At 39.8% G+C, this 102,554-nt stretch overlaps 4 protein-coding genes, 10 non-coding genes and 1 pseudogene across 22 annotated transcripts; 12 read left to right on the top strand and 3 right to left on the bottom strand.

Annotated features, from left to right (window-relative positions):
• Positions 1–6,384: 6,384 nt before the first annotated feature.
• SERPINC1 (serpin family C member 1) lies at positions 6,385–17,452 on the top strand. Its single transcript, NM_001009393.1, is given in 7 exon segments — positions 6,385–6,475; positions 8,371–8,740; positions 9,400–9,615; positions 10,524–10,661; positions 12,748–13,138; positions 14,275–14,339; positions 16,973–17,452. Coding segments are annotated over 7 exon segments (1,398 nt in total). The 5' UTR covers positions 6,385–6,434; the 3' UTR covers positions 17,150–17,452.
• A 65-nt stretch (positions 17,453–17,517) lies between these two features.
• ZBTB37 (zinc finger and BTB domain containing 37) lies at positions 17,518–46,312 on the bottom strand. 6 transcript variants are annotated; one of them, XM_042229115.2, is made up of 5 exons: positions 46,269–46,312; positions 45,540–45,737; positions 43,571–44,530; positions 40,922–41,021; positions 17,518–34,702 (listed from the first exon to the last, which is right to left on the bottom strand). In XM_042229115.2, the coding sequence occupies exons 3-5, from the start codon at positions 44,491–44,493 to the stop codon at positions 34,214–34,216; spliced, it is 1,512 nt and encodes a 503-aa protein (XP_042085049.1). In that variant the 5' UTR covers positions 44,494–44,530; positions 45,540–45,737; positions 46,269–46,312; the 3' UTR covers positions 17,518–34,213. The 6 variants fall into 6 exon arrangements, with proteins under 6 accessions (XP_042085049.1, XP_004013860.1, XP_042085050.1 ...); XM_004013811.5 differs by having other exon boundaries at positions 43,571–44,527; XM_042229116.2 differs by lacking the exon at positions 45,540–45,737.
• A 627-nt stretch (positions 46,313–46,939) lies between these two features.
• LOC114117363 (small nucleolar RNA SNORD74) lies at positions 46,940–47,019 on the top strand. The gene has a single exon (XR_003591066.1). It is a non-coding gene; the product is annotated as a small nucleolar RNA SNORD74 (small nucleolar RNA).
• A 354-nt stretch (positions 47,020–47,373) lies between these two features.
• LOC114117378 (small nucleolar RNA SNORD75) lies at positions 47,374–47,436 on the top strand. Its single transcript, XR_003591081.1, has one exon. It is a non-coding gene; the product is annotated as a small nucleolar RNA SNORD75 (small nucleolar RNA).
• Positions 47,437–47,596: 160 nt separating this feature from the next.
• Positions 47,597–47,678, top strand: LOC114117420 (small nucleolar RNA SNORD24). The gene has a single exon (XR_003591117.1). It is a non-coding gene; the product is annotated as a small nucleolar RNA SNORD24 (small nucleolar RNA).
• Positions 47,679–47,966: 288 nt separating this feature from the next.
• Positions 47,967–48,035, top strand: LOC114117374 (small nucleolar RNA SNORD77). The gene has a single exon (XR_003591077.1). It is a non-coding gene; the product is annotated as a small nucleolar RNA SNORD77 (small nucleolar RNA).
• Positions 48,036–48,312: 277 nt separating this feature from the next.
• On the top strand, positions 48,313–48,374 carry LOC114117364 (small nucleolar RNA SNORD44). Its single transcript, XR_003591067.1, has one exon. It is a non-coding gene; the product is annotated as a small nucleolar RNA SNORD44 (small nucleolar RNA).
• A 241-nt stretch (positions 48,375–48,615) lies between these two features.
• LOC114117376 (small nucleolar RNA SNORD78) lies at positions 48,616–48,680 on the top strand. The gene has a single exon (XR_003591079.1). It is a non-coding gene; the product is annotated as a small nucleolar RNA SNORD78 (small nucleolar RNA).
• A 243-nt stretch (positions 48,681–48,923) lies between these two features.
• Positions 48,924–49,004, top strand: LOC114117359 (small nucleolar RNA SNORD79). Its single transcript, XR_003591062.1, has one exon. It is a non-coding gene; the product is annotated as a small nucleolar RNA SNORD79 (small nucleolar RNA).
• A 165-nt stretch (positions 49,005–49,169) lies between these two features.
• On the top strand, positions 49,170–49,250 carry LOC114117365 (small nucleolar RNA snR60/Z15/Z230/Z193/J17). The gene has a single exon (XR_003591068.1). It is a non-coding gene; the product is annotated as a small nucleolar RNA snR60/Z15/Z230/Z193/J17 (small nucleolar RNA).
• Positions 49,251–49,934: 684 nt separating this feature from the next.
• On the top strand, positions 49,935–50,011 carry LOC114117362 (small nucleolar RNA SNORD47). Its single transcript, XR_003591065.1, has one exon. It is a non-coding gene; the product is annotated as a small nucleolar RNA SNORD47 (small nucleolar RNA).
• Positions 50,012–50,142: 131 nt separating this feature from the next.
• Positions 50,143–50,219, top strand: LOC114117421 (small nucleolar RNA SNORD81). Its single transcript, XR_003591118.1, has one exon. It is a non-coding gene; the product is annotated as a small nucleolar RNA SNORD81 (small nucleolar RNA).
• A 2,700-nt stretch (positions 50,220–52,919) lies between these two features.
• Positions 52,920–80,833, bottom strand: DARS2 (aspartyl-tRNA synthetase 2, mitochondrial). Of its 3 annotated transcripts, XM_004013809.5 has the most exons (17): positions 80,140–80,833; positions 79,405–79,504; positions 78,092–78,158; positions 76,315–76,416; positions 75,830–75,925; positions 74,258–74,381; positions 73,458–73,504; positions 72,033–72,139; positions 71,183–71,252; positions 70,236–70,415; positions 68,846–68,953; positions 65,870–65,932; positions 62,311–62,463; positions 57,294–57,512; positions 56,990–57,100; positions 54,956–55,031; positions 52,920–54,047 (listed from the first exon to the last, which is right to left on the bottom strand). In XM_004013809.5, the coding sequence occupies exons 1-17, from the start codon at positions 80,258–80,260 to the stop codon at positions 53,833–53,835; spliced, it is 1,959 nt and encodes a 652-aa protein (XP_004013858.1). In that variant the 5' UTR covers positions 80,261–80,833; the 3' UTR covers positions 52,920–53,832. The 3 variants fall into 3 exon arrangements, with proteins under 3 accessions (XP_004013858.1, XP_012042947.1, XP_027831690.1); XM_012187557.4 differs by lacking the exon at positions 54,956–55,031; XM_027975889.2 differs by lacking the exons at positions 52,920–54,047; positions 54,956–55,031; positions 56,990–57,100 and adding an exon at positions 59,078–59,166 and having other exon boundaries at positions 57,400–57,512.
• A 287-nt stretch (positions 80,834–81,120) lies between these two features.
• On the top strand, positions 81,121–100,986 carry CENPL (centromere protein L). 2 transcript variants are annotated; one of them, XM_060396623.1, is made up of 6 exons: positions 81,121–81,603; positions 90,112–90,288; positions 90,587–90,676; positions 94,820–95,071; positions 98,454–98,996; positions 100,327–100,986. In XM_060396623.1, the coding sequence occupies exons 2-6, from the start codon at positions 90,115–90,117 to the stop codon at positions 100,396–100,398; spliced, it is 1,131 nt and encodes a 376-aa protein (XP_060252606.1). In that variant the 5' UTR covers positions 81,121–81,603; positions 90,112–90,114; the 3' UTR covers positions 100,399–100,986. The 2 variants fall into 2 exon arrangements, with proteins under 2 accessions (XP_060252606.1, XP_012042954.1); XM_012187564.5 differs by lacking the exon at positions 90,587–90,676.
• On the bottom strand, positions 92,181–92,696 carry LOC101113947 (small ribosomal subunit protein uS10-like; annotated as a pseudogene).
• Positions 100,987–102,554: the final 1,568 nt, after the last annotated feature.

The following is a 102,554-nucleotide window of genomic DNA, read 5'->3' as shown; positions in this document are numbered from 1 at the left end:
TGCAGCAATGAAGACCCAGCACAGCCAAAAATAAGTAAATACAGTTATTTAAAAAACACTTTACAAAATACTAATGACTCTGTGTGTGTGTGTGTGTGTGTGTGTGTGTGTGTGTGTGTGTGTAGACAGAGATAGAGACACAAATTAGTTCACCCAACATACCAGCTGCTTTTTCCTTTGCTCATCAAACCAATCTAAGATATACCAAGAGGAAAGGGACTTGGGGTCATCAAAATCTTCACAATGAAAGCCAAGCGGAGTTGTGTACAAGAGAATTAAGACTGGGCTGGTATTAAAGACCCCAAAGGACTGCCTGGAAAAATCACATTTGGAATGTGCCTCGAAGACAAATGCTCTGTCATAAAATTTGGGTAGACAAAGGAAATAGTGGCAGCCCCTGAGTTTGCTTCTGGGCCCTGGATTTTGAGGGACTCCTGGACAAACTTGATAGAGACTACTCAGAGGAGGGGCTTCCTTTGTGGTTCAGACAGTAAAGAATCTGCCTGCAATACAGGTTCCATCCCTGTATTGTATTGTTCATCCCAAGGGTCAGGAAGATCCCCTGAAAAAGGGAATGGCATCCCACTCCAGTATTCTTGCCTGGGAAATTCCACGGACAGAGGAGCCTGAAGGTCTGCAGTCCATAGGGTCGCAGAGTCAAGACGCGACTGAGCAACTAGTGACTTAAACCCTGCCTCAAGGAAAACAATTGGACACTGTAAGTTTTAACCTGGGAAAACAGACTTTTTCTTTTTGTGTGTGTGTGAATTTTTATTTGATTCTAGGTAACTTTGGTTTGTTCAGAGTTTGTTTGTCTTTTTGACACGGACCTTTTAAAATTTTTTTTAATTTAGATATTTATTGGCTTTGCTGGGTCTTCATTGCTGCTGAGGCTTTTCTCTAGTTGTGGAGAGCGGGAGCTACTTTCTAGTTGTGGTGCAGAAGCTTCTCATTGCTGGGGCTTCTTCTGTTGTGAAGCATGGGCTGTAGGCAGTGGGGCTTCAGTAGTTGTGTTTCTCAGGCTCTAGGGCACAGGCTCAGTAGTTGTGGCACACAGACTCACTTGCTCCAAGGCATGTGGGATCCTGCAGGATCAGGGATAGAACCTGTGTTTCCTACATTGGCAGGTGGATTCCTATCCACTGTGCCACCAGGGAAGTCCCTGGACATTTTCTTGATAGCTGTCCTGTAGGAGCCCAAGACCTGTGAGACAGGCAGATAAGGGTTTGAATCTGCTTTGCCAGCTTTGTAATTTGGGGCAAGTCTTTAAGCCTTGTAAGTAGTTGCTTTGTCTGTAAACTGGGCGTAATATATTCCTGGTAGAGCTGACAAGATAATTGTAGAAGCAAATGCCTATAAAGCACTCAGCATAGATCCTGGTGTGTAGTAAATGGCACATAGTATTATTATCTCATTCAAAGATTTAAAGATTTTGACTTAAGCGACTGTGAAGCCATGGTTAAAATTCTAGACAATGAAATATGATACAGTCATTAGAAATCTTCCCAGGCAGAGCACACCTAAACACCACAGTTCCACCTGCAGACACTGACCTTGGCTACTCTCATTCTTCTTTTCTCTGTCACCAGCCAGGGGCTCAAGCTGCTTCTAGTTTCTCTTTGGTGCTGCCACCACATTCACGTCATGCCCTTATACCCCTGTCTCCCCAAGTCTCTGTGGAATACAACACTGACGCCCTGTTGCTCACAAAGTCCATACTGTCTTGACTAAATGATGCATTGACATGTTCAAAATTAGAAAATTAATTAAGATTCATATTGACAAATCTCACTACCACCCTTGTCTGTTGACACCTACCCCTATCAACCCCAATTTGTGATATGAAATGTAGCATACTCTAAGCACTGCTCTGCAGTACTTGCTTTTTTCTACTTAGTGGTCCTAGAAACCCTTGCATATCAGCACATAGAAAAGAGCCTCATTCTTTTTGACAGTGGCATAGTTTTCCATTGTGGAGATGTATGTTGGTTTAACTAGTTTGCTATAGGTGGAAATTGTTTCTAATCTTTTGCTATTGCAAATCAAGTTATAACTGGTAACCTTACTTATACCCATGCAGATATATCTGTAGGATACACGTCCTGAGGTAGAATTTCCAGCTCAAAGGGTAAACTCATTTGTAATGTTAGTATTGCCAAATTTTCCTTCAAAGGGTTATAGCGGTCTTCATTCCCACCAGCAATGAATGAAAGGGCATTTTCCTCACACCCTAGCAAGAGAGTGTGTTGTCTGACTTTAGTTGATGCCTGAATTCTAATGGTTTCAATGATAATTCTTTTTAGGGAATCAGATGGGAATTAGGAAAAGTGCTTTAAAAGTTTTACAGAAGAACTACTGAGGAATGCTAAAATTAGCACATGACAGTTTGATGAAAAATAATGTCTCATGTTCTCAAGGTATCTTCTTACAGGATACTTACTTAATCAAAAGGGAAATGTTATAATTTTATAGTCCTGGTCTTATTTAAGTGATCAAAACTGACATCAATTATCCCAATTAATGGGATAAATTGATACCTCGTGCCTCCTGAAATGATGCACTGAGAATGACACAATCTTATTTCTTTAGTATTCCTACCAAAAAAAACAAGTGTGACTTGAATCAAATCCTGAAGAAACCTCAGTTCAGTTCAGTCGCTCAGTCATGTCTGACTCTGCAACCCCATGAATTGCAGCACGCCAGGCCTCCCTGTCCGTCACCAACTCCCGGAGTTCACTCAGACTCACGTCCATCGAGTTGGTGATGCCATCCAGCCATCTCATCGTCTGTCGTCCCCTTTTCCTCAGATATACTCAAATTGAAAGACATTCTTCAAAAATAACTGGCCTGTACTCTAAAAATTTCCATAGTCATGAAAGAAAGAAAAGAGAGCAACTGTTTCAAACTAGAGGAGCCCAAAGAAGCATGACAGTTAAATGTAGTGTGTGACCCTGGACCTGGACGTGGTGGTGGTGGGGCAAAGACTTTCAGCGCCTGAAAAATAACGTTTCCCAAAGTATGATCCTAGGAGTTTCCCCATGCAAACCTTTCAGTGTATGCATGAAGTTAAAATTATTTTATGTATGTATTATTTAAATAATTATGTTTAAATGTGATTTAGCAAGACTAAAAAGAGATCCTAAGACCCCAAAATTTGAGAACCACTTGCTATAAAGAATATAGAATATTAGTGGGACATTTGGCAAATTTAGAATAAGATTTATGGATTTGAAAATGATACTATATTACTGTCAATCTTGTGTCTTTTATACTGTGACCATAAAAGAGATGTTCTTGTTTTTAGGAACCTCACTCTATAAAAGGGTAAAAGGGCATTTATATCTGCAAATTATTCTAAAACAATATAGAAAATATAATATAGAGATGGGGAGTCAGAGAGAGTGAGGAAGAGAGGGGTATGAAACAACAGAAAGCAAATGTAAGATGAGAACAGTGTGAATATTTGGGGAATCTGGGTAAAGAATGTACAAGAATATTTTGTATTACTTTTGCAACTTTTTTGTTACTTTAGAATTATTTTAAAATAAAAAGACTTTGTATGTTAGTCTTGGAAATTTCTTACACTATTATCACCTCCTGATCTTCCCTCTCCTGCCCCAGCTTTAGTCAGATGACCAGTAGCATTGATGGGCATGTTTATCTTCATGTCTGGGGTCTACTGTGAAGCATGGAGCTCCTGGAGAGCAAAGTCATCTTCATATCCCCAGGCCCAGCACCAACCATGCCTGGTACCTATAGCCATTTATTAAACACATGTTAGTTAAATGAGCATATGACTCAATGAATGGATGAACATATTAAACCCAGTTGCTGATGTATAGTTCTTCATTACCTGGTCAAGTGGTATCTGCATCCTCATCTCTTTTCCCATAGATGTTCACCAGACCCCCTTCACTCCTTGTGCTCCATCTCTTCATCTGCCTTCCTCCAAGGCATAAGTCTCACAACTTCTACAAGCTGGAACAATAGGTCTGAATTGCATATTCCACATCAGGATGTTTGTTATCTCCTGTTTCTTCTATGTGGAAAGCTCTTCCTAAAAATACTATGTGGTTCCTCCTCCCCCTACCCCAACTTCATTCTGTTTCCTTAATGTTAGTTCATTAGGGAGGACTTTCCTACCACCCATTCTACAATAAGGTCCCTATCTCCTCTCCTCACTTTCTACTCCCTTGCCCTGTTGTATTTTCCTCTGTAACCCTTATTATGGACTTCCCTGGTGGCTCAGACGGTAAAGCGTCTGCCTACAATGCGGGAGACCTGGGTTCAGTTCCTGGGTCGGGAAGATCTCCTGGAAAAGGAAATGGCAACCCACTCTAGTATTCTTGCCTGGAAAATCCCATGGACAGAGAAGCCTGGTAGGCTACAGTCCATGGGGTTGAAAAGAGTCAGACACCCTGGTAGCTCAGATGGTAAAGAATCTGCCAGCACTGTGGAAGACCTGCCAGCAGTGTGGGAGACCTGGGTTTGATCCCTGGGTTGGGAAGATCCCCTGGAGGAGGGCATGGCAACCCAATCCAGTATTCTTTCCTGGGGAATCCCCATGGACAGAGTAGCCAGGCAGGCTACAGTCAATGGGATTGCAAAGAGTGGGACATGACTGAGCAACTAAGCACACACAATATGTTACAGATTTTATTTTTTTAAGTTTATTTTATTTGGCAGTGTGGGGTCTTTGCTGCAGTGTGCTAAATCTTTAGTTGCGGCATGTGAGATCTATTTCCCTGACCAGGGATTGAACCCAGGCCCCCTGCATTGGGAGCACGGAATCTTAGCCACTGGAAGGAAAGTCCCACGTTTATTTTTTATATACTTGTTCTTTATGTGATTGCTGCATGTCTTCCTGGCTGGAGCTCCCAGCCTCTACAACAGTGCCTGCTGTCTAGGTAGTGCTCCTATGTTTGCTGAGGACAAGTGGTTGAACGGGAGACTTTCCAATTGCCTTTAATCTGGAGTGACAAGAGACTCTGACCGTTCTGGGACTTTGTAGGACTGTTCCTTGTAACCATTCATACCATACACAGAGGCCCTCATAGTGTCCAGAGTCTAAATCAGCCAAGGCTTAGACGTAGGGACTTCCCCAGTGGTCTAGGGAATAGACTCTGCCTTCCAATGCGAGGGGTGCAACTTCAATCCCGAGTCCTGAACTAAGATCCCACATGCCACACGGTGCGGCCAAAAAAGTTTAAAAATAAATTAGACACAACTGCGGTCTAGGTAGAGGTTTCTCCTGTCTAATGAATAAATGCCTATGACAATACCAACTTAATACCTGTCTTCAATCACACAGAAGGTGGCTTATATCCTGTGAATACAGTTGTAGCAATCCTTGTGATACTGTTTTTGGTTTATTTAGGAAGAGGGAAATAAACACAAACCTTGCCCTTTACCTCCACTAATTTGACTTCATCTCCCCAATTACTAAAATAAGTAAAATTAACAGTATACATAAATATAATTCATTCTGTTTGCTTTTTAGAAGTATTTCAGCAGTTGCAAGCTTGTTTTCCACCTGCCCCACACTGTCTCCCAATCCCCCATAGAATGTTTCTAAGTATTCCTCACCCAGCTCCTCTACCTTAAGAAATGTCTGTGGTGGCACCCTGAGGCCCCTGCTATTGTGTCCCTCTCAAAGCACTTTAAGGCTGAATGGGGAATGAGGCCATTTTATGCAAAGGTGTAGCCTGTCTGGGTCACAGGCACAAGGTCTCTCAGAGGCCTGAAGGTAGCGCCTGTTTCAAAATATTTCTCTTCTTTCCCCTCTGATTAGATTACATCAGCTCTCTTATATTGTCTCCTTAAAAAGCTATGAGAAAGAGGGCATTGCATTGAGAGGTAGAAAGCTAGAAGTTTCTGGACATTCAACTTGGCTAGTTATATACTGGGCTTCCCTGGTGGCTCAGATGGTAAAGAATCTGCCTCCAATGCCAGAGACCTAGGTTCATTCTCTGGGTCAGGAATGGCAACCAGTATTCTGGTGGCTCATACAGTAATACTATTTTTTTTATATAGAATATGTACTATTTTCTACTTCCCAGTTTGGTTAACCAGGAAAAAAAAGATTCCTGCAGACAGAATTCTCATCTGCCAGGTATTTCTTCTGATGAAGTTTTGTGAATGTGTCCTTTTCCTTTTCAGTAAAGATGAAAAGAATAAGAAAGGTGGGCCTTTTTCTCTGGACCTGAGTGAACTTTAAAACTTCTCTACTAATTAACCAACACTGGGCTCCACACTTTGCTTAACCCTGGGAGCTGGTCATCAGCCTTTGACCTCGGGCCTCCCCTCCTCACCAGCGCCATCCCCCACCCTAGCCTCTGGAACCCCAGTCAGATGTAGAGGAAAGAACCAGTCCAGAGGGATTGCCTCAGACCACACTATCTCCACTCGCTCAGACCTGTGGAAGATTAGTGACCATGATTTCCAATGGGATAGGAACCGTCACCACTGGGAAAAGGTAAGAGAGGTGGGCTTTCCCTCCGCATTCCCTCACTGGGTTTCCTGACCTCTGAGGGCTCGCTGGGGTGACCTCGACACCTTCAAGAAGACGGGGCCCTCTCTCCCTGGTAGTTATAATGAGACTCGTTTGGAAGACGTCATCCTGAGTACCCTCCCTCCCGCTTGGTTTTTGGGATAAGGCCTTTCTCTAAGCCACTCCTTGGATTCCCAACCCAAGAAACGGGGGATGTGTTCCCTCAGAAGAGACGCTGCTCTGCAGCAGCCCTCACAGCAGCCCAGGAGATACTCCGAGGGGAGGCGCTGGGCCTGCCGTATGTCTGGAAAGAGGGAGAATGTAATGCCTGAGGACCTCCTAACTCACTTTGTGCTCCTCCTTCCACCCAATTCCGCCCTGCCCCCCCCTTTCCCGTCACAACCCCCACTTCCCTCCCAAGGTCCCAGTGACCTTTGACAAAGGATCATATCTCTTAACATCATACACATTCCTTCCTTTTTTTTTTTTTAACAGGAAGCTAAAACTGAAGCTCTGGCTTGATCACCTTGGTTTTTCTTTGTACTTAACAGAGCTCCCAGGGCCCTCTCAGCCTCCGCTTGTATTTCTAAAGGTAGCTGAGGGACAATATGGGAAACAGGCAAGCCAGCTGGGGAGATGATGAATGGCAAGTTTCTCCCTGCTTCCTCACCCTGTCTTCCACAGCTCCCTCAGCACCTCCGCTCCCCACTCAGTGCCTCTGTTCTTAAAAAGACTTCAGGGTTGACTTCAGATCATGCAAGAAACCAAGTACCCCTCAGCTGCCCCCAGATTCCAGCCAGCCCCACACTTGTCCGGAAGACCACTCTGGCGAGTCCTTTCTACACTACCTACATGTCCTGTCTTTTTCTGCTGCGGGAAGATGTCTGGCCCCTCATGTCTTATCTGTAGAAACACTATAATAGAGTTTATCACTTTGTTTACTTAATTGGGTGTCCTGATTTTCCTAGTTTGTCAATTTCATGATATCTTTTTTTTTTTTTTTTGAAAGACTGGTTTTATTTGCTTTAGTGAACACACTTTGGAAGTTACTAAAATTTCCAGGCAACAGAAAATGATGAAGACCTGCTCTAAGGCAGCGAGAGAACAAGAAAACAGAATGCATAGAATCTAGGGTCTGACGATTGAGAAGGGAGAGAGGGAGAAATCCTTGATGGCTCTCAGATCCCTAGATTGGATGACAGGGTACCTGAAGGTCCCATTTGCTGAGCTGGGGGACATAGGAGAAGCAGGTGTATGGGTGAGAGAGAGACAAGTTCAGTTTATTTGTATTTCACTAAGGGATCAAGAGGACATCCAGGTGGAATTGTCCAGCAAACAACTGTGGTCTGGAACTCAGTGGAAAGATTAGGACTGGAGCTAGAGATTTGAGTTTTCAGCACAGACATTGTAGTTTTGCCCCAGGCATTCCTTCTTAGCCCTCTGGTGTTGCTGTAAATCAAAGTCTTCCCAGTCCTTTAACATCCAGGTTAAATCCCTTCCCTAAATAGCTTCTGTTAATGGCTCCTCCAACTGACCTAAGTTTTCACTGGGCACTGAAATTCCCTGCCATTTTTCATGTATGCATGGTCCAGTTCACAGTTCGAAACTTCCCATTCTTTATTTCTTCCAGCATGAGGCCTTGAGCACACAAGACTTCTAATAACATCGTTATTCCAACAGTTGACTCTAATTTCAACAGGACTGTGTCCAGGGTAAGGAGTCCAGGACTGAACTTGTCCTGGGCCCTTGTACTTTTCAAAGGTGTTAGCCCTCCTTCTGGCCACACAGTGTGGGCTAGTGGTCTACTAGGGTAAATCTGTGGTGGACAGTGGGAGGGGATTTCTCCGCCCAGCTTAACTCAGCTTTCTGTCCCCCTGTAGGAGCATATGTCTTTTCCCTTTGCTGCTCATTGGCCTCTGGGGCTGTGTGACCTGTCATCGGAGCCCTGTGGAGGACATCTGCACAGCCAAACCTCGGGACATTCCTGTGAATCCCATGTGTATTTACCGTTCCCCAGAGAAGAAGGCAACTGAGGGAGAGGGCTCAGAGCAGAAGATCCCTGGGGCCACCAACCGGCGTGTCTGGGAACTGTCCAAGGCCAATTCCCACTTTGCCACTGCCTTCTATCAGCATTTGGCAGACTCCAAGAATAACAATGACAACATTTTCCTGTCACCCCTGAGTATCTCCACAGCTTTTGCTATGACCAAGCTGGGTGCCTGTAACAACACACTCAAGCAGTTGATGGAGGTACAACTCAAAGCCCTTCCGCCCACCTCCTTGCTGGAACTCCCAAGAGAACATCCAAGTGCTTAAGCACCCTTTAGAGGCTTTGGGTAGTATCCCTGGCTCTTTGTGTTTCTTTTTCTCTCTCTCCTTCCTAACCACCCCCCCTTTTTTTTTTAATAACAAATCCTTTATTTATTTATCTATTTATTCATTTATGGCTGTGCTGTGTCTTTGTCGCTGCATGGGTTTTTCTCTAGTTGCCCAGAGAGGGTGATACTCTCCCGTGTGGGGCTCGGGCTTCTCATTGTGGCCACTTCTCTTGTTGCAGTGTGTGGGCTCTAGCGCTCACCGGCCTCAGTAGCTGCGGCACACAGGCTCAGTAGTTGTGGCGCATGGGCTTAGCTAACCCATAGCCTGAGGAATCTTCCTAGACCAGGGATCAGACACATGTCCCCTGCATTGGTGGGCAGATTCTTAACCACTAGACCACCAGGGAAGCCCCCCCTTTCTTCTTCTTTTTTTCCATTTATTCCTTTAGAAAGCATGAGTTGAATGTTTATGCTGTGCCAGGCACTGTGCTTGATGACTGCTGGTCAGGGGCTGACTGGCATGATGCTCACTGACCATGTGAGCCAGGCTGTCCCACCAGACCCACCACTATTTTCTTTTGGCTTCTACAGGTTTTTAAGTTTGATACCATCTCTGAGAAAACTTCTGATCAGATCCACTTTTTCTTTGCTAAACTGAATTGCCGACTCTATCGAAAAGCCAATAAATCCTCTGAGTTGGTATCGGCCAACCGTCTTTTTGGAGACAAATCCATTACCTTCAATGAGACCTACCAGGACATCAGTGAGGTGGTATATGGGGCCAAGCTCCAGCCCCTGGACTTCAAGGTGAGTTCCAGATGTCATCCCAGACCTCAGAGTTCTTCCTCTCGTCTCAGAAGTTAGAGACAAGGAAGCAGGATCCTAATGAACACTGCTATGCTAATTGAAGGCAGGAAGAGGTGTTTTAAGTCAGAGCCCCTGGGATATGTATTCTTATTTGAAACCTGAGAAATCAGTGCTATCTATGGATTGCAGAGGCTCCTCTGAAAAAGTTATAAAAATCCTGTAACAGTGTGGCATTCAGAACGTGGTCACTCGTTCACACAACAGAGCAATTGTAGACCAGTTTCTCCTAAAGCATGACAGGGAATGACCTAGGAAACTTTGGGTTTTTGAAGTAAATTTTTAATGTCTCATCTTACTACTATCTTGAAAGTTTGTTAAATGTTGAAAGCGTTATTACTATTTTTAGATCCTTTCAATAAACAGACTTACTTAAAAAAAAAAAAAAAGTCCTCCAACAAAGAAGTCTACTGATTTTATTCAAAAGGTATTTCTCAAACTTTTTGGATCACATGGGCATCTCTCCTATGCCCCCTGCACCTCCTGCATCACTCCTTGGCTTCCCAGAGAACACATCTCATGAATACTCATAAGAGTACAGGTTTCCAAAGTCATGAAGATAATATTTTGTTTTCTTTTTCCAGACGATTTTTCTCTTCTTCTGTTTCTTTATCTCTTCCTCTTTTTCTTTCCTTTCTTTCTCTTTCTTCTGTTAATCTTTATTAACTCTATGGAAGATCCATGACAGTATGCTAGATATGTGTGGTTTCTCCAATCTGGATTAGAGTGATGATTTAACAAAATGGTGGGAAAGAGTGGAGGGATGATGGACTAAACAAAATTCTGCACGGGGAGATAGAGAAGCCAATTGAATAGCACAGTTGGGTAGGTTTGTTTCCTGTTCTCCTCAGGGAAATGCAGAGCAGTCCAGATTGACTATCAACCAATGGATATCCAATAAGACTGAAGGGCGTATCACTGATGTCATTCCCCCACAAGCCATCGATGAGTTCACTGTCCTGGTGCTAGTCAACACCATTTACTTCAAGGTACTCAAAAATGGCGCTGGAGGGAGGCTCAAGAGGGAGGGGACATATATATACTTATGGCTGATGCGTGTTGATGTATGGCAGAAACTAACACAATATTGTAAAGCAATTATTCTCCAATTAAAAATAAATATATTTTTAAAAAATAAATGCAGAAAAAATAAAAGAAAATGACCCTGGAGAGACCTCAGGGATGACATAGTTCCCTCCAGCTCACTCTCCTTCATACCATTGGTCATGTGTAGGCAGATCATTTTGAGAAATAGTACATGCGTGGTCTGGGCATAAATACAAATTTGCTGAGTCTAGAGTCATGTCTAGGGCTGTGGTTGCTGAACTGAGGTTCAAAGAGGGCCTGGTAATGTCTCTGGGCCCAAGGCAGAGTGTACACATTCATAGACCAGCATGCTCAACAGCAAGGTGTGCATGGTAATAAATTCTCATGAGTATGTGATGATTTATTCTGTCCAATTAACTTCATTTTGAAATCTGGAACAAAATGACAGAGTCTATAGATAATCCTCAGTGATGAGGTTTTCTCCATCATCTAGAGCAGCTTCTGTAGCATCTCAAAATTCCTCTTGCCTGAAGCTTCTGAACCTCCTGGTACCAGACTAACCACAAATTTTGCAGAGGCCTTATGACATGATCATGCAGATGGCTTTGTCTTTCTCAGAGAGTCAAGTTCTGAAGATTGTTCCAACTTGATTACATTTAGGGAAAAGGATGAGGGGAGAGGGTGGTGGGAATACACAGAGCACTGACACTCAGGAGGCCCACCAGCTTAACGCAGGTTGAACTGTGCCCTCATGGGTCATGCTCTAGATGTGTCCTTCTCTCTGACTGGGCCGGGGGGTTAGCCCGTCACCACTGTTGCCAATTGCTTTGTTGCTTGGGGGTTCCCTCATGCCAAGAATGCAGTAGGTTGCATTTCTACAATGTTTACTGACTGCCCTTTGCCGTTTATGAAACACTTTGCCTCCTGATTCTCATGACATCACAAATGAGAACTTGAGCTGCTCAGACAGATTACTTAGTTTAAATTCTGACTCTTCCACTTCTGACTGCAAACTTGAGCGAGTTACTTAAGACCTTTCTGTGTCCCAGTTTCTGCATCTATAAAGTGGTAACAATGATACATCTGCCTCGCAGGGTTACTGAGGGGATTAAGTCAATGCATACAAAATGCCTGGAGCGGTGACTGGCACACAATAAGCATCCTACAAATATTAGGGATAACCAGCTCCTAATTTTACAAGCAAAGAACCACCACTGAAAGAGTTAAGTGACTTGTCTCCAAATCAAAGAGCCAGAAGATGACAAGGAATGCTAACTACAACTTGGAAAAGTAAAAGCAGTATCTTGTATCCCTTCCTTCTTTGAACAGGAAGTTGGCCAGGCCTCACTCTTTGCCTGGCAGGACTCCCAGATGACCCCCTGGAGTTACTACTTTTGTCTGGCTTTATTTATCAGGGAGAAAGCCCAGCATTTTGGAGGCTGGTCTTTGGGAAGGAGGCTGGTGGGAGGCAGAAGGCAGAAGGCAAAAGGCAATTAGATTTAAACTCCAGAAGAGATTTGCCAAGAGGCCAGTAGGTTATTTTTGGTTTTATGTTTTTCTTGTTATAAAAGCAAATAGTCATTGCTGAAAATCTAGAAAATACAGAAAATTCATTGAAAAAAAACCCCACTCATGATTCTGTCACTCTGACACAGTCAGTATTAAAAAGCCTTTTTATGCACATCCCTCCAGGTCTTTGTTCTTAAAAATTGCACTTCCATGGTCATCCCTGGTGGCTCAGATGATAAAGTGTCTGCAGTGAGGGAGACCTGGGTTCAATCCTTGAATCAGGAAGATAGCCTGGAGAAGGAAATGGCAACCCACTCCAGTACTTTGGCCTGAAAAATTCCATGGATGGAGGAGTCTGGTAGGCTACAGTCCATGGGGTCACAAAGAGTCATTCACGACTGAGCAACTTCACTTTTATAATGTAATAAAACATTGTGACTGTTTTTCATGTCAGCATTCTCCTACGGATGTTTCTGGTCTTCTTGCTTTGTGATTCTCCCACCTGGTGTCTTCCTCCAGGGCCTGTGGAAGTCAAAGTTCAGTCCCGAGAACACAAAGAAGGAGCTGTTCTACAAGGCTGACGGGGAGTCATGTTCAGTACCCATGATGTACCAGGAAGGCAAGTTCCGCTATCGGAGAGTGGCAGAAGGCACCCAGGTGCTCGAGTTGCCCTTCAAGGGTGATGACATCACCATGGTGCTCATCCTGCCCAAGCTGGAGAAGCCCCTGGCCAAGGTGGAACGGGAGCTCACCCCAGACATGCTGCAGGAGTGGCTGGATGAGCTGACAGAGACACTGCTGGTGGTCCACATGCCCCACTTCCGCATCGAGGACAGCTTCAGCGTGAAGGAGCAGCTGCAAGACATGGGCCTCGAAGACTTGTTCAGTCCTGAGAAGTCCAGGCTCCCGGGTGAGGGCAGAAAGGGCTTTCCTCTTCTCTCTGCCCTCAGAGTTGTCTGACCAAAGGTGGAAGAGATGGGGACGGAGTAGACGAGAGGGAGTCCAGACACCTGGATTCGAATCCAAGTCCTACTGCCAACTCAGGGGAATCTCTTCCCTCTCAAGGGATCAGTCATTTCTCCCCTGTGTACCAGGGGAAGCTGGCTCTTGGATCTCCATGGGCCCAGCTGGCACTGGAACCTTTGGAATCTGTAACACATAGAAGAGGTGGGACCAGGTAGAGAGGAACTTGAAAACCACCAGAGTTCAGAGCAAAGAGACAGCTAGGATTAAGAGCCAAGGACATCCGAGTCCCACCAAAGAGGTGTAGCTGACATTTAACAGCCTTTCCTGATATTCTAAAGGGCTTCTGTGTTTTCTAAGGTGACATGGACAGAGGCAGTCAAGCCTTCCCAGTTGTGATTCTCTGATAATATTGTTAAGTTGGTTTGGTTCTTCCAACACACCATCCTTGAAAAATATGCATTAAAATCTCTCATTTTTAAAAAGAAGTTTACAACATTAGTTAAGTGGATTCATGTGTAATGGGCTGTCTTTAAACTAGGTCTCAGTGAAAGTGAAGTTGCTCAGTCGTGTCTGACTCTTTGCAACCCATGGACTGTAGCCTACCAGGCTCCTCAGTCCATGGAATTTTCCAGGCAAGATTACTGGAGTGGGTTGCCATTTAAATATCTCATTTTTAAAAAGAAGTTTACAACATTAGTTAAGTGGATTCATGTGTAATGGGCTGTCTTTAAACTAGGTCTCAGAACCACACCCTTTCTTCAAGGTGTTGTCACCCTGGAAGGAAAGACAATCCTACTAGATAGAGTGAGCATTTCTTTAAGAACAGAGTCCTCAGCCTCAACCGCCAACCCCCCATAAGCTAAAGCACCAGATTAACTTCACAGGAACCAGGCTGAATAAACCCAAAGTATTTTATTATTTTTAATGTGTATTTATTTTGAGGGTATCATTAGGTGAGGGTCCAGGATTTCTGTTTTTCTAAAAGTCCCAAAGGACCTCTTAATCCAAACTGAATTTCTCTCTGTGGATTGAAGCCAACTTTCTCCCATTTCACAGATGTTTCTCTGGTCTTCCTTCTAGGTATTGTTGCAGAAGGTCGAAACGACCTCTATGTCTCAGATGCATTCCACAAGGCATTTCTTGAGGTAAGTACACCTCTCTCCGCTCTCTCTTCTTATGCTTGCTTTTTTGTTACCATGCTGCTTTATTATTCGATACATCAGTATCTCATATGATGAGTAACTCTGGAGTCATTCCTTCATTGGCTCTTACGTGTAGACAGCAGATGTTTGAACAGCAGGTGACAACTGTGATAAAAGGCATGTTTCCAGGTCCCTCAAACCCCAAGTCTATAGTGCCCTCCTCTACAACATAACTCTAACTTGAAGCCCTCGTGGTCTAACTGTTCCACCCTCCATCTGCTCCCTCTCCTGGGAACACAGACATTAAGGTGAAGGTGATACTGGAAAAGCAGCCAGCAAAGGCATTCAAAGGAGAAACAAGAGAGGATGAGCTCATGGAAACCCAGGAAGGAGTTTTAAGAAAATGGAAAGCATCTAGTAAGAAGACTGAAAAGTGATCGTAGGTAACTTTTCCCTGAGGCATCTGGACAGTGTAGAGGGGGCACATCCTAATTGTAATGATTGAAGAGCAAATGGAAAGTAAGAAAGGAGTCCTACAATGTGTTCCAGAAAACTAGAAGTCTAGGCTACACTGCAGATAATAAAAAGTTAGGTGGTCAAATAAATGTATATCCTCTTCTAGGGAAATTAACAGAAAATCAATGCACATTGGAGTGTTGATGTCTGAGCAGTTCCACAGTGAAGAAAATGGTTCAATATTGTTTAACCCAGTGTTGCCCCAACTAAGATGCCCATGGAAACCTTTAATGGAGTAAGAGCTGTGTAAAGCCTACAGAACTTCTGGCTCTCAAACAAATACTGAACTATGGATCAATAGCATTAGTTATCTAGAGAGCTTGACTCAAGGTCTGAGCATCTGTATATTTACAAAGCTCCTCAAGGAAACCATCCAGGTTTGTGAACCACTTATGTAGACCATTCTTTGGGGGACCCAGGCTATGAGGGAAATGTGATAGGCCAATGTTAGAGGTCATAAAATTTAGGAATCTCAAAGAGGAGATTGTGGTCGAAAAGAAAGATTTCAGAGCATGGTGCTAGTAAATATAGTTGCAAAGTCCAAGCTCAGTGGGAAATATGTCATTAGGAGGAAAGTGGAAGGATCAAGGGACAGGAAAAAGCCAGCGTAATTGTAATGGGAGTGAGGAAATGTGATAGTTTGAAAAAAAACAGAAGGTTATAGACTGAGAGGATAATGTAATTATAATTTCAAAGGTCAAGATGTTCTGAGAGATGGCAAGTTCAAAGTGCAGCCATGCACTGGTTTGCTGAAGTGAAGGCAATGCTCATTGGGTTCAATGAGATGAAAGAAATGGAAGTTTAGAGTATTGAATGGGTCTCCTACCAAGATATTTTAATTGTTTAGGTCACACAATAGCAGGAGTTAGGTTAGAAAGGCAATGGGCTAGGCAATAAAATCCTCAATGCGGGACTATATTCTGTACAGTAATAGAGACCTGTAGGACCAAAGCAAGAGTAGAAAGATATATATCTTAAAAGATACTGAGGTCAGAAAAGGGGATTTTACATGAATACTGGATTAATGATTTTGGAAGTGAAAACAACACTGAAGCCGTATTAATTATGGAAGAAATAACATTTAGACTGCAAGAGATGAGTCCTCAGGATTTTAACTATGACTGAGAATCTTCTTCCACGGACCCCATAATGGAAGTGGTCAACTCAGCCCTCCACGAGGGTCTTGAGTTACAATCAAGAAGTAGCAAAAGTTCAGTTTCATTTTGTCCACCTGAGCCCACTAAACAATGATGCAAGGTTCCTCCATGGCTCTTGGGAACCCTATACACAAGGACCCTAATTGATTGTCTCCTGAGAAGCGACTGAAAACCAGAATCTGATTTGAGTAAAAGGGCCCTGGGCTTACAAAAGCTTGTCTGCTCTTAGTGCTAAAATGATCATGAATTAGATAGCGTGTGTAGAAGGGAGAGGTGGTAAGGAATGAAGAAGGGGAAATCATCAACCAGGTTCTCTCAAAGCTCAGGGGTCTGAAATGCTTTCCTTAGAGGCAGGGACAGAGTTTTAGTAACATTCTAGGTGCCCAAGCAAAATTTCTAAAGGTATCTCCCATCTCCCTCCAGATCTGCGGCAGTTCTACTTACCAGTAAGTTCCAACACCATCCTTTCAATCTATTACTCCAAGAAATATTCATCTCATCCAGCCAGAGGACCATCCTCTTTTCACAGGCCCTAGCTCCTGAGTGGCTGTTTACAGTAGTTCTATCTAGGATCTTGATGATCCAGAGTGGAACTGTCTCAACTATCGTGCTCTAATTTTGAGTCAATAGTCTTTTAGTATAGAGTTCAGTATCATGTACAACATTGCCAGCCAGAAATGTGACAACTTTGTGTACATCCAGATTTCTGGTTCAGAGAGTATCTGAATGGACCCTGGCACGCACTTTTAGCACAAGGCTTGGATGAACACAAGTCTTACATCAGTATTCAGTGGATGAAAGAAAGACTAAAAGTAAGGTTCCAGAGGGGATCCGACCTAACTCGTATCAACTGAAAAATAAATGGCATTTTTTGAGGAATTGCTGCGTCCATGGATGATGTACCTGCTTGTAATGAGCTGCAGAGTAGCTAACGTGGCAGTTTGTTTCCCATTTGACCTGCAGGTAAATGAGGAAGGCAGTGAAGCTGCAGCAAGTACCGTCATTAGCATCGCTGGTCGTTCGCTGAACCTGAACAGGGTGACCTTCCAGGCCAACAGGCCCTTCCTGGTTCTCATCAGGGAAGTTGCTCTGAACACTATTATATTCATGGGCAGAGTAGCTAACCCTTGTGTTAATTAAAATGTTATCCTTTGTATTTCTTCCTATTTTGGTTTGTGAATACAAGTAAAAATAAATACAACTATTCCCATATCTGACCATTATGAATGGACTCTGCCATCTGAAATGAAGGCAAGGAAAGGAGAAATGGATAGAGATGCTGCTGGGCATTTGGTATAACGAGGCTTTCAGCTTTTCTCTACTGGTGAACACATCTGGGTCAAGAAAGTGAAGGAGGGAGTTATGTTACTACTTCATCTTGAAAGATAGTAGGCATCTTGAGAGGGCAGGGTGAGCTTGAAATCTAGATAATCCCTTAATACTAAAAAAAAAAAAAATCCAAAAATTTAAAAAGAATCTCTACACAGAAGAGACAAGAGATGCAAATATGAATATTAAATCATTTAATTCTCAAACCACTCACATGCATAATGTTCTTTTACACAGTGTTAAAATAAAGAGGAAAATGTATTTTTATACAAACAGAATTTCAAGTATACATTAATAGACTTTTCAAATTACTAACCAAGTTGCTAAATTTCATTCACATTGTTCTTAAAGCTGTTCAACGAGAAAGCTTTTGCTAAACTGCTTTAAATATGTTTATATAAACCCATATATCTTCACTCTTTCTCTGAATCTCCCTCCCCCAACCCCAGTCTCTGCCCACCCTCCTGCCCTCCCCCCTCCCCCGACACAACAGGGCTCCTGGGGCTCTAGGAGACATGCAACCCCACCAAGAACTATTGGCTTGTCATCAGGGGAAGGACAGAATCTACAGGAGGAGAGACGTGAGAACACCTGTCAAATTAAGGGAGAGAACGAATCTGATACTTAGAAATGACACAAATCAGGATCGTATTTTATAGCCTGTGTGATTCACTTGGCCTTTTCATTTAAACAAAAAAGTCTCAGCCTCCCACAGAATCACCTTCAAGTTTCTGATCATTTGGTTAGCTGAGAAAGTATTGGGTATATCCCCTAGTGAAACATCTCAAATTAAGGTAGGCATTTTGAACTTTTCCATTTGGTTGTTTCTTTTGTCCTTTGGCTGGGGGCGGGGGCAGCTTAAAAATGGTTGACTTCTGTGTTTACATTAAGGAATTTGGTTAATTTCACAGGGTTTGCCTAGGGTTCTCCCTCTTCAACTCTCCTCCTGAAGTAATCTGGCTTCGGGGCCAGGAACAGCCACTCTCCTTAGGAATTAAAGTGCATTTTTTTCAGTAAAAGTTGGGGTAGGGGGAGGTGTGGTTTACACTTAAGTGATAATGATTACAAGAGGCTGGGGTGAAAATCCTATTCCTATATATAGGTATTTATAGTTAAGGGCATAATAAAAACAGATATTCTCTAAGGAAGTAAGATGTATAAACCCAGTCCAGCACCCTCGGGGCGTGAGAGTGCTAGCCTTGGCTTACTGACTGTTCTGAGACATCTTTATGGAGTAATCATTGCAGATGAAAGACACAAACCTCAAGTGTTAGTTTTTTCAAAGGGGAAAAAAAACAGGTTCTTCTAGTTAAAAACTCTATCTCATTCCCTTTCAGGGATAACAATATTTTAGAAACTGATTGTCGGTTTTAATATGAATCCTTGATTAACAAGTTGTGAAAAAAAATGTTAGATAACTTTGTTGCTTAGAAATATTATGCTATCCTTAGAAACTGAGGATAAGGAGGCATAGTTGGTCCTTGCTATCAATAAATATCATCCAAGGGGAAGCTAAAATGTTCCTATCATCTCTTTGATAGCTACCACCAGAACCTTACTTTTCCTTTAAATGCTTTACTATTTCCTGGGGGGTCAAACCCAAGAATTTTCCAAAGAGAAGTATATGCTACATTATTAGCTGTATGAAGAAGTGATGAGAAGAGGGAAATCGTCCTGGATTCTGGCCTCTGAGTCCAGTGTGATCTGCTTTTCACAGTGACCAGTGGGAAGGCACAGTGCCAGGGACGGGAAGATGGGAGACAGCTGTCACCCATCGTGTAAGCACCATTGAGAACAGCTGGACAGATTCTTTGAGACTATGTCCATCTGAAGGAAACCACATTTTGACTACATCGACTTTTCTATCTTTGAACCCTCTGTCTTTTCTTCTCAGACACAGAGCATAAGTGGATCCCACCTGAAATTACCAGAAGCCAGGAAGTCTAAGTGGCTTGCAGGATCCTATCAGTTTCTCAACCAGGGACTGAACCCCGGCCCTCAGTGGTGAAAGCATGAAGTTCTGACCACGGGTCGGCCAGGGCATTCCCCAAGTGTTCTTTCATCGTGCGTCTCCCTTTACTCGCTTGCGCTGACAAGCCAAAAACGGAGAGTTCTGATGTTAAGGTTTCTTAAAGGAGAAGCCAATGGTTCCTGACATGTGGCAGATCTATTTAAGTTCTGCCATTATATTGCAAAACAATGCAATAGGCTACAACAGTGAACACAGACCATAACGGATGAAAAGTGAACGTGCTGAGACTTTTTTTTTTTGGCCTATAGTTTGGGTATGTTTTCTTTTGTTGTGAGTAAGGGAATGGGGCAGGGTGGTGAAACTGCAGTCAGACCAGTTTCTGTTTAGCTCTTTCAGAAAGGATTTCTTAGAGGTTTAAGAGGAATCAGCAAGCCAATCAATAGGACAGAAGAATTTGGCTGCTTAGTCCTGACAGAATTCCTGATAGGGAATTTGTTTCATTACTTGTGTAAAATATAGTATAAGTTCATATATATACACTTTACCATTAATTACTTCCCCTTCTCCTCCTCTACTCTCCTTCCTCTAAATCTTAAAATCCAGTGCGATGTGATCTGCATAAAGTTCAACAACATTTCACAGTACTCTACAAGGTTTCTCAGTATGAGAACCCTAATGGGCCTTTCTCTGGATGCAGACAAGTCTCAAAGGCTACTACTGCTTTTCTATTCCACCCAACGAAAGGAAGCCTTCTCAGATCTTCTAAGGCATAGGAGGCATTTCTCACATTGCAGCATATACATGCTAAGCAAATAAGTCAGGCCTAAATGTTATTTTAATGAAATGTCAGAGTCTGATGCTAATTCAGTCCTCTGCACTTACAATCTTTCCTTCCACCCACTTGTTTCTTTTCAAACACACCACCTATTTGAAATTTAAATCATCGATTATTTGCAGGCAGTATAGAAATGAAAGTTTCCACAGTGCCAGCAGTCTCTCAGATGAGACCGTCACATTTGACCTTGCTCTTGAACACAATCTCTTTCATGAATCAGAAATCACTTGGTAGTTTATTAGTTTGAATGGTGGCTCTCACTTTTTAAAGGATAATCAAACAGTCCTCCTCTCCTCATTACCACACTGAGGTTGCCATGGGCAGGTATTTTACACCTGGGTGGGTGAATGAATTGACAATATGAAAACTTGTTTGGGACTTACTAGGTTAAGTCTTTGACATCCTGGAACAAAGCTGCTAAAAGGATTCATTTCACATTTCATGTAAAACTCAGAAATATTTACGCCTTAGCTAGTGCATTTAATTCACAAAGGAACATGGAAAAGTGAAAGTCACCGTACATTGAAATCCCACTTAGAAGATAGGCTAAGGGACAAATAATCAACTACATCACCATCACACCAGGAAGAACCCTTCTATTTCTTCATTAACAATGCTACCTGATTATTTTACAAATAAAAATCACCCTAGGTGGCTTGGGCCTGGCTCTTTTAATAAGTTCAAGTGCTCTATTTTAGCTAGCAGAGTTTTAAAAATCTCCACTTAAATCACATATGAAAGGGAAAGAGGATTTTAGGGAGCAGACTCAGAAAATGTCTTTTGCTGACTTGTGCAGGCTTTGGTACAGAGAGAAAACTGGGTGCATGGCAACAGCTCTCTGCCGAACGACTCTGAGGACAAACGGATGGTCTATTTTACCACCTGAGCCGTGGCCCGTGCCAAGTTTTAACCGCCAAGCCATGCCTGTGATACTGATAAAGGTACCTATGACAAAAGACAACTGGGTAGAGGTTATCCTGCCACAGATCATTCAGGACTACCTAGAAAATGATTCTCAACCTTGGCTGCCCATTAAAATCACCTGAGGAGCTTTTAAAGCCCAGGCTGCACAGCCAGCCAATTAAACGTGCATGTCCGGAGGGGGCCCTAGGTGGCAGTCATTTTGTAAAAGCCCCAGGTGATTCTAATGTGCAGCCAAAATTGAGAACTACTTGCTGAAGTCAACTAGCTCTGTAGTATTTTAATAGAAAGCGTTAAAGTCACTGTTCACCCAAGCCAGATAGAAGATAAGACTCTATGCTTCCTCCCAGATTCATAGGTTGATTTCAACATGCCTCCAAGAAATGATCTAGGCATCTCTCACTTTTTTTGTTTGTTTTGTATTTCAATAAATCACTTTGGCTATAAAACAGACTGCATGGCTGACAGTGTATTATTGACTTAGGTAAGATTGCACCTTAAGTATGTGTTTGTAGCAAAACAGCTGGGGACAGGTCTAGGCCAAGACTCTGGGCACAAACAAAAGATAAGCCAGAAGGAAGAATCTTCCTAAGCAGGAGTTAATTCCTGAGTCTAAGCTTTCAGTAGCATGGCTTATAGGCTGACACTTATTCTATAGTTAGAAAAAAAATAGCTGTGGTGAATAGATTCACATGATTTTAGTATCTCATCTCCTGACAGAATTCATACTGTTACACGGATGAAGGTTACTACTGGGCTGGCCAACCCAATACATCAGTCGTCACCAATGAGTACTGCTTATTGAATTTGGAATTTCACACTGTCAGTACTGTCACTTGCCCTACACCGTCAACAGGAAAAGTAAACACTTATCAGTTAGTACCTAAAACATAGATGTGAAACTCTCAAAGTCTGCAAATGGATCACTCTCGTTTTCACTCCTAACTAGTGAGTCCCTGTTTGGACATTACAACCAGCTATTCTAACCAGTGGATTTGAATGAAAAGGTGGAAAGCATTCTGGGATATTTCTGAAAGGCCCAAAGTCCCTTCTCAGCTGTAACAAATGTTCAAAAGGTAGGTAACCTGATTTGGGTCAGTGGACTAGTGTGCCCCCAATAGCAAATCAGCTGAGTGCTCCAACTGCATTTAAAGATTAGGTGGTCTGCCTAGTGGCATTTACTACCGAAACTGATATTTCCTGACACCCACAACAGGCCATCCTAACTATTATAACATTCTTGGCATTATAAAGAGAAGAATTTCAGAGTGTCTAAAAGCAAAATAGGTCATCCAAAAATCCAGGTCATGCAAAACTGCATGTCAAGATACTGGCAGAAGGCTCAACATCAGGAAAATATGGTTGATATTCCAGTCCCCAAAATGGGCTGCAAATGGCAATTAAAAAATAAAAAAAGCTCAGGATTCAAACAAAATTTTCACATCATTAAAAGGAATTGAGTGCATCTGTAAAAACAGCAGAAAGACTCCACTTCCAAGGGCTACTCTTGCCAAACAGAGGCCAGTGGATAAAAGCACTAAACCCAAGTGTTCTGACACTGATTTGGGCAACAAAACCAAACATTAACATGTGAAGATGACAAGGAGACGTGAGATACTGCAACCTCTATATTCAGGTCTGGCTTTCCTTTGCTTGCTACAGAAAGCTATACTTTCTTCAGCCTAGTGCTCAGAGGTAGAGGAGCTAAAGCGAGTACAAAAGAGAATGAGGTGGACAGTGGCTGAGGAATCCAGCCTCCTGCATAAGGGGCTACAGGGCAAACTTGGAATATTCTGTCTTTAATGGGAGGTAGAATTTTCTACACTGACTTATCTGCCTTCATCAGACATTTTTTTCTCACACACATACATACAATCACATGCATATAGCGGGCAATTCATAATGATATTGCAACTTGCAGTGACTGCACACCTATTCCAATAGACATTTTCAACCTAAATTTTATATTAACCCCCAGCTTTTCTCTGGTAGATGCAAGCCAAATTTGTTCTTTTGAGAGCCCTCCTTTTGCCGGGCTTCTAAACATACATTTCACTGTAACGCCTACATCTTTTGTCGCTAAAGAACAGCTGCACTAAGTGGGTGCAAAGTGTTATAACATCTTTATAAATACAAAGTGCAAGAAATAATTTTCTTAGCCAAAATACAAAGCAACTACAAGCTCTCATAGCCTACTATGCCAAGAAATTGATTTTTATAATCAATGATACAGCTAACAAAATGCTTCTAAAGCTACCAAGGTTATAGTGGATGAGTAAATATATTTATAAACATACATTTATGAAAAAAAAAGATATTAATTAAGAAAATAGCCAAACTTCCCACAAAAGTTATTTGCATGAACTATCTTTAGTATACCACTCTGTGTTCGATGCACATGCATATACAATTGAATTATATTAGTGTTATTTTTATTGGCCCACTTTTCCAAAAAGAAAACAGGCTCACTTTTCAAGTTACATGATTTAAAATCATTTTTGTAAAAATAGCAAATACCATATAAACTTTACATATCTTTGCTATCTGACTGATAGCCATTCTCGAAGTGGATTTCAGCCACACTCTTAGTGACCCCTGCTTTAGCATCTTGGCTTCCAGAGGAAACACATTTTAAGCTTTGTTCCCTGTGTTGTAATTTGGTTTTTGTAATAGCTCTTTTAAGAACCACCAGAGTTAGGATTCTGTTAATTTACAGGAAACTCAGTAGATCATCTTCAAATATGTCAAGAACATCTGCTTTAAGATGTGCTAAATGCAGAAATCTAAACCATAGTAATTTCTCAGGTAGTTGTTATTAGCTTTAATGGCTTAGACTTATGAGGCTGAAAAGAAAAAATAAGTATTCTGTCAGTCTACAGGTTCCCTTTCTTCTTTGTCCTCTTTTTCAATTTGAGACCATAGTACAGTTGACCCTTGACCAATATAGGTTTGAACTGCATGAGTCCACTTATACCCATGTTTTTTTCAATAGTAAATGCTACATTACTACACCTCCAGCTGTTGGCTGAATCCCTAGATACAGAGGAACCTCAGAAACGGAGGCCCAACTATTAAGATATAGGTGGATTTTCCACTTGCAGAGGGTTGCACCCTAACTCTCACATTGTTCAAGAGTCAACTGTACTTAAGTTTTTGTGCAACCACCAGATGATTTCAAATTTAAGAGTCAGAGAATCTAGAGGAGGGCCCAAAGGGCTATAAGATCCTGAACGAGAGGCATCTTCATAGATTATCAAAGATTTTTCAAGTAACCAGTATTTTTGCTATGAGCTTCTTTGCTGCAAACATTTTTGCACCATGACTAACTGGCCATAAGACAATTTTGCCACAAAAGATAAAATAACTAGGTGACAGTTTTTGCTTTGATAGTTTGGTTTTGACAGGCATGTCTCCCAGTTAGTGACATTACTGATGGTTTTATTGAGCTGACAGATGATGACGACTGGCCCCATGAGTTGGTGTCTTATTTTGAAACACACTACACTGGAGGATAAACAGGCCAAAAGTCTCAAAGGTGCAGAGCTGAACCCACATTTCCTATACAACTATGGAAAGTATGAACAGACGTATGACAAGATGCCAAGAACAACAGTGCAGAGGCTTTCATGACGCAATACAAAGCATGGTTACGAATACGCATCCTGGTTATTTGGAAACTGACACCTCTCTCAATGAAAGAAAAAAGAAAATGCACAATGCTGATGAGGAGATGATCAAAATACTCAATACTAAGAATGAAAGACCTGGAAGACAAGCACTTAGGTCCAACACACAAAATACGAAAATCAAGTTATTTGTGCAGGACTGCCATGAACCACACACATTTTAGATGTATTCAAATGCTTTGTAATTTGCCTTCAAGTTTTTTAAAAGCACTGTCATTCATTCATCATGTTTCATTTTGTCCCCTTTAATATCCCTCTTTTATTTTTTACTAGTTTATCTTTTACGGGAAAATTGCCTTGCAGTGAATTAGTAATTAAGGTGAAAATGCCTGCAGCAGACATGTCTATGGCGAAGATGCTTAGAGCAAAAGTACCTAGAACCAATTTTGCATTCCCTGGGAATATATTTTCAAAGGTTTTCTCTGTCACAATGGGCAGACTTTGAGGTACAGCCGAGTGGAAAATGTTAAGGCTCACTGATTCTTATTCATCAAAATTTGCCCCAATCATTATATGATAAAATCTAATTAATCCGGATGCCTAAACGACTCAAACATACCATACCTGGTTATTCAACCACAAATGCCAAAGTCCTGTTTTCCCGTCCCAGGATTTCTAGAGTCCTAAATTAAGTTTTCAGCCCTGAGTACCCTTCTTATTTCCTGTATTTGTGATTCCTAAGGCCTGACCAGAGAACAGAGATCCCTTCAACTATATGATCTAATTGGGACTGACCAACAAGAAGCCCTTACAACTAAATCTCTAAGAAACCACTGCAGATGGAATGGACAGATAACATCAAACCTTTCTTCTCTTAGAAAGTTTATCTGGGGATGATCATTTTTCCAACAGAATTTATTCTTTGCCCTTATTTCTTCTGAAAGCAATAAAGTCCTTTTATAAGCCAGCAGGAGTTAAAGCATCCTAAACTTGACAAATCTAACCCCAAATCATAACATTTCAATGATCTATCATTTCAGACAACAAAAGCCAGTAGCAACTGATAATTTTTTAAAGGATTAACAACTATAAAATGGAGCAACAGTGTCCAAAATGGAAGGTAATATAAATGGAATGAACCTCTTCTCCAGCACAAATTTGTGCCAGAGGTGGCAGTAAAGATAGGTAGGGGGCTTCTCCAGCGGCTCAGTGGTAAAGAATCTGCCTCCCAATGCAGGAGACACAGGAGATGAGGGTTCAGTCCCTGGGTCGGGAAGATCCCCGGGAGGAGGAAATGGTAACCCACTCCAGTATTCTTGCCATGGACAGAGGAGCCTAGTGGGCTACAGTCCAAAGACTTGTGAAAAGTTGGACATGACTGAGAGACTGAGCACAGAACAAAGATATGTAGTATATGTAGGCAAAATTTTCAATTATGTCAAAAATATAATCCATCTAGCCACTTAATAGAAACTCCTGTTGAAACAGATTTAACAGCCGTATGAATTTTCCATACCACAGGAGTTTTTGCCTATTTGAAAACAAACTACAGCTGACATCTCTAATAAATCAAGGTCTGTAACAGCAAGGTTTTTACTTCCTCTATAGATTATTTCTGGTTTAGCATGGATAATTACTGTTGCTTCACAGGAAAAAAAAAAAAAAAGAGCAAATGCAATAATTTGGAACTTGTACAAAAGAAAACATGGAAATTTTGCTGTAAGTGAAACTTGGGGGTGGGAAGCTAATGAAATTTGTTCCAGGTATTTGTTTCATTCTCCTTCTAGCTTCTAACCCATGGTAAGTAGAAGAAATGGTTTCTTACGGCACAAACTGACCTAAATGAACACACAAGAGTTAAGACAAATCCAAAACACCTACTGCTGCCTGTAACAGATTAAAGATGGTCTCAGTCCTTGACACATCTTCCATCAAGTGGTAAGGTATCTCTTCTCCCTTCGAATCTGGGCTGACCAGTGACTTCTTTGACCAATAATAGTGTATGGTGATGACTCTTATGAAAGCTCTGGGCCTGGCCTTGAAGAGGCCTTGGAGGCCTGAGCTGCCATCTCCTAAATTTGACTACTCTGACAGATCAGATGGAGGGTCCCCAAGGCTCCAGAGATGGGGAGGAGGCCTGCTGGGCCAAGTTTTCTGGTCATCCAAGGTGTCAGCACCATGAGCTCACCTTGGACACCCTGACCAGTCCAACCACCTGCTGAATACTATCAGATGACCAGAATCATCACCACAGGGAACATGAAACTGCCTAGACAAGCCTTTCCTGAATTTCTGATTTGCAACATCATGAAATACATAAAGTAGTTGCTGTTTTAAGCCACTGAGGTTTAGAGAGTTCGTCACATAGCAACAGGAAACTGGAGTGCGATCTTTCAATTTCCACCTTGGTAGCAGTAACTCAAGCAGTTGTTCACAATTAGAACCTCCAAATGGGTGACGCCTCTAAATTGGTGGGCAATATCCACAGAAAATGTTCACCATGCAATATCTGCTCGAAATCAACTGCATTATCTCTTGGAGAAACCTTCCGATCACTTACTCCTGAATTTAAAGTTCACTAAAAGCAGTGCTGTTACTGGCTATGGTATAGTCTACTTCACTCCAACTCTGTTAAGTAAACAGAGTTAACATGATGTACTGGAGATAGTCTGGGCTGTGGAATCAGATTGGTAAATACTGGCTCTGCAATTTATCGATCGTGTCATCTTGGGCTCAACAGTTTCCTCATCTATAAAATATGGTATATTATACCTGTTAAAGGCAACATAGTCATTAAGAGTGTCGAGTCTAGTGAAAGACTGCCTAGGTCAACCTCTCTGAGTCTGTTTCTTTTTAAAATGAGGACAGTAACAGCATCTACTCTAATGGGTTTGTCCTAAGGAGTAGCAGAGTTAATTAATGTGAGGAACATTAAACTGTGCTTAACACATAGTTAACACATAATTTAAGTCAGAGATTTTTAGCTACTTCTGTTAACTACCTCAGAGAGTTATTTTGAGAATATACTGCAGTTATGTCTCTGAAGCACTTAGTATGGTTAATTCCATCCCCTTCTTTTTGACCCTCATGGCTTTTAAATGCATATACCAGCCTCTAACCAAGTGGGTTTAGGACTCTCAAGTACAGGAAGCCACATCTAAACTATGTATAAAATCAGTTTTGCTATACAAATTCCAAGCACACTGTGTGGTACCAAAAATTACTTAATGGAACAAAAATGTACTTAATAGAACAGATTCTCCTCTTGCTACCTACTATATAAGACAAGTGATTTCACAGGGTAGGAAACATTTCCCCATAAGATACATACTTTGACTTCCGGCATTATGGATTAATTCAGATTCTAAGATTCACAGTATATTAAATTGTGCTGTTGGTCATATGAGATGCTGAACAAATACCTTGAGTGGGTGGTGAATTCTAGTTTCCTTAACAGGACTTACTGAGTTGACATAAAAAAAAGCAAGCATTAGAAAAGTGGTTTTCCCCCCTTAACTGCTCTGCCTTTGTAACTAAGCTTTGTGTTTAAAGCTTCCACTATTTGAGCTAATGGACCTTTCTTAATGAGAGGTATTATTATACAGATAATGGGGAAGGTGTAAGATAAGACATTTATTTATATGTGTACCCTCTGTGAATGTAATGCATATTTCAGGCAATGCTTGGCTTCTAAGCCACTGCTGTTCTTCACAACTGAGGGAAAAGATAGTCTGCCTACACAAAACCAAATAGTTTGTACAGATATCTTGCAGGTTTGGAATGTAATTAAGAAAGGTTTGAAGGTATGAAACTATCCAACTTTGGCTTGTCCTGAGCAAGAAAAGTTACTTAATGCAAAGTAAAAAGACTGGTCCTGGGAAAAGCACCACTTAATAAGAAGAGTGAAAAACAGAAAGACACTAGAAAGCAAAGGAGGCAAAACCACATTAAGACTGATAGTTATCAAAGAAGTCATAATGCTTGGCAAAATCCATTATTTTCAACAGATTCTTATTTAAATGACATCTGTTACCAAGACCTCAAATGGAGGTGTATGCAAATTATTCACTGGACTACCTAAATACAGTTTCTTTCAAAGTCCTATACCCTAAATTAACTGGAATCCCAAATTAACCAGGAAAACAGCACTCTAAAATCTCAATAACTCATTACTAATATAATTGCTCCAAGACAAAGCAGATCTGACCTATGCAAATATACTGGAAGCTTCTAGATGAAGATTATCTATTACTCTGAGGGTGTAACATATAAAACCTAATTTCCAACTTAGAAAAAGGCAACTTTAAAAATAAAATGTATAGTGAAGAGGTGCCATATATGCGGCTAGGCAACTCATCCAAACTTTGCATGTGTTGGTAGAACTCACAACAAAGTAAGAATCAAACTCACTGTATTGTATGAGCATGGTCTAGAACACTCTGCCCAGATAAATTTAACTCAGAAGTCCATGCACTGTTTACAAATGGGGAGCCATTACATTTTCCTCTTGTAAGGAATTATGTTTTCATCCTAACATTTTCCATTTACTTTTCCACATCTAGCATAAATAAACTAATTGAACAGTAAGAATGAACATTCACAAAGCAAATATATAATGTCCCAATATATACTGAGAATTACAAACAATAACAGAAATTGGAAGATAGTTCTAAAAAGAACTTTCAATCTTCAGATGTTTAAGTTTTAAAATATTTTTTTCTTTTTTTAAAAAAGGAATATTTTGGCTTTTTACTACTCCACATGGAACAGAGTGAGTTTACTTGAGTAAATTAAAATGAAGATTTATAGTAAAAAAATGGATAGTTTCTAATCTAGAAAAACAGACTTTGGATAGAAATCAAACCACTTATTCTTAAGAGAAATTAATTTTAATACTAGAGAGAATAAACCCATTCTTGCCATCATCATCTGTTAACTTAGAGAAATGGCAAAATTTACTTATAAAAACATTACTTCTCTTCCCCAGTATTTTCTGTAAACATGATATTCATTTAACCTTACGTTATCATGCATGGGAGTCATTTTTAAATATTACTTTCTTAAATCTGTAATTACCATCCTCAACTAAATCTACCTTAAAGGCAAGGACAAATCATAGGCCTGCTCTAAATGCTTTAAAGCAATGGGATTCAAGAAGGAGCACAAATGAGACAAGCATCTAGAAAAAGATGGCAACTTCTTTCAAGAAACTGATACAAACTTAAAACCTCAACCAATCTGTTAAAAAGGCAAAATGGCAAGAGTGACAAATTGAGTGGGATGGCATAATTCTTTCAAATCTATTAATAATTCTGGACTTGGCAACCTTTTCTGTCAAGAGCCAGACAGCAGGCCATGTGGTCTCTGTCAACTTTGCCATGACTGTACAAAGTAGCCATAATACCTAAATGAATAGGTGTGGCTCTCTTCCACTACCACTTTCTTTATACATAAAGGTGACCTCAGGATTTGGCTTGGGGACTGTGGTTTGCTGAATCTTGATCTAATTCCTAAATCCTAGAGATACACTTTGCCCCCTTAGGGCATCCTCTCAAATGGAGGGATTTATCTGGCTTAATTGCTACTTGTTCTTTTTCTAAATCTCAGCAACCAAAATAATGAATGAATGAATACACAGATAAGGAGAACATCTGAGGAAGAGAAAAAACAAAACAAAAAAAATCCGCATGCCTGTTACAGCTGAAAAAATAAAAACTTCCAAGATTCCAATTCCTCCCTGATTAAATGCCTTTCCACTATGACTAAGACTTTTCATCTTTGTTCAAATTTAATTTCCTTTCTATTCCTCATTGCTTTCATTTCTTTAAATTAGATCTTTTAGTCAAACAAAATGTTGTTTCTACCAGTTAAAATAAAATTAATGTTAAGAAACAGTTAACTTTTGAAAGTTATTTCCTGACCAAAGACTATTCAGCTATTAAGGATGAAGTTTGCTATTTCACTCTTCTATCAAACCACTTCCAACCAAGGTCAGATTTCAACTATGAAGTTAGTAGGAAAATGGTTTATTTCTATTGTCATGCCATCTTTGGAAAACCCTGTTCCAACAATATAGAGGGAATTGGAAACACTGAAAAAAAAAAACAAAACCCAAAACTTCCTTTAACTGCTATCTCCCTTGTTTACCAATCTTTGTCCTTTAGGAACTAATTTATGCTTACATAGGCAAGACTAGCTTTGACCCTCTGGTATAATCAATAACTAGGGGGTAGTTTGCTACTCACAGAAAACGCAACTCTGTTCAGAGGTAAATACGGTTCTGAGTAAAGAGAGAACAAGTCATTAGAAAGAGCCTTCTGCCTAAAGTACAGTATTACTGTTTATGCCAATGCCATATTTTAAACTGGTATCAGAATTCTGAGAGAGAAAATAAAAGGTACCTTTTAGAATGAAAGTAGATTAATGTCCTCTCTCTTCTTTTGCTGAGAATATTAGGTAGCTCCTTTGCTATTAAGGACTACTCAACAAATGAACAGTTCCAGTCTGCTATTTCACGGCATTAGAGTATTTAACAATGATTTAGCTCTCATTGCTAATGCTGTTCCCTTCACAAGGTGACACGTGCAAGTTAAAATTTGGTAATGAGTGTTCAGCATTAGCTAAAAGTCCATGCAGTACATCCTTAAGAGAGGTATCCTCTGTGCACATACCTATAGAGCTATTCATTAATGTAGACAGAACACTAACTCCTATGTCCCTACAAGGATATTGGCTAAGAACTAAGACAATGTCACAGTGAATCTGGATAAGAATCTTGGATAGTTATTTAGAATATCTCTTCTAACTAAAATGAAGAAATTGTTTTCAGAAACTTAAATCTGTTCAGGAGTTAAGCTGGTTTGAGTTTTCATGAATTTCATGGCTCTGCACTAGGCCAATTAAGAGGAGAGAACCAGCAAACATGATTGTGCTGAAGTGGTCCTAGATGACCGAGAAGCACTCTATTCACAGTATAGACACAGCAAAAACCTGTTAGCAGTGAATAAAAAGGGAGGGGGGAACCATCAAACCCTCATAGCATTTCCACATCTATCAAACAGTTCCTAGTTCACTTAAAATGTCTGTTGCTCACCCTGGATGGAGTACTGACAAATGCTGAAGTTCCTCTTCACAGAAATGACTGCACCTTTTACAATTTGGTAATAGTTTTAAAAGCTCTATTTTCTCATATAACATCTAAAAAACTAACAAAGCAATACAGAACTTTCCAGCATACTTCTCAAAAGTAGGATGGACTTATATTTTTTTGGTAGGCTTAAACAGTCCTTCTAAAGCAGCATATTCTGTACCTCTCACCTCCTGGCCTATTTAGTAATGGCAGAATCTGTCCACTGAAAACCTCGATTGCCAGCTAAAATGCTTCTTTAAAGATTTCAGTCTAATTTCAGCTCCACTTTTTCTATGCCACAGAGCACAGTTGCTCCCTAAGATGGCCTGAGGCAGCAGTTTTCACCCTATCATGCTGTTGCGCAACTAAAGACAATGCCACTCTGTTTTCTGAAGACAAAATATGGCTTCAATATGACTTTTAAGGGTAGGCGCTAATCAAATGGTAGTAACATCATTACATTCCTATTAAAAGACGCATTCTGTTTTTCCAGAAGAGAAAAATAACCATTCACTAGTGATATGGTACAGCTGTATGTATATATACAGGTCTCAGATTGCTTAAGTTATCCTCTGCATTCTAACTTCTGATCATCAAAGCAAGGCCATTCTTTCCTATTCACTTTTCCACATAACAAAGCATTCCCAGGATGGGGGAACACCACTAATGTTCTCATGAATGGCTCACCACCATGATCAAACCCTCTCCCAAATCTCTTTTACAATCATCTATGCCCCTGTACCAAAACAATTTCTTAAACCACTATGTATTTAAATACTCTCTAAAAAATCAATGATCAATTATGAGAAGCCAGAGTTTTCTCCTTTCTATTTGCACTGTGACTTGTAAGCATCTACTTGCCTGCATCCCTTAATGATCCTCCTTCATCCTCTGCATGCAAGACAGGGCATCTGAAGCTCTATGTTTGGTAAATTCTTACTGACTCTAGGTGCTGGATTAAGAATCTCAGAAATACCCAGAATTACCAAAAAGGTCCCTTGAAGTTTCAAAAATCTTAGGAATGATTAAGTAACCAAACTTGATCAAAATCGATCCCCTTGATCAATTTATTGCAACATGATTGTGCATGATGTTTCCTGGTAAATGCCCTGTAGTGTATTATTAAAAAGCAAAGCTCTTGGAGTCACCAGCAATTTGCTAATGGTTGGTTTATGAATTACTAGGTTTGCAGACGCAAGACATGGATTAGTGAGGTTCTTCTATAGGACTGAAAATATAAACTATCTCATATGCAGGAGGAAATGGAATTGTGGTTGCAGTAAGAACCATAGTGTTGAATTTCTACAACCACAATATTGCAGAAAAAATGTTTAAAATGTCATATAAAAGTTATCAAATATGGAGACCTGTGAATTTAAAAATAGAATCCAGGCTCATTTCACTGTAAAGTGACATTTTTGATGTATAATATTGCTGTTATGTGAAACTAGGAGCCGAAGAGACTAGATGAAACTTTGGTAGTCAGCCTTACACGTTTATCCATCTGGACTAGAGCCATTTCTTAACACCCGAAGATATGCAAGCATTATGGCTTACAAATACTGATCAGGAAGCTGCAGTACAGCTGGCTCTGTGTTATTCGATATTCGGTAACTACGAAACAAAAACACTTCCTTCCCTTGCTCCCCTCTTCCTTGACACAACACTCAAGCCCCCAAATGCAGGAATACCTATTGTAAACACTTCGCTGCTCATTTCACTTCCAGGTGCCTAAAGTGCTTCAGATGATGCTGCCCATTAGAATACTGCTCCAAGATGGCCACTTATGTGAAACAATCAGGCAAAGTATCCGGTGCCCTGCCTGGGCAAAGATTAAGTCTAACCTTTCAAAACAAAAAGAACTACCAGTATTTTTTTTTTTTTTCCTTGAAATATGAAACTGCAAGTTCTGCCAGGGAAGGAAGAAGAGAAACTCCCCCTTATCATCACCATCATGATGACTTCCATCTCTTTCGTGGCTGGCTGGTTCAGATGACCAAGGCTCCTGCTTTGTGTTTTATACCTGGGCAAAGACAGCCACCAGGGTGATATGGATCAAAGTACAGTGTTCAAACATGACTGGTAGAGAAATGATCATTTATCACTGTTTTGTTAAAAAAACTTTTATAAAGTTAACAAACCAAGGCTGTTGATCCCTGAATTAGAAAGTTGATTTGCTTGATTATTTTCCAAGTGTGAGGTGGGAAGAAAGAGGGGAAGAGCCTCTAGTGCTTTTGTGTATGTTGCTGATGCTCTAGTTTGGCAACATCTTGGGAGCATCTTCTGATCTGGTGATGCGGCATTTCGTGAATCTAAGTACCAGTCCATGGCCCTGACGCTGGTAACTTATGGCCCAAAGGGGAAGAGGGTCTGCCCCCTTCCCCTCACTGTTTCAGTCTGGTCCAGTAGTGGACACAGAGCCCTGGGCAGTTTCCCCAGAAGCAACTGCCTCTTCTTGTGAAGGTGATTCTTCCTCGGCTTGTCCCCGAGATGTGACAGTTGTTTCAGGGGAGATGCTATGAGGCCCCTCCAGGGGTATACAGCCAGGGTGGTTTTTGCGAAAGTGCTGATTCAAGATGGCCTGAAAGGGGAAACTTTTTCCACAAACATGACAGTGAAAAGGCTTGTTGCCTGTGTGTTTGCGAATGTGGTATTCCAGCTGATCTTTCCGGGTATATTTCTTGCCACACATGCGGCAGACGAATGGTGTGATCCCCATGTGCAGGCGCATATGGCGGTCCAGGCTCCCCTTCTGGTTGAAAGATTTGGCACAGTAGATGCAGGTGAGACGGGGGTTGTACCGGAACCACCGCTCAGATACTTCCTGCTCTCGGAGATACTCCACATAGCCACTTACTCCCATCATTGCTGACTCTTCTACCTGTACCAGGTGAGGACAACAGGCAAGTGAAACTATGTAAGTATATACAGTAAAAGACATCAAATCATTTTTCACTTCTGTCTCTATGCTAAATGATTTTTAGCCGAGATCCAAACAGTGAATTAATTACTCCCCAAAAGTAAAGATTTTAAGATAGGAATTTTTAGAACACTGAGGCTACTCTACTCTATTACCATAAAAGAACAGGACAAATGAGTTACTTTCTGGCTGAAAAACCTCACGCTTATTAACCTCCTGCTAAATTTTGAATTTACAGTGATAGGAGAATCTAAGCCCACTCTTACCATCCATTTGGACTCTAATTTGCAATCAGAATCTAGACAATCAGGTAGATACTTTGGCAGTGTTGGTCCAATAGAACTTTCTGTGATGATGGAACTATTTGATAATCTGCACCATCTAATATAGTTGTCATCAAACACATGTGGCTATTATCATGTGTAATATGCTAGCGTGACTGAGGAACTGAATTTTTCATTTTAATTGCTTTCAATTAGTTAAAATTTAAATAGCCATATGACATGGCTAATGGCTATTATATCTGACAGTACAGAATACACTATGGCAAGCACATTATAAATCATATTTCTGGCATTATCATTAATACCAAAATTTAACCCAGCAGTAACTAGCTTTATAAAAATGTATATAACTTGTAGATGACAGTATTCCTTTTTATCCCAAAATATCTTAGTACCACATCAACATATTTCCTTTATTCTAAAGACTGATCAACGTTTAAGTGACCTCAGAGAAAATTAGCAAAAGAACTGGGAAACTAGGTTGAGGTATGAATTTACTAACTTAGTTATTCCTTCCTATAACCTCTTCACAATTTGATATCCAGTAAGTATTTACCAACTGGCTATTGTCTACCAAATACAATGACAGGTATCACAGAGAAAGAAGTACAAGACCTGATTTCTGATTTGCCTTCTGAACAGAAAGACAAAACTGAACAAAAAACAGACAAAACAAAAAAATACAAAAAAAAAAAATTAAAAAGAAAAAAACAGATGAAACAAAGAGAAGGGGAATACATATTCCTAATGATGTTGCTAATGCACTCCAATCTCTCCTAATTTATAAAATGTCTCCCTTCTAAGTTACATTTCTTGCATTGTGAAATAGAATTACTTAAGACATTCAAAAAAAGCAATTACTGTAAAAGCATTAAAACTCTGCTACTGCTACTTAGATAATTATTGAAAAATAAATGCTTTCCTTTTCTGATTTAATTTTTAAATCTCACTTATTTACTTATGGCTGTGCTGGCTCTTCACTGCTGTGTGCAGGCTTTTTCAAGTTGTGGCGAGCAGTGGCTACTCTTCATTGTGGTGTACAGGTTCTAGGCATATAGGCTTTAGTAGTTGTGGCACACAGGCTTAGTCTCTCCAAGGCATGTGGGATCTTCAGGGACCGGGAATTGAACCCATGTTCCCTGCATTGGCAGGCAGACTCTTAACTAATGGACCACTAGGGAAGTCCTTAATTTTTTTTTTTAACTGAAGAGGAAATATATATAGTTTAAAACTTTTTATTAAGTTTTAGATACAATACTATATTGAATCCTCATCATCCAACAATGTCAACGAATGAACAATTTTGTTTTTCCTTTACCTTCACCTATTTGTCTTTTTCACATTATTTTTTGAAGAAAATCTCAGGCATAATTTCATACATAAATATTCTAGTATGCATTTTTAAGAGATAAGGATTCTTTTCTTCTTAATGTAATTAAAATACCACTATCACACCTAAAAACTTCCCAGTAATTCCTTAATATCAATTAAGTAAAATCTTAATTTTGTTTTACCTAATCTGAACATAATCAAAGTATTTAATATATGAAATAAGTCTTCCTCCTATCTGAAAGTTAGAAGGGAGAGGGAATACTATATTCTTTTGAATGAATAATTGAAAAATCTTGCATTTATAAATGCTTTGCATTCAAAATTCTGTATTAAAATATCACCATTCATAAGTTTCTGATTTATTTATCCTGATGACTTCTGAAGTCATTGTGTGTATATATATATATATAAAACACATATATGTTTTATGTATAATGTTTTGAACAAAAATTATATACATATCCACAAATATATATAAGCATTTAAAGTATGTAGGAGGAAAACATACATTTAGCAGAGGCAAAGTACCAATGCAAAGAGGAGAATATGTAAAAGCTGACTCTGGATTAACTGGAGAAAGATGAATCTAGCAATTAATCTTACACCCTTTTCTAAAAATGTATTTTATCTCCTTTCACATTTGTTAGCCAATAGTGCTCTTCAGTATTTCCAAAAGAAGAGAGGTCGCTCTCAGCAGGTTTAGGAAGCAGTATGTAAAGAAAAGCATGGACTGGTAAGGCTTTAGAAGATTCTGATTTATTTCATCTAACATTTCTGCTCTAATTCACTGGATAATCAAAACTGAACTCACATAAAGAATGAGGGATTATCCCAATAAAAGGTCCTGGATGAGCACTGACAAAGCACAAAACAACTTCTCTGAGGCTTAGTTTCCTCATCCATAAAATAAAAAAGTTAGTATATGTTTTGCCAATTCTATTATATTCTTATGAGAATCAAATATGATAACAGTATACCTTGAGATATCCCTGAAAGCCTCTGGTTATACTTTACAGCAATTTAAGGATGCTGGAACCTGGGTTTAAATCTGGGAACTTCCCTGGTGGTCCAGTGGATAAGACTCCATGCTTCCAGTGCAGGGGACCTGGGTTTGATCCCTGGTCAGTGAAGTAAGATCCCACATCCTGCAACTAAGCCTGCATGCTTCAGCTACTGGTCCTGCACACTCTAGAGCCACCACACCACAGTGAGAGAAGTCCACGCACCACAACGAAGACCCAGCGCAACCCTCATCGCCCAAAAAAGGAACAAGCAAACAGCAAATCTCCATCCTATTTATTATTTGATTTCAAACAAGTTATTTAACTATTCTGTGCATCAGCTTCTCCATTTGTAGAATGAATATAATAACAGCATCTACCTTGAGCAGATGCTATGAGCACTGAATGAATTAATAAAGTACTTAGCATAACTCAATGTTAGCTATTATTAAACATTACAAAGTTTCCTAATAGTATTCATAATCTTGAGGCTACCAATTCCCTAAAAAAACAAAAGGCCTAACTTTAAGGAAAATAGTGTCATGGCAGTACTATCCACAAAAAGAAAGTAAATTTATTCTAGTTATCTATGCAAATTTATTCTAGTTATCCATCATGAACCATAATCAGAAAACTCACACATTATGATCAATTTCGCCTAAAAATTACTGCAATAAAGTTGCAATAAAAGAGCAAATAAATAAGCATAAAATGTAGATCAGTCCTTGTCATGGGCAACAATGTCTCTTTGGTAGTTTTATTCCTTTGAACTCTAAAAAGAAGCAAGGACAAAAACGGCTGCTACCTGGTTGTCTCTATCACAAAAAGCTGGATCAGGCTTCCCTGGTGGTCCAGTGGTTAAGAATCTGCCTGCCAATGCATGGGACACAGGTTTGATCCTGGTCTGGGAAGATTCCACATGCCTTGGGGCAACTAAGCCCTCATGCCACAACTACTGAGCCCACAGGCTGCAACTACTGAAGCCTGAGCGCCCTAGAGCCCAGGCTCCACAACAAGAGAAGCTATTGCAATGAGAGGCCCAAGCTCTGCAACTAGCAGGTAGGCTATGCTTGTCGCAACTAGAGAAAGCCCACGCACAATAATGAAGACCCAGTGCAGACATAAATAAATGAATAAATAAAAAGTGGATCATTTCACTTTTCCCACTTGGCAATTCCCTAGTAGACTGTAAACTGTTTACACACAGGGACAATCCTACATTGCTGAATATGCTAGAACCTGACAGTCCTTGATACGTAGCTGGTGTTCAAGAACTGTTTTCTAAATGAATTATTCCATACGATGAATAAATTCCATATAAATGGATGCTTTCCATATTTTCTAAAATAAATACCCGTCTAGATTCTTGACAAGGGCTTCATAGCTGTCCACAATCCCAATCTTCAGTTACTAATCAGAGACTCAAAGAACTGAAGGGAATTCAAAAATCATCTGATTAGTTCTTAATTTTATTTAATGATCTCTAAAGCTGAGGACTTAATTTAGTAGCTGTCTCTTTATTAGGTCCCTATTCAGTAATTTTAGCTATTCAGAACTACTTAGAGGTAAAACGACTCCCATTTAGTGGCACCTGAGAAGACAACATGAGATACTAAGAAGATCAGAAAATGTGGGCTTTGCTATCAAGGAGATTTCAGTTTAGGAGACAAATTAATGTAAATCAGAAAAGAATCATTTACAAGAGTCAGTAGAGAATTAGGAAGAAATTATACGGTGCCACGTGTAAATGCTATAGTGGTTTAAGAAGGGGAGATCAAAGGGGATAGTTAGGACAGATGGAACTAGGAGTCGGGCCTTGCATGGACCCAGACGCCTGAGTGAGTATCCCTGACTCAAGAGGCAGAGGCTGAAGTTTGATGAGGCACAGAATCTGTCTGTTTGGGATGGTTAATGCTGATGAATGATAGGAAAAGCCAGGTTTGGAAGATTATAAATCACTTAGAAAATCAGACCAAGTATTTTAACCTTCTTGTGAAAGAAAAAGGAAAAACACAATGTTTAGAATAAAGGAGTGACCTTAGTAGTCTTTTCCAGTCAAATCACTCTTATAATCAAGAAGCTCTTCAAGCCTATCAAAATTTATTCTTACTATAAGACATGTCCTGTTTTGGTTCTCTGTGGTGAGAAAACAATAACTGGTGAGTAGACTCACCATAATAAACTTTCATGCATGTCAAGGCATATATTAAACTCATCTCTTAATATCAATTCCAGACAATACTACTTATCTTCTATTTCTTTACAACCTGTACCTTCTGTTTCAGTCTGGTAAATACCCTGGTGAATTCCAAGTTTTATTCCTATCCTATTCACATATGGAATAAATTATCTCTTTCTAATTACTTTAAAAACCACACTTAAACTCTCCTGAATAACACTTTCCTTAAGCGGATATTGATTCCTGTAACTGCATTTTAAGCACTCCTATTTCCACAACACCATTACTTAAGTCTATATAGTCTTATCTGTATGTGTTTTGTGTATTTGTTAGTCTGTCTTATGCCCACCTTAAACTGTAAGGTCTGTCTCACTGCTGTATTTATTTTTACAATAGTTTTGGTCACATAATCATCATATTTTATTGGAGAGATGAGGAGAAAAACAGCCCTAATAATACGAGTAAATTTACTTTTCCTTTAAGTTTGTAAACACTTTTTCTCACACCTTACCAAAACTGAAAAATTCTTTAATGGTTACAATTCCTTTTCTGGTACCAAACAGCACGATAATATACACATAGATACAGTTGATAACAATGTCTTCCTACTGTTACTACACTATATACATAATAAACATCCAATGGTTTAGACAAAATTTTAAAAGATACTATCAATATTGTGCAGAAGATAAAAAATTAGCTATGCAATCTCAATCTACCAGTGTTTCCTTTTAAAGGGCCACAGTGTTTATAATTTATTGTGTTCTACTTGGTGAGTTCACTAACTTTTTAAAAACCAATCTTCAATGATAGACACCTGTGAGAAAATATGAACAAAAATATCATACATACATACTTATACTATTTGCTAAGAAGTCACAAATTAAAGACATCATTTCTATCCTCTCTAAAAACATTTTAGTCTAACAAGACATTTAGGAAGAAAATAAATGAAAGGATATAAACATACTAAAAAGCAAGCAGGAGATAAAAATGCATAAGCAATTTGTTTACAAATACACAATACATATAAACTAGTAAATATGCAGTCTTATAACCACATATGTACAAAATCAAACTTTCTCCATCCCAGGTCCTAAATTACCTGCATGAAGTTTTCAGAGGTTATTTTTATTACTCTTAGGACTACAGACTGGCTCTTATAATCAGGAAAGAGTTCCACAATCTTATCCTTTTCTACTTCCCAAACTCTGCTGACACCAAAAGTGCATTTCCTGCATGCTCACAAGCAAAAATAAAGAGAAAAGTAATCAAATGCAGCATTTATTTAACAAAACATCTTTCCTTTCTTATTCATTATACTATGTTCACACATGGTGGCAATTTCTTCAACCACCGCAGCAATCTCAAATCCACTACATACCTGGGAAGTAGGTTGCTTAGGTTCATCCATTCTCCCAGGCGACTCACTTCTGGCTCTGTGTCTCTCCGTCAAGGGAACAACACTGCCGGAGGGGCTAAATCTGTTGGAAGAGGAGCAAAAGGGGACTAACAGGAAAGCAGTGTCAAGGAGCTTAAAAACTGCTGATGTCTGCCTCCTTTATAGTCTAGGAAGGGGGAACAAATCGAACAACAGATTTCTAAGAAGTCCTTTCATGGAGTCAATATAGAATCATATATGCAATAAGAAGGCTTCTCAGGTGGTGCCAGTGATAAGAACCTGACTGCCAATGCAGGACACACAGCATACACAGGTTTGATCCCTAGGTCAGGAGGACCCCTCCAGGATTGCATGGCAACCCCCTCCACTATTCTTGCCTGGAGAATCCCATTGACAGAGGAGCCTGGTACAGTCCATGGGTGGTCATACAGAGTTGGACATGACTGAAGCGACTTAGCACGCCCACATGAAATAAGAAAAGTTTGCCCTACTAAATTTTTAAGAAATAAAAAATTACATAGCTGAGAGACCATATGATCTGGTGAAGCTAAGGCTAAATATAAGCTTCTATCCTTATGTTAAGTACTAGAAAACCAAAAAGGAATAAATTAAAACTAGGTCTTTTGTTTCTTCTGTGTAAATTTTAGGTTTTTGGTTAATCCTTTCCCAAAGTCCCATAATTTGCTATATATTTCAGGTTGTTGATATAGACCGTGGAGATCAAAAACCTCTGTCTTTAGAGCTATTTAGTTCCTGATACAGTTCTAACAAGGGGACAACAATGCTCATACAGGTGACAGTAAGCATTAGGCTCAAGAATATGTTAACTATTAAGGACAGAAGAAGGAAAATACTCAAACCAAGACCAACTGAAGTAGATACAATATATACACTCTGAATTTATGACACATTCTCTCTCAAGACCAGATGCAAACCAAAGGAATAGCTTCTTTAGTTACCATTGTTCATTTACTCAATTTTAAACTTTTAAGAAAGGAAAAGAATATTACCAATCTAACCCTGTTTATTTAACTTATATGCAGAGTACATCATGAGAAATGCTGGACTGGAAGAAACACAAGCTGGAATCAAGATTGCCAGGAGAAATATCAATAACCTCAGATATGCAGATGACACCACCCTTATGGCAGAAAATGAAGAGGAGCTAAAAAGCCTCTTGATGAAAGTGAAGGAGAATGAAAAAGTTGGCTTAAAGCTCAACATTCAGAAAATGAAGATCATGGCATCCGGTCCCATCACTTCATGGGAAATAGATGGGGAAACAGTGGAAACAATGTCAGACTTTATTTTTGGGGGCTCCAAAATCATTGCAGCCATGAAATTAAAAGACGCTTACTCCTTGGAAGAAAAGTTATGACCAACCTAGATAGCATACTCAAAAGCAGAGACATTACTTTGCCGACTAAGGTCCATCTAGTCAAGGCTATGGTTTTCCTGTGGTCATGTATGGATGTGAGAGTTGGACTGTGAAGAAGGCTGAGCGCCGAAGAATTGATGCTTTTGAACTGTGGTGTTGGAGAAGACTCTTGAGAGTCCCTTGGACTGCAAGGAGATCCAACCAGTCCATTCTGAAGATCAACCCTGGGATTTCTTTGGAACGAATGATGCTAAAGCTGAAGCTCCAGTACTTTGGCTACCTCATGCGAAGAGCTGACTCATTGGAAAAGACTCTGATGCTGGGAGGGATTGGGGGCAGGAGGAGAAGGGGACAACCGAGGATGAGATGGCTGGATGGCATCACGGACTCGATGGACCTGAGTCTGAATGAACTCCGGGAGATGGTGATGGACAGGGAGGCCTGGCGTGCTGCAATTCATGGGGTCGCAAAGAGTCGGACACGACTGAGCAACTGAACTGAACTGAACTGAAAGTTGGTAATACTTTTCTCTTTAAGACTTTCTTTCAACTTAGATTAAAATTATTGTTATTTCCCCCAAAAGAAACAATCGCAATGTATTAGAAAGAGAAAAGTAAGGCATAGCGCATAGTAGCACTGGTGAAAAAATGAAACTCTCAGGTTTATGGTAGCAGCTGTCATCAATGAAAGAAAACGGAAACGATATAGTCAAATGACAAGTGAAAAAAAGGAATGAAAAACACTCAAAAAGCTTTTCTTTGAAATTACTGTGATTACACTAAAAAGAACCATCACTGCTAGTACCATACTTCCTCAAATTTGGTAGAAGGGGAGGCAAAGAAAGGTAAACTGCTACAAAGGAAAGTGAAACTCCCAGAGGCCACCTACCTGTGTGAGACCATACCAAGGAAGGGCAATGCTGTCAGATTCACAGCTGATGATCAGCTCTCTTCCTGGAATTCCGAAGAGGCCCTGGCAATTACTGATCCTAGTGTGACTGCAGATGCTATTCTGATTCATGAAGTGTCTAACTTTACATAGTTCTCACAACACTGTGAACACTTCAGGAGTAGGAGCTTCCTGCTTTAAAAAAATTAGAATGCAAGTCTTTTGGCACACTTTCAGTTTCCCCAACATAAACTTATTTTGACGAAGAACATCAAGTAAGGAAGATGTTCTTTGTGTCACACAGAGGGCCTGCTTTAGCTACGTCTACACAGTAAGCCACTAGATGGGCAAACAAACCAACTTACCTGTCAATCTCACTGCTTGTTGGCCTAGCCACCTTGGCTCCTGAAGATCCTAAAGTATAATTTTCCTGTCCTACAGAACCATGGCCTGTGGTGTCAATCACCATGGCCGTGACTTCCTCTGCACTACTCCCATCTTCTCCGGAAGGCTGATTCTCAGGCCCAAGCCACTCCTCTAGATTTTCCGTTTTGATGTGTACCGCTCCCAGGACTCTAACTTCATCGTCACTCCGGGCTCCTCGGTCTGCTACCCCTGTCTCCACGTACCACTGTCCTGCTCGGTTGATCCGAAGAATGGGTTCCCGGCTCTCTACATCAGAACTCTGTTCAATTATCTGCGGGCTGGTGGACTCCTCGGGAGGACTGAGCTCCCGGATATCCAGGACAGCACTCACCTGACCTCGCCGGTTTCCCTTGGGGGTATTATGTCGGGGGCTGAGGGAGCGGTTTAGATTTGGTGTAACTCTGTGAGACTCCGGAGGTCCCTCTGCATGCTTGGTCCTTGTTTGACTTAATTCGGCTTCAACCTCAGCCACATTAATTTTGAAATGAATGCCCTCCAGGATCTGGGTACATTTGTCTATAATGTGCTGCATCTGCAGAAAACTGGCAGCGGTCAGGTAGCTGATGATATCCGCCAGTTGCAGGCATATCCGCCCCGTGTAACAGAAAGAAAGGAGCTGTTCAAAAACAGAAGGATTCTTGATGACTGAAATGGAGACAGTACTCATCTCATTCAAGGACATATGATCTCGGAAGTAGGGGGAGCTGGCAGCCAGGACCACTTTGTGAGCCCGAAAAGCCTGTCCTTGCACGTTGACCACGATGTCACAGAGACGGCCCTGCATGCGCAGCTGGTTCAGATGGCTCAGGACAGAGTTGCTGAAGTCAGGGATCTCCAGTTGTATGTTCCCACTTTTCTCCATGGTTGTGCCTGAGGGTGTAGGCAGGCATTCAACCCTGCTGCGAGAGAAAACCGAACCCTCATCAGTAATTATAACCACTCCTTTCCAATTCAAACCTATTTTAAAATAGTATTCAGTGAAATTTCAAAATCTCCAAGTAGATTAAGATACCTTCCATATGTTTAAATATGGAAAAGAAACATCAACAGGTTTAGTAGATTAGGTTTCAAAGCAAGATACCATTACAACCAAAAAGACTGTTAGACTTCTAAAAATTCAAGTTATGCCCATACTTTCCTTATTAACAAACTATGTAACATCAAAACTGAAGTTCAACAGAATAGAGGGGGTAAAAGAAAACCAGTGCAACAATTTTTATTTTCTAAATGTTGATCATAATGTATTTGCATACAATATAACAAAGCAGCTTTCTGAATAAATTTAATTATACACAGGTGGGCGATCAAATACCTCTCTGAACATTTCACTACATGCTGCATGAATTAGCATTTACTATTTTACAAAGTGACCAATATCCCAGATAAGCCATTATTTCTAAGTTGAAGAGTAAGAGCCCACACAAAAAGACTTTGGGTTTAGCACTTGGAGGCAAACTCTAGGTTAGGAAAAACTTCAAGTTTTGTCAGCACGAAAATTCAGATTACTTGAAGTTCACCCTCAGGATTAGGAAAGGGTAAATAAAGCTGCCTCTATCTAAATCCAAAGTTGGAATTTTCAGGGTGGCAATGATACTTTGATTCTAAAGTTTAGTTGCCCAAAGCTAGTGAAAAACAGAATTTACCAAGTATGGCCAATATTTTTACTTTAAAAGATTTTTTAAAAAACATCTAAACCAGTAGGTCTGTAACTGCATCCAATAATCTTCACCGGTTGAGAGCAGTTTGTATAAGTCCCATTAGAAAGACACTGACTTGAGCACACGTAGTTACCTAAGATCTGAAAGTTATCCTGACAAGCTCACAGTATTGCCCGAAATTACAACACACTTATCAGTAAATAGGGAAGTGTATACACTGCGTTCAAGAACCAACTTTAGCCAATCTGACCTTTTTCCAAAGCGTTTTTGTTTGTTTTGAAACTTTTAATCCAATAAGAGCCTCTGTCGATGCCATCATGAATTCAGATGTTTATTTTGGAGCCTACACCAGCGCCTTTTTTTGTTTGTTCTTTCCGGCAATTCCCCAGTGAGGAGGAAGCCCCTGGAGTAAGGTCTTTTTCTACCGTCGGCACTGGAGGGGTGAGAGCTGCAAGACGGAGAATCGGGAACGGCATGGGGTTGGCCACTCCGGTACTCAAGTGGCTTTAGTCCGCGGTGGGAAGCGTGGGGAACGGAGAACAGGCAGAGGGGCGAAATGTCACTGAGGTGCGGGGGCGGAGAGAAGAGGAAGGCGAGCGGATCCGGAGCAAGCAATCAGGTGAGGGTAGAGGACCGGGAAGGGGGCGGCGCCCCGGGACCCGGTCCAGGCGGCAGGCGTAAGCGGGCGGGGAGCTGCCCAGAGGTGGGTGTGTGTATCTGGGTGTGTCGGGCTGCCGTGGGGGAGGGGGCCGCCCATCCCGGGGTCCTGAGGGAGGGGCCCACGAGGGGGCGGGTCCCGCAGCTCGATGCGGCCCGGGGCCAAGAGGGTGGAAGGTCTCCGGGTTCCTTGAGGCGGGGTGGAGCGAAGTGGCTGAGCACCCCAGGGGCAGGCTGCGGCGGAGACCGGGCGAGGCGGCCCCAGGGCAGGGCAGCGGGACTACCGTGTGGGGCCCGAGCCCAGTCAAGGAGCAGCACCTACCTCCGGGGGTGGAAATGGGCCGGAATGGGCCGGAACACCGTCCCGGAAGTGAAACCCCCCACCCCCTCCCCCGGAGCGGGCGACGTGCCGGAAGGAAATCACTCACCCTTATACCGCCCCCCTTCCCCCTCCCCCAGCGTTCTCCGTCCCTCGCGCCCCCTCCCCTCTCTTCCCCTCCTCCTCAGTCTGTAGGAGGGCGGGAATCCTGCATCACGTGGGCAACTGTATCCCCGCCCACAATGGCCGAATGAGGCGGGGCCGAAGGCGGGGCCGAGGGGCGGGCTTGGAGGACGGGACGGGGGTGCGGCTAGAAGAGGAGGAGACTGATACGGGGGGGAGGAGCTGAAGCCGTCTCTGGCGGAGAGTGTGCGTCATGACGTCATGGAGCAGACTACTTATATACAGGCGCCTGGCCGCCATCTCGGTCTTTCGTGGCTGCGAGCTGGCTGTATCTGTGAGTTATTCTTTGCTGCTCAGTAAGTAGTTAGCCTGGGTCCTCCAGCCCTTAGCAGTTGGGGTATCCTTAAGTTGGCTGGTATGCCTAGGCCACTTGCAGGCCATCGCAGGGCTCTCCTAAGATGAGATGGTGGTGGATTGCGAGTTGAGTGCGGGAACGATCTAGTTTATACTCTTGGTTATAGGGCCTAACTGCGGAAAAAACCGCAGCTCGTTTGCTCTGCCTCTGATGAAGCCTGTGTTGGTAGGGACATCTGAGAGTGTTGATGAATGCCAACGGCTCTGATGGCGGCGTAACCCCACTCACCGAGTGGGTCTTTGTTAATGACCTGGGAATGAACCTTCCTCGGTCTTCTGTTTTAGGGAAGGCCACGTGGTTCTTTAAATGGCGGCGTTTCGCATTGCACCATTTTTGTCATCGCTTAACCTTAATTTTGTGGGGTTCTCATGGAGTTACGGGTGTGTAAACGATTTGTGTACATGATATGTAAGTGACGAAAAGTTAGAAGAACAAAATACATTTTTAAAATTACCCTTTCGTAGGAACCGCGGCAGGCATGACTCCAATGTGGATTTTGATGGCTTCTGTTGGGCAGGTAAGAAACTGCTAAATACAGTGGGAAGCATGAAATTTTAGATGTGGTCTTTAAGCCTGTGATGGTTTACAGAGTAGTGGACAGAAGGGATTTCTGAAAATTTCTATTCTGAGGCTTAAATACTTGAGACAATGATTAGCTTAGCACCACAGGATATTTCATTGGATGCTCTTTTGTCTGTTTTCTAGTTGTGTACCAGAAGGATGACAACTACTGCTGGGGTGAGTTACTGAAATTCCCTCACAAGGGAAAGTTAGGTTGAAAGTCCACTGAACGTGCCACAATGATGAGAGTTTATTTGCTACTCTTGACTGTGAGGATGACGAGAATTCTTACCACCATTATTCTAACTGAGGCACACGAAATGGCTGTTCAGAGAACACAGAAATTGCACCTACCTTGACATGAAACTTTCTTCCCAGGTCTTAAAGCTCAAGCTTGGTGCTGTGTCTATGAGCAGACAGGTGAGAAACCATTTTAAAATTATAATCCGTTTACTTACTACTATGAATTTTTTTCAAAAAGGGACTAGTGAGTGCCAGGCAGATGCTGGTGCTTATATTAGGGACTTCTCTCCCTTCTTTTCAAATGTTAATCTCTGCGTTCTTTTATTATAGTGAATACTAAGAGGAATCTGAAGAAACAGATACTGTGATGGTTGCATAGTTCAACAGATATGAATCATGAAAGAGAAACCATTTTATCTGATGTATCTGAGTTAGTAAAACTTGCTGATAGTAGATGTAAACTACTACTACTAATCTAGTCTCTCTTTGTTTGTAGCCATTAAGCAGTCTTGACTGGAAGTTGAAGAGGTAAGTAAAATTTCCAGTGAACTAAACATTGGTGACTGGGCAAACAGGACAGAATGCCACTAATGACTTTTTAGGGTTGCCTTCCAATGCACAGGAAGCAATCCTACCTTGAAATGCTTGAAAAGTATACGGAAAGCATTAAATAAAAGCCAGTTCCTTGTCCTTTCTTAAAAACAGCCTGTGTGATGATAAGCAAATGCTGACTGAATATGAAGGTCTTAATTAGCTCTATCTGATGTCAGGCATTTTTAAAATTTGTGGGGAGAAAATTTTTCTTTGGCTATTAGAAAACCACTCTTATTTCTTAGGTGAACTTGAATCCTTGACCTGTCCAAAGCAGTTGGCCTGACTTTTTGGTGAGTATTAATGTCAAAAACATTGTTTGAGACTGCTGATGAAGTTGAATGCTTAACTACCAAGCTAATCTGCCTGGTTTGTAAGTGCATGTTGAGCATGCTATGAAAAGGATGGAGAGGGTTTTTGTAATGATGTTGAGCAAATGTCTGACCTGAAATTAGCGTGTTGACAAGTCTAACTCTGAAGAACCCTTTGACAAAATACTTAAGAATTTAACAGTAAGATTGACATTTTAATGAAAAGGTCTTTTTCCTTACAGATGATGGCTACATGTTTTGTTACGTGGCTGACTTCTTTGGGGTAAGACACGAAAACAGCGACTGCTGGCATTTGGGCTTATATTGTTTCTGAAATGTGCTGGTCCAAGTAGTTGACTTTGATAGTGTTTTCTGATGTTGGACAGATCAATCTTATCTAATTACTAAGCAAGGTACTGTTAGTGATGATTTTTATAATAAAACAGATGGGAATCTCTCTGAAAAAGAATGAAGTTTTAAAAAACTGAAACAGTATCTTGAATCACTATCAATAGTATTTTGAAATCTATTACTACTTATTAAAAGTAACTTAATTTCTGCAGGTGTGAAGAGAGGTAGTGACTACAATGCAAGGAATCAGGGGTTCTAACCAAAGGTATGGAAGTCTCAAGTTTGGTTTTTGTGTTTTGTGATTTAAAGCCGATACAATGATGAAAACATAGTTCAGCAGACTAACAGTGATGAGCAAATACTGTCTTTCGCTCCTATCTGATGTATCTGGCTGCAATAATTCTGTTTTATACCATTGAAAGTGGAAATTAGTCAAATTAGTCCTTGTCTCACTGAAATGTTCAGGATTTGGATAAGTATAATGTAAATATTCTATACGTTAATTTCAGGATTAGGAGTTAACATTTTGATAAGAACAGGCTAAAACTGAGGAAATTGCCATGTCATAACTGTAGACACCACCAGAATGAGTTACTCAGCTGGTGTTTGATAGTAATTTTTTAGAGCAATTCAGGTTCCCAGCAAAATGGAACAGTAACTTCCTGTGTAGCATCCTCACATCCCGATCAACATCTAGCATGAGATTGGCACTTCAAATTCTGAAGCTAGGGCTACAGTCTAATGTGATCACAGTGTCCATGTGATCACAACTGAGCGTGCACACCACATATTGACTTACATTGGAGTTAAGGTATTGTGTACTCTGGGTTTGGCCAAATGTATCATGAGAAAGATTCACCTTTTCCAGAACAGACTCACTCACCTAGAATTTTTTTTTGAAAGATGTTAAAATGGGAGAAAGGGCAATTTTTAAATGAAGATTTTAATGGCATCATATATATAAGGCCATGTTGTAAATGAAAGTCTTTATTGTTCATTTTCAATCAGGCATATGTTTTGTCCTGAAGATTTCGAGGTAAGTTATTTTCTGGTATTTTTGATGAGTTATAAGGTAACCAGTGATGTGATGATTCTGCCAAATGAATAGAATGATATCAACCAAAAAACCGTTCCATTTTAATTCTGAGGTTACTTTAGCAACAAGTATCACATTTTTTTTTTCATTTACTGTGATTTAACATGATCGTGTCTTTTTCAGGGCACTTATGATACCAGTCAGACATAACAGGTAAGCCTTGAAAATAACTGTACTGTTTTGTTTAAGAATATGTGATGATCTCAGCCCAACTTGAACTCTCTCACTGATGACTTGATGATGTTCAAAGATCTGATATTCTGTGTATCCCAAATGGCATTAGAATTGAAACATGGAAAGGGGACTAAAAATGGCTTCTCTGTTCTTGCAGTTAGCCAGATGGATGCACATGGGATAGAAGAGCAAACAACTATTAATTGGCTGCTGCCCTGCAGAGCTGTTGGGATCCTAGCTTCCTGACAAGGGATCAAACCTGTGGCTGCTACAGGGGAAGCTCAGCCCTAACCATTGGACTACCATTTAATTCTCCAGCTTTCTATTTCAATAAATGTTTCTAAATCACTCTGAAGTATGCTCATTTCAGTTTCATAAGGTGTAGGTAGGAAAACGGGACACTTGGAATCAAGAAATCCCATGGCATGTTTTTTGAGATCTTTAAGGTAAATATTGCAGTTGTAACATCCTTCTCTTTAGAAAATGGATACTGGTTTTGCAGATTTTGGGGGTGAGTGTGGTTCAAGTTAATGAGAAAATTAGCCAGTGAGTTGCTAATTCCTAAATTACCAAGGAAACCATTAGCTCTGGCAACATCCAAAAGTGTAAGTACCTGCTAATCAAATTTAAGCTTTATAATTTGGCACTCAAGTTTGTAGCAACATTAAGTTGGGGTTTTAAGTCGTGGTTGCTTGCCAAAACATTTAAGTTACCAATAGCTGAAATAGCCAAAAATTCAGTTGATACTAGAAAGCTTAGCAGTTTGGGATTTATTCCTGTAAAAGGTTGACATTTCTTTTTGGCCACGCTGGTTGATCATTGTTCACCCAGGGATCAAACCTGGACCAGGACTGTGAACCTGAGTATCCTTAATTACATGCAGATTCTTTACTGTGTGAGCCACCAGGGAACCCTCCAGTCTCATTACCTAGCAGTGTTAGGGGTTGACTATAGACACTCAGATTCAGTCCCCAAGTTGGGAAGATAACCTTGGAGAAAGAAATGGCAACCAACTCCAGTATTGCCAGGTGGGCTATGGTCCATGGGGTCACAAAGTTGGATAGGACTAAGTGCATATAGTTTTACAGTAGGCCCTATGTGGATTTTGAAACTCCCAGTTTTGAACATGTTTATTTTTTGGAACATTCTAAACCATGATAGTTTGAATTATGCTCAAATCTGGGCATAAAGATATTCAAGATGCAGGAAACTACATTGTAAAGCAATTCATTGTCCAGAAGGATCTTCCTTGTGGCTGAGACAGGAGAGAATGCTCTTGCAGTTGGGAGATAAGTGTTCAATCCCTGGGTTGGGAAGATCCCCTGGAGAAGGGAATGACAACCCACTCCAGTATTGCTTGTAAAATACCCATGGACAGGAGCTTGGCAGATCATGCTTGACAGTCCATGGGGTCACAGACATGCCTGAAGGAGTAAGTAAAGCATGGTTATAACAATTACGTTCAACTCGCTCAGTTGTGTCTTGTAATGTGTAAGTGTTGTGACTTGTAATATGCCAAGCTCCTCCATCCATGGGATTTTCCACTGGAGTGGGTTTCCTTAGCCATTGTTAGCTCTAAGATACTACTGAGAAAAACCCCTGGTGGTGGTGGTTTAGTCGATAAGTCATGTTCGACTCTTGTGATCCCATGGACTGCCCGCCAGCCTCCTCTGTCTGTTGGATTCTCCAGGCAGGAATACTGGAGTGGGTTGTATTTACTTCTCCAGGGGAGAGAAAAACCCCTAAGCAAATATAAAGGGTATTTTTGGCCAAGTTACTGAAACCTCGCTTACAGTTTACAAATAGCTTGTGTGCTTCAAAACCCTGGTTGTGTTATTTCCGACTTAAGATCCCCTGGGTTTCAGCATAAGCCTTTTTTTGCCCTGATATGACAATGACTGAGGCAACATGGCATTGTATGAACCTTTGGGGACCCGGGGTATGGTGTCTAGGCTACAGTAATTCTTTGGACTTAGGGAGTCATTTGTAACTCATTTTCAGGACAGAAAGACATTATTGTGGTCAGAATTAGGCTCTAAACTGAATTGTAAGTTACATTTAGAAAATAGGTATTGTACGTGGGATAAATGTAAAGTTGTATTTTTTTAACTAACAAAGGGCATCTATAAGTTACACTGAGAAAGGGCAGGCAGAGCTGGACACCTTTCTCATAAGAACTGTGCCAGCAAGGATTTTTCTGGCTCCAGAGTACATCCACAAATGGGAAAAGATTGGGTTAAGGGACAAACTAGGGAAAAGCTCCACCTCCCTGATAGCTCAGCTGGTAAAGAATCCGCCTGCAATGCGGGAGACCTGGGTTTGATCCCTGGGTTGGGAAGATCCCCTGGAGAAGGGAAAGGCTACCCACTCCAGTCTTATGGCCTGGTATGTGTATAGTCTACAGGGTTGCAAAGAGTGGACACGGCTGAAGCTAAAGGCAGGAGAAGGGGATGATAGGGTGAGACGGTTGGATGGCATTAACGACTCAATGGACATGAGTTTGAGCAAATTCAGGGAGCTGATGATGGACAGGGAAGCCTGGTGTGCTGCAGTTGATGGGGTTGCAGAGTTGGACACAACTGAGCAACTGAACAGCATCATGAAGGACATGTACACTCTTCACAGCCTACTGAACATCATAAATCAGACCTGGACAGGTCAGTATCACACTGCTTATGGCAATGTGAGAAAAATAGACTGGAATGTAAGAATATTTGTATTTATAAATTGTAAATCAAAAGAATGTTAAAGCAAAAGTGAAGATAAAGTAGAAAAGAACAATCAAGACATTCCCATTTTATAAGTCTTTACTTGTGTCAACAAAATGTGTAAAAAAATGAGTAAATTCCAGTGTTCACTTTTCTACATTTGAGGTTGCTTTAAGGTTAATATTTTTAGTTATAATTGAGGAAAATTTATTCAGGGATTCATGATTATTTAAAAAATAGAAATATAAACAATAATGATTAGTGATATTACTGTTTTCCTTTTTACCACAGATGTCAGTTTTGTTTAACCTAAAATTATAAAGTACATAGTATTTTAGTATAAAATACCAGTATTCTGTTTCCAGGTGGATAATATTTCATTTAAGTAATGCCTGAAAGGTTTTCAGAGCATATTTACTCACTTTATCTTCCACATAATATTTATCTCCTAGGATTCTGACAAGAAGAGGGATTCAGGGAAAGTACTGTTTATATTTCATATATGCAGAAAGGGAGGCCAAGAGATTTACACAACTTGCGGGGTAAAGCACTGTTTAACACTTTGTGACCTTTATTTCAGTGATTTTTTTTTTGTGCTTTATGTCATGTTGCTTCTCACTATATTACATTGATAGTATAAATGTCATTATCCAGGTTATTTTATAGGATTCTCTTGGTGAAGCTGGTTGCACTGACCTCTCCATCAACTGACCAGTCCAATGGGGCAAGAATTTTTCCACATTTTTACATGTGATTTGACTACCTCTGTCCTAAGAGAACAGTCTACTATCTGAGTATAAAAAATGTGATTTTAAAAAAGTTCCAAATAAATAATCCTAGTAATGCATGTTATCATGAAAACTGGATACTGTTTCTTCATTGAGGTGAAGACTGTAGCCTGGATTTCTTCCATCTAAAAACTTGAAGTCAGATCTGTGGCCGAACTCCAGATCTGATTTTAGCCTTGGGGAAATAAAGGACAAAATTAAATAGCTCAACTTTCTGAAAGGCATGGATGATTTGATGAGCTCTTTCCTGTTTCTGCATCTGTTGGCCAGGAGACCTGGATGTGATAGGGCTTCAGTTCCTCAGGAGGGATAAAATCTGGGGCATTGCTCATGAGGTCGTGCCCACGGAAGGATTTGGGGAAGGCGATGACATCTCTGATGCTTGGTGCTCCAGTGACAAGGCACATCAGTCTGTCTAACCCTGTAAAATATAAAGTTGATAACTGAGAACATAATCTAAGGTTGAGGGTGACTTAGTTTTTCTTAAAGGTTATACAAAACTTTTAAGTAAGAGCCTTTAATAAGTTGCAGCTAATCATAGTTCCCTGGCCTTTTTAGGGAACTTTTGTTTGAGAGGTGCTTTTCTATCTCATTCTAGAAAAGTGCTCAGGACTAATATTCACATGCGACTGGGATTAACAGTCACAGCAATTAATGAGACCTTAGCAAGTGCTCACTGAAGGCTGAACAAAATTAGGTACTATGCACGGGACTCCAAAAACACAGAAGGATGTCCCTGTTGTTGAGGGCCTACAATCTAGGTAAGCTTCCTAGAACCTCTCACATTCTTTTCTTGTTTGAAAAAACTAGCAATGTAAGCAACCAGGGCCATCAGAAAGGCACTGGCATATTCCTAATTTCACATAAGCTGAATACTGTGGAGCAGTACTTTTCATACTCCTATGAACGTGTCTGAGCCTCCAGGGAAGTGAGCAATATTGACTTAAGACTGTCTAGTTTTATTCTATTAAAAGACATTTTCAAATGCAAATTATCAGTTAAGTTTTATCTTTATAACTGGTTAAATATATTTTTAAAAATATATCATCAGGGAATCGCCTGGTGGTCTAGTGGTTAGGACTCCATGCTTTCATTGCTCAGACCAGGTTCAATCCCTGGTCTGGGAACTAAGATCCCACAAGCCACACAGAATGGGGAAAAAAATATCAAAATGAAAAACACCAAATTCTTTTAGAACTCTTAGGCTCACCTCATACCCTCTTTACTCCTCCACTTCCCCAACCCCACCCTTCCTCATAAGCTGAGAGCCCAAATTTGACACTTCGGCAATGGACTGAAACAAGGATTAAAAAAGGACAGATTGTTTACCTAAGGCAATTCCTCCATGAGGGGGCGCCCCATAATCTAAAGCCTGGAGCAGATGGGAGAGCAATTTCACATCTTCCTGAAATTCAAAAGATAATTTAAATACATACTAAGGGCCCACTGCTGCTGCTGCTGCTAAGTCGCTTCAGTCGTGTCTGACTCTGTGTGACCCCACTAGGTGCCACAATAATACAATTAGTTGCTAAAGGGAAAATAAAAGTTAAATTAAAAAAGTACTTTTAGAGGCCTACAGTTTAGCAAGAGAATATGACAAGTCAGGGGTACTACAACATGCAGAGAAATGCCTGGGGCTCAGTAAATGCAGCTATTATGCTGATAATGCAGACAGAGTAAGACCAATTAAAGACGTGGGATGTGGCCTCAGAAAAAGAGGGTGAAAAGGAGGACCTGGTCCTGTCACATGGGCTAAGAGGCAAGGTTATCAGGAAGGCAACAGTGCAGATGCTGCCAGAAGATAAGACAGCTTGTGGGCTAACAACAGGCTGCTGGATCTGATGACCACGGGCAAGATAACTTTTATGGGCAATGCCTGTGGAAATGTTGCAACTGTGTCTGAAATGGTTCCCCAACCAGACTACAGATCACAATCAAGTCGGGGAGACTTTAAGGAACAAATGCCCAACTCTCACATCTAGAGCTTTTTTATCTTAATTGGTCTGCTGAGGAAAAGTGAGTGGTTTTCTTGTTTTGTTTTTAATGCTTTAGAAGTGATTCTGTTCTAATGTGCAGAAGGGCTGAGAGACACTGGTGTGTATGAAGAGAAGTTCAAGCAATGTATTCTCACTGACATTTTGAGAAGCTTGAAAGGAATAAAGCAAAAAAGAAGCTGGGAAACTGGTGGCTAGGGATTTTGACTTAAGAGGAGAAAAGTTAAGGGAGTTTGTAACGTTTTTAAAGCTAGAGTGTTCTGAGTTCTCCAATGCTGTTCTCAGAAATAAAGTTCCTCAATCCCAAATAACCCACTCCACAAAGTGATCTTTTAGGATCAGACTCTCTTGGACCTCCTGGACCAAAGATTTCCAAGGATTTCTTGGGCCTCCTGAAATCCATCCTAGCCTCCTGAAGAGTCATCAACAAACCACAGAGTCTTAGGCTTGCATCTACATAGACTCTTCTGAAATTTCTGATTAACCCACTCTCCGTCATTATCATTAAAATCTACTCCACCTCAAATACTAAGTGACATAAAATTCTTTCAAATCGCTTTCCTTTTCTCTAGCAGTATCAATATTTTCAGGACTTCCCTGGTGGTCCACTGGTTAAGATTCTGTACTTCCACTGTAGGGAGCATGGGTTCAATCCCTAGTTGCAGAACTAAGATCTTGCATGCCCTGTGGTGTGGCCAAAACTGCACCACCCCTCCCCCCCAAACAACACAATTTTCAGCCACTTCAGACCACATCCATTTTGGAGCAGTGCAGTGATTAGGAGGTTGGGAGCTTGGGTTCAAGAGCAACCCTGCCTGGTCCTGAATCCTGGCGCTGCTTGTTTCTGTGCTATGTGACTTTAGGCTAGGTTCATTAATCTGTTTATCTTTAAAATAAGTAGAATAAGGGTCTTAATTTAAAAAGTAAGTGTGAGGGAACTACCCTGGTGGTCCAGTGGTTAAGAATTTGCCTTGTAACACAGAGCATGTGGGTTCAATCTCTGGTTGGGGAATTAAGGTCCCACATGCTGCTGAGCAGCTAAGCCCTTGCACCACAACTACTAAGCCCATGTGTTTCAGAGCCTGTGCCGTAACTATAGAGTCCACAACTAAGGTCTGACACAAAAGAAATAAATAACTGTGAGGATTAAATGTGTCCATGCATATAAGGTACTTAAACAGTGCCCGACATATAGCAGTCACTAAAAAATACCCATTATTTTCATTTATTTTTCAAAGTCTAACACTAAAGGTAGAGAAATAAGCTGACACTATTCTGTAGCTAGCGAATCCTCCATTCATAACAAATTTTAACAAAAGAGACAAATATTAGGGTTTTAGAAAAAGGCCAGGTGAGAAGATGATGTTACCTTTAGTACTGTGGCCAGGATGTAATGCTGAATCTCTGAATTATGAATTCGGATAGAACCACCTCCTATCTCATTGCCGTTTAAAACCAAGTCATAGTGTTGGCTACGGACCTAGAAGATTCAAAGAGCCTTTGTGTTAGAGAAAAATCTCTGGTTTTCTGTTCCGTAGGTTAGCTACTTAGGGACAATGGCTCAAATCTGACAATTTCTTCTGGGGCTTCTGGAACTGGGTCAGACCATGAAACCTGAAGTTCTCTGCCTTGCTTCCGTATTTCCTTTTAATTTGGAAGTATAGCTATCATACCTTGTGGGGCTCAGTGTAAAGAAGGTGAATGTCATTTGGATGGGGAGCAGTAAATGGGTGGTGGGCTGACTCCAGCTCTTGGGGATTTTCCTCCTTGGGAAGGAAGAGGGGGAAATCCACCACCCAAAGGAAAGAGAACAGAGCTGGGTCACGAAGCACCACTCCTCTTGCTTCTAGAAGGTCAGCACACTCCAGTCGTAATTTTCCCATCAAAGAGCACTGCAAACAGAAGATACAAACGTTAACTGCTGTGACAGAACAGGCAGCAAATGACACATGTGGATTCTAAAGCCAGGCCTTTCTCTCAGAAGTAAAAGTCGCTCAGTTGTGTCCGACTCTTTGTGACCCCATGGCCTATTCAGTCCATGAAATTCTCTAGGCCCGAATACTGGAGTGGGTATCCCTTCCCTTCTCCAGGGTATCTTGCCAAGCCAGGGATCAAACCCAGGTCTCCCGCATTGCAGGCAGATTCTTTACCAGCTGAGCCACAAGGGAAGCCTAAGAATACTGGAGTGCATAGCCTTTCCCTTCTCTAGGGCATCTTCCTGACCCAGGAATCGAACTGGCGTCTCCCGCATTGCAGGCAGATTCTTTACCAATTGAGCTATCCAATCTACAGATTTACAATTTACAATTTACTCTCTGCCTCTCAGGAAAGAAGGATCTGAGGATGATCTGCGACACTGCTGAGGATGATGGCCACACTCAGCAGATTTGGTGAGTATTTGCTAACACAGTGACTTCAGAACACAGGTACCAGAGCTTGATTAACATGGGTCTGTATCTCAGTTTGGCTACTGACTAACTCCTGTGCACCTTTTCCCATAGTAAAATGGAGATAAAATATCTACTCTAAAGACTGTTGTGAAGATCAAGTCAGATAAGCTCTGTAATGTGAACGAGCCATTATGATGAGTATTTCCTTTACTGAAGGATTGTGGGGAGGAGCTGATGAGAGGCTGTATACACTTAACATTCAATAAATGTTGGCCATTATTAGAGAGGCAGTATGGGTTAGAGGTTACATTAAGAGTGTGACTTCTGGAACCAGACTTTGAGGGTTAGAACTCAGGGTCCTCCACCTCCTAGCTGTGTGAGTGTGAACAAATTCTTAACCTCTGTGCCTCGATTTTCTTGTTGTTGTGTAGTCGCTTAGTCATGTCCAACTCTTGCAACCCCATGGACTGTAGCCTGCCGGCTCCTCTGTCCATGAGATTCTCCAGGCAAAAATACTGGAGTAGTGTATATCTATGACTGATTCATGCTGATGTTTGGCAGAAAACAACAAAATTCTGTAAAGCAATTATCCTTCAATTAAAAAAAAAAAAAAGAATACTGGAGTGGGTTGCCATTTATTTCTCCACTCAAAGCTTTCTTTTTTTTTCCCCACACAACATGTATAATTCCCTGGCTAGGAATCAAATCCATGGCCCCTGCAGTGGAAGCACAGTCTTAACCACCTAGACCACTGGAGAAGTCCAAGTGTTCTGTCTTTAAAATGGTAACAGTATCAGCATTTCTCTCAATAGGGTTGGCATGAGGATTAACTGAGTTAATATATACACTAAGTACTTTGAACAGTGCTAGGCAAGCAGATCAAGCTAACTGTGATAAGTGCTAACTATGACAGGCAGGGCACTCCTGAGAAAGAGCAGTTAGAACAGGAGACGCGCTTGCATGCATGCATACGTGTCACTCTGTAGCCTATTCCATCTGACACTTAGATATCCACACAGGGCACCTTCACTGTGACACATTCAGAATGCTAATGTTACTCCACATACATCAGGTTTCCAGTGTTCTCTCGAGGAAGTCCCAGCAGGAATCAGAGCAATACCGTTCCTGAGAGGAGAACATGAGCAGTTTTCAGTTCCTACCAGGGAAAAATTTAATAGCCAAATGAATCGGTGATAGGATTTTTAATACAAAATTCCAAATTCTTTTTTAAGAAATGCATTGAAACGTTGTAAAAACAATCATCAATCAACTAAAGTAAGTATTTAAAAAAAAGGCACTGACAATAAAATCTGTAATTAACTGGTGAATCCCCTAGCAAATTTAACAGTACTGGCTCATGGCTGGTAGTCAAAAATAATGTTCATAAATGAATGAATTTAAAAAATGACTGTAGTTTCAAAAAAAGTTGTAATTAAATAACTTTCTTCACTCTTATTGCAGGGAAAGGGAAGGGCAGTAGATTAACTTAGGCTTGTAGCTGAACCCGGAAACTATTCCTTTGGAAGAAATAATGATAGAGAAGCACAGTACAAATATAAATTAGTAGAATAAACTTGATAAAGTACAAATTAGGCACTATAAAAATATACGATAGTGCAAGGATGACTTTTTAATCATGCTTGACATTTACTGTATATTTAGTATGTTTTCTTTCTTTTTCATGGCTGTGCCATGTGTCATCTGGGATCTTAGTTCTCTGACCAGGAACTGAAACTGGTTCCCACCGGGTGGAAGCACAAAGTCCTAACCATGGGGCCACCAGAGAATTCCCTACAGTATATTTTCTTTTTAAGTATTTCTTTTCTTTTTTGGCTGCACGGGACATGGGATATTATTTCTTTGAAGAGGGACGGAACCCACACCCACTACATGCATAGAGTCTTAACCACTAGCCCATCATGGAAGTCCCCCCATCCACAGTATATTTTCAATATTCATGTTTGAGTTTTATACCATACTTTACAATTGCACTCATCTCACACGCTAGTAAAGTAATGCTCAAAATTCTCCAAGCCAGACTTCAGCAATATGTGAACCGTGAACTTCCAGATGTTCAAGCTGGTTTTAGAAAAGGCAGAGGAACCAGAGATCAAGTTACCAACATCTGCTGGATCATGGAAAAAGCAAGAGAGTTCCAGAAAAATATCTATTTCTGCTTTATTGACTATGCCAAAGCCTTTGACTATGTGGATCACAATAAACTGTGGAAAATACCAAAAGAGATGGGAATACCAGACCACCTGACCAGCCTCTTGAGAAATCTGTATGCAGGTCAGGAAGCAACAGTTAGAACTGGACATGGATCGACAGACTGGTTTCAAATAAGAAAAGGAGTATACGTCAAGGCTGTATATTGTCACCCTGTTTATTTAACTTATATGCAGAGTACATCATGAGAAACGCTGGACTGGAAGAAACACAAGCTGGAATCAAGATTGTCAGGAGAAATATCAGTAACCTCAGATATGCAGATGACACCACCCTTATGGCAGAAAGTGAAGAGGAACTAAAAAGCCTCTTGATGAAAGTGAAAGTGGAGAGTGAAAAAGTTGGCTTAAAGCTCAACATTCAGAAAACGAACATCATGGCATCTGGTTCCATCACTTCATGGGAAGTAGATGGGGAAACAGTAGAAACAGCGTCAGACTTTATTTTGGGGGGCTCCAAAATCACTGCAGATGGTGACTGCAGCCATGAACTTAAAAGACGCATACTCCTTGGAAGAAAAGCTATGACCAACCTAGATAGCATATTCAAAAGCAGAAACATTACTTTGCTGACTAAGGTCCGTCTACTCAAGGCTATGGTTTTTCCTGTGGTCATGTATGGATTTGAGAGTTGGACTGTGAAGAAGGCTGAGTGCTGAAGAATTGATGCTTTTGAACTGTGGTGTTGGAGAAGACTCTTGAGAGTCCCTTGGACTGCAAGGTGATCCAACCAACCCCTTCTGAAGGAGGTCAGCCCTGGGATTTCTTTGGAAGGAATGATGCTAAAGCTGAAATTTCAGGACTTTGTCCACCTCATGTGAAGAGTTGACTCATTGGAAAAGACTCTGATGCTGGGAGGGATTGGGGGCAAGAGGAGAAGGGGACGACAGACGATGAGATGGCTGGATGGCATTACTGACTCGATGGATGTGAGTCTGAGTGAACTCTGGGAGTTGGTGATGGACAAGGAGGCCTGGTGTGCTGTGATTCATGGGGTCGCAGATTCGGACACGACTGAGCAACTGAACTGAATTGAACTTGTGTATTTTACAATGAAGGCACAATACAGTCCATAGGGTTACAGAGTTGGACACAACTGAAGCAACTTAGCATGCACACACAAACCACATTTTGTATATTTTACAGTGATCTCTAAAGTTAAATCCACTGTTCCATACATCTCCTGAAGAAAGGTGATTTAGCCAGTGTGTGGTAGCGTGTACCACCTCCCAGTTGCTGCTCCTGAGGAAAAAGGATTCTGTTTCAGCTAAGTAGGATCAGGGGTGTCTGCCAGCCTAGCAGCCCTTCAGCAGTCTGATCCGTCCCTCCACATTTTCAGAAATGTATTCTATACAAAAGTTTGGGACTACCAACTGTTCTTAATCTGCTAAACTTCAAAACTGAAAAATTTTTTCACAGTTGTACAATGAGTATTAATAGCCCTCTCTCCACCTAAGTGGCTTTCCTAATTGGAGCCAGATATAATCTGTGAGAGCAATGCCAATGGAGGCTGGCAGCTGATGCAAAAACTATAGTTTTTACATAATGCATTATAAAATGCAAAAAGACATTTATTAATATAAAAACTGGCCTTCTCTATTGGCGCACTGGATAAGAATCCACCTGCCAATGCAGGGGACACATGGAACTTTATCAATAAGACCAGAATCCTGGTCTGGGAAGATTCCACATGCCATGGAGCAACTAAGCCTGTGCACAACAACTACTGAGCCTGAGCTCTCCAGACTGCGAGCAGCAAGAACCAAGCCCGAGTGCTGCCATTACTGAAGACTGCATGCCCCAACTGTGTGCTCTGCAAAAAGAGAACCCTGTGCAATGAGAAGCCCCTGCTGGCCTCAACTAGAGAAAAGCTCATGCAGCAACGAAGACCCAGTGCAGCTAAAAATCAATAAAATTATAAAATATATATATATATATATATATATAAAACCATGCAGAGCAGCTCCATTTTATGAAATTAACAGTCAATTTCAAATATGTACTATACACACAGGAGAAGAGAGGCATCATCAACACCAACAGCACAGAAACCTGGAGGTAATTTTTCTTACTGCTTTCTTATGCTCTCCGGCAGTGAGCAGGACCACATCCTCTTCTTGGGTCTCCAACAGTTTGACGAGTCCCAAGCCTTGCTCCTCCATTATGAACTTAGCAACTGGAGAATTCCAGGTTTCATTGGTTTTCAGGAATATAGGTAAGACTTCCTGATAAAGAAAAAGACTTATGGTTTTTAAAAAGCAGGGGTGATTTATTTTTCCTCTAGTACAAAGATTTATTGTCTCCGAAAGAAAAAGAAGAGATTATCTTGAGATTATCTCTATTTCCTCCCTGATACTAAAGGAATCTAAAAAGTAATCTCACCAAAATGAAAAACAACAACAACAAAAAAAAAAAAAAAAAAAAGGAAAGAAGGGTGGGAAGGGATGCTAACAAATAAGAGATTTGTGAAAATTTTTGGCAGGTTGCATGTGAGTACAATAGGAATGACCAAAGAAGCAAGATGAAGGAATCTCTAGCCTAGAGAACAGTGGAGCAGCTTCAGCACAAGAAGGAACTGATAGGGCCTAACACATGGATACACCCCTATCTTCATCCCATACAAGGAACAAGCTCATTTCTGTCCCCTGCCCACCCCATCCCCATCCTCCAGTGAACAAACAATTAAGGGAAACTGTTGTTTGTTCTTGCTCCCCTCTATTGCAGCAGGGGCCACAGTAAAGACTTGCCTGAATTTTTTTTTTTTTTTAAAAGAAGGAACTGATCTCACCCTGCAAAATTCTGAGGCACAGGGCCTCCGGAAAACAGGCAACCATCTTGCTGCTCACTCAAAAGTAAACCTAACCATTTACAAAGGGCCCTTTAAATAGCTTTTGAAATAGCTCATTCTTAAATATGTATAACTAATAATCACTACACACTGAATAAGCTAAAGCATTAAAAAAAAAAAGACCCCTAGAGGAAAAAGATAATTTAGGGACCAAAAAAACTCGAATCTTCAAAGGTATTAAAAAAGATACTTTATCAATAAAACCAGAATAAAATGCAAAGAAGCAAGCAAGAACTAATAGTATATAAAAATATGACTACTTAAATTTCAACAGGAGAGCTGAAGAAATCTTCCTGAAAGAATAAAAAGACAAAATGATGGAAAGGACGTGAAAACAAAAGAGACATGCAAGTTACAAAAAGAGGTCCAACACACAAGTAAAGAAGAAAGAAATTAAGCTTCATATTTAAAAGGCCCCTCAAGTGTGCAACACATGGAATGTTACTTCCATGTCTTGGTTATTGTAAATAGTGCTGCTATGATCACTGGGGTGCATGTATCTTTTCAAACTAGAGTTTTCCTCTTTTCTAGATATATGCTAGGAGTGTGATTGCTAGAGCAAATAGTTAACTCTATTTTTAGTTTTTTAAGGAAAGAAACTCCATACTGTTCTACATATTGGCTGCATCAATTTACATTCCCACCAACAGTGTAGGAAAGTTCCCTTTTCTTCACATCTTCTCTGGCTTTTATTATTTACATAGACTTTCTGATGATGGCCATTCTGACTGGTGTGAGGTGATATCTCATTGTAGTTTTGGTCTGCATTTCTCTAATAATTGGTCATCCGTATGTCTTCTTTGGAGAAATGTCTACTTAAGTCTTCTGCCCAGTTTTTGATTGGGTTCTTTGGTTTTTTGATATTCAGTTGTATGAGCTGTTTGTAAATTTGGAAAATATGCTCTTTGTGGTCACATCATTTGCAAATATTTTTTCCCAGTCCATAGGTTTCCTTTTTGTTTTGTTTATGATTTCCTTTACTGAACTAAAGCTTGTAAATGTGGCTAGGTCCCATTTGCTTGTTTTTACTTTTATTTCTTTTGCCTTGGGAGGCTGATCCAACAAAGAACTGCTACAGTTTATGTCAGAGAAAGTTTTGCCTATGTTCTCTTCTAGGCATTTAAAGGTGTCATGTCTTATATTTTAAACATTCAAGCCATTTTGAGTTTACTTTTGTTTATGGTGTGACAGTATGTTTGAAGTGTGTTTTTACATGTGGCTGTCGAGCGTTCCCAATACCACTTGCTGAAGAGACTGTCTGGGTAGGCCATTTTCAATCGACAACTACAGAGTTTATACAGTTATGATCAGTGAATATATAATTCTGTATCTCCTTTCCTTACAGATCATTACAGCCTGAACATTTCCCCTACGTTACAAATTTCAAAAAGGAACTTTAATATTTATTTCCTTAATTCTTCCTTAATTAAACCACTCCCATATGATTTCATTTTATTCCTATATATAATACTGAGAGGGTAACAGGCAGGAAGTCCAGGGGTCTCCAAAAAATGTCAGACATTTTTCTCTCTCTCAAGCGGCAGGAGGAGAAAAACTAGCGATATTTAAAAGAAGGTTCTCATAAAATACTGTGTTGCCATAATAACACCTGTTAGACCTGAAGTTAACTATTCTCAAACCTTGAGATAACCAATGCATTTTTCTTATGGAAATGTTTGTCTTAAGCTATGCTAATGTGCTATGCATTTACCCCAAACTCTGTCTTCAAGTCGGTCCCACCTCATGGCTCAGGACCTTCTTGACAAACCAATATGTTATACTCAGATATGGTTCCCCTAATCTATGTAAACGAAACTATTTGTATGGTAATCTGTCCTTCTACAAGATTCAAGTTAATCATTTTATGGCCCAAGATGAACCACTTGGTGCCAAAATTATCCCAAAATGCATCTTATGGGTGAGGGGCCTGGTACCATTCTGAGTTTTAAGACATTCCTTTCTTTCCTTAACAGACTGCTAGTGACTATATAACATCCAGCTGAAGACTAGCAGCGGAGTACTCTTTTCTGCCCCCTTCTGATGCCTATGTCAGAAGCTTTCTCTATCTCCTTTATACTTTAATAAAACTTTATTACACAAAAGCTCTGAGAGATCAAGCCTCATCTCTGGCCCCGGATTGAATTCTTTTCCTCTGGGGGCCAAGAATCCCGGCGTCTTTTCATTCAACAACAACCTTTCAGTACTGTCTGTAAGTGTCCTCATATCCAAGATCCTTCCTTTAAGGTATAGAAAATTACTGACTCAAAGAGCACGACTATTTTTAAAGTTATTGAGTCCAAAATGATTGAGGCAATTCACACTTCCAGTGACAGTGTAAGAATGCCCATTTCCGGCTCCTTTTCCTCCAGATTTTAGTGTGACCATTCACCAAGCCAAGAACACAAAGTATATCTAAGGACAGGCATATTCAGAATTTAAAAAAAGGGTATGGGAAGAATAATGAATATTGGCTTTCTTTCACACTAACCATGCTTCATTTAAACCTTGGGCTTTATTTAATCTTCCCAACTGCATTAAAGTACTATTATTTATTTTAAAAGGCTACAGTTGAAATTTGCATTCTGATTAATGGTAAATTCAACTAAGTTGGAGTCTTGGAGTTATACCTAGGGGTAAAATTAACTTTCAAAAGAAAAAGAAGAAAAGTAGAAGACTGATCTGAAATAACAAACCTCTCAAGACTAATGATAGCATAAGAGTACAAGCAATTAATAGTTAAAAATATTGAATCCCTAAAAGAAAGGAAAAAACATGTTCCTTACCTCATTAAAATGGTCAGCCGCAAATTTTCTAATGGACTCAATATCCTTCCTTTTGAAGTATTTCTGATGAAAGAAAAAGTAAATTCATTAATATGACAGCTTCACAAACATGTCTATGAAATGGGAAAGAAATATATTTTGTATCTTTCCACTATAATAATAAGGTTCAATAAAGATTTAATTTCTATTGTCAAATGACAAAATTTTAAGGCTTGTTTCAGGGTGTATTCTTTCTAATTCAGCAGGTCTCAATGGAAACAGCTGTGAATGTATTCCACAGAAGACTGTGCATACATAATATGTTAAAAATGTATCTTTACAACTGAATTGTGAAAGATCAACAAAATCAATAAGAAGGCTTGGAATTTGATTATTTCAGTTCACTTAAAATTCTTTTATCTTATTTCTTTAAATTATCCCGGTGTGTTTCTAAGTGAGACTCTATGGCTGTCATCATCACTAATACTCATGGAGCTCAGGTACGGGAGATAAAAAGAGGCTTACATGGCTCATGACCCTGTAGTCTACATGGAGTTCATGACCCTTCTCATCTACCTGGGAAAGAATGGATATACTCAAATTGGGATAAATAATATCAAGCAATATATGTTATACTGAGCTTACCTGAACACATTCAATATATCTGGACTAGAGTATGGGCACCAAATTACTTTCCACTGAACATATGAAGTGAATAAAAAGTAATGGTATTGAATTCTTATACCCATTTTAAATATACTAATATGTTTATATATCCAACTGAGTAGTCTTTCAAAATAGTCATTGTATTCAAAATACATTTGGAATTCCTCTTCCTAAATTATTTCCAAAGCAGATGTGCTAACTACAGAAAAAAGACGTGTCCCGTTACTAAAGAGCCCATGCTTACCCAACCCAACAATTCTCCTACTCTCATCTCCACTCCTTTTGGTTTTCATAGCTCCACCTCCTTTCTCTTCCCCTGTTATTAATACAATAGAGCCCAGAGCCTCAGAAAACCCGAACCAACAAGCAATGGCTATGCTAAAACTGATACAGAACTGGGAGCCTTTGGACAAACAGGCTGAAAGCAGAAAAATAATCCCAAAGGAAGTACAGGAGAACTTCACAGCATTAAAAAGAAAAATAAAAGCACTAGATCTTGAGAGTGTAAACTCAAATTCATAAGGTTTTATCATTCTCTCCTTATAGTTCTAGAGACACTCAGTTCAGTTCAGTTGCTCAGTTGTGTACGACTCTTTGCGAACCCACGGACTGCAGCACTCCAGGCCTCCCTGTCCATCACCAATTTCCGGAGTTTACCCAAACTCATGTCCATTGAGTCAGTGATGTCATCCAACCATCTCATCCTCTGTCATCCCCTTCTCCTCCTGCCCTCAACCTTTCCTAGTATCAGGGTCTTTTCAAATGAGTCAACTCTTCGCACGAGATGGCCCAAGTATTAGAGTTTCAGCTTCAACGTCAGTCCATCCAGTGAACACCCAGGACTGATCTCCTTTAGGATGGACTGGTTGGATCTCCTTGCAGTCCAAGGGACGCTCAAGAGTCTTCTCCAACACCACAGTTCAAACGCATCAATTCTTTGGCGCTCAGCTTTCTTTATAGTCCAACTCTCACACCCATACGTGATTACTGGAAAAACCATAGTTTTGACTAGATGGACCTTTGTTGGCAAAGTAATGTCTCTGCTTTTTAATATGCTATCTAGGTTGGTCATAGCTTTCCTTCCAAGGAGTAACTGTCTTTTAATTTCATGACTGCAGCCACCGTCTGCAGTGACTTTGGAGCCCCCCAAAATAAAGTCTGACACTGTTTCCACTGTTTCCCTATCTATTTGCCTTGAAGTGATGGGACCGATTCCATGATCTTAGTTTTCTGAATGTTGAGCTTCAAGCCAACTGTTTCTTTCACTCTCCACTTTCACTTTCACCAAGAGGCTCTTTAGTTCTTCTTCACTTTCTGCCATGTGGGTGCTGTCATCTGCAAATCTGAGGTTATTGATATTTTTTCCCGGCAATCTTGATTCCAGCTTGTGCTTCATCCAGCCCAGCAATTCTCATGATGTACTCTGCATATAAGTTAAATAAGCAGGGTGACAATATACAGCCTTAATGTACTCCTTTTCCTATTTGAAACCAGTCTGTTGTTCCATGTCCAGTTCTAACTATTGCTTTCTGACCTGCATACAGGTTTCTCAAGAGGCAGGTCAGGTGGTCTGGTATTCCCATCTCTTGAAGAATTTTCCACAACTTATTGTGATCCACATAGTCAAAGGCTTTGGCATAGTCAATAAAGCAGAAATAGATGTTTTTCTCAAACTCTCTTACTTTTTCAAGGATCCAGTGGATGTTGGCAATCTGATCTCTGGTTCCTCTGTCTTTTCTAAAACCAGCTTGAACATCAGGAAGTTCATGGTTCACGTATTGCTGATGCTTGGCTTGGAGAATTTTGAGCATTACTTTGCTAGCGTGTGAGATGAGTTTAATTGTACATTAGTTTGAGCATTCTTTGGCATTGCCTTTCTTTGGAATTGGAATGAAAACAGACCTTTTCCAGTCCTGTGGCCACTGCTGAGTTTTCCAAAATTTGCTGGCATATTGAGTGCAGCACTTTCACAGCATCATCTTTTAGGATTTGAAATAGCTCAACTGGAATTCCATCACCTCCACTAGCTTTGTTCGTAGTGATGCTTCCTAAGGCCCACTTGACTTCACATTCCAGGATGTCTGGCTCTACGTGAGTGATCACACTATCCTGATTATCTGGGTCGTGAAGATCTTTTTTGTACAGTTTTGTGTATTCTTGCCATCTCTTCTTAATATCTTCTGCTTCTAGAGACACTATTAGACTCTATATGACAAATTACATTTTTATTTAAAGAGAATGTTTCTCTCTGAAGCTTAAATGTGCCAATGTTGAACATATTTACTTCCCAAATACACATTCTAGAGAAGATATAGAATTGGCTCCACTTACTGCTCCTTTACGGATACATATGGCTTTGACAGTTCCTTGGGGTTTACTAAGGGCATCTTGGAGAAATCCAATTTCTGTGTTTCTGAACATGTCACTGATATCTACAATCTGGAAAATAGAAGAAAAGAAGGTAACTCAACATGAGGTCATTTTTATCACAAAACCTTTTACAAACAAGATTTTAAAGAGGAGAGTCGATCTTAACATTTATAGAGCACATTCATTCAGTGTTTACTGCAGATTGGGCACCATAAAAATGTTAAGGTACTAATGTATTAGTAATAGTTCATTTATCTGTACAACAAGGGTATGAGGTAGGCCCTCTTATTATCCCCATTTAATAAAGAGAAAACCAAGGCACAAAGCAATGACTTGCCCGAAATAACACAGCCAGTAAGTACCAGAGCCAGAATTTAACTCAGGCAGCCTAACTTAAGAAGAACCACCATTTCACATTACAAAAGAAACAAGAAGTAGTTAACCTGGCTGCTGTAAGTAGGTAGGTAAAACTTTCTCTGTGTTACATGTTTTTCATTGTAAGAATTAAGTGCTGCCTATTTGTGGACCAGGCAGAATTCAGTTTCTAAGGAATCTACACTGAGAACCAAGATAAATAGCATCAGCATTACAGCAATGAAGAACTGTTGCTCTCTAAGAGAAAATAAAGAGGCTTCCTAAGGGAAACTGCTCTGCGAATAAACATTTCCCATGTTTGAGCTCTTTACAGACCAGGGAAAGAGAATAAATAACCCTTCCAAGTCCATTTTAGCTTAAGAAAAATTCAAGGGGAAGGATTAAATTTTTTTTCTTTCAAGTTACCATTCATATCCATATAACTAATAACTTGTCAGTAGTAAAAACATAGCAAGAACCTTGCTCTTGAAATTGGATCTTGGAACACAGTAGATAAAAAAAGGTATTGTAATGTTGCTGCTGCTGCTCCTGCTAAGTTGCTTCAGTCATGTCCGACTCTTTGCAACCCCACAGACGGAAGCCCACCAGGCTCCCCCATCCCTGGGATTCTCCAGGCAAGAACACTGGAGTGGGTTGCCATTTCCTTCTCCAGTGCATTGAAGTGAAAAGTGAAAGTGAAGTCTCTTAGTCGTATCTGACTCTTCGTGACCCCATGGACTGCAGCCTACCAGGCTCCTCCACCCATGGGATTTTCTAGGCAAGTGTACTGCAGTGGACTGCCATTGCCTTCTCCGATTGTAATGTTAACATGCTATTATTCTCTCTTGCTGTAGCTGCGTAACAACAAAAGTAACAAGCTAAGGGAACAGCAAAAAATATGATATAACAGTGTAACTGGTTGTAAAGGTTAAAGTGGTTCAAAACTGACTACAGGACCATTTGGGGGCAGAGTCCTGGGAAAAGTGAAGAACAGTACCTTCATCCCAAAGCGAGTGTCAGGTTTATCAGTTCCATAGCTGGCCAGTGCCTCAGCAAAAGGCATAGAAGGAAAAGGGACCACCACAGGATCTTTGTCACTGGGCCATGAATACTGGAGCAAGCCCTCAATTAGACTCTGGACACCCGTCTGGTCTACAAAGGACATCTCTATGTCAATCTGAAACCGAAACAACATATGGAAACTAACTTGAACAGCCACCATATTAATATAGACATACACAGTTATGCATTCCTCTTGTTTCAAATTACCATTGGACTCTGTTCTTACTACGTGGGGGAGCAGGTTAAATATTGTAGGATGTCTGTTTTGTGCCAGGCACCGTGCTAATGCTCTACATACATCCAACTGTTAGTTCCCACAACTATCTCATGGCTGAAGGCTCAGAGAGGCTAAGTGACTTCTGAGTGTGTGCAGTTAAACTGTATTTGATCTTAATGTCTGTCCATCTTTAAATCTTACAGTTTTTGTGCTTCACCTACACTGGTTAATATGATATCACATAGAAACTAAATCATAATAGCTTTGTTCACATTGACTAGATCTGTTTACAGATTAAATATCAACACAAGAAATTGTTGGTTTTAGTGCATAAGAGATTTTTTAAAAGAACATTATCATATCATGATCACTGAAACACTTTAGGAATCTGTCCTTCCTTAGTTTATGATCTTATTCCTTTTTCTAAATTTATTTTTTAATTGAAGGATAATTGCTTTACAGAATTTTGTTGTTTTCTGTCAAATATCAACATGAGACCATATTCTTTGTAAATGGATCAAAAATTAAATAATTAATGCCTTAACTACAGGTTGGTTTAATTAAATATCTGATAGATAAAATGCAATGACAAGAAAGTATAATTTCTGTCCACATTCTTGGGTGTAGCAAGGCTGAATCAATAAGAGACAAATGAATATAAGTACCTGAGTAAATTCGGGCTGTCTGTCTGGTCTCGAACCTTCATCTCGATAACATCGGGCAACCTGAAAATATCTACAATTGGAAAACAGCATTAATTCAGTCAGGATTCTAGAAGCACACACACACTTTCCCCTAATAGTTCCTGGCAAGGCAGGCTATGAAATAATAATAATATTAAAACAACGTAAGAAACTGTAAAGTTCTTAATGATGCTCTAACCTAATCAGACATATGGTTGACCCATGAGAAGTTAACTACTCTGTATATTGTCTTAAAAATATACAATGGCACCTTTGGATGTTCATATATTAGAGTGACATACAGGACAGTCCATGCTTCTTTATACATACTCTTGCTTCAGCCAAACTGAAATACCCACTGCTCCATGAATACACTTGAGCCTTCCTGGGCTATGCTGTTCCAACATTCATTTTCACCTGCTAAAATGCAGCTCTGTCCCAGAAGGCCTAGATCACAAAGTTTTTAATGATATTCCCCCAAACAATGTAATTTCCAACTACTTAATGCAACCAGTTTGCAAGTCTCAGCATACTTATTTTTGGTTTACATCACACTTGGTTTTATTATCCTGTTTTGTCTTATAGATTCATCAGCTCGAGAGCAAAACTTATTCTTTTTTGTTTTTAACCCCTTGCCCCATCTATTAGCATAGAGCTTTGTACATGATGGACACCTAATAAATCTTTACATAATAACTACATGTTTTTAGGGTATTTTACAAGTATTTTCCAAACTCTCATACATTTTCGAACCTTCTTTTGAAAGACTAGACAATTTTGTGTTTCCTTTTCCCTCTTTTTTCTGATCACTGCTAGCATAAAGAAAGCTCACCTGTCTAGACCACCAACCATCAGAAGCTGCTTAAACTGTTGAGGACTCTGAGGGAGAGAATAAAACTTCCCAGGTTCCCTGGATGGTATAACAAACTCTTTTGCACCCTTTGAATGAGAGAGCGGGAGTGCAGAAATATTATTAAAAAAACATATCCAATAAATGGTAGAAGTCAATACTTCAGTTCCTCAATGAAATCAACTAAAGAGTAAAGTTCCCACAATGACAGTTCATTTCTTACTCATCCTTCAGTCCCCAAAAGGTTTACACATAGTAGGTTTTAAATAATACTTGTACATATTAAGTATACTGTGGAAAATTCTTCAAGAGATGGGAATACCAGACCACCTGACCCGCCTCTTGAGAAACCTATATGCAGGTCAGGAAGCAACAGTTAGAACTGGACATGGAACAACAGACTGGTTCCAAATAGGAAAAGGAGTATGTCAAGGCTGTATATTGTCACCCTGCTTATTTAACTTATATGTAGAGTACATCATGAGAAATGCTGGGCTGGAAGAAGCACAAGCTGGAATCAAGACTGCCAGGAGAAATATCAATAACAACAGATATGCTTTGGCATAGTCAGTAAAGCAGAAATAGATGTTTTTCTGGAACTCTCTTGCTTTTTCGGTGACCCAGCGGATGTTGGCAATTTGATCCCAACTTAATAATATTATGTTTGTTGAGATGAATGCCCAATTCTGTTACTAGTTGAAAGTTTTTTTTTAAATTTGGAATCCTGTTTATTTATTTATTATTTTGGGCTGTGCTGGGTCTTTGTTGCTATGCGGTGGTTTTCTCTAGTTGCAGCAATCAGGAGCTAGTCTCCAGCTGTGGGGTGCAGGCTTCTCAAATTGCAGAGCATGGGCTCAGGGTGCATAGGCTTCAGTAGGTGTGTTGCGTGGGCTCAGTAGTTGCAGCACATGGGCTTAGATGTTGTGTGGCACGTAGAATCTTTCTGGACCAGCGATAGAATCTGTGTCCCAGCACTGGCAGGCTGATTCTTAACCACTGGACCAGCAGGGAAGTCTAACTAAAAGGATTTTGTGCATCAGTTCCTATGCAAGTAATTCTTAACTGCTTCTCTAAATTTAAACTATAATTTTATAAGTCCATGGATTGTATAAATACCAGTGTTTGGAAATGTCAGTTCTTAATGAACAAGTGATTTAGTTTTAAAGAACCAATTTATTATTGATTGGTAGCTATAAACCTCAATGGAAAGAAAATGATATAGGATTAAAAGATTCTGACTAAAAGTACTAACCCATATTATTTTCTCAACTCTAAAAATACCTAGTTAATGTGACCATCCTAAGGCAGTAAAATAAAAGAAACAGAACTAAGGGAATATAAAAGCAAAGTGGTCTAGTTTCATAACAACAGGACATTATTAGTAGGTTGACTAAGGAATATACATACCCCTGGAGTCCTCTTGAATAACGTTGGTGTTTCTACATCTACAAAACCTAAAAAAGAGAGAAATGTCAGAATTTAATAGATGGGAATCTACCAAATATGAATTTACCAAGTACCATCCAACAAATCTGAGGCTTCCATTTAATTAGTAATTTTGACTGTAATAAGTTACCAAGCACATTAATGCTGGTTTCTACCAGTTCAAGAGGGAAGCTGAAGATTTTAATAAAATTCTGTTCTGTTCATAAAGTTTGTACTCTTGTCCTGAAATAATTCTGTTGATGGATTCTTGTGTATTAAACTGTTCTGGTTTTCCTGTTCCGCTAGCACAGCAAATATAACACAAATATAGTAGAAAAAAGTCCAGGGCTGATTGAAGAGTCTACTTTCATTCACATGACATTTCTTCTTCCTCTTCTTTTTTTCTTAAATTTTATTTAATTGGCTGCCTCAGGTCTTAGTTTGGGCATGTGGGATCTAGTTTCCTGACCAGGGATCAAACCTAGGCCCCCTGCTTTGGGAGTGCAGTCTTAACACTGAATCATCAGGCAAGTCCCTCATGTGACATTTCTGAGCTCCCAATAAATGATGTACAAGCATGAGAAACAATTAAGAAAGCTTACAGATAACAACCAAAGGGCTGGTCCACCTTCAGTGTGATGGGGAATATATAGCCGATGTACACAGGCACTATCACTTTGAAAAGTCTATATTTATGACCCAGTAGGGAACTAAATTGTGCTTTATGTTATTAAATTATGCTCTAGGATAAGACACAAGGAAATTACTGTTTCTTTCCTTACCATGTAGATTACAGAGATATTCACGCATTTTCATGACCATCTGAGATCTCAGTCGCAGGTTATACTGCATTTGGACACTACGCAAATCTAAGTAGCGGTACTGCAAACGAAGAGCCTCTGTTTTCTAAACAAATTTAAAGATTTTTATGTTTAAATATGCTTCAAATGTTAAAGTATTTCAAATGTTTCAAACATTAAAAAGATATTAACTTTAGACACAGACTGAATTTTCAAAAACTTTAGCTCTATCTTTAGCTTCTACCAGTTGTATATACACCAGCATCTTTAATTCCTACAATTTCTAGGCTTGTTACTAGTACAGATTTTACGTTTTTCAGGGAACCACACTTCACTGACAAATCTATCTACTTTTCTAAACTTGTATCCATTCATTTTTCCCCTCCTCTTCTTTTCTTTTTTGACCACACCATGTGGCTTATTGAAATCTCAGTTCCCCAACCAGGGATTGAACCTGGGCCATGGCAGTGAAAGGATTCTGGAATCCTAACCACTAGGTCACCGGGAACTCTTTATCCATTCATTTTTAAGCCTGGAGTTTGATCTTGAAAAAACAGAAAAAGTAAAGATTTTAAAGATTATTAAAAAATAAACAGCAGAGCCAAAAACAGCCATGACTTTATCACCCGAATGGGAGAAGTGTAAGAAATGCAAGGGAACAGAGGACGATGCTACAACTGTACTAGTAGGAAGATGAGGAGGAGGTCTGCTTATTTTTTAAGATGGTAAATCTTTGCCTCCGTCTTGTGCTGACAACTTAAAAAAAAAAAAAAAAGTCCTTTCCCCAGAATAGGTTATTTCTTTGATACTAAAATAGAAATAGAAGAACTATCTGCCACTTCTCTTTTTATAAGCTTATAGCTGGGGGGAAACTGTATATTTCCTTCCCCTCCCATAACAAGGTCAATTCTGTAATTATATTGCTTTTTCTAATTAAATTAGGTACTGGGAACTCAAATGTAAGACAAAGTGGCCATACAATTAATTTAAAAATGTTTTATAGGTCAGTTTACAAATTAGGTATTAAACAGGTAGCTATAGATTATTTGTGACAATTGTAGATAACTGTCACAAAGCTGAAAATTAGCTGGGCTTACATATTCGGGGCTGTCTAGCTTTCTCAAAGAATATTCTAAATTAAAGTAATCATATTTGTATGATTTATAAACATTTTATCATTGTTAGAGGCTTAAACTTAACATGTGCATTGTCAGAGGCTTAAACTCAATATATGCCATTTGGCCATTCCAATGGTAGACATAAATTTCCTTTCAAAATATAAAACCATAGCAACAAAAAAACTTGAACAAAATGACACGGAAGTCTTAAAGACAACCATGTTTCCAACTGTCTGAAAAAACATTCTCGCTTAATGAAATGTTGATATTTAAGAACAGTTTACCAGGAAATTGTAAAACTAGAAGAATAATTCATGACATAGCTAAATAGAATGCTTAATTTCATAGAAAAACTTTTTCTTAAAACTTCAAAAACACTTTGCTGGTTACCAACATTTTCTAGACACTCTATTTTATTAGTAACAGAGGATGGCACCTTCATAAAGTCCTTAATTTCAAAGGGCAGCTTCTTGCAGGAATTCAGAAGTTTAGCTGTCTTAACTTTGATTTCAATCTCACCTGTTGGCATTTTCTTAGAGAGAGAGAGAAAAGACCTGTTTTAAAAATCATTCAATCAATCATGTACACAATGAATATTTATGAAACGCAAGTATTTATTTACATATGTAACATGCACGGGGTGCTAATAGTGCATAGTCTAAAACATAAATGTCTGTGTATGACTCTGACGTTCTTATGTGTCTTTGTGGCTGATGAGCTCATTAACAAATGTCTTAACGTGCACATTTATTTAGGTGCTTATTTCGCAGTGATGATTTTTAAATCTGTAGGTTCATCTGTAGAACCTGCAGAGCTTTAGTGCTAGATATCAAATAGATACACAGTCTCTGTTGCTTTAATGTGTTGATAGTGCAAATGTACACAGGTAAAATTTAAATAGACAGTTTCTAAATTACTAACTGGATTCTTCTGTCCTGGAGGTCGGGAAATTACTGTCCCAGACACCTGCACCACAGACTCCATGGGGGCTTCACATAAAATCTTCTTCACCGAAGCAGCAGACTACAGAGTAAGAGGGAAAAACAGTTCCAACAAACGAACTTAGAACTCTGCAGCAACTAGATTATGGCTTAGAAAAATGTTAATACTCATAGCTTAATTACCATAAACACCAGGGCTGCCATTAATGACTTTATTAAATAATTTGGTTAAAAAAAAAAGAAAAAGAATTTGGTAAATTGAATCCCCATTTTGATGCCATATAACCGAACATATAAAACTATTAGTTAAGAATTAATTTTTTTTTCCTTAAGAGAAAGCAAGAAGAATGATTAATGCAAACAAGCCCCACATACTTTAAAGGCAACTGTCTCCAGGGTTAAACTTAGGGACAGTAAATCCAGGAGCAATGAAAGACTTCTTCTAGGTTACCTATGCTCATCTCTGATACCTGAAAGATAACCCATGACTCTTTACTTAATTCAAACATTAACAGCTGAGTAAATCTTATTTTTCTCAGGCATATAAAAATTTGTAAATATTACCACATTAGAAACCAATTGGCCAAGAAGCATGGCGAGAATTCTTTATCTAATTTTAATGGTAATTATTTCTGGAGCAGGTAATACTTCACATGGCTCAAATTCAAAGGGTACAAACAGATCTACAGTGAAAAGTCTCTCTCCTATCTTTTCCCTCCACCCCTTAATTCCCCTCCTGAGTGATACTCAACGTTATGTGTCCTTTCAGGTATATTTCGTAACACACACACACACACACACACACACACACACCCTTTTTAGTACAGATAATATCACTCTACATGCTCTTCTGTATCGTTTTCATATCTAACAATACAGTTTGGATTTTTTCCCGTATTAGTATATAAAGAGCTTCTTCCAGCTTTTCCTTGCTGTGAGGATGTATGTTAATTTTTATACCGGTCTCTTATTGGGGAACATCTAAATTATTCCCAATTTTCTTTCAATTAAAAACAATTCAGCGGGTGAATAATCTGGTATTATATTTGTGTCATTTTGCATCTATGTTAGTCTGTTTGTAAGATAACTTTAAGATAATTGATTGGACTGGAATGAATGGTTCAAAGAATATATGTATTTATGATTTTGATATTGCCAATTGCCCTCCATAGTGCTAGTGCCAATTTGTACTTCCTCCAGGAATGTATGAGCATTTATTTTCCCAAACACTGTGTGTTGTCAATCTAATGCATCACAAATAACAATTCTGTATAATTTTTTTTTTTTTTTTGCTATGCTGCATGGCTTGCAAGGTCTCAGTTCTTCAACCCTGGGCCCTGGCAGTGAAAGCCGAGAATCCTAACCACTAGGCCACCAGGGAATCCCCCAACCCTGTGCAATTCAATTCACATTTTTCTGCCTATGGGTGAAGCTGGCACATTTTCATATGTCTACAGACATATAAAAAAACAGCCATTTATATTATATCTTCTTTTCTATAAATTTTATGTTCATATTCTGTATTCATATTTCTACTGGATCGCTGGTCTTAAAAAAATGTTTTTATTGATTTGTAGTAGCCTTTAGGTATTAGTCCTTGGTCTATAACATGAATTGCACATATTTTTTCCCAGTTTGTCATCAGTCTTAATGCTGTTTACAGTAGTTTTAACAAAAACCTCAAGCTTACTGATCCAACATGCTTTGTTTCAAAGCATCAAAGAAACTTTCAGGTAATAGGAGGACCCTTCTATTACCTCATCCTGGGGAATGACAACTTGAACAAGTCCATGGAAATCTCTTAGGACCAGGAAGATATTTTGCCTGATTAATGAAGAAAATGAACATATTAGGACAAAATCTCTGAGACCAAAATTTAAGCAGGCAAAACAAACTAGACAAAAAACCCATGCAATTTCTCACGTTCTTTTTTTATAATAAATACTGTGCTTCATAGCTATCTATATTCATGCAACTATCTACATAGGTTATTAAGGAAAAAACACTTTTTTCATTTGCAACATCAACTTTTATTAGCTATATATACAGCTTACTAATACTATCCAGATAACTTATTAATAAAAAGGCAGATTTTTGAAATTAGCTTAAGTCTTTATAAGCAAATTTAACTAAATTTGGAAATTTTCCACATATTAAAACCAAAAGTAATATTTTATGATATTAGAGACATCTGATTGGTCATTTTTTAAGATGCAGCAATATAAAATCTTACCTTTTTCTAAATATAAGACTCAATGGACATGTGTTTGAGCAAACCCTGGGAGACAGTGAAAGATAAGGAAGTCTGGCGTGTTGAAGTCCATGGGGTCGACTTAGCAACTGAACAACACCAGCAAGTATGAGATGCAATCTAAAATTTTCTAAAAGAGGTCTAATACTAACTGAAACCTCTACAAACCATCAAAAGGTCCCAAATCCCAATATTTTAGCATTCAACCTACACTTCTCACATTTAGTACCAAGAAGAGGTACAGAAAAGCCTCCTCAGATTTTCATTTCAGGAGATAGAAGTCACCAAAGGTATGGGTCAAATATCTACCCAATGGGGACATATTTTTTAGGAAAGTCACACAATCTATGTATTTTGGAGCTCTTCAATGTAAATTAATGTGCTATTCACATATGTTTTAGAAATATAGAGCCAAACAACAAAAAAATGGAGTCAACATCAAGGAATCATTGTTCATATTTTTAGGCTTTTCTCTACCTAAATTTAGAATAAAATATGCTTTATTATGCTATTGAAGCTTATCAGCTTACCCAATTACTGGTCCTAGGAACTCTTCAATCTTAGTAAATCTAGGGACATCTCTGTCCTCTGGTGGATCACACTTCATTATTATACCCTTCAACAGATGTTACTGGTACTTACTGAGTGACACTATTTGAGTCTTTCAAAACAAAATAAAACTGAAAACTCAATGACTTCTGAGAATCCTGCAAGAGTTGCAAAGCTTTTATTCTTCTGACGGTTAAAAATTAATAAAGGTTTGAAACTGCCTTGGGAAAACCATCATCACGTGTTCTTACACCACTTGCCTCTATCTACCTTCGGAACTGAATCCATCCACACAAGGTGACTTCTTGGCCTAAGTGAGAAGAACGCAACTCTCCACAAGTGTTGGTCCGGGCAACAAAGCTACTGAGTTCTTTTAAAAAAGAGAGGGAAAAAGGCAAGATTAAAAATATATCATTTGCAAATTTCTGAGAATAGACTCAAATCATATTATCTTTGGTATTTCATGTCAATGGATAAAATCTAAAGTTGAAGAATGTAATCAATCACTATTAAAATTGCCTGCAAATGTGTCAAAATCCAAGTGAATAACTGTCAATGTAAAATTTTGCCTCCTCTTAAGACTATAAATATTTTTGATCACTCAGCATTTGCACTGATCTGTTAATAGTGCACATTCTTCCTCAAATAAAGTAAAAGTCCTGGAAATTACAGAAGTTTGTGGGTGCAGTAACTGGTTTTAGTATGAATCTAGAGTGAAACAGTCACTTGTACACTAGAAAACCCTATTTAAAGTATTCTCAAGTATGCAAGAATATTTTAGGCTTCTTATTTAGGCATCAACTAAATGAATAGACTATTCATGTGGTTACTCTACTGGTCTTTTTAAACTCCAGGAGAAAAAATAAAAAAGGAAGAGGGTGAATAATGTGCTTCTACACATAAAGCTAGCCAGTCAAGACTTGCGGGGAAATGGAATGAAGCACTCTGGGTGCAGAGAACAAGAGGCAGTGCTGTTCAGAGGACAAAGTTCCATATTGCATTCACCTGGAATTCTCCTCTGTGAACTCAGTACCAGACTTCGGGAGGCAGAACTCCAGATCAACTGGGTGGTCCTTCTGGTGGGTGTGGATAATCCCCTGCACAGTCGACTTAACCAACAGAACATGTTGGAGCCGTAGGATGGAAAGACGCTCAGGAATCTCACGCTGCAGGTGTTGGATGGTGGTCAAAAGTCAGTTTAGGAACTGTAACAAATCCCTTAAAACGCCAGGAGTTCCCACTCTTTAATACTGAAGCCCTAGTCCGCTGAACATTCAAGTGCTCATGTAGGTAAACTAGATAAATCTGCAAAGTCTTTGGGGCCTTTGGGGAAGGTGAGTAGGGTAAAGATCTTTTAATACCCTTTCCCCCTTCTCAATGCATCCGTTTGCACTTCTATTAACAAAGGTAGGCCAGAAGCGACAGCGAATGACTCCATACAGCAGCGCAAGGCGGGACACCACGACCGTGCAGAGGCAGCAAGGGGCCGGTCAGCAGGCGCACGCCCTTCCCGTCTTTCCACGCTTTCCTGAAGGTTCCCGCGGGCAGAACCGGAAAACAGGGAAGAAATCAGCCCCGCATTTCAAACCTCCCAAACCTGTCGGCCGACCTCTAGTCTTCAGAAGGAGGTAGGTAAGCAAATCCACAATGTTTCTAGGGCACGAACCCACACACACACGCCGCTGGGCGCCATGTACTTAGCCCACCCCGCGACGAACCAAAATTACGGTAGAAGGAGTCGACCAATCAGAGCGCGGGGGAGGAGGAAGGGTGTCATCGCAGCCATCTTTACTACGGGAGGAAATTTGAAGGAATGCTTAACGCCGGTAAAAAAGGGAGGAAAATGAAGACATTGAGAGTAGGGAAGTAGACGGTAACGGTTAGGTCGTTCCATGCCCTCAGTTAAAATGGAGACCATAGTTGCTTCATTAGCTTCACAGACTTGGAATCGGCGCCGCGGAAACGTCCTGCGTCCGGCCGCAGAGCGAGTCGGGAAACGATTTTAAACGGACGAGGCGGCTGAACGCCAATTTGCCGCTTCTCAAAGGCGGGATTTCCGAGTTGGCGTTGGCCTCTGAGGGCTCAAGTGGAGAGGGGCGAGGTGGAACACACTGTCCCTTGCCCTTTCCCTCCGCGGGTTGAAGCAGACTCCTTATGAGCGAGGGTCGCGGAGCTGGTGGTTGAGGCAGCGGATATATCCCTTCCGGCTTGAAGTGCCAGGCTGGGCTGGCGTCTTTGGGAGCGGAGGTCTTCTTGCTGGGCTCGTTTGCGTCCGTTTTGAAGCGTCTTGTGGTGGATGGAGCTTGAAGGAATTTGGGAGGCCCAGGGGTTCCTCTGGACTTTCTCTTTGCTGTCATTTTGGCGGCTTTTTTACTTCGAGGATTTTCAGTTTCGATGGAGCTTTGGATCCCGTCTTGAAGAATGATTCGTGAAGGGAATGGGTGACAGCGTCATCACGGCGTTTTATTGGTAAGATACTTTGTTCAGCCGTAGCAGTAAACTTCGTGTTTTGCCCTGTCGTGTGGTCGTTACCTTTACAATACTTGGCTGCTCAAGTGCGTTTCACAGGACCTGCTTAGCTCTGGGCTAAGCATTTGTTGCAGGGTAAAGCCAATTCTGACTCCGTGTTGAAACTGTTTCTTTGACTTGGTTTTGTTATTATAATACATAGTGGCCTGCCTCAGAATTCTGCACCTCTGCCTGACTGTTATTAAAGTGCATTGGTTTAGAACTCTGCCCGTTTGTAGATGACAGGAGGGAAGAAATTAGCACATCCTCTGCCTAAGGCTTGTTCTTCTAGGAGATACTTTCTAGATTAATGGCCTTTTTACTTTGTTTCCTCACCTCCTCCCTTCTCTGATGTATAAAAGAACTGGCATCTAGCGCCAGATAAGATGGTCATTTTGAGATGTTAGTCTACCATCTTCTTGGTCAACTGGCTTTCCGAATAAAGTCATAAAATAAATAAAGAAATTTTCTTTATTGGAAAATAATTGGCTTCCCTGAACACCTCATCTCTGAATCATTGACCTGTCTCGTGGTGAGCAGAGTGAGCTTGGATTTGGTAATACATTGGTGTTGGGGCGATTGGACTTAGGTGTTGGTGGCAAGATACAAAGGTGATTTAAGTAAGGGTCCGTTTCTTCACAGACTTAACCACAGGAAAAAGAAGACCTTTCTTCACCTGCTTCTCCTACCAATTAACACATGCATAAAACATTTTGCATCCAACCTTAGAGGCCTGTTAGATTTTGGAAAGACCGTTTGTCTGTGGATCTTGGGGTGAGAACTAAAGCAGTAAAGAGTGAACCCAAATAGGGTCAGATACTATGATCAGATAAGGTAGTGCTTTGAAGCCCTCACAGAAAGAGTTCTGACTCCATTTATTTAGACGTGTGGGAATTGCTACGGGATCTCAAGCAAGGTAATGACAAGGTAAGAGAGGTGTCTATGGAAAAACTAGTCTTGGGTTGGGGAAAGGGGCTTGGGTTGGAAATAAGTGGCTAAAATGAAGGTGACTTGAGAGGGCTAATAAATATATTTTTAAGGAATATATCAGAATTTGATGGTAATTTGGATGTAAAACGAGTGAAGAGTAAAAGATGACTAAGGTGTATTTTAATGGGCAGGGAGAAAAATGAGAAGGAAGAGTTGGAATTGTTACCAAGAAACAGGGTAGTTGGAGAGGAAAGATTGGTCATGGAATAATGTTTAGCTTTGAACTTAATGAGTTCGAGGACACAGAAGTTCAGTGTCTTACAGGAAATTGGAAATGCAAGTGCAGAAGTATGGGACTAGAGGAGTCGTATATTGAATGAATGTTTCCTTATGGAGAACAGGTGATTTCAGAGTTTGGGGAGACACCAGCTGTTGCAACTGGAGGAAGCAAAGGAGTCAGCAAATGAATCAGAAAAAACTATAACAAACAAGGAGGAGAAATAGTTGAGTGTTTGAAAAGAACAAGATAGCAGAAAGTTTAGAGGAATAAGGATGAGCAAACTTGACCCAAAAATTGTCCATGATTTTCACAGAAACAGTGTTGACAGTCTTCAAAGGGCAGTGGTAATCTTCAAATTGCAGTGTCTTTATAGTGATAGATACATAAGAGATTGCTAAAGATATCTAGTAAAATATTTATTAGTAAATGGAGGCAAAAGTTGGATACCTATTTCCAGGAAATTGGTCTCAAAAGGAATGAGATGAATAGGTTTTAAACAAAAAATTTTTAGTGTTAGGAATATGAGAATATGCTCAGCAGTGGAAGAAAAGTATCCTGTGGAGTAGAGATAAGAGATGATAGAGGTTTGAAATAAACGTGGAAGATTGTGCCTAAGGGGGATGTGAAGGACTATGGAGATTGAGAATCAGTTGATGGATTGACTTTAGAAAGCAAGTGAAAGGACCTCTTTCCTTATAGTTGGAAGGAAGAATGTTAGGACAGTAAAATATTGAATCAAGATATATATTTAACCTCTTTAATTATGAGGCAGGGCAAAAATACTCATTGTTGAGTATGGAGTGAGAAAATAAAATAGATATAAATCATTTTCTGATCTTTAATGCATGGATTGGGCTATTTCACATTACTGTAGTATTAAATGCTTAAGGGAAATGTTTTCTCAAAACCAATCCTTTAAGCTAGTAGTCTTTCTCTCACTTTTGTTGTTGTTCACTTGCTAAGCTGTGTCTGACTGCCATCCTGTGGACTACAGCATACCAGGCTCCTCTGCCCTTCACTGTCTCCTGGAGTTTGCTCAGATTCATGTCGATTGTGTCAGTGATGCTATCTAACCATCTCATCTTCTGCCACCCCCTTCTCTTTTAGCCTTCAATCTTTCCCAGCATTGGGGTCTTTTCCGTTGAGTTGGCTCTTTGCATCAGGTGGCCAAAATATTGGAGCTTCAGTTTCAGTATCAGTTCTTCCAATGAATATTCAGGGTTGATTTGCTTTAGGGTTGACCCTTTTGATCTCCCTGCAGTCCAAGGGACTCTCAAAGTCTTCTCCAGCACCACAGTTCGAAAACCAATTCTTTGGCGCTCAGCCTTCTTTATGGTCTGACTCTCACTTCCATACATTACTACTGAAAACATAGCTTTCACTAAACGGACTTTTGTTGGCCAAGTGATGTCTCTGCTTTTTAATACACTGTCTACGTTTATTTCACTTCGTCTCAAGAGCAAGTGTCTTTTAATTTCATGTTTGTAGTTACCGTCCGCAGTGGTTTTGGAGTCCAAGAAATCTGTCACTGCTTTCACTTTTACCTTTCTATTTGCCATGTATTGATGGGACTAGATACCATGATCTTAGTTTTTTGAATGTTGAATTTTAAGCCAGCTTTTTTCACTCTGCTCTTTCACCCTCATTAAGAGAATTTTTAGTTCCCTTTCACTTTTTGCCATTAGAGTGGTACCTGCATATTTGAGATCATTGATATTTCTCCAGGTAATCTTGATTCCAGCTTGGTATTCACCCAACCTCGCATTTCCTATGATGTACACTGCATAAAATTTAAATAAGCAGGGTGACAATATACAGCCTTGTTGTACTCCTTTCCCAATTTTGAACCTGTCCTTTGTTCCATGTCTTGTTCTGATTGTTGCTTCTTTTTTTTTTTCCTGCATATATTTTATTTTATTTTTTTTTAATTAATTATTATTTTTTTTTTATAATTTTAAAATCTTTAATTCTTACATGCTTCTTGACCCACATACAGTTTTTCAGGAGACAGGTAAGGTGGGCTCGTGTTCCCATCTTTTTAAGAATTTTCCACAGTTTGTTGTGATCCATGCAAAGGCTTTAGCGTAGTCAGTGATAACAGAAGTAGATGTTTTTCTGGAATTCCCTTGCTTTCTCTGTGATCCAGTGAATGTTGGCAACTTGAACTCTTGTTCCTCTGCCTTCATGTACTGTTGAAACTCAGCTCGAAGGATTTTGACATCATCTTACTAGCATGTGACATGAGTGCAATTGTACAGTAGTTTGAACATTCTTTGGCATTGTCCTTCTTTAGGATTAGAATGAAAATTGACCTTTTCCAGTCCCGTGGCCACTGCTAAGTTTTCCAAATTTGCTGACATATTGAGTGCAATACTCTAAAAGCATCATTTTTAAGGATTTGAAATAGCTCAGCTGGAATTCCATCACCTCCTCTAGCTTTGTTTGTAGTAATGCTTCCTAGGGCTTCCTAAGGCCCACATGACTTCACACTCCAGGATGTCAGGCTCTAGGTGAGTTAACACACCATTGTGGTTATCCGGGATTATTAAGACCTTTTTTGTATAGTTCTTCTGTGTTTTCTTGCCACCACCTCTTAATCTTTTCTGCTTCTGTTAGGTCCTTGCTGTTTCTGTCCTTTATCATGCCCATCCTTATGTGAAATGTTTTCTTGGTATCTCCAGTTTTCTCTCACCTAGATAGACTAATGTTTTTTTGGAATTCATAGCATTTCTCTTTTAAGAGGAGTCAAATTTAGTCAGGCTTATTTTGTCTTGAAATTGATGCCTGCTGAAAAGTGGCGTGAAACAGAGAGGTAAGAGCACCTACTCTGGTGTTAAGACTGTCTGCATTTAAATTCTAGCTTTTGCATCTTTAAATGCATGACTGTGGCAAGTTACTTGATTTCTTTGTCTTTCCATCTGTCAGCTGGGAATATAATAACTCACCTCGTAGGACTGTTAAAGGGTTTAGAAAAGTACCTGGCACATGAAAATACTCAATAAATGTTAGCAATTATTCCAAATAACAAATTTGAAAAAGAAAACATTCTCTGTAAGTGATATTGATTGAAATTCCTTTCTGAATAGAAAAGTCTGTGAATTTAAAGCTAGACTGCTTTACAGTAGCTGCTATTTAAATTCTTTGGTATATGATCTTGCTCTGGGCATTATCTGAGCTTTGAGAACTATGTATTTAATTTATGTATGGAGTTTTGTGCAAGATAATAGAGTGTGTCATACTTTGACGTGATGAAATTTAAATATAGTAATAAAACTATTGTGAAAAAAATTTTAAAAGGGTAACCATACCAATTGTAGTTTAGTTGCTAAGAGTCCAACTCTTGTGGCCCCATGGACTGTAGGACACCAGGCTCTATGGGATTAACCAGGCAAGAATACTGGAGTAGGGTGCCGTGCCCTCCTTCATGGGATTTTCCTGACCCTCATCTCTTGCATTAGTAGGTGGATTCTTTACCACTAGCCACCGGGGAAGCACAACTCTGCCAGTACTTGGGAATAATTTTTATAACTTTTAAAGCATCAGTTTAGTTCAGTTCAGTCGCTCAGTCATGTCCGACTCTTTCAGACCCCATGAATTGCAGCACACCAGGCCTCCCGGTCCATCACCAACACCCGGAGTTCATTCAGACTCATGTCCATCGAGTTGCTGATGCCATCCAGCCATCTCATCCTCTGTCGTCCCCTTCTCCTCCTGCCCCCAATCCCTCCCAGCATCAGAGTCTTTTCCAATGAGTCAACTCTTCGGACGAGGTGGCGGAAGTATTGGAGTTTCAGCTTTAGCATCATTCTTTCCAAAGAACACCCAGGACTGATCTCCTTCAGAATGGACTGGTTGGATCTCCTTGCAATCCAAGGGACTCTCAAGAGTCTTCTCCAACACCACAGTTCAAAAGCATCAATTCTGCGCTCAGCTTTCTTCACAGTCCAACTCTCACATCCATACGTGACCACTGGAAAAACCATAGCCTTGACTAGATGGACCTTTGTTGGCAAAGTAATGTCTTTGCTTTTGAATATGCTCTCTAGGTTGGTCATAACTTTCCTTCCAAGGAGTAAGTGAGCGTCTTTTAATTTCATGGCTGCAGTCACCATCTGCAGTGATTTTGGAGCCCCCAAAAATAAAGTCTGACACTGTTTTCACTGTTTCCCCATCTATTTGCCATGAAGTGATGGGACCAGATGCCGTGATCTTCGTTTTCTAAATGTTGAGTTTTAAGCCAACTTTTTCACTCTCCTCTTTCACTTTCATCAAGAGGCTCTTTAGTTCTTCTTCACTTTCTGCCAGAGGGTAGTAGCATCTGCAAATCTGAGGTGATTGATATTTCTCCCAGCAATCTTGATTCCAGCTTGTGCTTCATCCAGCCCAGCAATTCTCATGATGTACTCTGCATATAAGTTAAATAAGCAGGGTGACAATATACACCCTTGACGTACTCCTTTTCCTATTTGGAACCAGTCTGTTGTTCCATGTCCAGTTCTAACTATTGCTTCCTGACCTGCATACAGGTTTCTCAATACGCAGGTCAGGTGGTCTGGTTTTCCCATCTCTTGAAGAATTTTCCACAACTTATTGTGATCCACACAGTCAAAGGCTTTGGCATAGTCAATCAAGCAGAAATAGATGTTTTTCTGGAACTCTCTTGCTTTTTCCATGATCCAGCGGATGTTGGCAATTTGATCTCTGGTTCCTCTGCCTTTTCTAAAACCAGCTTGAACATCTGGAAGTTCACGGTTCATGTATTGCTGAAGCCTGGCTTGGAGAATTTTGAGCATTACTTTACTAGTGTGTGAGATGAGTGCAGTTGTGCGGTAGTTTGAGCATTCTTTGGCATTGCCTTTCTTTGGGATTGAAATGAAAACTGACCTTTTCTAGTCCTGTGGCCACTGCTGAGTTTTCCAAATTTGCTGACATGTTGAGTGCAGCACTTTCACAGCATCATCTTTCAGGATTTGAAAGAGCTCAACTGGAATGCCATCACCTCCACTAGCTTTGTTCGTAGTGATGCTTTCTAAGGCCCACTTGACTTCACATTCCAGGATGTCTGGCTCCAGGTGTGTGATCACGCCATCGTGATTATCTTGGTTGTGAAGATCTTTTTTGTACAGTTCTTCTGTGTATTCTTGGCACCTCTTCTTAATATCTTCTGCTTCAGTTAGGTCCATACCATTTCTGTCCTTTATCGAGCCCATCTTTACATGAAGTGTTCCTGTGGTATCTCTAATTTTCTTGAGGAGATCTCTAGTCTTTCCCATTCTGTTGTTTCCCTGTATTTCTTTGCATTGATGGCTGAGGAAGGCTATCTTATCTCTCCTTGCTATTCTTTGGAACTCTGCATTCAGATGCTTGTATCTTTCCTTTTCTCCTTTGCTTTTCGCTTCTCTTCTTTTCACAGCTATTTGTAAGGCCTCCTCAGACAGCCATTTTGCTTTTTTGCATTTCTTTTCCATGGGGATGGTCTTGATCCCTGTCTCCTGTACAATGTCACGAACCTCCATCCATAGTTCATCAGGCATTCTGTCTATCAGATCTAGGCCCTTAAATCTATTTCTCACTTCCACTGTATAATCATAAGGAATTTGATTTAGGTCATACCTGAATGGTCTAGTGGTTTTCCCTACTTTCTTCAGTTTCAGTCTGAATTTGGCAATAAGGAGTTTCATGATCTGAGCCACAGTCAGCTCCCGGTCTTGTTTTTGCTGACTCTATAGAGCTTCTCCATCTTTGGCTGCAAAGAATATAATCAATCTGATGTCGGTTTTGAGCATCTGGTGATGTCCATGTGTAGAGTCTTCTCTTGTGTTTTAAATCATAACTCATTTCAATTTCAGGGTTCTATGAAATATTTCTGTTCAATTAAACCAATACTTCTTTTACAAAGAGTATTCAGCATTATAATAGGGTAATTATACAAGAGAAATATAAAGAGCACAGTTTCAAAGTAGTTTAGTCTCACCTAGAAAAGAGGAAATACACACCAAAAAAATAATACAAGGAAGTATGAATTTGGGCCAAAATTAGTGGTATAGACTAGGTGATCAAAGAGAGCTATATCGGCTGGTTTAGTCCTTAAGTTGTATCTGACTCACTGAGACCCTAAGGACTGTAGCCCACCAGGATTCTCTGTCCATGGGATTTCCCAGGAAAGAGTACTGGAGTGGGTTGCCATTTCCTTGTCCAGAGGGTCTTCCTGATCCAGGGATCGAACCTGTTTCTCCTGCCTTGGCAAATGGATTCTTGACCACTGAGCCACTGGGGATGGGCTGGTGTATTATTAATCTCCAAAGACTTTGTAGAATATTCTTGAGGGATTTTGTTAGAGTCATCTAGAGGGCTTTGGGGCTTTTTCAAAATATTGGCCCCTGAGACCTCATTCTATACACACAGGTACACTGCTTCCAGGAATGAGCCACTGATACAGACATAGACAGAAGTGTGTAACATAGGTCTTCTGGGGGGGTGGGGTGGGGATTGGTTAATAAAACCATGCTATTTGAAAGGAGATTAAATTCAAACATAGTCTTAAGGGAGATGGAATGGGAAAAGAACACTTGAGATAGGGAATATAGTTGATAGGGAGACACATGAAGATGAGAATGTATTTATGTCTAGGAAAAGGGTAAGAACAAGCTGAATTATGAAATAAAGAGGACCCAGCAGAAGAGAATTTATCTCACCACTGTAAAGTGTTTGTACAGGTGACTAATAATATTGTGTCATTTCTTTTTGTTTGTTCTGTTTTTGTTTTTCATTATTTTAAAAGTGCCATTTCCGAAAAATGGATTGCCCGCAGATACGGAATGCTCGGTTGTGGTAATAAGACCTGGTTAAGGAAGTAGCTTTGGGAATGAATGGGGAAACTGAGGAAGGAAAAACGCAAAAGAATATGCTTAATGACTGTATGTTAAAAAGTAGAAGTGGGAGACTACTTAAACAAATTTAAATTAACTTAGAAAGTTGACAGGAATTTTAAAATGGACCAGGTAGCTTTTAGAAGGAGAATGGAAGGAGTTGAATTTAGTTTTGAACATACTGTGTTTGAGGTATCAGTAAGATGTTCATGAAGATAGCCTGTTAGCCAATGAGAAATAGAAGATTTGGTTAAAAAGCAAAAACTTGAGGCAGAGAGAGGGAGGGAGAGAGAAAGAATTCCTTTACAGTAGGGAGAAGAATCAGTGAAACTACAAGCAGGAATTAACTTTTTAGTGTTTGGAATTCTGGTTTTATTTTTTTTTATGCAGACCATGGATTCTTATGATGCACCGGAATTGACTCCTAGACAAGATGCTTCCTCAAGGCTTAAAGATTTCTTTATAGGTGCCACCCCTCTGCAGAAACGATTAGAATCAGTCAGGAAGCAGACTTCATTTATCCCAACTCCACCGCGAAGGAAAATTCCCCAAGGCTCACAACTGCAGGTGTGTTATTTGTATTCCTTGGTGTTACCAGTAACTGAGAATGTCTGTGAAAAAAACATATAAATTTTTGTTACTATTTATTATACATATATATTATAAATATTTGTTACTAAAAGACACTTTTAGTATCTTCTTACTCCCTCAAGTAATGAATGAGAAATGGTTAAAACAATTATTTGTACTATCAGTGCTGTATGTTTTTTTAACTGCCTTTAATTTGGAATGTTTCCACAATATTTCTCTCTTATGACACTGACAGTTTTGAAGAATATGTTTCCTCCTCTTCTTTTTTAAATAGAATGTCCCTCATTTTGTACTGGAGTGGGTTGCCAGGCCCTCCGCCAGGGGATCTTCCCAGTCCAGGGATGGAACCCAGGTCTCCCGCATTGTAGGTAGATTCTTTATCGTCTGTGCCACCAGCGAAGCAATACAAAATGAGGAATATTGTATTTGTCTGATGTTTTCTCAAGATTAGACTGAAGTTATGTATTGCTAACTGGAATATCGTATAGGTGCTGTTGTGTCCTTTTGGGGGGAATAACACGTGATAGCACATGGGTGATGTTAATTTTGATCACACTGTTAGAAAGTTGCCCCAAAATTATTGTTTTATTTCCCCTGCAACTAATAAGCAGTCTGGGGGGGAGACACTTTAAGATAATACATATATCTGGTGCCTTGTCAAAATTTCACCTTAAACTTAACATCCCTTATCCATTGATGTTTTTTTCCTGATCCTATTTTTAAAAATTATTTAGTTTGTATTTATGTTTTAATTTTTCAGTCTTACTGGTTTTCTTTTTAAAATTAGTACTTATTGGAGTATGAATTGGAGTGTAAAGTTGCTTTACAACATTGTGTTAGTTTCTGTTGTATAGCAAAGTGAATCAGCTGTATATATACACATATGTCCCCTCTTTTCTGGATTTCCTTCCCATTTAGGTCTCTACAGAGCATTGAGTAGAGTTGCCTAATTCCATCTTTATCATGATGTTTGCAAAATAATGGTTTTCCATCTCTATTTGCTCTGTATTTTCCAGCTAGCTTTTGGTATTATATTTTAGGCCCTTCTCATTTCTATTCCATTTGTTTATCCATTTATCTGTACGGATTCATTAAATCTTGTTTATTATTTTAAATTTGTTTTATTTTTTTATTGGGGTATAATTGCTTTATAATGTTGTTAGTTTCTGCTGTACCACAAAGTGAATCAGCTATATGTGTGTGTATATATGTGTATCTCCACTCCCTCTTGGACCTCTCCCCACCCATCTAGGTCACCACGGAGCACTGAGCGAGCTCCCTGTGCTACACAGTAGGTGCCCACTAGGCGTCTCTTTTATACATGGCAGTGCACACATGTCAGTCCCAGTCTCCCAGTTCATCCCAGCTCCCCCTCCCCGCCATGTCCCCATGTCCTTTCCCTACATCTGCATCTCTATTCCTGCCCTGCGTATAGCATCTGTACCATTTTTCTAGATTCCACACACATTCGTTAATATACGATATATTTTTTTCCCCTTCTGATTTACTTTAGTCTGTATGACAGACGCTAGGTCCATCCATGTCTCTACAGATGACCTGATTTCGTTCTTTTTTATGGCTGAATAATATTCCATCGCATATGTGTACAATATCTTTATTCATTTGTCAGTGGACATTTAGGTTGCTTCCATGTCCTGACTATTGTAAACTGTGCTGCAATGAACATAGGGTCTTTTTGAATTAGGTTTTTCTCAGGATATATGCCCAGAAATGGGATTGCTGGGTCATATGGTAGTTCGGTTTTTAGTTTTTTTTAGAGAATCTCCATACTGTTCTGCATAGTGGTTGTATCAGTTTACATTCCCACCAGTAGTGCAAGAGGGTTCCCTTTTCTCCACACCCTCTCCAGCATTTATTTATTTATAACAACTGATTATCAGTTTATTAAAAAGTTTGATTTAAGCATCAGCAGTGGTGACTTCCACCTCAACTCTTGGCTCAGTACTGACAGAAGTGATCTGCTTGACAATCTCACAGGGACTGTGCAGGTCAGTGAGTCACTTTTGGATCCTCATGTGGAATTGATCCCAAGTCTTAGAACCTTCACCACAAGGAGTTTTCCTTGCAGTAATTCTCAGAGTCTCGGTAGGCATCCGAAGAGGTCCTTTCACTTAGAGAGTCTTTTCCTTCACGCCTCTGATCAGGTAGGCACATTCCTTCTCTAGAGATTTCAGGCTGTGACTGGTGAGGGTAATCCTAATCCGGTGAATGGCCACCTCTGGCTCCACAGGAATCTTGCTGGTGCCTTTAAAGGCCATGGCTGTGATGTGGCTTCCTGATCGACTTGTTTGTCCCCAAGAGCAAACAGTGGTGAATCATGATCAGGGGCGGATGGCAAGGCCTCTGCTGCAGTGGCAGCCGTGTCTTCCTCAAAGAGTCAGCATGTGAGATTTTTTTGATGACGACTATTCTGACCAGTGTGGGGTGATACCTCATCGTAGTTTTGTTCTGCATTTCTCTAATAATTAGTGATACTGAGCATCTTTTCCTGTGTCTTTTGGCCGTCTGTATATCTTCTTTGGAGAAATGTCTATTTAGGTCTTCTGCCCATTTTTGATTGGGTTTTTTATTTTAATATTGAGCTTTATGAACTGTTTGTATATTTTGGAGATTAATCCCATGTCAGTTGCTTTGTTTGAAAATATTTTCTCCTGTTCTGAGGGTTGTCTTTTCGTCTCATTTATGGTTATCTTTGCTATGCAAAAGCTTTTTAAGTTTAATTAGGTCCTATTTGTTTATTTTTGTTTTCATTTTAATTATTCCAGGAGGTGGATCAAAAAAGATCTTGTTGTGATTTATGTCAGAGAGTTCTTGCTGTTTTTGCCCCTTTGTGATTGGTCTTACATTTAGGTCTTTAGTGGATCAAAAAAGATCTTGATGTGATTTATGTCAGAGAGTTCTTGCTGTTTTTGCCCCTTTGTGATTGGTCTTACATTTAGGTCTTTAGTGGATCAAAAAAGATCTTGATGTGATTTATGTCAGAGAGTTCTTGCTGTTTTTGCCCCTTTGTGATTGGTCTTACATTTAGGTCTTTAATCTATTTTGAGTTTATTTTTGTGTATGGTGTTAGGGAGTATTCTGATTTCATTCTTATGAATTCCTGTTTGTTTGTTTTTTTAATTCTTCTAATTCCTTACTAAATTATTTTGGTGTTTATATTGTCCCAGATTTGTCTAGTGGCAATATGCTGTTTTGATCATTCATTAAAAAACCCTAAACCTTGTATATAACATTCATAATTTATAATTTTATTGAAGCATGAAATAAAGCCCTAGTGAATACAAGTTTAATGGATGCTTCTGAGTCGCTTAGCAAGAAGTCTGACCAATCAGTCACCCGCACCTTCCTTATAACTTTGTTTTCTTTTCTCTGTTTTAGGTCTAGGACCTTTTGGGATATGGGAAAATTTTTGCTTCTTTATGAAAACTTCCTAGTCCTGGTAATGAAAGTGATAGCTTTTAACCAGAAAACAGAGATTGAATATAAATTCAAGAATAGTATGTCTGGTTCAGTGTTTCCTTTTCTCTATGTGATACAAATAATTTTGCCAAATCTTTTTTTGGTTGTACCAGATGGGTTTGTGGGATCGTAGTTCCCTAACCAGAGGTTGAACCTGGGCCCCTGCAGTAAGAGCACCAAGTCCTACCCACTGGACTGCCAGGGAATCTCCCTGCAACCTTTTTTTGCTCCAAATCTTTGGATAGTAATAAGAAAAACATTTTATAACTTTTCCGTGAGTACTTCAGTCAGGACAAATATTTTTGTCAAGTGGACAACTGTGTTGAAAGTTCTAAAAGAGGTGGAACTGTGAGACTATATCAGGAAGTATGGATTCTATAGAAAACTTCAATTCAGGGTAAAACTAGGAGCTTATATGGGGGTGTATGTGAACACCCTCAACAATGCCCTAGGGCCAGTACAAATGAACTATTTTGTTTTTGATGGTACCTGTGATTCCAGAAATATAGACAAGTACGTAACGTCAGATAATAAATGCTGTGGGGGAAAAAAAAAACATGTTAAGGAGATACAGAGTGACAAAGTTGGAATGGATGCAGGTGCTGCTTTAGATAGGGTGCCCTCTTGACATTTGGGCAGAGAAAGGAAAGGACCATGTCCTGTAAACACTCTGGGAAGAACATCAAAAAGGGAAGGCACAGCATATGCAAAAGTCTGTTCAAAGATCTTCAAAGAGTCCTACATACTCAGTTTGACTGGAATGCGAAGATCAGGTATCCAGTAATAGATCTGTTAAATACTTAAAATACTATGATTAAGTTCTTAGTTTCCAAATTTTTTAACAAAATTTATTTATTTATTTATGACTGCACAAGCACAGGGGCTTAGTTGCTCTGTGGCATGTGGAATCTTCCTGCACTGAACTGGTGTCCACTGTATGGCAAGACAGATTCTCAGCCACTGGGCCACCAGGGAAGCCCCTAATGTTTCCTTATTCTCTGACTTCTTTTGTCTTGATTTTTTTTAGGAAGATGTTGATCCTCAAAAGTTTGCAGTCCTTCTGCATAAACAGTGGACTTTATATAGTTTAACTCCCTTATATAAATTCTCCTATACTGATTTCAAAGAGTACTCTAAACTTCTGACTGCATTTATTGCTGCTGAAAAGAAGAAAGGACTTGCTGTGGAAGTGGGAGACGACTTCAACATCAAAGTGGTTTTCTCTACTCTTATGGGAGTGAAAGGAACAGAAAGAGATCCTGAAGCATTTCTTGTCCAGGTATATCATAAAAGCCGTACTTGCTTCCTAGGAGAAAGGAGTGTGCATTGTTTTGGTTTAGAAATTGTACTATATTCTTACTGTTTTTAAAATTCTCAAGTGTGTGATTTATAACCTGTGTTGTATCTTGTTTGATCAAATTATAGCAATTAGATTTTTCCTTTTACAATATAACCCTGTTTTTGTTTCTGTTTTTTTTTTTTAAGAAAAGTTAAATATTTAAGTACAAACAAAGTTAAAAACCACAGGATAACATTTTGGTACACATCTATTTGGCAGTAGACAATCTGAATAGACCTAGGCCTAGTAAAGAAGTGGAGTCAATAATTAATAACCTTCCAAAACAGAAAGCAACAGGTCTGGATGGGTTCACTGGTGAATTCCACCCAACATTTAGAGACGAGGTTATACCCATTTCCTACAAGCTTTTTCAGAGGCTAGAAGCAGAGGGAATACTTCCTAAGGGAAAGGCCAGTATTACCCTAATACCAAAACTAGGCAAAGACGTTATAAGAAAACTGCAGACTCCATCATGAACCTAGATATGTCTGTTTGGCTATTTGTATCTATTAAAATCGTGGTCATATTGTCCATCTTTTTGTAATATGATTATGGCTTTTTTAAAAACTAATAATCTGCACTGTAACTAGTTAACTCATGTCATTTTGAGTAACTAAATGTAAATTTTGCATTTTTGTAAATTTATCTGTATATTTCTATGGTTTTTACTGGGAATAAAATCCTAGAGTAGATATATCATACCAAATTACTCTTAGAAATGTAACATTTTACATTCCTTCCTATATGTAGTGTATACAAGTAGTATGACTATCCTTTGTTTTATTAAGAAACCAGATTTATTTTATTGTTCATGCCTGCTACTTCTGTTTCTGCTTAGTTAACTCATTTTAGTCATTGGTAAGTTCTGAAACAGTTGAAATTTTGTTTATTCGATAAGGGGTCAGCAAACTATGACCTGAAGCCCAGATAGAGCATGCTGCTTGGCTTTGTAAGTTATGTTTTCTTGAAATAGATCCCCTTTCATTTGTTTCCATAGTCTATGGCTGCTTTTGTGTTACAGCAGCAGAGTTGAGTAGTTGCTACAGAGACCATATGGCTTGCAAAGCCTAAAGTATTTACTTTCTATCTGACCCTCTACAGAAAAGGTTTCCTGACCCCTGGTATAGATCATGGTATTGGCAAGGATTTCAGGATTATTGGGATTAGGTTCAGGTACATATAACAGAAAGTCTAAATAACAGTGAATTAAAAATGATAGAGGTTTAGTTATCTTGCAAAAAAGTGTCCAGAGGTAAGCTTTTCAAGGCTGATAAATGCTTCATGAAATTATTAATAATCTAAGCTCCTTCTGTCTACTCTATCATCCTTGGTATGTGGCTTCCATGCTTACGGTCTCATTGTAATCTAAATTGGCTCCTGGAGTTCTAAATGTTGTATATAAGTTCAAGGCGAGGAGGAGGAGGAGGATGGGAAGGGCAGACAGGTTGCCTGCCACTGAGTAAATTTTGAATGAGACTTGCTGAGAGCCAACAGTAATTTCTCTTTACATCCCAATTGGAAGGGAAACTAGAAATTTTTTTTAGTAGGTAGTTCGCCAGCCCAAGTGAAATCTCTGTATTATTGTGGAAGGAAAAATAGATACTGGGTAGATATTTAGCAGTCTCTGTCAAGTAAAGCAGTTGATGCCTTAAGAAGTTACATGGTTTGCATGTCATCAGGCAAGCAAATATTCTTGTGAGAAATAGAAATGACCTCTTGAATTCCTAGTGTAGTATCCTAATAGTTTTCAAATTAAATCTGTTTCTTGACAGAGTTATAGGACTTTTAGATTATGAAAATATGATAGACATACTATATCTGAGCTTTAAAAGTATTTGAAAGTCTCTTACAACTTTCTGAACAAGGAGGAGAATGGTCAAAGTAATTGTTTACATGATTGTCTCTAAAGGGATATAATACAGGGCTGTGATCTTCACCTTGTCCTGGTTGAACTTAAATTAAAACTTCTATAACTATCTGGAAGGTATGTTTGTTGTATAATTTGCAGATTTGACATTTGAGGGGTTAGTCAATGTACTAGAAAATATAATCAAGATCTAGAAGATCGGAATGGATTGGCACAGTGGGTCAAATTGAAAGAGATTAAAATTTTAATAGGTATACGTTTATTGCCTTAGTATGAGTTGTGGGGGTTGGGGGATTCACTTAATAACGATGAAAATGAGTGTGTAGGGCTAATTTATGTAACGTTTTCAACTAAAAACCAGAAAACTACTGCAATCTAAGGTTAGATTAGTAGGAGTATAATATAGGTTAAAGGTGGTAACAGTCCTGTAATCAGACGTTTTTGAAGTCATTATGTTCACCTACGAATGACTCCTGTGCCAAAGGTTTTCAGAGAAGTGTGTCCAAATAGTGAGAGAACGTGAACGTGTGTCATAGGAAGAATGGTTGAAGAAACTGGAGATATTGACCTTGGCAGCATATGATAGAGACCATCAAATATTTGCAGGGCTTTTTCTGTAGAAGAGAGATTAGATCAGATTTGATCTATATGCATGTAAGGAAAAAAGCAGGACCAGTGGTTGGAAACTATGGGGTCTAACAGACAAAAGAGCATTTTAAGTGGGGAGACAGAGCTGCCTTAGGAAATAGTGACATCTTTCCCAATGGAATAATTCAAGCACATTGGATCTGGTGAACTTTTACTTTACAATCCCTTCTCAGGTTGTGATTTTTTTTTTTCAGGATGCTATACCTGATTATACCTTATTGATATTCCTTATTTTGCATTTGATTGCACCAAGATCTTGCCATATACCTTGTTAGGACAAGGTATAGGCAGAGTATTAGGAGAAAGGTCAGTTAACTTGAATAAAGCCTAATAATGATTAGGGAGACAATTCTTTGTGTGGTTTTTGGCAGGTAATATTAATTCAACATATCTTCTTATTTTTAAATGTACTATATTAACTAATGTTGAGACGATGTAATTTAGGAGTAAATGTACTTCTGTTTTTTATTTTATATATTTATTTTTGGCTACATTGCTGTATGAGGATCTTTGTTGCTATGTGAGGGCTTTCTCTAGTTTGGCGAGTTGGGGTTATTCTCTAGTTGGCAGTGTGAGGGCTTTTATTTTGTGGCTTCTCTTGTTGCAGAGCATGGGCTCTAGGGCACAGGTCCAGTGGTTGTGGCTAGTGGGATTAGTTGCCCCAAGGCATGTGAAATCCACCCTGGCCAGGGATCCAACCCCTGTCTTGTGCATTGGCAGGTGGATTCTTAACCACTGGACCACACAGTGAAGTCCAGAATAAATGTACTTTTGAATTTAATGAACCTGTTTGATTTTCCTTCATAGATTCTGTCAAAATCTCAATTGCCATCTGAGCACAAAGAAGGGAAAGTGTTGTGGACTGGTTGGTTCTGCTGTGTATTTGGAGACAGTCTTCTGGAGACTGTTTCAGAAGATTTCACCTGTCTACCCTTATTCCTTGCAAATGGTGCAGAGACTAATACAGCTATAATTGGAACCTGGTTTCAGAAAACTTTTGACTGTTACTTCCGTCCCTTAGCAATCAGTTCATTTAATCTTTCCTGGATGGCTGCTATGTGGACTGCATGCAAAATGGACCATTATATGGCCACCACTGAATTTCTTTGGTCTGTACCCTGTAGCCCTCATAGTCTGGACATTTCTTATGCCATACATCCAGAAGATGCAAAAGCTTTATGGGACAATGTTCACAAAACACCTGGGGAAGTTACCCAGGAGGAAGTTGACTTGTTCATGGACTGCCTGTATTCACATTTCCATAGGCATTTCAAAATTCATTTATCAGCCACAAGATTGGTTCGTGTTTCAACATCTGTAGCTTCAGCACATACTGATGGAAAAATAAAGGTTAGTTTGAAAAAATCTAGTTATTTTTTCTTATTCTTGCATAGTTTTTAGAATGCATGGCAATTATATTTTCCACATTGAAGAAATACTTTGGAATACTCAGAATTCAATTCCATGAAGTCCTTATATTTTTTAAAATTTTACTTCCATATGCTCATGTTCTATTAATAAGTATATTTTCAAACTATTTTATATAGTGTGTTCGTATCCATCTGTGAATATGAGGGTGGCCCTGTTTTATCTGGACTATTCTAAGAACCTCTCTTAATGATGTAAGACAGTAATTGTGGTTCCTAGGTTCAAATAATGCCAGATGATAGCTAACATTTGTTAAGCACTAACTGTGCCAAGCATTATTAAGCATTTTTATACATATTGTCCTATTTAGTTTTCACAACAACCTGCTTGCATAGGTGGTAAAGAGAAATTGTGGCACAGAGGATAAGTATGCTCCCTAAGGATCACACAGCTAATAAGTGGAGTTGAAACTTAAACCCAGGCATCTGACTCAAAGGCTTATATACTTTTAACTGCAACACTGTACTGCCTCTCAGAAGTTTGAAATTAATGTGTTAACTAAGTTTCTGTCTCTGGTTTGTTTCTATAAAACATTTTTGGTGTTGTGTAGTTAACCTGGGGTATCCTCTAATGCACATTAGTGAAGTCTCCTTTATGTACAGTTGGGAAGGTCCTCTGGAGGAGGAAATGGCAACCCACTCCAGTATTTTTGCCTAGAGAATCCCATGGACAGAGGAGCCTGGCGGGCTACAGTCCATGGGGTTGTAAAAAGTCGGACACGACTGCCAATGTAGGAGACATAAGAGACATGGGTTCAGTCTTCCCATGGGGTCAGGAATATCCCCTGGAGGAGGACATGGCAACCCACTCTAGTATTCTTGCCTGGAAAACCCCATGGACAGAGGAACCTGGTGGACTACGGTCCACTGGGTTACAAAGAGTTGGACACAGCTGAAGCGTCTTAGCACACACGTACATACCTTTGAGAAGGAAGCTATGAAACTCTTTCTAGAAAGTGGAGATATATAAGTCTAAGCGGTTCATAGATGCCCTTCCCCTAACCCCCTTTCTTTAAGCTAATCAGTGGAAGCCAGGATAAATAAGAACCTTAATCTAATTCCTTCTAAGCACCATTGACTAATAGTTGCAAATTTGTTAAAGTCAGGGATCTTAGAATAACAATAGTTTAGGTTCCTATTCATAGTTTAGGTTATAGATACAGAATTTAAAATAAGTCTGGAATATTTATCAGATATCAAACTATATTATTATAATTAATCGTATTTTAATTTAAATGTCTTTTTTCCCCCAGATTTTGTGTCCTAAATACCTTATTGGAGTGCTGGCGTATTTGACAGAACTGGCAGTTTTTCAAATTGAGTGAGGTCTTATGGGGACTATAAGTTATGGATTAAATACCTTTTTCTCACTGACTGACTGCTTAATTGCCAAACTGAGAGGGACTACAGGAGAAATGGGCATCTATCCATCTGTTTTCCTCACAGTGCCTTGGAGTTACCCAGATGAAAGCCAAGAAGCATCTAGAAGAACAAAGAAGGTGGTAGTGGATGAACCACAGCCAGGTGCCTGTGTAATAGTCATGATCATCTGGGATTCTAGTCTCTAGACTATGTGGAGTTGTTAATTTGTTGGCCATCTTCCTCACAAATATATGTTTATTATGTCAAACTTTTTAGGATTCAAATCAAATACCTCTAATACTGAATATTTCTGGTTTGCATCTTTAAAACCTTTAATCCCTATTTTTAAGCATTTTAGACTTGCATTCAGAGAGATTTTCTGTCTTCTACAGACATTTTCCTAGCATCGTTTTGCTGTAGACAACAGGCAATCAAAATCCTCTCCAAAGGAAACTAAAGTTGCTGTCCTTTTTAAGCCACTAATATGCTTCTGTTTTTAACTGTTTAATTCTTATTGCAATGTTGAATTAAATATTCAATTTTAAAATGAACTCTTGTGTTTGTTTATCAGTGTCTTGATGACAAACTTTTATTTAATGTCACAGGAATGGGAAGTTATAGGCTTTTTCTCTATAAAGGTTACACAATGGCTGTTGTGGAATCATACAAATCAGAGAGTTGAAAGACAGCTGTGAGTCTCTTTTGAGGGCAGGGATTATTTCATGTAACTTTCATGTCCTTAGTTTTGTTTTAACACAGTGCTTACTAAATATCTGTAGATTAAGTGAATTAATTTTAACCTACTCTTCCATTTTACAGATGAAAACTGCAAAATAGTGCAACATAGACTTGCATAAGACGTTATGTCTAAAACGTCTTTTTACTCACTGAGCAGAGGAACAGTTTGTTTAACTTAAGAAAAAATGTGTTTTAAAATCTTCTCGGAAAGAAAATAACTTTAATAGGCTGTGATTAAAAAGCAAAGACTAACTTCTGGAATGGGTTATTGTTTCACATATACTAGGAACAGCAGAGGTAGTGAAACAAGCATGGGCTTTGGAGTCAGACATTCCTTGATTCAACTAATATTAAGCTCCTACTCTGTGCTTAGAGTTGTATTGGGTTATAAGAGATTTAGTAGTGAGGATAAAAAGGAGCCCTGGCTTATGGAAATTATATTCAAGGAGAGGAAGGCAAAAAATAAATAATTTCAAGTACAGATAAATGCTGTAAATAAAGCAGTGCAATAAGAAGAGTGACTGGGATGGGGCCTATTTTATATACAACAGTGGCTCTCTGAGGAGGTGACATTTGAGCTGAGTCCTAAATGATGAGAGAGAACCAGCTGTATGAAGATCTGAGCAAGTGTGTGCTAGACAAGTGAAACTGCAAGAGCAAAGGCCTTGAGAAAGGTAAGAGCTTGGCTTCTTTGAGGAATAAATGAAGTCTGTGTGGCCGGAGCATGGGGAGTATGGGTGGAGTAGCATGAGATGAAACTGAAGAGTGCAGCAGAGACTTACTTAGGCCATGGTGTTGTATCTCCCAATTTTCGCCTGGGCATGTGGCTACCCAGTTAAAGATGACATGTTCTAGCTTTTCTCAGGTAGGTATAGTCAAATGACTGAGTGCTCACCTATGGCATAAAAATGCCAGTGTCATATAGATCTTCTAGGAGCTTAGAAACAGGCATGCACCCCTTGCCCTTTTCTTATTTTTCTTCCAATTTTGGTGTTTGGAATGCATATAATGACTGGTTCTCTAGCTGCTTTTTTAGGTCATTAGTGTGAGTGTCAGGTCCTAGGGATGGCAGAGTATGGCCTGGAAGGAGTTTGTGCCCTGAGGAATTTTTTTGGCTGTGCTTGGTCTTGGGCCTTCCCAGATGGCTCAGATGTAAAGAATCTGCCTGTCAGATTCAGGAGACAGGAGTTTGATATCTGGATCCAGAAGATCCCCTGAAGGAGAAAATGGCAACCCACTCCAGTATTCTTGCCTGGAAAATTCCATGGACAGAGGAGCCTAGCAGGCTGTATTCCATGGGGTTGCAAAGAGTCAGAAATGACTGAGCACACATCTACACACATGCTGAGTCTTGGTGGAGGTCTGTGGGCTCTTCATTGTA

The sequence above is a fragment of the Ovis aries genome, chromosome 12, assembly GCF_016772045.2.
Source record: "Ovis aries strain OAR_USU_Benz2616 breed Rambouillet chromosome 12, ARS-UI_Ramb_v3.0, whole genome shotgun sequence".
In the NCBI taxonomy this organism is placed as follows: domain Eukaryota; kingdom Metazoa; phylum Chordata; class Mammalia; order Artiodactyla; family Bovidae; genus Ovis; species Ovis aries.
This window is presented reverse-complemented; position numbering and strand designations above follow the sequence as displayed.

Excerpts from the sequence above, each read along its gene's own strand:
- ZBTB37 (XM_042229115.2), bottom strand. The coding sequence starts at position 44,493 with ATGGAGAAAAGTGGGAACATACAACTGGAGATCCCTGACTTCAGCAAC. Across the intron at positions 41,022-43,570 it reads ACAAGCAGTGAGATTGACAG|ATTTAGCCCCTCCGGCAGTG; the intron begins GTAAGTTGGTTT and ends CTCTTCCAACAG. Across the intron at positions 34,703-40,921 it reads CTAAGCAACCTACTTCCCAG|GTAGAAGAGTCAGCAATGAT; the intron begins GTATGTAGTGGA and ends CACCTGGTACAG.
- CENPL (XM_060396623.1), top strand. The coding sequence starts at position 90,115 with ATGGATTCTTATGATGCACCGGAATTGACTCCTAGACAAGATGCTTCC. Across the intron at positions 90,289-90,586 it reads CCCAAGGCTCACAACTGCAG|AATGTCCCTCATTTTGTACT; the intron begins GTGTGTTATTTG and ends TTTTTTAAATAG. Across the intron at positions 95,072-98,453 it reads CTGAAGCATTTCTTGTCCAG|ATTCTGTCAAAATCTCAATT; the intron begins GTATATCATAAA and ends TTTCCTTCATAG.
- DARS2 (XM_004013809.5), bottom strand. The coding sequence starts at position 80,260 with ATGTTCTGTTGGTTAAGTCGACTGTGCAGGGGATTATCCACACCCACC. Across the intron at positions 62,464-65,869 it reads CGGCTGACCATTTTAATGAG|GAAGTCTTACCTATATTCCT; the intron begins GTAAGGAACATG and ends TTTCTTTATCAG. Across the intron at positions 57,513-62,310 it reads CCGGAGAGCATAAGAAAGCA|TGCTCTTTGATGGGAAAATT; the intron begins GTAAGAAAAATT and ends TTCTGTTTGCAG.